General features: G+C 38.5%; 2 protein-coding genes across 3 annotated transcripts; both read right to left on the bottom strand.

Moving 5' to 3' along the window:
* Nucleotides 1–12581: 12581 nt before the first annotated feature.
* On the bottom strand, nt 12582–15436 carry LOC104113151 (uncharacterized). 2 transcript variants are annotated; one of them, XM_009623254.3, is made up of 5 exons: nt 15105–15436; nt 14100–14167; nt 13825–14000; nt 13100–13208; nt 12582–12995 (listed from the first exon to the last, which is right to left on the bottom strand). In XM_009623254.3, the coding sequence occupies exons 1-5, from the start codon at nt 15352–15354 to the stop codon at nt 12693–12695; spliced, it is 906 nt and encodes a 301-aa protein (XP_009621549.1). In that variant the 5' UTR covers nt 15355–15436; the 3' UTR covers nt 12582–12692. The 2 variants fall into 2 exon arrangements, with proteins under 2 accessions (XP_009621549.1, XP_070043699.1); XM_070187598.1 differs by lacking the exon at nt 15105–15436 and having other exon boundaries at nt 13825–14013.
* A 14445-nt stretch (nt 15437–29881) lies between these two features.
* LOC104113150 (serine/threonine-protein kinase 1) lies at nt 29882–53764 on the bottom strand. The gene is made up of 18 exons (XM_009623251.4): nt 52959–53764; nt 51773–51861; nt 51568–51675; nt 51298–51405; nt 49235–49325; nt 48735–48787; nt 39745–39807; nt 39558–39602; nt 39171–39206; nt 37534–37589; nt 34408–34489; nt 34169–34303; nt 33922–34024; nt 32560–32704; nt 31823–32021; nt 30835–31035; nt 30509–30594; nt 29882–30285 (listed from the first exon to the last, which is right to left on the bottom strand). Exons 1-18 carry the CDS (start codon nt 53680–53682, stop codon nt 30186–30188), a joined length of 2424 nt encoding a protein of 807 aa, XP_009621546.1. The 5' UTR covers nt 53683–53764; the 3' UTR covers nt 29882–30185.
* Nucleotides 53765–110147: the final 56383 nt, after the last annotated feature.

Genomic DNA, 110147 nt, shown 5'->3' with positions numbered 1-110147 from the left:
AACTCGATCCGAAGAGGGGCAACGTACCGGTAACCAAAAGACCATCCGGCTTTGTAACTGATCCGATCCTCGTTCTAAATTAGGGTATGACACTAACAGAAAAGAAGTCACGCCAGCGTGCTATAATCAAGAATTTACGCCTCGTTCAGTGACTTAAGGTCTCGAAAAGCTTCGCAATATGTATTATGACCCGCGAGTGTGGTCAAGTTTGATTTACTAAAGATTCAGAATTTAATTAAAAGAACAATTCTTATTTAGAAGTTTAAATGGAAAGAGTTAATCGGAGAGTCAAATTTTGAGTAAACAATTCCGGAATAAAATTTTAACGATGTCAATGGCTCCGTATGGTAATTTTGGACTTAGGAGCGTGTTCAGAAAATTATTTGGAGGTCTGTAGAGGAATTTGGCTTGAAATGGCGAAAGATGAATTTTTGAAAAGTTTGATCGGGGGATTGACTTTTTGATATCGGGGTCGGAATCCAATCCTGAAAATTTGAATAGCTTCGTTATGTCAATTATGACTTGTGTGCAAAATTTGAAGTCATTCCGGATTGATTTTATGCGTTTCGGCACAAGATATAGAATTTAAAAGTACAAAGTTCACAGATTTTGATTTGAAGTGCGATTCGTCGTTTTGATGTTGTTTGATGTGATTTGAGGCCTCGATCAAGTCCGTGTTAGGTTATGGAACTTGTTGGTATGTTTAGACGGGGTCTCGGGGGCCTCGGGTATGTTTCGGATGGGCTACGGGCTATTTTCTTCTATTTTTAAACTGCTGAATCTGTCATTTGGTTTCCTTAATCCCGTTCGCGAGCCTCCATACGCGATCGCGAAATGAGGTGTCACATGGTGACTTTTTAATTGAAAGAATTATATTCAAAATACTCTTTGGAAGGATTTTTATTCAAAAATTATTGTATTTGAAAGATATTTATTTGAGAAAATTATATTTGAAAAAGTATTTTATTTTTAAGAATTATATGTGAAAGATATTTAATTGAAGAAATTGATTTAACTGGGTGTAATTGTATTTATCAATTATTGAGAGATATTAATGGTGATTGTATTGTCTTACTGTGCCCATCACTGGTTGTTTTATGTTGCCCTTATTGTTATTTGTTTCCTATTATTTTGTATATTATATTGCACAGGTTATTAGACTAGTGAGTGTCTTGACTGTACCTCGTCTCTACTCCACTGAGGTTAGTCTTGATACTTACTGGGTACCGACCGTGGTGTACTCATACTACACTTCTGCACATATTTGTATAGGACCAGGTATTGGAGATATTAGACTTGGGCAGAGTTTAAGCGGGATTGTAAGGATTTAAGGTAGAGGTGCTTGGTCATCGCAGTCCCTTGGAGTCTTTTCATTTCATTGTACTGTGAATTTTTAATCATACAGTATTGTATATTCGGTCCTCATGATCATCCCATGTATTCAGTTAGAGTTCGTGACTCAATACTACCAGTCTTGGGAGGTTGTATATTCATATTTGTTCCGATGTTAGTTTTGATTACTTATTTAATTAAAAATAAAATGGCTTCAAAATGTAATTGAAATCGGCTTACCTAGTCTTATAGTCTAGGTGCCATCACGACGCCTGTGGTGGGATTTTGGGTCGTGACAAGTTGGTATCACAGCTTTAGGTTCATAGGTTCTACGAGTCACAAAACGAGTCTAGTAGAGTCTTGCGGATCGGTACAGAGACGTATGTACTTATCTTCGAGAGGCTACAGAACTGTTAGAAAATTTCCACTTCTTTCATTCATATCGTACGGATTTGTTGATTGTGAAATTTGAGCCTTTGTATCTATATTCTCTCACAGATGGTGAGAACACGTGCTACCGGGTTAGCTGAGAAGGCATCCGCACATACTGCTAAGGCTGCAAGAGGTTGGGGCAGAGGTCGAGGAAGGGCACGTGCCGCGACTGAAGCACCTGTCAGAGCAACAACTGAGGAGCCAACAGTAGCTCCCGTCGGGGGACAGGTACCAGGAGCATCTGTTGTTACCCCCGGACTTCAGGAGACTTTAGCATAGTTTCTGAGTATGTTGGTACATTAACTCAGGCGGGATTGATCTCTGTTGCACCAAATATTTTACGGATTGGGGGAGTGGCTCAGACTCCTACCACAACTCCAGAGCAGCAGGTTCACGTTGGTCAGATTTCGGGTATAATACCGGTACAACCTGTTATTCCGGTTCAGCCTGAGGTCAGGCCAGAGGAATCAAAAGAAGAACAAAAGAGACTTGAGAGGTTTAAGCGGTATAGCTCACCTACTTTCAGTGGCACACTAACAGAGGATTCCCAAGGATTTCTAAAAAATTATCATCGTATTCTCCGCACCATGGGTATTGTGAAAGTGAGCGGAGTTGCCTTTACTATATTTCAATTGTGAGGCACTGCGTATCGGTAGTGGCAAATCTATGAAGAAGGTAGACCAGCCGATGCCACACCACCGACTTGGGCTCAATTTTTGGAAATTTTTTTAAAAGAGTTTGTTCCCCAGACTCTCCGAGATGCGTGGCGCACAGAGTTTGATCGGTTGCGTCAGGGCACTATGATAGTGTCAGAATATGCTATCAGGTTAAGTGAGTTAGCCCGTCATGCACCTATCTTGGTTCCAACAATCAGAGAGCGGATCCGCAGATTCATTGAGGGGCTCGATTATGACATTAAAATATGCATGGCTTGAGAGTTGCAAACTGATACTCCATTTCAAAAAGTAGTGGAGATTTCAAAGAAGATTGAGGGTGTTTTAAGCGAGGAGAGAGAGTCTAAGGAGGCTAAAAGGTCTCGAAGATCTGGAGGGTTCAGTGGATTTTACTCTTCAGCTAAGACCCATTATAGCGGAGGCTCGAGCAGTCGGCCAACTCTGTCCGCACATCAGATTACTCGGAGTGCTCCGGTAAGTTCTTACAATGCACCACCAACACTGGATTCCTATAATGGTTATTCTAATTATCCGGCATAGACTCAGTATGAGCAACCGCGACCTCAGAGGGGCTGTTATGAGTGTGGTGATACTAGGCACATTATGAGGGATTGTCCCAAACTTGGGAGGGGTGGATTTTATTAGAACACTCAGGTTATGGGCCCCAATGCAGTTACTACTCCACATACACAACCACTTAGAGGTGGAGGACAGGCAGGTAGAGAATGCCTAAGAGGTGGAGGCCCGACCCGTTGATAAACGCTGTGATTTGGCTGAGGCCGATACACCAGATGGTGTCGTTACAGGTATGATCCTGATTTGTTATAAAAGGATAATTCTCCTTAATTTAATTCGGTTCTGAATATTGAGGTGAGTCATCCTATTATGCTCCGCTTATGGGTGAGCTTCGTAATTTTTGTGACCCACTTATATGTTATCCCTGTTTGGAGAACTGAGGATGCAAGCCCGTGTCTGTCATTTTATTTTGTGTCCCATTGAGGGCTATAAGTCCAAAAGTAATTTTTATTATTCATCACAGTGGGTTTAATGTATTTTAGAATACTTGATTCAAATTTTTATAAATTATATGCCCTACCGGTATGAGGGTTTGTTACATGTTATGAAAAATATTTACGAAATTTATTAAAAAGAAGAAAGAAAGGAAATTAAAATTTCAGTTGGCACAATGTGCAAATACTTGTGATTCGGAGTTGAGGACGAGATCCTCGCATTTTATATATGATGTGAAATATTTAAACCAGGATACAAGTCGCGGTGGAAGTTATATAAGGACGAGGTCCTTGAAATTTAATTTGTACAATAGTATTAATAGGGAGTCATGCTTGTTAGGCTTATTGGATAATTCTTGTATATTTTTCTGTTCATATTCAACCATTTTCATTCTGTAATTATTGAGTTTTAGCCTACGATGTGAGTGCCCAGGTGGCGTAAAATGTGACTCGTTAATTCGAGTAAATAATTATGAAGTTTTCATGCCTCGTGTCTCGTTGTTAGTAAAGTGGGGGTTTGAAATGAGATTTTTGTTAACATGAGGTTAATTGGCGATGTTGTAATCGATTATGAACAACTATTAAAATCAGAGATGTGGTTATGGGGATACATATGATGTGTTTCATGTTCAGATATCATTATGATAATGCAGTGCTTGTAATGTTGAGATTAGTGTTATTGATATAAATTGTGGTGCTTTGTTGGGTTGTGGACGTGTTGTTAGGAGTTGTTTTGGTATTACTCTGGCAGGTGGTTAGTCCCAATTACAGGGGAGACTCTACCGAAATTTCTGAAAAAATTGGGAGTTAGTAAAAATTTGGGGGATTGAGACGTTCAAAAGAAGAGATAAATTATGTTATGTGTTTGAGGGCGAATGATCCTAAGCGGGGAAGAATGAAACACCCCAGAAAATTTTTGAAGTACTTCAACACTATCGAGAAAGTTGATGTGTGCGTAGGCACAAGTTGTTATAGCCAGTTGAGACTAATACCGTACGTTGTAGTGAAAATCAGGCCTTTTGAAAATATTTGGAGTGTAAGAAATTGGTCTTAAAGTTACAAATATAGATAAAAGAAATAATCTCAAATGAGATGATGTTGTCGGGCTTATCTCAAATGCGATAACATGGGATCAACCGTGAGTATATGTGTAAAAGTAAAATCATCAATTTGGTAACCTCAGAATAATTCTTAGCATGTTCGAGGATAAACGTTTGTTAAAGAGGTAGAGAATGTAACAACTCGACTTGTCGTTTCAAGAATTTATGCCCCGTTCAGTGACTTAAGGTCTCGAAAAGCTTCGCAATATGTATTATGACCCGCGGGTATGGTCGAGTTTGATCTCGAGTGGGGGAATTACCCCTTAGGCATCGAGTCTTATGTGCCATTTGTGAAATATAAAAAGCTGTGTACGCGAGGTGACGAGTACGTACTCGGGCTTATATGTGCCAAATTCATTGAGTTAAAGTCTTAGGCATATTGTGTAGTAAATTGGATAATTGTTGGTATATATTTAATAATCTATTTGTCGTGCCTAAATACTTGTTGAATCTGTTGTTATATGATAATTTGATGTGATTGTTATTTGATTATTTATGTAATTCCGTGAATTTGTTTGTTTGATAATTATTGGAATTTAAGTTCATTATGGATTTTCCCTCTGCAAATAATTATTGAGAATTTGGATTAATGAAGGCTTTGCTTTATGCTGAGTAATTTTTATCTCTGTTGATTGTTTTTAGGGTGTTATACACATTGTGTCGAGCCTTCGACTATTTGTTGTGAAAGTAATTGATTTGGTTGTATCTTTGTAATTTTGGTTGTGGCCATTGGGTAAATTATGATATGAATTGATTTTGTTATGTTGTCGTGATAATTTTCCATGTAAATTATTGTGTTGTGTGAGTTACTATTTTGGGGAGATAAGGGTGGCATTTCATCGTTGATATTATGTGGGTATAAGGGAGGCATTTCACTGTTTATGTGTTTGTTGGAATATTGTTTGGGCGGAGCGATAGGGGGTGGCTATAGGAGCGATAAGGGTGGCAATGGGAGCGATAAGGGTGGCTATTGATATTGTCTGGGCAGAGCGATAAGGGTGGCTATAGGAGCGATAAGGGCGGCAATAGGAGCGATAAGGGTGGCTATTGTCAGGGACGATATGTGATGATGTGGAGTTGTGGTATTGGTGATTTTCATGTAATGTTGTAATTTTCTTATGTTTATTTTTATACCTTGTGCAATTTGTCTTGTTGTTGGTAAATTGATAATAATCTTATTTATGTTAAAATTTGGAGCCTGTGTCTATTGCCAGGCGGATTATAGAATGAAATGCAGGCACGAGGTGCCATGAGTAAATAATGAGGATATTGACACGTGAATTGTCCGTGCAGTTGTGATATGAAATGTGGGCACGGGGTGATGTGATTAAATGATAATAAAATTTGGCACGTGAATCGTCCGTGCAGTTATGATATGAAATGAGGGCACAAGGTGCCGGAAAAATAATATGATTTGATTATGGGCACGAAGTACTGTGAAAATATAAAAAATGGGTTGAGACCCGTATTTATGAAAAATATGGAAATGGGCCGAGACCCGTATTTTTATGACTATGAAATGAGGTGTCACATGGTGACTTTTTAATTGAAAGAATTATATTCAAAATATTCTTTGGAAGGATTTTTATTCAAAAAGAATTATATAAAATAATTATATTTGAAAGATATTTATTTGAGGAAATTATATTTGAAAAAGAGTTTTATTCGTAAGAATTATATGTGAAAGATATTTAATTGAAGAACTTGATTTAACTGGGTGTAATTGTATTTATCAATTGTTGAGAGATATTAATGGTGATTGTATTGTCTTACTGTGTACATCACTGGTTGTTTTATGTTGTCTTTATTGTTATTTGTTTCCTATTATTTGGTATATTATATTGCACAAGTTATTAGACTAGTGAGTGTCTTGACTGTACCACGTCTCTACTCCATTGAAGTTAGTCTTGATACTTACTGGGTACCGACCATGGTGTACTCATACTACACTTCTGCACATTTTTGTGCAGAGCCAGGTATTGGAGATATCAGACTTGGGCAGAGTTTAAGCGGGATCATAAGAATTTAAGGTAGAGCTGCTTGGTCGTCGCAGTCCCTTGGAGTCTTTTCATTTCATTGTACTGTTAATTGTTAATCAGACAGTATTGTATATTCGGTTCTCGTGATCATCCCATGTATTCAGTTAGAGTTCGTGACTCAGTACTACTAGTCTTGGGAGGTTGTATATTCATATTTGTTCCGCTGTTAGTTTTGATTACTTATTTAATTAAAAAAAAAAAGGCTTCAAAATATAATTGAAATCGGCTTACCTAGTCTTATAGACTAGGTGCCATCACGACGCATGTGGTGGGATTTTGGTTCGTGACACATGTACTTCCCAGAAGATTTAGAAGACTTAGAGAGAAAGGTTTCCTAACAGTTTTATATACAGTTCAAACAATATCAAAGCGGTAAAAAGCGGCATTTAGCACATTAGGACCAACCATGTAATATCAAACAATAAATAAAAGCCAAGTATAAGAGTTATTCTAAGCTCGAATTCTGAACCCTGAACTAGAGATTCTGGGTTCGTTTCTCAGCAGAGTCGTCAGAGCTGTCACACCTCCTTTTTTCCGAGGGGATAAGGGATAGGAGAGTTTTTCCAATTTAAGTGACATTATTCAAAATGAGATTATTTATTTAATCAGAGTTGCCACTTGGGATAATTATTATGGTGTCCCAAGTCACCGGTTTATTTTAAAATCCCAAATCGCGGAGATTGACTCTACTTATAGTCCGCAAACACAAAAGACCGAGTAAGAAATTCTGTTAACCCGAGAGAAGGTGTGAGGCACTCCCGAGTTCCATGGTTTTAGCACGGTCGCTTAACAATTAATACTCGGCCTAATTATCTAACTTATTACATGTTTTAAACCTATTGTGCATTTTACCTTTTAACCGCTTTTAATTATTTGCTTAACCGCTTTTAGTATTTATGGAATTTATTTGAACAAGCTACGATGTCGTACACTTGTCGTTTTGGTACACATTGCAAACCGCGCCACGTGAAACGCACCCGCGATTTACAACATGTTTATTTTATTATTATTTGAAGTTATGGTCAAGTCGTGTGAAATGCGCACTTGAATTGAGGTTTACGTATCATGACTATGTCACGGGAACCGTACCCACAATCACAATGATTTATTATTAATCCCGCCTAAAGCAAGCTACAATAATCGAATATTATTCAATTACTAATTTTGAGATTATTGTAAGGTCATGAGGTATGGATATTGTTGTGGAGAAAATGAAGTAAATTAATTATGAAAAAGTTGGCTAGCTTGTGAATGTTTATTTATTTTTGGTACTAGGCAATAATTATCTCATAAATACGTTGAGGAAGTCCAATTAAAGTCTTACACCAATCATGTTCCAACCTAACCTCTTATAATTTTACTGCTAACTAATATTTGAAACTAAACTAAATTTATGGTAGGAATAGATAGATACGGACAAAACCAATTTAGTCACTAAGATAGGAGATCAAAATGAAACTAAAGCATGCTAATTAACATGCTTTATTGACGAATTAATCTTAACAAATACTCAACATGAGAACAAATTAATCTTAGCACACTCGGATGCAAACTCGACCATATCATACTCAAAGTTAAATTAAAACAGAGTGACCCAGAACATTAATGAGAAAATAAAATAGAAAGAGAAGTGAACCTTTGTATTGATGATTGTGGATTTAAATTACAACCACTCAATGATCGGATAACTCTCAACTGGACACTTCGGACCGCAGAAAACTCGAGCGAAAAATCTCAACTTGCAACCTCAATCGACTTTGCAAAACCGACGATTTGGTGGCTATTTTTGGAGCTTTTTTTCGGGTTAATGATGTCTCAAAAGTGGTTAAGGGCTGGTGGCTTTGGGGTGATGAAGCTGTTGGTTTTTTCGAAAGAAAGACGAAGAAAGAATGACACGAATAGAATTTTCCTTAGCGTAGAAGAAGTAAAATCATTTCTCTCTAAATCTCTCCCCTCTCTTTTTTTCCTTTCTCTCCCCTTCTCTTTCTATTCACATTTCTCTTATATTTATAAAAAAAAATTCGAAATTTTTCAGATTTGTTTTTTATTTTATTAATTTATTATTTTTTAATTAAAAAGAATTCCCACTTCCTATTTTTCTTCTTTTTAAAAAAAAAAAATAATTCTCCACTTTCCTTTACTTTTATTTTTTAATTTCCCATTTTACTTTACTTTTTTTATTTCCCACTTATTTTATTTTTTTTTTTTTAATTTCTACTTACTTTTACTTTTTCTTAAAAAATTTCAGCTACCTTTACTTTTATTTTTTAATTCCAACTTTCTTTTCCTTTTCATTAATTTTTACATTCTTTTACTTTGTTTTTTAATTTTTCACTTTCTTTTACTTTTTTTTATTAAACAATTTCCACCTACTTTTACTTCTACTTTTCTTTTAATTCCACTTTATTTTACTTTTTATTAAATAATTTTCACCTACTTTTACTTTTATTTTTTAATTCTATATTTCTACTTTTCCTATTTTTTTAATTCCCATCCGAAATTTAAAAAAAATATTTAACTTGTTTTTTTCTGTTTTTAAATTCATTTTATTTTAAAATTAAAATATAAAAATAATATTAATAATAATAATTGACCTTTTAAATTATTATAAATTTTTACCCTATATAAAAAAATGTAACAAAGCTAAAAAATATATATTAAAATTTTGAAAATATTTACATAGTAGAAGGTGATAAAAATTCAAATATAGTCAAAAATTAGGTGATCACACTCCATAATTGACGTATTTGTAGTCTTCAAGAACAATTACTACTAAGGATAAAATAGAAAAAAATAATTAAGTTTGTCTTGAAGTTATAAAATAAAAAATAATTTGAGACAAATATTTTTAGAAATTACGATAGATAATTTGAGACAGAGGGAGTATTATTAGAGTGGTACTTAGACATAATGGAATATAATGCCAAGAGAGTGAATATTGGATTATAAAAGATTACTACATTTAGAAAGAACTAGTGAAATGCCAAATCAAGAAGTTAAAAGAACCCAAAATTATAAAAGATTTCAATCCTTATTTGAAAACCCCACAAAATGCCAATTAAAATTTCTGCTATTTTTAGGTTGAACATTTTGCAGAGATAAGTATTAATCAAAGTTTCCGTTTTTGATTTTACAAAAATAAGCATTACTTTCCTTTGTTACAACCAATGAAGAATAAGGCATTACGTGTAGTGGTTTTTCACTTGGATTTGGGAACTCAATCAATCGTAGGGTCCCCTTTCAATAGATGTTTTTTTTCTTTAACTTAGGCAAACATGATTGTCCTCTTTTAGATTTTTTCTATCTAATCCATTGTTGTCCTTTCATTTCATTTTTTTTAATTATTTGGTATTTGAAACTTATTGGCCGACTAATTCGAATTCGTCTCAGATAAGTTCATTAAAAAAGTAAATATTTTTTACTAAAAAAATTCCATTCCTAAAGTTTGAATTCAAGCCCAAAATTTCTAGGCCTTGTATCAATCGGTGATTCGGCAACTATAATCCTTACATTAAAGATACCTAAATTTGATTTATTTTCCTATTTTCATCGTCAACTTGTTGTCAGAGGTGGACTTATGATTAATTTCGGCAATAATTCTAAATATACAAGTGTGTGTGTGTATATATATATATATATATATATATATATATATATATATATATATATATATATATGAAAGCTTGTATATTTTACTTGAAACACTTAAAAATCAAAAGTCCGACCAGGCTATTAGTTAAACAGTTCGCTCATGTGCCTAGTCACTTTCAAATTTTGGACCCGCATAATCGATGAAACTTCACGTTTTATTGTATTTATTTCATTTAGGATTAACCAAAGTCTTTTCGTCCATATATTTTCTTTTTCTTTTTCATGATATTCACGTTTTTGTCCTTTGTGAAATATACGAAAGAAATTGACTGACAAAATAGAAAGATAAGTAAGAAAAGAATTGAATGAAATGGTAGACAAGTCCAAGAAATGAAAGGTATTGGTGGTTGAGCATTTGTGAGATATTTTGAATCAAATGCGGCTCAACAATCCAAATTATGTGGTCCACTTTAGTTCTGGTTCTCTTCATTATCTTTTTTCCCTTTTTTTTAAATATTTTTTTTCTTCAATTTTTTTGGAAAAGGCATGTGAATAGGGTGAGAAGATTCTTTTGACGGAATATCAATGCTGACATAAAATAAAGTTATAATCACTTTACTGTAACTTAAATCTCCATAAAAAGTGAGTTCGTAATTTAAAAAAAAAAGGGAAATTACCTATCATATCAGGTTAAGTGTTTTGATAGTGTAAAAGAATTTGTACATTTAAGACGCATATATAACTTAGAACTTTTCTTTAAATTAGAGTGATAGGTTGGGTACCTAATAAAGGAAAGGTCTATTTCATTTGAAAGGATTGAGAATAAATAACTTGTTGGCTTGTGGACCAATATTCTACTGTTCTTTAGCTACTTATATAGTCTGTTTGGCGAAAAATCAGCTTATTTTGAGAAGTGTTTTTTTCAAAAGTGCTTTTCAAAAAAGTACTTTTGGAGAAAAGCAATTTGTGTTTGGCTAATCAATTTGAAAAATACTTTTGAATAATAATTTGTGTTTGGCTAAACTTTTCAAAAAAGTACTTTTATGTGTCAAATTACAAATAAGGACATGAAGAGAGTTGCTTAATAGTTAATATTATATAAATAGATAAATAATTATAAATATTTATTATTAAAGATAATAAGTAAGTTTTTTATTTTATTTAAGTAAAATAAAAAAATAAAATTGAAAAGTAATTTATTCTTTCAAGATAATTTAAATATATCAAAAAATCATCCAATAAATATGAAAGTTCATCCCAAAAGTCATTTTATATTACTTAATAGTTAAAATTAAGTAAGGCTATTTTGGTATATATAATATTTTGCAAAGGGTATTTTTGGTAGGAAGAAAAGTCAAAACTGCTTCTGCTTCTGGAGAGAAACTATTTTTTTCTACTTCTTCAAAACTGCTTATGCTTCTAGCCAAAAGAACTTTTTTTTCAAGAAAAAACTTGGCTAAACACCTCAAATTGAGGAAAAAAGCACTTTTGGCATGGTAAGAAACTTGGCCAAAGGCTATTAGTCCTTAGCTAATATACCTACTTTCTAAATATGGACATTTCCTCTTTCTTTGATTTTGATTTTTTGTTTTATCTGTATGTTTTTTCCTCTTTGGTCTAAACATATCATCCATGGGCCAAATTTAGCCTTTAAATCATTAGGCCCAATACACTATTTAGTAGAGCTAGTACAAGTCTAGGACAAAATATAAAATTGGTCGGTCGGTCGGCTGAAACTAATTGTATTTGCTAGTTAAAAAGTATTATATATATTATGTATATAATACATATATATGCAACAACAAAAAAAATACCAGCTATTATTTTTAAGAGCAGCTAAAATTATGCAGTTCTCTAAAACTTACTAGTTTTACGGGAACATGGAAGGGAGAACTGAAAAGGTCAAACATTTGAGACAAGTTACACAATGTGAAGTTTAATTTTGAAGAATTAACCCAAATAGCCGCTCATCTAATTATTTAAACTAAAAATAGCTAGTGGGGGGTATAATATATGCATAATTTATGCATTATATGTGTATAATTATGTATAATCAATGTATAAACTATGTATATGACTAGAAAAAGTAAACAATAAAATTGCCGGCTATTTATGTAGAAATCCCTTTAATTTTCGGGATCTCTCATAATTTTTCTTGTGATAAATACAAGCATTACTAAAAATAAGAATAGTAAAGCAATAATAAGGAAATAAGAAAAAAAGAAGAAGGGAAAACTACATAGTATAGCCGCCTTCAAAATAATAACCGACAAAATATATATTTTGTGTATATTAATATATAATTTACATATTTTTTTTTATATATTTGGTTAGGGAATGTAACTATTTTTGGCTTACCTGCCAAATATGTAACTTGCCAAAAAAAAAAAATAGAGAAGTGTGTCAAAATCTTAACCCAAAGGAACTGTCATAAATTTATGTCAAAATCTTTAGTGTGTATAAAGCAACAGCATATACATCAACATCTTGAGTCCTACAACAATTAAACATAATTCAATAATCAAGGTACAAAGTTACCCTCTTAACCATTGCATAAGGCAGTTTTAACCTCCAATCTTTCTGTTTACGGCTTAGAGGCCTTCCTTTGGCCGCTGGATCTCTATTCTCCTTAACATCCGCCAACTTCCACATACAGCTTCCTAATTCTGCATCAACTGATTCTAAGAAGAATATTCCGTCCTTTTCAAGGTTTCTCGAGTTCATTTCTTCGATATAGCTAACTCTCATAGGCATGTCCTTGAAGCGGGATAAGTCATCTGGTACTTTTAGTAGCCTCTCAGCACCAGGAGATGATACCTTAGGATCACAGGAAAGAGAGTGTTTATTTCAAAGATCAATACTCCCAAGCCATTATCAATTTTTTTACAGAAAAAGAAGACAACTACAGTTTTAACAGTTACCTCAAGGGCGAGATCATCAGGAATTTTCCCTAGTGCACCAGCTTCGTCTAACTTTTTCTTGTATTGGCGGCTAAATTCTTCCATCTCATCCATACTTGGACAGCCATATCTGATGTAAAGAGTACGTTACACACTAACACTACCACCAGGAACAGATATCAAAAGAATTCACGTGCAATAACCAAGTGAAAACTATTAGAAGTATGCACTCAACTTTCCGTTTATGAAGTCCTATCTGCACGAAGCTATGGATAGAAAGGAAAATGAGGAAGAAATTGAGGCAAGGAAGAGGTCCTATAACTACCTAGAGTTATACATGACCCATAACTACCTATAACTAAGAGGTCTAGTCCAATTACTTATCCATCACAAGTTATATAACACGCATTTTAGTTTGGAATAACCAAAATGTTTGACATGCTTTCACAATCAAAAATCTTTTACACTATTCTCACTTTTATAACGAAAAGAACTTGTTTAACAATTCAATAGTGACATAATACTAACTTGTCAAACTTACCAATATCGCTTTTATGTGACCATTCAAACTTCGTTAAGTAAAATGGGACAGAGGGTTGACTTGATTGTGACATTAATCCGGAGAATAGAATTTTAAAAACCAAATACAACAAAGAATTCAGGGAACGCATGCTCTACTTCATTTCTGAAAATGCAGAGGAGTGCATGATATAGCCAAGAAGCCTGTACTGCAAGCAGCAACTCACTCATTTGGAAGTTTGTCTAATCTCACATAGATGTATCCGCGAGGACTAGTTTTGAATGCATAGAGCTCCATGTCATCACCGAACTGTAGCAGCACATCACGAGCAATGGATAACGCCTGCTCACCCCAAGGGCAATTTTGCAAAACTATTCCCCCTCCATCACCTCCATCACCAATCTGAACGTTTGAACTGCTAAAATCAAATTGAGCATATATACACACAAAAAAATTATAAAAAAAAAATATTGAATCGTAAAACTCCAAAAGTTCATATACCTCAGGCTCAGCATCCTCTTCTTCTTCTTCCCATAAATCTATTGGTTCTACATCCGCAATCGTTTCATCTTCAAACATAAACACACAAAGTGTGGCCGTGTGAGAGAATATAAATTGACGAATTTGACAAAAATTCACTAAATTTAATTCAATCGGAATAAGAAACAATTAAAGAGCGAACATCCTTATATTTCTCAGAGTAAATGAACACTGCCAATTCTTTTAGCCCCACCAGGGAGGATGAATAATGTTTCCAATTAACTTCAAGTCAAACCTCCAATCTACTAGTTGTTGGTGGAGGTACACTACCACTGCTGCCAATCTCAATGGCGGAACCAGGTGGGAGAACGGGGTTCAACTGAATCCCCTTTGTTGACAAATTATACCGCATAAACAGGGTAAAATTTGTTTTTGGTTATATATAAGCTATTGAATCCCCTTGACATAAGGAAAAATTCTAGTATAGTAGTGAAGGGGGTCCAAAAATTGCTTTAGGTCACAAGTTCAAATCTTAACTGTCACATTCTATTGTTTTCTCGAAACTCCTTATATAAATTCCAAGCTCCACCACTGAATTCAGCCTCACTCATCAACATTTTCATTTGTTGCTTCGCCAACATAACAATATAACTCTAAGGGTGTGGCATAGTGGTCAATGAGGTGGAAGCAAAATCACGAGGTTTTAGATTCAAATCCCAGCAAGCCAAAAAACAATAGGTGAATTCTTTCTATCTATCTGTCTAAGTCTAAGTAATCAGAGTTATCCATTACTTGTGCTAGCAGTAGGTAGCAGGTGCCCAGTAAAATAATGCAGGTGTGCATAAGCTGACACCACCGTCATAAAAAAGACATATACGATATCTTCATCATTGAAATAATAAGCACGAATCACCTCAACATTAAGAATGAGAACCCAGAATATAAACCACCACATAAACAAAATATCAAACACCTAATGAGGAACTGAATTAGAGTAACACAAAAAAATGAAACGACAGAGCTTACAGTGAAGTGGGTCGTTTTCATTTCTATCTGGGGTTATTTCTTCTAAAGAATTAGTGCTCAAGTACCGAAGAGCTGAAACTGAGATGAGTTTATTAAAAGGAACACCATTTTGCAAACCATTACAAAGATTGTGAAGGCTTTGTTTTGGTTGCAGTATTGTTGGAAACCGATGGTGATGGTGATGGAGAGGTGTAGAGAATAAAGGGTTTCGCAAGAAATTGCTGATTTTGCTACTGAGTATACTTCTCATCGTCCTTTGAGCAGCAGAAAGTCGCAAACTGAGAGTGGAGCTGTGTTGTTTTGTTCTGCTGGGTGCTGCGGCACTCTTTACATAAGTCGCTTATTCATAATGCGACCTATAAATTCTTAATGCCCCAATTTTTTTTTTGACTAGACGTGTTTACCTAAAAATCGGATAATAATTAAATTTATAAGTAGCTTTAAGTATATGTGATTTCACTTGGCACAAACTGAGAAATATGAGAATTGAAATTAGAAATTAACTATTAAATGAAGCAAACCAATGTAACACGCAACTTTAACCCTCGAGCTAGGTCGCCATCGAACCAACTAAGTATATTATTGAAAAGCAAGAACTGAACAACTAAATAAGAGAGCTTAAGAGAGAAAACATAATATATTGCTTTGTTATGCATGAATGTCCCCCTTACAGAATGATTGGAACCCCCTTTATATAGTAGAGGAATTCTACATATGGTATAATTCTAAATACAAAAGGAAATCTCCTAATTGGCTAATCAACCGGTCTTGACTTGATACATGCCGAGATCTCCGTCACAATACTCGCCCGGTCATAGATTCCTCGGCTTTCTGTTATTCGACTTAGGAGGCTTCATTCGATCTCGCTAGATCTCTATCCTTCTCGGTCTCGATTAACCATACCGATTTTGACTTTATACAGATAGTCCCCTCATTTTTTGGAGAGTAATGACAAGAAACGATTTGAGCCTTCGATCTTCACCTCGATACATCATGACATAATCGTCGTGACATAAGCAGCAGGAGTGACAGAAACGTCTCGTCGGTACAGTTTTTCGGGTATTTAATGCTAGTCAGTCAACAGACGGCCATTACCAGTTTTGAACCGTCGTTGTGAAACCGATAAATAGCCCCATTCTTTATTATTTCAAACTTTACTTTCAAATCTTTTTCATTCCAATCTCCATAGTTCTTTGCCTTCTCCAAAGCTTCCTATCTTCAGGTTTTTGAGTTTCTTTGCTTGTTCTTCCTAAAACACCAAATACTTCAATCTCCATTCTTCTTTACCCACAAACACCAAATGGCCAAAACATCTAAAACTGTTCCGCAGAAAGAGGCTGCTTCCTCATCTCGGCCGACCGGCAAAAAACCAGTGGTGGAGCCACACCCTGAAGAACTTATTCCTGGGGGGTGTCTCATTGATTTTGACTTTAAGGTCGAGAAACCCTCATCGGTTCCTGGTCGATGCGAGCCGGTATCGAGATATATATGCTCAATATCCAAAAGCCTTCTTGACCAGGTGAAGAAAGATTACAACTTGGGAAATAAAGAGGTTGTGATACCGGCACCAGAAGAAGCGATCACTACCCACGTGGAAGGGTTCCTGAGTGTTTACACTTATCCTTTCACGTTGGGTCCCCTCGATCCAGTCATCGTAGACTTCTACAAGAAATACCAGGTGACCCTCGGCCAAATTCACCCTTCTTTCTAGAGATCGAGATACTGCTTCGTTTCTTCGTGAGCAAAATCGACGGGCTTCCCTTCACCCTTGACCACCTTATAAGATTATATAGCCCTCGACTCTATCGAGGTGGCCTTATAAAGCTTCAACGTCGGGCCACCAAGGCGCTTATCTCGAGTATAGATGAAGACAAAGATCGGGGCTGGATGGGCCAGTTCGTTCGGGTGAAGACCACGGACCTAATCCCGACTGAGAGCATGCCATTTCCTGAGAAATGGAATATGAAACGTAAGTATGATTCCGTCTTTAATTTCTGTTCGTTGTATTTACTTCTTCACCCTTTCTTATCAGTGTTTTTCTCGATGCAGTCGTTGCTTGGATGCCGGGTGCGGTTCCCCACCTCGGAAACTGGGTTAGGAGCCTGGTTTCGATATCAACATACGCTGAGCGCACATGGCGCGATTTGTCAAAGGGCTGGTGGGAGGCTCGTACTCATGGTAAGCCTTCTTCCTGACTTACCGATTTCCCTATCGTTCAAGCATCTTTTCAAACATGAGTTTACTTACTTTCTCCTTTTGTAGGTCTCGGAAAGGATGCAATTATGAGAACCTCGTCCGGTGATGAAGAAGTTTCACCACCTATCTCGAAAATGGCGAAGGAGAATAAGAGGAAAAGGGCCTCGAACTCCGAGGGTCAAAAACCCAAGAAGAGAATAGCCCGTAAACCCAAGGGGAACACAATCCCACTGACTATGGAGTTAGTCCAAAGACTAAGGGAGGAAGAAGAAGAAGAAGAAGAAGAAGAAGAAGAGGAGAAAGAAGATAATTCCGGCTGGTGGCCCGTGCGCGAGCTAGCACCGAGATTCAGAGAACTTTGGAACCGGTGGGAGTTGATACTACTCCGTCTAGGCTTGATGAGGTCGAGGAGTAGACTTCGGCCCAATTCCCCAAGCCGAGAGGAACCGAAGATGCTTTATCTCAGGGCGAAGAGACCATTGAAAATGCGGTGGATGTCGGTGCAGAAATCGGGCTTGAGGCTCCCCAAGATAGAGGCGACGCCCAAAAAGACCCACTCGGGGAAATAGAGATTGGGGATTCCCCCTCGTTTCCTTCATTTTTCGAGTCGATGATAAGCGACGCTCAGGCCGTGGAGACTTGTCACGGGGAGGGAGCCCACAGAGAGGAAGATCCTTTCCATGGTTATTTTGTTGGGGTAGAAGATGTCACCGGTTTGAGTGACTTGGAGGCTATGAAGAAGACCTCGGGCGAGGCTTCCTCGAGTTTTAAACTGACCAATCAGATTCCGGCCCCTAGTGTCGATCCCGGGCGTAAGCGAACAATCGTTATCACGGTCCCGGAGGATGCCCGGGTTCTTGCTGCCCCCATAGGGGTGGCTAGCTACCTCCGATGTTTGGTCATGGAAGAAGACCAAGCCCAGACGGACGGGGTGGGAGCGCCTTGTCTTTTCAACTAAGCCCAACAAGCCCTGAACTGGGTAAGTTCATATTTTCTTTGTCAATTTTCATACTTGTACTTTTCTCCCCTTATATAATTCATTCTTTCTATTTTGTAGGCTTTTGTGCTTCATCACGAGGCTTTCTTCCGATCCCGAGGGGAGCTGAGCCGGTACGAAGCCAAAATCCAAGGGCTTACTGAGGAGAGAGATGCCTTCAAGCTTCACAATAAGCAAAGAGAAGGGGAAGAAAAAGGACTTCGGGCTGAGCTAGAAGCAGCTCAGAAAGAACAAGCTAATCTGGTCGAGCAGGTAAAACAAATCTTTGAAGTTAATGACACTGACTCGGGGTGTGGTGGCTAACAGTTCCATCCCACAGGTCCAGCGAAAGCTCGATGTGATCGGGCAGCTTCGTGGGGAAGTGGACGCAGTGAAAGCAGAGGCCGAGGCATGGAAGAAGAACATGGACCGCCTTGCCTCAGAAAAAGGAGGTTGCCCGAGCTCAACTAGCCTCGGCTGGGACCCAACTCCGAAGCTTGAAAGAGAATGACTTGGTACAAGCCAAGAAAATTAAGGAGTTCCAGTCTCGGTTGGGTTCAGCAACTTCCGATCGAGAGAGGCTGGCCACAGAACTTGCAGCGGCCAAATCGGAGGTCGAAATGGCCAAGGCAAATGCTGATGCAATGGTGGCCGTCTACCGGCCCGACGTTGAAGCTGCTCAGGTTCGAACAAAGGAGATTGCCGAAGCTGCTTAGGCTCGAGAAAACTGGGTTGTCGAGCATGCTAAATTCCAGTCTCGAAGGAAGACTCTCGAGGAGATTCATGCTCGTGGCTTCGATCTTACAGCCGAGATCAAGAATGCTAAGGAGCTTGAAGCTGAAGCGAGAGTGTTGGCTTTTCCTGATGATGATGATTCTGGGAGTATGAGCAGATCTGAAAGCAAAGAAGGCCTCGAGGGTGAAGATGCTGCTCCCAGAGAAGACTAAGTCCTTTAGGATTAGTATTTTTTGTGTTTCTTTTAAGACCGCTTCGATCTTTTGTAGAGAAATTTGATCGGGCCATGCTGCCCTTGTAAATGATTTTTGACATATATATATAAAAACTTTCTTCCTTTCTGCCTTATAAAATTATAAAGTTATATTCTAAGGTCCGAGGTTTAGACAATTTGATTGAAACCGAACTAGTATAACCCTTAGGCTTTACGATCGAGTGAGTGCTTGCTAAAACTCGAAGTAAGGTAACCCTTAGGTTTTTATTTGAGCGAGGATGGTCTCTCGAACTCAAAGCAAAAAATAGCCCTTAGGCTTTTGTAAAAAGATTGTTTATGGCTTTCTCCCCTTTACGGCTTGAAAAAGTTTTTTATCATTTGTATTTGCAAAACTTGTAATGCCTTAGTATGAAATAAGGAATTGTTCGAGAGTTCGAACAATTTTATACTCATTAGAGTTTTCGAGGCTTGATATTATCGAAGCCTTTTATGATTTTGCCGAGGGTAGCCTTTTTAACCGGTTTATGAAAGAATTCGAAGGCATATTTTGTTACAAAATTCGGACGTCTCTGACCCGTGTTAATTCGGTCGTAGGCTCTTTAGTTCGGGATTTTCCCCTTGGGCTTATTTTCCCATTTTACTTTGAGCTTTCCCGAAGTGCCAGTCCCCGAGTGGGGTGGCCGTGGCCTATAAAAATCTAGGGTTGCCTAAAAGGTCTTATGATCTCGGAGTTTTAATAATTCGATCTCGTTTATTTTTTGGACGGCAGTCCCCGAGCGTGGGGGTAATTATCCGAACTCTGGTTATGGTCGGCCCTTAAGCCTGTTTACATAATAGATCGAGAGTATGAAATTGTAAAGTAGAAAAAGTTGCTAAGGCATGAGATATCTGTAAAGAAAAATACTTCTCTTTATAAATGATTATACATGCGTAGATGTTTTGTGCCAGGGCTCAAGTAAAATACGCAGGCACGGTTCGTTTGACCGTTTGGCCCTTACAAACTTTTCCTATCGAGACCCCGCTGCCATGAAGTAACTTCCTCGCATCAAAGTTGACATTAGAGGGCAATGCCCCCCAGTATTCGAGGTTGATTGTAAAGAAGCCTCGGATACTGTTGAATTGTTCTAAGTTAGCACGATCAATGGTTGCCTCATTAAAAACCTCGCTGGATAACCTATTTGGGACAAAACTGGTCTAAGAGAAAAGGAGTGCAACGCGTTCTTTCAGACCTAAAGGTTTCGTGTCGAAGAATCCATCGTTGTTTCTAGTCGAACACCTGCAAGGGTTAGTTTAAAATATAAATGAAAATGGGAGGGGGCATACCTTAGTAGTAGTATCGTTTTAGGTGCGATACGTTCCAATTACTCGGCAGTCATTCGTCATTCATCGTGCCGAGCTTGTAGGATCCTTTTCCGATGATTTCGATAACCTGGTAATGTCCTTCCCAGTTCGGACCCAGTTTCCCTTCATTCGAATTTCGGGTTTTGAGGGTGAATTTTCTTAGCACCAAGTCCCCGACGTTAAAATGTCGAAGATTGGCTTTTCGATTGTAGTATCTTTCGATCCGCTATTTTTGGGCGGCTAATCGGACGAGAGCGGCTTCGCGTCTTTCGTCCAACAATTCTAGGCTCTTATTCATGGTCTCATTATTCGACTCCTCTGTTGCATATCGAAACCTAATGCTAGGTTCTCCGACCTCGACCGGGATCAGAGCTTCGGTGCCATAAACTAACGAGAACGGTGTTGCTCCAGTACTGGATTTCGATGTTGTGCGGTATGCCCATAGAACCTCGGGTAGTATTTCTCTCCATTTTCCTTTGGCGTCGGTCAATCTCTTCTTAAGATTTTGGATGATGGTTTTGTTGGTCAATTCGGTTTGTCCGTTCCCGCTGGGATGATAAGGTGTTGATTGGATCCTTTTGATCTTATGATCCTCGAGAAATTTAATTACTTTGCTGCCGATGAATTGTTTTCCATTATCACATACAATCTCGAAGGGCATCCCGAATCGACATATGATGTAGTCCCAAATGAAGTCTATGACTTCTTTTTCTCTGACTTTCTCGAAATCATGTGCTTCAACCCATTTAGAGAAATAATCGGTCATAAACAAAATAAACTAAACTTTACTTGGGGTCGGCGGGAGAGGGCCAACGATGTCCATTCCCCATTTCATAAAGGGCCATGGGGACAGGACCGAGTGGAGTAGTTCCCCGGGTTGATGAATCATGGGCGCATGCCTTTGGCATTTGTCGTATTTTCGAAAGAACTCCCTTGCATCCTTCCCCATATCGATCCAATAGTACCCTGCTCTGATTACTTTGTGGACCAGCGAATCGGCACCGAAATGATTTCCACAAGTGCCCTCGTGAATTTCCCGTAGGATGTAGTCGGTATCTCCCGGTCCCAAACATATTACCAACGGTCCATCGAACGTCCTTCTAAACAGGACAAAGTGAACCGTGTTGCCTTTGTGCGTAGAGCTCTCGACTCCTTTGGATCTGATGGAAGCTTCCCATTCTTTAAGTACTCTATATATTTATTTCTCCAATCCCAGGTTAAACTTGTGGAGTTTATCTCGGCGTGACCTTCTTCGATTACCGATCTCATGAGTTGTACGACATTCCCTGAGTTGAGTTCGTCGTCTTCGACCGATGAACCTAAGTCTGCAATAGCGTCGACCTCGTTGTTCTATTCTCGGGGTACATATTGCAAAGTCCATTCCTTAAATCGATGTAGAGTCACTTGTAGTTTATCCAAGTACCTCTACATTCGGTCTTCTCGGACTTCAAAAGTCCCGTTAACTTGGTTTACCACAAGGAGGGAAACACACTTAGCCTCTATGACCTCCGCTCCCAAGCTTCTAGCTAGTTCAAGACCTGCAATCATGGCTTCATACTCGGCCTCATTGTTAGTCAATTTTGTAGTTATGATAGACTGTCTAACTAGATTACATATGGGTGATTTTAGTACGATGCCTAGTCCGGACTCCTTCATATTCGAAGCACCGTCCATAAAGAGGGTTCAGACTTCTGAAGATGTAACCGATTTTATCAGTAGTTCTTTTTCAACCTCGGGTACGAGGGCCGGCGTAAAGTCAGCCATAAAGTCCGCCAAGATTTGAGACTTGATGGTGGTTCGGGGTCGATACTCAATACCGTACCCACTGATTTCTACGGCCCATTTGGCCAATCCACCCGAAAGCTCGGGTTTGTGCAAAATATTTCGAAGAGGATAAGTTGTTACAACACATATTGGATGACATAGGAAATATGGTTTTAGTTTCCTAGAGGTGCTTATTAAAGCAAGTGCTAATTTTTCTAAGTGTGGATATCTAGTTTCGGCCTTACCTAAGGTCCGACTAACATAATAGATAGGGAGTTGTGTACCTTGTTCTTCTCGGACTAGGACTTCACTTACCGCTATCTCCGAGACTGCCAAGTACAGGTAAAGATGTTCATCCAATTTCGGGGTGTGAAGCAGCGGCGAGCTCGATAAATACCGCTTTAGTTCCTCCAAGGCCTGCTTGCATTCCGGAGTCCATGCAAAATTGCTTTTCTTCTTAAGCAGCAAGAAGAATCGGTGCTCTTATCTGAGGATCTCGAAATGAATCGTCCTAGAGCGGCTATCCGCCTCGTAATCCTCTGCACGAACTTTACATTATCCACTACCTTGATATCCTCGATAGCTTTGATTTTATCGGGGTTGATCTCGATTCCCCGATTGGACACCATGAAACCAAGAAACTTGCCCGAGCCAATCCCGAATGCATACTTTTTGGGGTTGAGCTTCATATTATCCTTCCTCAGTATATCGAAAGTCTCCTGCAAATGCTTTAAATGGTCCTCTGCTCGCAGAGATTTAACTAACATGTCATCAATATAAACTTCTATTGATTTTCATGTTTGTTCTTCGAACATTCAGTTTACTAGGCGTTGATAAGTTGCACCAGCATTTTTTAGACCGAATGGCATTACATTATAATAGTAGGTACCGTACTTAGTGATAAACGAGGTCTTTTGTTACACCCCATATTTTTGTACGTAAAAGTACGTCGTAAGTCAATTGATATAATCTTGAAAATGAGATCCTCTTTAAAAGTATATAAAGTGATTCAATGATGTCACGTCCCATTTTCGGAAGCCTTTAAGGGTTATCATTCGGGGACAAATTTTTCTAAGGGAACTTGTTGTTACACCCCGTACTTCAGACGTCACTGTCATTATAGGATTATCAAATGTAAGCTAAAAAGGGACGAAATTCTTCTATAAGGATAAGAAAGGTTTACCGAAATCTTAAGTAAGTTAAGATAAATATGAGATTTGTTAATAATGATTTAAATGAGTTTAAAGTCATGATATGACTATATATGATGTTTGGATATGAAATATAAAGTTTGGAAAAAAATTAGATTTAAGTTGCGGAAAAATCGAGCTAAGATTTGCCTTGTAACGACCCATTTTGAGAAATTAATTCGTAAGCTTTATGATATCATTTTGGGATATATATCATACAAAAATGAAGGTATTTAAACCTAATTTTCAACGGTCCAAACCATTTATTGATACGATATCGGGGTAGAGAAATATAGATTTTTAAAGTAGGATCGCCAAGTCACGTCGCCGTACTTCAGAGAAACTGGCAGGTTTATAGGCCAGGTTGCGAGGCAGTTTTCTCCCAATATATTGAGCGTTACAGGGAGATCTTTATATTAAATGAAATATCCATGTATCTAGTTTGTAACGATGCAAACTGTTCGTCGATACGACATCGGCGTAGAGAGATATCCGCATTTTTGCTAGACTGCACAAGCAGCTCGGTTGGTACCCACTTGAGATGACCTCCGACCTTACGTCTTTTTAAAGGTGTTTCAGACTCATTTTGGGTTATTTATCACCTAAATTTCATCTAACAGCTCTCCAAAACCCTCCCTAACATATCTCAAGATCCCAAGAACCAAACTCAAGGGAAATTAACTCAAATCATCATCAAAAGTTAGCCTAAGTGAAGAAGAGAGTCTCTATGGTATCGTGATGTGATTAAGGGTGGTTGTAAGATAAGGGAAGCTTTGGTTTGAGTTTTTTCCAGATTCTTTAAGGTATGTATAACACCCTATTTCTTGGTATTAATATTATCTATGTGTTGGTTAAGTTATTGGATGAAGATTACAAGATTACACTTGAAAGGGGGAAGAGTTGTTATCTTTTGTTAGGTTGTTTTAAGGCTATATATATATATATATATATATATATATATATATATATATATATATATATATATATATATATATATATGTTGTTATGACTGAAATTTCAAGTTGTATCTACTGCCTAAGATATGTAAATCATGTTCTTGGTTGTGCTTAAGGTTAATCATGTGTTGTTTGAGTTAAAATCTTTAAGATAGTAATTGACATGGCATAAGGAATGGTTATCTTTCTTTTTTTGTGGGCTGTGTTGAGGCTATATATATGGTTGGTTATGGATGGAAATTGTTATAAATAGTTTGATTATGTTGTGGCTGCTGTTGTTAAGCTTATCTATGTGCTAATTCAGTGGATTGAAGAAGACAACATGAAAAACAAGAGGTTGACGATAAAAGTTAAGGTGCTAGGTGTGTGGACTATTTTTGAAAATTATTCTTATAATGTTTTGGGATGAAAATGATATGGGGACTCTGCGTTTCATGCCCGCAGGTCCCGATAGACAGGTTGAGAGTCCTCCTATTAGGCTATCAGCTCAGCGGAAGGTGTTGGTATACTCTACTTGCTCCGAAGTTACCTATTTGGTCAGTATGATTTGGACATGTATTTATTGGTATGGTGGGACCCTGTCCCGACCTTTATGATGTTTATGTACTCTTAGAGGCTTGTAGACATATGTCATGTATATGGATACTTGTATGTCCTTGTCGGCCTATGTTTTGAGTATACAAATGATCATGTCGGCCTTATAGGCCCGTATGTCGCATGCATAAGCTTCTATATCATGTTGGGTCATCCCATATAAAGTATTCTCTTATGTTTAATTCTAGTTATCTCATGACGACCTTTCCGGTTCATTTACCCATGATAGTATGATAAGAATGATACGTTACATTGGTACTCGATTGAGTTAGGCACCGGGTGCCCGTCACGGCCCTACGATTTGGGTCGTGACATTTTTTCCTGATCCTCCGGGTTCATCTGCATCTGATTGTACCCGAAGTAGGCATCGAAAAAATTGAGAGTCTCGTGGCCAGCCGTGGTATCGATCATACGATCGATATTAAGCAAAGGAAAAGAATCCTTGAGGCATGCTTTATTCAGGTCTTTATAATCTACACATATTCTAAGTTTGTTTCCATTCGTAGGGACTACCACTATGTTTGCTAACAATTCGGGGGTACTTTACTTCCCGAATGGATCCTATTTTGAGAAGTTTGGATACCTCATCCTTGATGAAGGCATGTTTGACCTCGGACTGGGGCCTCTTTTTTTTGCTTCACCGGGCGGAATTTAGGGTCCAGGCCCAGTTTGTGAGTTATAATTTCTAATGGGATCCCTGTCATATTAAGGTGGGACCAAGCAAATCAATCCGTGTTAGCTTTAAGGAAATGAATAAGTTTTTTCCTGAGCTCGGGGGTTAGCCCCGTGCCTAGGTATACCTTTCATCCGGGCTGATGCTTGGCTAGTGTGACTTGTTCTAGTTCTTCGGCCGTTGACTTGGTGGTGTCGGAGTCATCGGGAATTATGAAGGATCGAGGGATCCAGTAGTCGTCATCCTCGTCGATCCCTTGATCCTGCAATCGGGTCGAGGCCGGTGTCTGTGGTTGCTATTTGGCCTCCTTCTTTCCCTTCAAATCTGATCCCTTCATTGATGAGAGTGCCGATACCAGTCTCACTTCATCGACTGCAAACATCTCCTTGGCGGCGGGTTGATCCCCGTACACTGTTTTGACTCCTTCCGATGTCGGGAACTTCAGAACTTGGTGAAGGGTCGAGGGTACTGCCCTCATGTTATGGATCCACGGCTTTTCGAACAGGGCGTTGTACCTCATGTCACCCTCGATCACATAGAACTTTGTTTCTTGTATGGTCCCAACCACGTTCACTGGCAAAGCAATTTCACCTTTGGTGGTTTCGCTTGCCATGTTGAAGCCGTTAAGTACTCGGGTTGCGGGCATAATTTGATCTTGTAGGCCAAGCTGTTCTACGACCCTCGATCGAATAATGTTGGCCGAGCTACCTGGATCAATCAAAACACATTTGACTTGAATTTTATTCATAAGGACAGATATTACCAGTGCGTCGTTATGGGGTTGTAAGATCCCCTCTGCATCCTCGTCATTGAAAGACAAGGTCCCTTCCGGTACATAGTCTCGAGTCCGCTTTTCCCTCGTGATCGACACCTTGGTGCATTTGAATACGGGCCCCTGAGGAATATAGACCCCTCCAACAATCATGTGGATCACGTGTTGCGGCTCTTCTTGCTCATTCTGTCTGTTTGAATCTCTGTTCTTGAAGTGTCTTTTAGCCCGATCGCTTAAGAATTCTCGAAGATGCCCTTCATTGAACAAATGGGCTACCTTCTCCCTCAGCTGTCTTCAATCTTCTGTTCTATGACGATGGGTGCCATGATATTTGCACATTTGATTAGGATTTCTCTGAGCCAGATCGGTCTACAGAGGTCAGGGCCACCTGGTGTCTTTGATGCGCCAATGGCCGATACAATAGCTGATACATCAATGTTGAAGTTGTATTCCAATAGTCGTGGTGCTTCTTTGGGTTCGACATTTCTGTCTAAACCGCTCTTACTCATGAGCCCTCGATAGCTCTGTCCTCGATCATTTCTTCTATCAATTTGAACGGGGTTACATCCAGTCCGTTGTTTCTTCGATCTCCACTGTATGGCTGATATCAATATTTGTTTGACTGTGGTTCCCGGTCAATATCCCTTTTAACTCTGTCGATGGTCCTGTTTGGATAAACGAACCCGGAAGGAGCCCCCAGCTGGTCATCCTCGACCCTAATATTTGACTGGTACCGATTATGCACATCGGCCTAGATTACAGCTGGATATTCGATCAAGTTCTGCTTTAACTGTTGTGAGGCTGCCGAATTTCGTATGTTTAGGCCTTGCGTAAAAGCTTGAACGGACCAATCGTCGGCAACCGGGGGCAGATCCATACCCTCCATTTGGAACTGAGATACGAACTCTCTGAGCATCTCGTTGTCTTTCTTTTTTACTTTGAAGTGGTCCGACTTTCTAGTCTCGACCTTTATCGCTCCGGCGTGTGCTTTAACGAAGGAATCTGCGAGCATGGCAAAAGAATCAATGGAGTTAGGTGGCAAATTATGGTACCATATCATCGCCCCCTTTGATAAAGTTTCTCTGAATTTCTTTAGCAATACGGACTCAATCTCATCGTCCTCTAGATCGTTCCCCTTTATTGCGCATGTGTAAGAAGTGACATGCTCGTTGGAGTCGGTAGTTCCATTATACTTGGGAATTTTTGGCATGCGGAATTTCTTCGGAATGGGCTTAGGAGCCGCTCTCGGGGGAAGGGATTTTGTACGAACTTCTTTGAATCCAAACCCTTCAAAATCGGTGGTGCCCCCGAAATTTGATCAATTCGGGAGTTATATATTTCCACTTTTTTGCCATTCGCTTCAATCTTCTTCTCCCCCGATTCAATTCGCTTTGTCAGCTCCTCGAACATTTTCAAGATAGCGGGGTCGGTCCCTGACTCATTCACATTTGACCTCCCCGGCACTGGTTTGGCCATGTGAACAACAACTTCCTATGATGGCTCGGGTTTCGACCCTGCTCGGTGTGTGGTTCTGATTTTGAAGTTGTGCTATTGCAGCTTGTTGAGACTGTAGCATTTCAAATATTATTCGAAGGCTGATTCCGCCTTCTTCGTCACCCTGTGTGTTTTGACCGGCTGATCGAACGTCTCTGCGGTTGCTATTTTCGGGGTCGACGCCCAGATTTGCATTCAGGGCAACATGGGAACTGACGTCGATGTGGTCTGCAACTGGTACTCCCTCGAGGTCAACTGGAGGCACTTTGTTTCCTGGGGCGGCTACGTTGTCATTTTCGCCATGAAAACCAAGGCCATTGTCTATGTGTGTGGATACTGCTTGAGAGTTCGACATGCTGATCCTGGAATAAAAAACACTTACAAGAACAAGTGTAAAGTAGTGTGTGTTATGAAAATTAGCACGAGACAATCACTATTATCCTTAGCCCCATGATGGGCGCCAAACTGTTTACCCTTAAAATCGGATAACAATTAAATTTATAAGTGGTTTTAAGGATATATGATTTCACTTGGCACAAACTGAGAAATATGAGAATTGAAGTTAGAAATTAACTGTAAAATGAAGCAAACCAATGTAACGCGCAACTTTGACCCTCGAGCTAGGTCGCCCTCGAACCAACTGAGTATATTATTGAAAAGCAAGAACTGAATAAGAGAGCTTAAGAGAGAAAACGTAATATATTGCTTTGTTATGCGTGAATGTCCCCCTTACAAAATGATTGGAACTCCTTTTTATAGCAGAGGAGTTCTACATATGGTACAATTCTAAATACAAAAGGAAATCTCCAAATTGGCTAATCAACCGGTCTTGACTTGATACATGCTGAGATCTCCGCCATAATCCTCGCCCGGTCACGGATTCCTCGGCTTTCTATTATTCGACTTAGCAGGCTTCCTTCAATCTCGCTAGATTGCTGGCCGTTGCAGCGACTTATTCATAATGCGACTTATAAATTCTTAATGCCCCAATTTTTTTTGACTAAATGCAACAACAACCACCCAGTATAAGGGTAGTGTGTACGCATACCTTACCGCAGAGAGACTGTTTCCGATAAACCTCAGCTCCCTCCCTCCAAGAACTCCCTACCTTGTTGTTGGGGTGACTTGAACTCACAACCTCTTGGTTGGAAGTTGAGGGTGCTCACCGCTAGAGCAACTCACTCTTGTCAAATTTTTTGACTAAATGTGACTTATGCAATTTACCTTAATTTGCATTCTACAAGTTTCCGCCCGTGGCGAAATTTATTGTTAAACTGTGAAGTTGCTTGAAATAGGAAGAAAGAGAATTGGGTAAGATATTGTCGTTCAAATATACACAAACTTGTAATTATTTTACCATATAGAGATTTTATAAAGAATTTCACATTTCTATTTTTGGAACAAATCTTTATAGTATAAGTTACGAGTTCAAATAAACTCAATAATTTTTGCTTCATCATTATATATGTGTTAAATTTCTTACTAAATATATATAAATACCAAATTTCGAAGTCATGAACTCAAATGATCATTGGGTTCAATGCTATCCCTAACTCGTAAAGTGCAAATTCTGAATCCACTGGGATAGAAAGTTTAAATTCCATGACAATGTCGTGAAATTTCACATGTAGAATGTAAAACTACATGACATGACTATTTTTCACTTATAGAGGCTGCAAAGTGGCTATTTGTAAATTTTACCCAATTACTCGGGCCTAAAGGAGGAAGATTCAAATAACAACGTACTTGAACTTTGTCGAAATTTTACAGAATGCTAGTCAAGTTGAAGTGAATTATTCAATTTTTAGTTCCATTTCTGGAAGTAAAATAAGAGCTCAAACAACGCACAGTTTGGATCCGAAAACGGTGGTATGAAATATAAGACAAATTCGCTCATATAAACAGGTAAGTGCAAAACATCATACTGATCATAGGATCCATTTTGTGCTCGCTGCAAAATAATCTGAAAGAAATCCCCCCAGAAAAAAAAAAGAAAAGAAAAAACGAAACAGAAATCAAAAGAAAGCAGCATTTATGCATGCTTGGTCTGGAGCTGAAGAGAGAAAACTACCCCAAGATTTAGGAGATAAAAATGCACATATAACTAAGAACAAGAATAATTTACACAGTGAAGAAAATTTTATGGTTTCACCTTTTAACTAAGAACAAGAATAATTTACAGTCGTAAAATAGTTCTGAGTGTATCACAGAGATTCTGAATCGTTTGTTGTTCCTGAGATGCTTGCATTTCCTGAAGAGGCATCTCTTCATAGCACCTACATCAAAAAATGATATTATCGATTCATTTGGGCATCACCAAGGAGAGAAAATGATGAAACACAACATGTTTTCCTAGTAAATTAATAAATTACTAATACTCAAGTTATAACAAAACCAAGATATAGTAGTGAGTCAAATGGACTTCATCAAAAAAAATAGTGAGTTGCATGAAAAGATAATATTTGAATAAATTACTGTCCAAGGATAATATGATCATACATCTTATGATACGCTAAGGCCTGAGTAAGATTCATCAGTGTAGGACTCGAGGTTAGTCTCTGGTACACACTTGGAGGAAGGGGAACCTGCAATCCATCAACTAATAATGATTATAATAGGAGAGAAGCTAAAAAGAAAGGAGCCGTGGAAGCGGCCACTAATGCTTGCATTAGGGTAGACTGTCTACATCACACCCCTTGGGGGTGCGTCCCTTCCCCGGACCCTGCGTGAACGCGGGATACTTTGTGCAACGGGCTGCCCTTTTTTTAGAAGGTAAAAAGAAAAGCCCAGAATAAAGGTCTTTGTAAGGAGGAGGTAAAGAGGACCTCATTTTGTCTGCTTCGGCCCTTCTTGGATTGAGAATCACCGGAGAATAGTTCCTGCATTGCTTCTACAGCAATCTTTCCACTATTATCCCTTTGCCAGTCCCCAAGCACATCATCAGACAAGAGTGCTATTGGTGATATGTCAGTAGCTCTTAAAAATGGAATTGGCACCGTGTTACCAGCCGAGTATATGGACCAAAGCTGGTAAATGCACAAATTAGCAGGAGTCAGAATCATATTTGCACCCGTTGAACAAGCACGAACAAAGAAAATTAAAATAATGCAGTGACAGCCAGAAGCAAGATCTTATAACAAGGCGAAGTAGCGGTTAATGTCAATGGAAAGGCAGTTTCACCTCATGAAAACACTTTGTAAGAGATATGCATATATATAAACACAAAGCTAGAAATATAGCTATTGGGAGGATGTCTTTCTATATTGAAAGAAGATCTTAAAGAGAGCTATGATTAATTTACTCCTTGGACAGAGCTCGAGAAGGTAAATAATGTGTTTCAGATGCAACGTGTTACTTTAAAGAGATATGGCTCAACGAATAATGGAAATGGCCTAATACTACAGTGCAAACTAAAACTTAAAGAGTGAAACCTCAAACTCGTAGCTATAAGTTCATCCTGTGTCTTCTTCGTTCTCTGCTTATGCAATTAAGAATCTACAGATGTTAATATGGTTGCCATTTTCAAAAATAAAAATAAAAATAAAGAATCTACAGATGTAGGATCAGTTGTAATGAAGCTTCTGAATATAGATGTAGATAGAAATTTTATTTACACGCTTTGGGAGAATTAGTCCGATTACTGATTGTTTAGATAGTTTTTCCATGAAATTAAACCACTTCCTGAGTTGACAATTCGGTAACTTAAGGGTATAGCACAGAACACATATTCCTCGCATTATGGGACAGGGTAGAAGAAGAAAGAGATTTCACACTTTCATCATCGCATATTTCATGACAGAGCAATTAGAATACCTTGTCCAATGCTTTCCGACTGACAGTTTCGCTTTTTAAGGTTCCAGTATTATAGCCACCACTACTAACAGTTGCTTGAGATGTAGTACTTCCCTTTAGGCCCGGATCAGGAGAAGGAAAGGTTCCAGGAGAAGACACTTGCATGTTCTGTAGCTGGGACATTCCAACAGGTGAACTGACATCAACATCATTGAGCAACCTGACAAAAAGTGTACATTTTTTAAGAAATGGGCTACTCGAATGGACTACCAATAAAAAGATACCCTCTTTTCTCTCTCTGTCTGCGAGTTTACGTTTACTTCACTGTTGATCCGCTGATCGTAGTTTGGAGTTAGGAGTAAGATCATGGGGGCAATCTGGTTTATAAACAGTTGAAACGACATAGCCACCTAGAGACCAAGCTAGTTACTCTAAGAGATGGGGCTTTATTAGTAGTATAGGTTAGGCTTTATTAGTAGTATAGGTTAAAGAAAGAAGACAGCCATAACCAAGAGAACCAAGATCCACGTTTCAAACTTCAAAGTAATGCCAAGATCAAACTGTACATAAAGTTGATACTTAATAGAACTTATCAGTCTGCTATTTAGTATCAAGATCACCTATGTGAGAAGACATGCCCAGCAAAAAAGTTTCTAAGAGAGAATTTAAGTGACAAGGATGAATTACTTTTCTGATTTAATAGGTTTCACCTTCGAAATAAACAAGTAAATAATCAGATTAACAGGGAAAAAAAATACCAGGGAACATTTGATTTGCCAGCAACGGTGGGAATGGAAGGACTTCCAGCACGCTGGAGAGTAGATGATGCTTCTGTATTTCTGATGTGACTAGCTGTCTTATCCACATCAGTTCCATCTCGGACTATCATAGTCCCAAAATCACCTGATAAAACAGATCCAACAGAATTTATGTTCAGACTACTTACTGTTCAAATAAACTTTCATCGTTCAGGACGAATTGGCATATTTTAGTTAATATTTTCAGAAATAGAGTTCAATATTTTCACCAATGTTACATAGCAAGCTCTAAAAAAAATACAGGATTTGCCAGCCACCATGTTCCACTGAGATCATTGATCCGCAAATGATATCGGAATCTTCCCATCTTACTCCCAATTGTCTGAATTAAGATGACTCTCTTGACTAGCATAGAGATATGATATTCTAATAGTTTACTATACTAGAGTTACGTAGAGATATGTTATAATTAAAGCCTGAAAATACAAAGTAGGTAGTTTAAATATGTCACTCCAGAACAAGGTAGCAAAGAACTTGCTGTATCCTGAATCATTGAACCTACTTTGACCAGCGCGGATATTAAGAGTACAACACTCGAACTGCTTGGAAGAAGAAACTATTTAGAAGTTTGAAATGGAAAAACTGGAGAAGCTGAAAAACTGTCACCTCATTTTTAAATGACGTAAACCAGTATTTAATTTAGTTTGGATTGTTGGAAGGAAAGAAAGCTGCCATTTAAGGAACTGAGTGAAGTCCATTGGGACGAGCCAAAAAATAAATCATGTCTTTCGGGATGACGTCAGTAGTTATAATATTGGTTAAATATTCGGCTATAGTACTTCTTCAATTGGGAGAAGGGGGTTGAGTAACTGTGGAGGGTCTCAAAACACAGTGGACGGGGGTAATTTTGAGCTGAGCGACAACGTGAAGGTAACATGGCACTGAGAAAAATGCAACAGCTTTTAGATTCGATTAAACAAGACAACAATCTGTGTCACAGACTTAGTTATAAAATCACATGTTTTAAATGACAACAATCTGTCAGACTTAGTTATAAAATCACATGTTTTAAAATGAGTTATCTGATAGAATATCAAAAAATAGTCTTCCATTTTTATGTTTGGCAAACAACAATATCAGAGCTAGAAATAGTAGTTTGGCGGTGAGAACCAAGGAATGAGACGTATATTATGTTTGACTTATTCTTCTTCAAATTCTCCATAAAAATAAGATAATTGAGCTTCCAGGATATGTTCAGATACAACTCGTTATCAATTGTATCTTGTTTTCTCTCTTGCAACGAACAGAAGCTCCTAGAGAACCTCAGTCAAAAACACAATGCAAGATGAAACTGCAGGTTACCTTCTCCAACAGGCTCCAAGCTTGTAGAAGGTGCATCATCATTTTTAGGCTTAGAGGGAACGGTATCCCCAAATTCATCATTCACTTTTGGACCTCCCATGACCTGAAGTTGGAGAAAAAGGCTTTGACAAACAGAATCTCACTTCCTTATTTTTTGGGTGGGTGGGTGGGTGGGGGGGACCATCCATGCTCAAAAAGGAAACATCAAAGGAAGTCATAAAAAGGGATGTAAGTTAATCAGGCGTACATCGTCTCGTTGTGAAGGAGTCTCTGAAGCAATCTTTTCCGCTTCCAAGGCCATTGATGCCCGAACTTGCTTTGCTTTCTCAATCTTCGGCATCATCACAGAAGCTCCAGCTTTGGATTTTTCGATGAATTTATGCTTTTCAATGTAAATGGAAGAAAAATTAGTATATGCCAAAGACCACATGGCTCAGGAGGTAAACAAACAAAACAATTTGCCAAGTGATACACTTATACAAATACCTTTAGCATCTCTGAGGCAGTTGGACGAAGTCGTGGGTCTTTTGTAAGGCACTTGGCAACAAAATCATGGAATACAAGAGACCTGAAATAATCAACAATCCATATCCAATTCTTAAATAGATAACCAAAGGAGGTAATTCTCTCTAAAGAGGAAGGAACAGAAGGATGACAACTAGAATCTTGTCCATGATTTTACGATACTGAAAAGAAATTTCATTCAAGAAGGAGAGGTTACATGGGTGGCGAAATATTCTTCAGCAGGAAAACAAAAAAAATATGATTTAACAAACAAAAAGAAAAGAAATTTCATCTATCAGCACCCACAATCTGAGTTGCAGGTCTACAGGAACCATATTCCCAAAAAACCATTAGTCTTTGACCACAAAGATGCAAGGAAAACTACAAATGAAACTTAGATTTCTGAACCACGAGCCACGAGGGCACATGGACCATAGGTACAAGGACCTAGCATCCTTTTCCAACCCAGAGGGCATTTCCATTTGTTCATACTTTCCGATGCTTTCCTTAGAATTAAACAAAGAGAAACTGATTTTCTGAACCTATTATAAGGCACTTTAGAAGAGGATCAAACGGAGACCTGTGCTTCACTTCTTCTATCGAAGTCGAGACATTACAATATATCATGCATGTAAGCTTTAAATGCTCACAGTAAACGAGATATTACAACATATTATGCATGTAAGCTTTAAATGCTCACAGTAAAGCAGAAAAAGTCTGGCATGGATACTCGGCTAAGAGCTCAAAGCTCTATATTTGTCTCCTTTTGACAGAAACTTAAGATGCTTTTTAACTTCCTAATCACTATGCATAATTGAACTCTAATGGAATGAAAAGAGCTGCACAGTGACAAGTACAGCCAGTCAAATTTTCTCCCAGGGCTTTGGTTCAGTCGTAAGAGCAAAGCACTTAGACGCAAGGTTAGGCGAACGACAAAAGCTTAGTCTTCAAGAGGAGAAGGGTAGAGGGGCATATCCATTATCTATCGATTTAGAATCGTGCGGCATCTGACCCTAGGGAATTTCTCGGTTATCAACAGTAGTATAGCCAGTCAAAGCAATTCCGGAATTTTGACTGATGCAAATAATAAGCCAATACATAGAAGAGCATCTCAGGTGCAAAAGAAACATGAACTTAAAAAAATGTTTTTGTTTAGAAAGGTTGAGAAGTTTGAAGTTATTTCCTGAATAACTATTAAGAAACGAGCTATCGACTTAAAAATGTACGAAATTGTTATCCAAAAGGCAATCCAAAGCAAAAAAATTTAATAAGCAATATTTGCATCCAGTAGTTTCTATTCTGAATATTAGCATAAACCATAACATAAGTGGCCTGTGCATAATTGCTAAAGTTAAACTTTGACTAGCTGGACACAAGTAATTATTATGCTTGCCATGTGGCACAACCTCATTATTTTACAAAATTTGCAACTAGCACATCTTCAAGACTTTAATAGGCTTGAAATTACACTAATTGGCAGCAAAGTGATATTTTTGATTCCAAAAAGGGTAGTTATATTTCATTTTTGCTTGAACATTCCACATTCAGAATCCCAACTACAACATGTATTAGAAGGGAAGGAATTGACAAGGATATAAAACACAAAACAAGTGAAACTGAAGCAGACCAATCACTTTTGCTAAAAATTTCAGGTCAGCAATTAATCCACAAAGATGCAGCCCATGTCCCATGCCCAAGTTGCACGTCTATAAACATTACATGGGCTAGCAATGCTGAAAAATGGTATTTGGAAACTAGGAACAGGAAGAGGGAATTATCAATGCTAAGTTTTATTTAGTGAAGAGAAGTCATTGCACATTTTTGGACATATAACTTACCCATGCTGAAAATGGTATTTAGAAACTAGGAACAGGAAGAGAGAATTATCAATGCAAAGTTTTATTTAGTGAAGAGAAGTCATTGCACATTTTTGGACATATAACCTACCCAAACCATGCTATTTTATCAGTTTGGAATCAGACATGCTTTACAAAGCTCACATAGGCAGAGCTAGACCCACAAGGAGAATGCCACTGATGCGAGACAAGAGTCACTCTTCAAGAGAAGGGCATGATGACAGACGAAGATACAACTCAAAAATTAGAATAAGATTGTTGAAATGGAGTACGACAGAAGTACAACAGAAATGTTAAGTGAAAGAAAGATATCTAACGAAGTGCAAATGCAAGTTATAGAGCTCAGCATTGTTATATAGAAGTGGATGTTAGATCTCTAAGATTCTAGCACCCAACAAATCCATAAAACAAATGTCGAAGAAATACGGATATTAAGATGGATTCGTGGTCATACAAGATTTTAGTTTGACAAGATTAAAAACTATGTTATGCGAACTCTCCAAAATGTTGCCGTACACGTGTAGGATCCTCCAAAAATGCACTACTTTTAGAGAATCTGACACACAGCCAGCGACATTTTCGAAGAGTCCAAGCAACATAGATTAAAAATGACCAAATTAATATTTAAAGGTGTAAGTAGCACATATAATTGATAAAAAGAGAGAAGGTCGCCTGAGATGGTTTGACCATGTCCTAGGTAGACCTCCATATGCACCTATCTATAGCTATGATAGTACTATGACAAATGGTGACAAAAAGACAAAGTAGACGTAAAATCATAGAAAAGAAAGTTGTCTCAAAAAACTTACAAACTCTTTGAATCAACGCAAACTTAGCTAAGAACATAACACAATGGAAGCAAAGCATCCATATAGACTATATCATAAGTTGGGATAGGGCTTAGTTGTAGTTATTACAGTTCTAGTATATATTAGAAATTTTTTCAAAACGGGTTTTAGAAATTTGTATATCCATGTAAAGAAAAATGTGAGATGTTAAAGAACCTTAGTCTTAAAGTATTTCCAACTTCCAATAAAAACGAAAATTATTTAAAATAAGAATGAAATGGACCTCAATAGAGCGGGATGGATACATTGGTGCATAGTTGATTGATCTATATATAAAACGAGTTGCTCTAAGACTTGCAACTGATAGGAATAAAGAGTTTTACATGAATTATTGCTCAAAAGGAGAGTGGATATAAACCAAAAAACAGCTGAATAGAAACCAACATAAAGAATAGAGGGCAAACCATTTCTCTTTATCCTCAAGCATTGGAGCTGGTTCAATGGATATCATAAATAGCACCTATCAAAAGTTACAGAATTCACTTAAGGAGTCCAGAGGAGATTCCAAATAATAAAGCATGGCCAAAGCTTTAGCAACTCAATCTATAGGCATTCATCCCTGGTAGATGGTTTATAAGCAGATATAATGTTTGATCAAACTTTTTTTTTATTGTTATAATGTTTGATCAAACTTCTGCACTTGAAGCAGCATTCTTGAAATGTTTTGATATTGATTACCAATACATAATTTCTTTTTATGATGTTACTAGTTTATTGATTTAACAGGGGAATTCCTGCATAACAGATATGTAAACATATTATAAAACATAAATTTCTACAAAGAGCAGCCAATCATCATATCTGTTCCAAACATGTGCAGAAAAAGAATAAGGTTTCACTAATCAATACAAAAACTACGAAATGAATTATATAAACGTAATTCATCTTTCTTGTCAAATGTCCATTTATTTCCTCTTCACCTACACCACCCTTTAGGAACCACCACCATAAAGGGCAAAACAAATAAGACAAAAATAAACTATAACTCAAAATAAAGGAGGCAAAGGATGAAAATTATTCCCACAAAAAGAGAATTGAGGAAGCAAGAAAAGGAAATGATTATTAGAAAGCAAAAGAAGGAAGCACACAAGGTGGAAGAAAAATGATGCGCGTCCTTAGGCTACCTATGTCACTGATGTCAGATGTCAGCACAAAGCAAACAGTTCAAAGCTACCACCAGCACCCCATCATGATACCTAGTGGAAGTTAAAATATCATCCTCCGGAAGCACTCTTCAAAAGATCATATACTCGAAATACAGCCCAAATAGCAATCACGTAAGTGGCTATACTTTCAGATTGAAAGATGCGTGATATGTGATAACCTTTTTTCCCCTCTTGATGGGAAATGTTAATAACTCATAAGTGAACAAAGAGCTATACTCTAGGTAGGACATTGACCAAACAGAGGAGGAGAGCTCACTGGGAAAGGTGGGCAGACCAGGCCTCAGCTTACTTGATCAAATAAAAGGTCTCAGTCTATTGCAACTTATTTCTTTGACATCTCACGGCCTTGAATCATTTATGATGTTAAAAGAGGCATTTGCATTTTATTCAGTATTTTAGTGGCAGGATAATCCACATAAGGAAGACACGTAATTGTGTTGCCAGGCTCAGTTTCATCCAAAAACCATGCTGCATAACATTAGAAAACATCAATGCACTGGCAGAATCAACAATCTAGATCAACTTTGATTGCCATGTCAGATAGTTGTTTATGAAGTAAGATGATATCATTAAAAGGCATCATCATGTAGGTGCAAAGGTTACAAAAGAAAGATTAAGTCATCCCAAGTGCAAAAGAGAGATCAGAGTATGGCTAGGGAGCTGACAAAATCCAAAAAATGATCAGAGCTATTACACGGGAGAATTAATCCAGCTAAAAGGATTTAGCAAACATCTAGCATCAGGGAGCAGTTTGAAGTTGAGATATCAGATACCATCAATCATCATGTCAATTTTTTACGAAGCGAAGTCTATCAGCATGAGATAGCATGCAATGCATGTCACCTAATGTAAATTAGTTAAATTAAAGGACTAACCCTCATTGGATGCACTGTTGCCCTCGGAGGAAGACCCTGAAAAGGAAAAAGAAAGAAAGTTCAGCTCCAGCAATATCATAACCATAGACAAAACTGCCTCATTAGGAAGTATCTTAGATACAAACAAATAAGCAGCAAACTACTAACACAATCAAATGACCTTACAGATTGGAAGATCAAGTTGTCAGCCAAAAAATAACTTGCTTTATTCTTCACATTGTTCAAATTTTAAAACAAACATTAAATTGAACACAAGGGACATTGGCGATACAAACAAAAGTTCAACATGAACACATAGAACATAGTGCTATGTCTCGGATGCAATTGAAGACAAATAAGAAAATTTATCAAAAAGGAAAGGCAGTTCAGAGATTCAATTAGATGTACCTCGGCCATTTCAATAGCAGACACTCCGAGAGCCCATACATCTACCTGGTGAATATCAGATAATAATCAGAAAAATGAAAAGAATGAGCTTGCACAAAGCCAAGATAGTTCACACAAGTTATTGGGATTCAGATAAACTCCAGTCAGCACCACCTTGAAAAGATGGAAAACAGAGCAGACGTGATACCTTTCCATCATAACGACTTTCTTGAATAACTTCTGGTGCCATCCAATGGGGAGTGCCAATGAACTGAAAATAAATGTACTAACATCAGGAACTTTTGCAGATAAAGAAACAAGTCGGAAAGTACTTGGCAGGTTGAGCAGCATACAACAACAACAACAAACCAAGTGGCAAGCAATATCAACAACAAAGGCTAGAAAGATAATTAGCAACAATCGAAGAGCTTGAAAATTAGATGGAAGGAAGCATTAGCAATAACAACAGCAAGATAGTAGGAAACCGAAGTGGAAGATAGTAGTAAAACAGCTAATACTAGCAATCTATAAGAACAAGAACACTACCAGACTAACTAGTCTAATACCCCTGTACGGAACAGAAATACGCTCGACTACTTACTAACCTTCTACCCTAATTCTCGACCTCCACGCCCTCTTATCAAGGGCCATGTCTTCGGTAAGTTGAAGCCGCACCATGTCCTGCCTGATCACCTCTCCCCAATACTTCTTTAGCCTCCCTCTACCTCTTCTCATACCCACCAAAGCCAACAGCTCACACCTCCTCACTGGGACATCTAAGCTTCTCCTCCTCACATGCCCGAACCATCTAAGCCTCGCTTTCTGCATATTGTCCTCCACTGGCCCATGCCCACCTTTACTTGGAAATCTTCATTCCTAATCTTATCCAACCTAGTATGCCCGCACATCCATCTCAACATTCTTATTTCAGCTACTTTCATCTTCTGGATATGGAAGTTTTTGACTGGCCAGCACTCTGCCCCATACAACATAGTCGGTCTAACCACCACTCTATAGAACTTACCTTTTAAGTTTCGGTGACACATTCTAACTGAGTGAAATGACCAGCATACAAGCTGAGTGAAATGTGACTGCAGCCAGAAAATACGGATAAAACTGGCTGGATTTAAACAGCACGAAACCCCCAAATATCTGATAAAATTTCAGAGTCTACACTCACGGAATAGAAATACAAGTGTAGTGACCCGTTTACGTCTTCGCGTGGTACATAATCAGAGCAACAAAAATCATCAACCCACTTACAACTAGTAGACAAGACGTCTCCATTGGGGCAAGGTTTCAAACAGCTAAAGGACAAGTTTTTTTTCTTTTTAAAGCCAATGTCAATTAATTGGTTCAGTTCAAACACAAAGAAGACATATCTTGTAAAACTGAACATGATAATGATAAAACTATTACACTGTTTTGCTTGTGCAGGCCTCAGACACCTAGGTACATTTTGACATTTTATCATTTCAAATAGATCAGCATAGATATGACTCATATAGACAATACCAAGTTGAGATTGGGGTGACATTGATCGAGTTGACCATCCATAAGCATATAGGAAGGGCCTCAGCTAAAAGACAAGGGGGTTGTGTTCGAATATCCGATCACATAACAGGAGTTTACTTTCCAAAGGATTATGTAGATCTAGCAAAGGAGAAAAGGGACTTTGGAGCGATGTAATTGTGGCTATATATGGGACCATGAAGGGTTCGTTGTGTTCAAGAAAAGCAACGTCCTTTGGAGTCAGAGTATACTAAGAAAAAAGAAGTTTGTGGGAAGATTTCTTTAAAACAACCTGCTTCAGAGTTGGCAATGGAAGGAGAGTTAGGTTGTGGCTCGATATTAGGCTTAATCATCAACAACTCAAAGATCCATTCCCTGATCTCATGATGCCTGTGCATGACCAGGAGTCCTCTCGAGCAAACAATACAGTGGTAACCAACCTTGACGACCAATGGATGTCAAGTTTAGAAGGCCATGCAACGATATGGAATTAGAGAGGATTAATCAACTCTTTGGAAAATTAACAAAATATCCAGTTCTTTTTAACATAACGAGACTGTTCTAAATGCAGACGGTCACGTAATTTTCTTACATCAACCTCTTTTTTGGATAACGGTTATGTCCATCTTGTGCCATCTCGACTGTTCCATCAGGAACCTGCTATCTCCCACTAGCACACATACCGAGTAACTCAATCCGCCAAGACTTACGTAGATCGGTGTTGATTAGCATGATTCAAGGAGATTTGATTTAGGAGTGTTGATTAGCATGATTCAAGGAGATTTGATTTAGGAGTGTTGATTAGCATGAATTCAGAAGATTTGATTATATTTAGGAGATCTGATTTGATTTGATAGCTAGATTGATTGTATAGATTTATTTTATTTCTTGAATTAGCATTAGGAGCTTTGTATAAATTCCCTTGCTCATAAGATGTAAACACACACAGAAATACAAGAAGCCTTTTCTTCTTCTCAAAATCTACATGGTATCAGAGCCATTGCTGTCTTTTTGAGGCGAGTTATCTCCCTCGCAGCACTAGGGTTCCGTTTTTATCAAAGAGGTCGAGTTTTCTCTCTCTTGGTGGTTATCCGCAACACAAACTCTTTCTGGTCAATTTTGTTTTTGGAATTTTCTTTTCTATTAGGGTCGCTGGAACAGTACAGGGATAGGAAGAAGGACCTACACATGGTGTTTATTGGCCTAGAGAAAGCATATGACAAGGAGAGGTTCTTTGGAGATGCATGGAGGTTAAAGGTGTGCCGGTTTCCTACATAAGGGCGATTAAGGACATGCATGATGGAGCTAAGACTCGGGTTAAGACAGTGGGGGGCAACTCGGACCATTTCCCGGTTGTTATTGGGTTACACCAAGGATCTGCGCTCAGCCCGTTCTTATTTGTCTTGGTGATGGATGCACTGACACCCCATATTCAAGGGGAGGTGCCTTGGTGTGTTATTCGCTGATGACATGGTGCTGATAGATGAGACGCGAGGCGGCGTCAACGAGAGGCTGGAGGTTTGGAGACAAGCCCTTGAGTCTAAGGGTTTCAAGTTGAGCAGGACTAAGACGAAATACCTGGAGTGCAAGTTCAGCGCAGAGCCGAGGGAAGCAGGCATAGAAGTGAGGCTTGAATCACTAAGTCATCCCCAAGAGAGACAGTTTCAAGTACCTTGGGTCGATTATCCAGGGGGGTGGGGAGATCGACGAGGATGTCACACACCGTATAGGGGTGAGGTGGATGAAATGGAGATTAGTATCTGGAGTCATGTGTGACAGGAAAGTGCCACCGATACTCAAAGGTAAGTTTTATACAGCGGTGGTTAGACCGGCCATGTTGTATGGGCCTGAGTGTTGGCCAGTTAAGAACTCACATACCCAGAAGATGAAAGTAACAGAAATGAGGATGTTGAGGTGGATGTGCGGGCACACTAGGATGGATAAGATTCGGAATGAAGATATTCGGGAGAAGGTGGGTGTGGCTCCTATGGATGCCAAGATACGGGAAGCGAGACTTAGATGGTTCGGGCACGTACAGAGAAGCCCGGATGCCCTGGTTAGGAGGTGTGAGCGGTTGGTTTTGGCGGGTACGAAAATAGGTAGAGGACGACCTAAAAATATTGGGGAGAAGTGATCAAACAAGACACGACACGACTTCAGATTTCCGAGGACATGGCCCTTGATAGGAAGTTGTGGAGGTCGCGCATTAGGGTTGTAGGTTAGGAGGTGGTTGAGGCAAGTATGATAGGGTTGCATCTCCGACTGCTAGTAGTTAATTTTGTGTTCACACTATTCTTCGTTTTTATTGTGCCAGGCTTTATTTACTGGTTATTATTATTGCTTTTCATCTATTTTCTGGTTCTTATGTTGTTGTCATTATTTCTTGATTTTTCTGTTGATGGTACTGATATAGTGTTTCTTTTCGTCGTCTTGAGCCGATGGTCTTTCGGAAACAACCTCTCTACCCCCTCGGGTAGGGGTAAGGTATGCGTACACACTACCCTCCCCAGACCCCACTTATGAAATTTTACTAGGTTGTTTTTGATATAGTGTTTCTTTTCGTCGTCTTGAGCCGAGGGTCTTTCGGAAACATCTCTACCCCCTCGGGTAAGAGTAAGATCTGCGTACACATTATCCTCCCCAGACCTCACTTATGGGATTTTACTGGGTTGTTGTTGATGTTGTTGTATTAGGGTCGCTGGAATATTGTGAGCCTATCCCTACTAGTTTTGATTTTTCTGAATAAGGGAGGAAAGAGAAAGAATAAAAAAAAGTGGATTCAACATTCGGATTAATAATGACATAATAGAAGTAAGTGGGTCAATCAAGTATCCGAAGCGATTGGTAATGGCACAACCAGAAGAGGAGTAGGGAAGCATCGGTTTTTAATCTCATTATGACTTGGTCGTTCGGAAGAGCAATTAATTCGATCAGAATAGTGGAATGGAAGGCAGTAAAAGAATTAAATACTCTTTTCTTTTCTGGAGCTAAGGTTCACTCGAGACAGATTCGGTTTACAGTGAAACAGATTATTTTTGAGCAATTTTCTTCAAATTTCCTTCTGATTGGGCAGAAAAATGGAGATATTCAAGGAGGCGGATTCTGGAGAAATCTTGTCTTCAGATGAAATTCAGCTTCTCTGTCGCCTCCTAGCCAAACTTGACTCCGCTAATGTTGCCACATCTAATCATGGGCAATCGGGTACTGTCTTTGTTGTTCACCTTAATTCTTGGATTGTTGATTCTGGTTCAAATAGACACATGACAGGCTCTTCTAAAGGCATTCAAAACTATTCTCCGTGTCCCAAGGGAGATAATATTAAAATAGCCAATGGTTCTTTAACACCTATCTCTGGAACAGGTTCTGTCGTTTGTACTCCTAATATTAAACTATCATCCGCGCTCCATGTCCCTGAGTTCCCTGTCAATCTTTTATTTGTTAGTGCCATCACCAAAGATTTAAACTGTAAAATCGAGTTCTTTCGCGATCATTGTATTTTTCAGGATCTTCAAACAGGGAAAAGGATTGGCAGTGGTAGATTGCATAATGACTTGTATATATTAGATGGAATTCAAAAATCTGGTCAAGCCTTTTTGGGGGAAAGTAAGGATGTCAGCCAAGAAATAATACAGCAGCATAGACAGTTGGGACACCCATCATTCTTTGTTTTGAAAAAGTTATATCCCGATTTATTTTCAATGACTCGATTTGAATCTTTGTTCAGTGATGCGTGTAAACATGCCAAGCATACTAGAAACTCGTATCTTGTGAATGATAGAAGCACAACTCCGTTTATGACTATTCATTCTAATTTATAGGGTCCTACCCAAACTGTTTCTTTGTCTGGTAGTCGATGGTTTGTTACTTTCATTGATTGTTGCACTAGGATGACTTTGGTATATTTGTTAAAAGCCAAAAGTGAAGTTTTCTCTTGTTTTCAGTCATTTCATAAGATGATTTGTACTCAGTTTGATGCCAAAATAAAAATCTTGAGAACTGACAATTGAAGCAAATACATGGATAAAAGATTTGGTGCTTATTTGGAGTCCAATAGGATAGTCCATCAGATTAGTCGTCCTTACACTAGTGCACAAAATAGGGTCGCTGAAAGAAAAAATGGACATCTGTTAGAAGTAGCAAGATTTCTTATGTTCACCATGCATCTACCAAAACCTTACTTGGGGGATGCTATTCTAGCGACTGCCTAGGTTATCAACAGAATGCCACTTAAACCCCTCAATTTTCAAAGTCCTCTGGAAGCTTTAAAGGGTAAGAATGAACATATTGTTCCTCCAAAGGTGTTTGGGTGTGTTTGCTTTGTCCACACTAGAAATTTTGGGAAACTTGATCCTAGAGCTTTAAAGTGTGTTTTTATTGGGTATTCTCCGACACAGAAAGGTTGCAAATGTTATCATCCTCCCTCTGAGAGATCTTTTGTTAGCATGGATGTTACCTTTCGAGAATCTGAGCCCTATTTCAGTATTACCTCGTCACCTCTTCGGGGGAGAGCAGTAAGGAGGAAGAAGTGATTCTACCTAGTTCCATTAGTGGACCTTTTGATGACATTGTCACAGGAGAAAGTGAAATTGGAGAAAGACTTCAAGGGGAGACTATTGGGCGTTTGGATAGGCCTGATTTGAAAACTTACTCAAGGAGAAATAAAACAGAAGAAGACATCATGCAATCTACCGAAGCTGAACCTTCTTATACTGGTAAATTTTCTACATTTCCTAATGAGTTAGATGTGCCTATTGCTCACAGAAAAGGAGTTAGATCTTGCATCACCAAACACCCTTTATCTAATATTGGCTCATATAATTCTTTGTCTCCCTCCTATAGAGCCTTTGCCTTGTCTATTTCTTTTGTGTCTATTCCCTAGAATTGGAGGGAAGCTTTTGCAAATCCTAAATAGAAGCAAGCCATGATTGAAGAAATGAAGGCCTTGTCAAAAAAATGAGACTTGGGAACTTGTCACTTTACCACCAGACAAGAAGTTGGTTGGCTGCAAATGGGTCTTCACTGTGAAGCACAAAGCTGATGGCTCAATTGAAAGATAAAAAGCAAGATTGGTGGATAAAGGATTCACTCAGACTTATGGAGTGGATTATCGAGAGACATTTGCCCCTATTGCTAAGATGAACACTATTAGAATTATTTTGTTTTGTGCATCTAATCTTGATTGGGTTTTGCAACAGTTTGACGTGAAGAATGCATTTTTCATGGGGACTTAGAAGAAGAGGTGTATATGGAGATTCCTCCTCGATTTGATACTGCACAGAGTCAAGGGAAGGTATGCAGATTGAAGAAAGCCTTGTACGGACTGAAGCAATCACCCAGAGCTTGGTTTGACAGATTCAGCAAAGCAATGATCTCATTCGGTTACCAACAACGCAATGCTGATCACACCCTCTTCATAAGACATCAAACGGATAAACTCACTCTTTTCATAGTTTATATTGATGACATAGTAATGACAGGAGATGACAAAGAGGAGATGGCCCGATTGAAGAAGTTGTTGGTACATGAATTTGAGATCAAGGATTTAGGAAAATCGCAGTATTTCTTGGGAATTGAGGTTTCTAGATCCAAAAGAGGAATCTTTATTTCTCAAAGGAAGTATATTCTGGATCTCTTGAAAGAAACTGGTATGACAGGTTGAAGACCCGTAAAATCTCCCATTGAAAGCAATCACAAGTTACAAAGCGGAGTTGGAAAATCAGTTGATAAGGAGAGATATCAGAGGCTGGTTAGAAGACTCATTTATCTCTCCCACGCTAGACCAGACATAGCCTATTCAGTTAGCCTGGTGAGTCAGTTCATGCATGATCACCGAGATCCTCCTATGCAAGCTGTCTTTCACATTTTGCGGTATCTGAAGTCTGCTCCAGGGAAAGGTCTACTTTTCTCCAAACATGATCACCTCCAAATAGAAGCTTTTACAGACACGGAATGGGCTGGATCTCTAGATGACAGAAGATCAACATACAGTTATTGTACGCTCATAGGAGGAAACTTGGTTACTTGGAGAAGCAAGAAGCAAACAATAGTTGCTAGATCAAGTGCGGAGGCAGAATATAGAGCTATGACCCGGGGTGTTTGAGAACTGCTTTGGCTACAAAAGCTACTACAGGAATTGAGACAATCTGAAAAAGGAAAAAATTCCTTGAACTCTGACAATAAGGTTGCCATCAGTGTAGCTCATAATCCAGTCCAGCATGACCGAACAAAGCATGTGGAAATTGATCGATACTTCATCAAAGAAAAAGTTACAACTGGTGTCTTGAGTTTGATCCATGTGCCATCAGAAAAACAACTAGCTGATGTATTTACCAAAGGTCTCAACAAGCGAACTTTCCATACTTTGAGTTGCAAGTTGGGCATGTGGGACATCTTTGTACCAACTTGAGGGGGAGTGTTGATTAGCATGATTCAAGGAGATTTGATTTTAGGAGTGTTGATTAGCATGATTTCATAAGATTTGATTATATTTAGGAGATCTGACTTTATTTGATTTGATTTGATAGCTTTTGATTGTTTAAAGATTTATTTTATTTCCTTAATTAGCATTAGGAGCTTTGTATAAATTCCCTTGCTCATGGGATGTAAACACACAGAAATACAAAAGCTTTTTCTTCTCAAAATCTACAATTTACTTAATGTTTATTGTCACTAGTGGAATTCCAACCCTGGTTTCTAAGGTTTTGCACCACTTCATTGACCACTAGGCTACACCATCGGGTGCTCGATTCCTATTATCTACTAATGCCAGATACAAATGGGAGCAACAGCTATTTCCCTTGGGAGGTCGATCGGTGTACAGGAGAACCAAGAAAGTAGCTTTCTTCACATGGACTGCAACATATAAAGCTATTCTGACTCAGGACACTATCCAAAGAAGAAGAGGAGTATGGGTTAACAGACGCTTTTTGTGCGAAGCTGCTGAAGAATCACCCCCCCCCCCCCCCAAAAAAAAATACTTTGTTGGTCAGTTGCAGAAGAGAGATGGAATATGGTTTCGTGTCTCGATGGAGTAACTGCTGTAGAATATTTATCTATTGGGGCATGACTCCAGTGACGAAGAAAGTGAATAAAATTGGGACTGTATACTGCAGTGTATTATATGGAGTTTGATAAATTAGGGAAACAGGAGATGCTTTGAGGGGAAAATGCATTTTTTTTTCTTCGCAGAATATATAAAATAAATAAAAAGATAGACACTTGAACTTTTTGAGCTCCTTGGAGCTACAAGATGATGTACACTTACACTGCACTTCCTTAGGGCTCTTTTATGATTAAAATATATCGAAAAAAGAAGGCATTACCATATCTATGTGCCTTAACAACCTTTTCTAGTTGAATATGTTTGTCTTTGTACTTTTGGGCCTCTGGAAACCTCATCTTTTTTTAAAACAGAGAAAAGTGCCATACAGCTAAGTCAGAAGGTATTAGCGAATGATGTCAAGCCAAATCAATAAAAGCAGAAAAGGAATATACATGATGGATTCTTTAAAATTAGTGGAGGACACGGAACATCAATTAGCCATCATCTTTAGAGCAACAGCTTCTTGTTTTCTTGTTTATATTTTTGTTTTTCTGCTTCACCAAAAAGCATGCTTTGACAATAAATGATTGCAAAACTTTCATTGCAGTACTGCAAAAAAAGGAGGGTAAAGGCATAACACATACCGTGTTACGTTTCGACATGGTTCTAGTCAGCTGCGCAGCAACACCAAAATCACCTGCTCATTTAGTGAAAAATTAGTCCAGCTTTCCAGATTGTGTGAAATCCAAAAAGATTTCCCTTCAAAACTAGCTAACAAGATTCTGATTCCTTTATTGGGGGGTAAAACAAGATTCCCATCAGTTGTAATTTGATTTAGCAATGATGAAGTAAACTTAAGTTGTAAGCAATAAGAATTTAAAGCATTACACGATATGCAATGTATCTAACAGAAGTGTTCTAATATGTGGCTTGTGCAAAGAGCATAATTTGCATGGAAACATAACATCCAATCTAAAGCAACATCCAATTAGTTGAAATTCTTAAAGTATAAGAATATTTTTCATTCAATTTTCTGATACACCAAACAAGAAAATAACCACACTTTGAAGATGTAATATAATAAATAATTAATATAAAACAATTCAAAATTAATAGACATTAAAGAGATAAAGAAAGCACTCACCTAACTTAACCTCTCCTTGATCAGTCAGCAAGATATTGCCACCTTTAATATCTCTGTGCACTTTAAAAATAGAGTGCAGATAGGAGAGGCCCTACATCACATCTAACATTACTTCAGATGCAAATATGAAAAGCCTTTTGAAATAGGGCAATTTAAGTAGTTTTGACATCATATAACATAACAACAACAAACCCAATATAAACTCACTTGAATCCCACAAGTGGGGTCTGGGGAGGGTAGTGTCTATGCAGACCTTACCCCTACCCTTGAAGGTAGAGAGACTGTTTTCGATAGACCCTCGGCTCAAGGAAAGATGAAAATAAAGCAGTAGCAACAAGCAGTAACAATAACAAGAAAACGAGGCGAAAGGAACATGTAATACTAAAAATCTAACAATAATAGAACACAAGACTAACACTAATATCCAATACTGCCGGTATGGAAAAAAAACACTCGACTACATACTGACCTTCTACCTTAATTCTCGACCTCCACACCTTCCTACAATATAATATAATGTAATATATTCTTCTTAAATCATTCACAATTCCACGTTAACAGAAACACGAGTTCAAAATGATTATGGGAACAAATATCTTGTCTATGAAGCAAACCATAGCAGAGGGTTATCGATTCATGGGTGAAGATATGCGCCATAAAGGAGTGTGTGCTTCAAACAATGTAAGGTGATCCAATGGAAAGCCCTTAGTTCTTTGAAGCTCAACTTTGAAGAAGTAGTATTAATATCATAGTTATGGTATATTGGACTCTGAAAATTTGAAATAAGTTACTTTGATTGGAATTTGATTATGATAGTACCAAATCCTATATTTTTGGCATTTTTAAATTTCCCTAAGTAGTGCGCTTCAAAATCACATTTTTCCCTTTTAAAAGCACCGGAAAAGAGCCTGACTTAGAGCTAGAATATTGCTTCGATGGTAGCACCAAACTCTAAATGTGTAGTACGACAATATAGGGTCACCCAGAAATATTTGCTTCCAAGGAATTGATTATTATAGGGTGGCATATGAAAAATAAAGGGAGAAACCATATTCTAGCTATGTTTTATAAGTATTTAAGCCAATATCTGTATACACAATTAGGCAATTAGGCTAAACTTGAAAAGGTAATATATTTTCGAAGAAGAGTAGCTTTTATCTCCACTACAAAGGTAGCGGAAAGGCTCAAGGAAAGCCCCCGTCTTACAACTTCCTCTAGTAGTATCACAGGTTATGAGTCACAAATGTAGGAGGAACGTAACAAGTCGAAGAGGGTAGTCATGGGTCATGGCCTAAGGACCTTACGGCTAAGCACAGAGTTAGTACGCTTTTAAACTTCACCGTTTTCAAAAAAACAAAAAATAGTTATTTTGCTTTAACTATGTTTTAGCTGGGAGCTAAATTGAAAGAACTAAGTAGAAGCAAAATAGGACGGAAAAGGAGCATTTATAGTATTACTTCATAAAGAAAAGGGAGCATTTATAGTATTACTTCATAAAGAAAAGGGAGCATTTACACTATTATCACTAGTAGCAACCATAAAGAAGAAGAAGTTAAGTGGAGGATTCCATAAACCAACTACCTTCGACCAACCCTCTAAATTTGAATAGAATGAAGGGGAAAAGAACCCCCTCGAGAAAAGGTCAAGTGCATGACCTTGTATTCGAAGTATCATATAATAACATTCTAGAAAGCTTTGCATGCCAACAAAATATAAGGCTACATATTTCTCAAAAAAAAATAAAAATAAAAATAAATATATATATATATATATATATATAAGGCTACATATTTCTCAAAAAAAATAAAAAAATAAAATAAAAATATATATATATATATATATATATATATATATATATATATATATATATATATAAGAGGCTACATATGCACTTACATTCAAACCCTAAAACAATAATTTAAATCAAGCATAACTTTTGGTATACTACTTGTATACGGGTGCTTTTAGTTTTGGTTCAAACACTAACGAATATTTTTTTTATTTGGGTAAGGACACTAACGAAATTTATTTACCTTTTCGAAAAGGAAAAAAATCAAGCATACCTTCAATGCCTCTCGACAAATAAATGCTATTTGATACTCCTCTAAAGCCTCATCTGTGACATTCATTAAGTCAGCAACACTTCCACCTCCACAATATTCCATTACTATCTGCCAACAAATTAATATTCCACATAAATTCAATCAACTGGAAAGTTAGTATAGGTTGCAGAGATTACAAAGGGAAAAAATGGATATGGAAACACTTATCCAATAAATCAGACAGAGCATGATTTAATTTAGAAGTTCAGAAAAATGATGACCCTTCCATACCCAAAGGTACTCTTCTCCTTGGTAGCTACCAAGATAGCGGACAACATTTGGATGACTGCACTGCTGCAACATCTCAATTTCACCTCGAATTTCTTCATAGCCTTCCTCCTAAAGGAAGCAAATATATCTATAATTATACAGAGAGAAACAAAAGAACCACTTGGGATAAACTAATAATAGGATCTAGAGCACAAAGCAAGCATACCCCTTCAGATAATGATATGACTTTGATGGCAACCATCTCTGATGTCCTCAAGTCTCGAGCTTTATAGACAGCCCCATATGAACCCTTCCCTGCGAGTATCAAAGCGCTCCACTTTCAGCCACTTCTTATCACATGTCAATAAACATTATGGTTGAATATAAGCAAAAAGTAGAATGCACCATCATTGTTATCCAATCACACAGATTAGCACCAAAATCCAATTTCTTCTAATATTTATAGTCAATGTTGCACCTTATACAGCAAAAGCATTATCATACTCATTCACAAGATAAGACAAAATCGTGCTCACAATTTGTAGGACCTTTTTTAGGAGTATGTTCAAAGTCTAGATTATCAAAAGTGCTCAAAACAAGTCAACATTATACAATTTTAGAACCTCTCTTAATAAAACATTGCATTAAGTGCAAAACTACTACAAAGCTCTGCTCAATAACCTGATCTCACAAGAATGCTTAATACATAATACTCGTTATCTCCATCTGCCAAGTAAGAACAATAACAACAACTACTACTACATCTATGCCTCAATCCCAAACTAGTTGGTCTCAACTATATGAACACTTGGCATCCATTCTACTCTATTTGCACCTGTTTCATTCCAATGCTCAATACTAATACGGCGGAGCTAAAGGGAGGCAAGGAGGTTCAATTAAATCTCCTTCGTCGAAAAATTATACTGCACTAATTTGGGGGGGGAGGGGGGGAGGGGGGGAGGAGATTTGGTTGTATATGAGCTCTTGAATCCCTATTCTAGTGTAGTGGCAAGGGGGTTCAAAAATTGCTAAAGATAACAGGTTCAAATCCTAGGTGTGTCACTCTAGTGTTTTTTCACAATCCCCTTGCATGAGTTTTTCTTTTTAAACAATGGTGTCCGGGCCAACTTGCGCACACCTTGATTATTCCATTGGAGACTTGCTACTTCCTACCAGCACGGGTACCAGTAACTATGCCACCAACGCTAAGGCATATGGGCAGAGATCACGTATTTTTTCGCTGGGGTTCTCCACCCAACTTCACTGGCCAATAGGCCACACAGGGGTGCATTCCCTTGTATGAATTTCTGGCTCCGCCTTTAGCTATAACTAGTGATTCAGTAAAACATAACAGAATAAATTCCACTATTGAAATCATCTAAAGCAAATAAACAAGGAAACTAAAACTTTACCAAGCTCGTGGAGCAATTCATACTTAGTTGAAGGATCTTCCTTAGTCACGCTATCCGGTATTGAACTCGAGGACACCTTACTCCTCTGTGGCCTCAATGTAGTACCACCACCACTCCCTTCCTCCTCAGATGCAGCACGGTTCCTTTGTCTCCCAATTCCTCCAATCTCACCTACTGCTTGCATACTAGCCACTGCTCTACTCATAGTTGATCCCACACCTTCACTTTTAACTGTTCTCCTCACCATCGTCCCCGAATCGAACTCATCATTATCCTTCACTACAAACGTCGAAAATTTACCTTCCTCATCCTCATCATCCTCATATCTCGCTCTCCTAGGACTTTTTTCATCTCGATCCCAATACGACATGTAACGAGCAGTGTGCTGCTGCGGTTGATGTTGTTTAGGAGCGGTGAATTTTGAACTTCGATCGGTTTTCACAATCATCGTGCCGGAGATTGATGCCACGTCATCGTCGGCGCCGCCGCCGAAGTCCTTAGGGAGGCGTTTGAGTAAAGGAGGGAGTGATTCGTCATCGTTTAGGTCATCTATTACAACGTCGACGTCTTTGCAAACCATAGTGGCGTAGAGGTCTGATGAATTGTCTACTTTTTCCTCAGTTTTCCGGTCATTGTCGTGGATGACGACGGTGGAGTAAATGTCGGATTGTTTCGCCGGCGGCGGCGGTTTCCGAGATCGCCACGACGACGGACGAAATTCCATTCCTGACCTCAGTCTCTCTGTGAAGTGCTGGACAAGCTGGAAGATGGAAGTTATAGTGAAAAATTCAAGTTATATCGGTGAATACTCCCTCCTTTACCAGTTAAATGCAATCTTTGAAGTTTCTACCCAAAAAAATTGGTGACAAATTATTTGCAAATGATTTAAGATAATTTTTTAATGAAAATGATTTAAGTTATATACACAGTATTTGTGTTATTTAGACCGTATATTTGCACGAAACATAGATATGAATTATATTCATTTTTTTCCTAGGGAGTTGTTAATTTTTTTTTAATTTTTTTTTCAGGGAGTTGTTAATTGTTGTGTAGTATCAAGTATAATTTTTTCAGTAAAGGAATTAGCATTGATTAGTGAATATTCTTAAAGCACATTTCTTTGAAGTGTTTTATGAGATTTGAGAGTTATACAATGCAGTAATAAATAGAAAGTTGCAAATGTTTTCTTAAGGAATGTCAACAATAATTGAGATGAAGAATTAAGAGTTTAATGAAATTTCTTTTGTTTTATAATAAAATTCTTTTATTTAAACAAATACTAGAGAAGTAATGTAAGATAATGTGTACTGTATAAAGAATATGATAAACTTTCTCCATTGTTGTAACCCTCTCAAAAAATATAATAAATCTTACAACATTGTTTCTCTATGTGTTAAATAACAAATTTGGGAGGGTTAGAACATTAGATACAGAATTGGGAGAATTGAAAATTTTATATACTTAAGGGTAAAATCGTATTTTTATAAATTTTATTGGTTTATTGGCTAAACCATTAAAAATGGGCAAACCGAGACCCGAAGCGATAATATAGTAAAATAACATTAAACAGTTATCGAACAGTTAACCCAATAACCCGATACTGATAATTCAATAACCGTTTTTCGATTCAGGCTATCGCTTTTCCCGATATATGCTCGGCCCTAGAATAGAGGTAATAAACTAAGGTATCAAAAACGTCCAAGATGCATTCATTTTTAGCTAACTAGTTCGCTACTGTCACGACCCAAAATCCAACTAGTCGTGATGATACCTAACACATCCCGTTAGATAAGCCAATTTCCAACTAATCAATTTTAATAATAATTATTAAAGCAATTTAAGTGAATAAAGATATTGATCTTATAAAATCCTCAAGAACTGGTAGTACAAATCATGATATTCTAAGAATAAAGTATACAAAGGGGAAATGATATAAATACATAGTCTATTTGAATAATACATAAATAGAGCTTTTATTAATCTAAGGCTACACTGGACAAAAGGCAGCTACAACAGGAACGCAGGTACATCTTCAAATCATGCAACCATCGAGCACAGCAACAACAATAAAAAAATATCTGCACGCAATGTACAGAAGTGTAGTATCAGTACAACCAACCTCATGTACTGAGTAAGTAACAAACCTAGCCTTATGTTGAAAGTAGTGACGAGCTTCTACCAAGGTCGGGTCTAAAACCACTAGTCAACAACAGTCCATAACAACATAAAGCAAATAATACCAGAAGTAACTTAGAGATAAAATGCCTAGCCAAATCATGATTTCAGCAATAATAGTTCTTCCTTTCAAGTACATCGGTGGAAACCCAAATCTTTTGCCAAAGTTACCAAAAATATGAATCAGTTTGAAAACAGAAATTTTTTCAAAATCCTTTCAATAATAAATAAAATATCTCATTTTCTTTCCAGATAACCAGTGTAAAACAAATGCATCACTATGCCCATCTGTCAATATGTGTGAGAAATCATGAATAATGTGATACCGTACAGCATAAGGAAAACACATCTCCATGCATATATGTCATGTGTGCATGTTAATACAATGTATCTCAGAGATTGTACTTATGTACTCACACTCTCAGAGTACTCAATCTCACTGTCTCGTATTCTCTCTCACTATGCTCAGCACACTCAATCACTCAGCGCTATACAATACCTGTTGCGGCGTGCAATCCGAACCCTGTTTATAGTCGACTGCGCTCACTGGGGGTGTTCAGACTCATGAGGGGCTCATACAGCCCAAGCGCTATAAGCACGGATAACTCATGTGCCATAATATATATATATATATATATATATATATATATATATATATATATATATATATATATATTTGGATCCGCACGGCCAACTCACGTGTTGCACGGACAACTCATGTGCAATAATAATACAAGGATCCGTACGGCCAACTCACGTGTTGCACGGACAACTCATGTGCAATAATAATACAAGGATCCGCACGGCCAACTCACGTGTTGCACGGCCAACTCACATGCAATAATAAGCCAATAAGGCCTGCTGCAGACGGGCAACCCCGATCCATATAATAGTAATAATATATATAAAGTCAACATGACCTGCTGCGGCGTGCAGCCCGATCCCAAAAGTATCCTCACAATTAGGCCCTCGGCCTCTCTCAGTCATTAATCTCTCCGGTCTCTCTCTCATGGGCTCACAATGTCATGAGAATAGCTCAAAAATGATGATATGTTGTATCAATAAATAATAACAGAGACTGAGATATGATATGTAATGACATGAATATCACCGAGTATAAATTTTTATTTTAAAATAAATAATTCACAATAATATGATATCTGTGGGTCCCAATAAATATTGACACATAGCCTCAAATGATTTTTAATATGCTTTTCAACTCAATTTCTTTAACTCATAAAACCGCATGGAAAAGTGCCAAGATCATTTAACTACAAAATTCTACAGAAATAATTATGTCACAATTTCTATAGTGCACGCCCACACGCCCGTCACCTAGCATGTGCGTCACCTCCCAACAATTCACGAAATACATATATTCAGGGTTCATACCCTCAACTCCAAGATTAGAAGAGTTACTGACCTCGAACAAGCCAAATTCAATGCCGAGCAAGCTAAGCAATGCTCCAGAAATTCTATTCTGCGCGTATCAACTTCCAAACGGCTCGAATATAGTTACAATAATTTGACTCAGTCCATACAATTTATAAGAATTAATTCCATATCAAAACGCTAACATTTTCCATAAAAATCCGAAATTACGCCCCAAAAATCACCCCATGGGCCCACGTCTCGAAATCCGACGAAACTCACAAAATACGACAACCCATCCAATTACAAGTTCAACCATATTAATTTCACTCAAATCCGACTCCAAATCTGTATTCAAACTTGAAAAATTCATTTTGTGACATTATAGAAATTTTCTTCAATTTCTCTTGAAGATTCAATAATCTTACACCATAAATGAAGATTAATTAATTAAATATAATCACAAGGGAGTTAAGAACACTTACCCCAAGTTGTGTGAAAAATTTCCTCTCCAAAATCACCCAAACCGAGCTCCAAAATGTCCAAAATGAGAAAAAAATCTCGGAACCCTCGTTTTAAACACTGCCCAGGCATTTCCACACCTGCGGTGCCTGGGCTCGCACGTGCGCATCCGCATTTGCGGAACAAATTGCGCGCCTGCGGACAATGCCAACCTTTCAAAACCTCACATCTGCGGCGCCTTTCTCGCATCTGCGGGCTCATAGATGCGCAAACCCTTCGCATCTGCATTCGCCCCAGGCCAGCCCAGTCCGCATCTGCGCAATACCTTCGCACATGTGGAAAATTTCTCGCACCTGCGAGCACTGCCCAGTCCCACTCTTGGCCGCTTCTGCGGCTTATTTCACGCACATGCGGCTTCGCACCTGCGATCAAAATCTTCGCAGGTGCGATCACACCAGTATGCAACAGTTTCAGCATTTCCTTAAGTCCAAATTTGATCCGTTAACCGTCTGAAACTCACTCGAGACCCCCGGGACCTCAACCAATTATATCAATAAGTCCCATAACATAACACGGACCTTCTCGAGGCCTCAAATTACACCTAACAACATCGAAACGATGAATTACACGTGGATTCAAGCCTAATAAAATTCTAAATTTTCGAATTCTACAAACGATGCCGAAACCTATCAAATCACGTCCGATTGACCTCAAATTTTGCACACAAGTCACATTTTATATTACAGACCTATCAAATTTCCAAAATCGGATTCCGACCCCGATATCAAAAAGTCAAACCCCCAGTCAAACTTTCCAAAAATTCAACTTTCGACAATTCAAGGCAAAATCCACTACAGACCTCCAAATAATTTTTCGGACACACTCCTAAGTCCAAAATCACCATATGGAGCTATTGGAATCATCAAAATTCGAATCCGAGGTCGTTTACATATAAGTCCGCATCCAGTCACTATTTTAACTTAAGCTTTAAACCTTGGAACTAACTGTTCCAATTCCTTCCAACACCTCATTGGACCCGAACCAATTACCTCGGCAATTCACATAACAACTATAAAGTACAATTTGAGAAGTAAATGGGGAAACAGGGTTAAAATACTCAAAACGATCGGCTGGGTCATTACATTCTCCCCCCACTTAACATGCGTTAGTCCTCAAACGTGCCAAGAGTTGTTTCCAAGCCATCAAATCACTGTTCCATCTTACCACACACGTACCCGGGGGTGAACCCACGTCACCCTATCCCACATAAGGATTGACTACACAATGCAACTGAAAATCATTAATTTAACCTTAGCCCATAAACCTTGGAGTTTAATTTCCAATCTTTAAAATTTCTTTCAAGACACAAATCTTACATTTACACACCGTATAAGTTCGAACAAGTTGCATCGAGCTATAACTATAACCACGGATATAATCAACCAACATATTACACAACTCGCATGCTCGTAGCACCATTCCTGATCGCAGTGACTACTCCAAAACCAACTGCATACTAGTATTAAACCCATATCGAACCAAACCTCATCCCAAAACCTTCGTACACTGTTGATAATAAAAGAAACACGCAAAATTTCATGACCACTTACCAGATCAATAAGTCACGAAGCCCTCTCGCCCCAACAAGAACCATAATCCCTTTTTGAGCCGACTTTCAATATTATACTCTCGAATATACCGAAATCAAACCTGATAGTACCCATTCTAGGTCTAATGACCTTATATTACTAAACACAACTGTTCCATAGACATGCCTCACCAATATAAACTCAAAGCCATAACTCGTGCCATCCGCGCACTAATATGCAACAATTCAAATGTACCCAGTCATGGAAAATGACTCAAATGAGAGAACTGCCCGCCAGATTAACAAGTACCTCCACAACGAAATGCTGAAAATTCATCATACAGCGTATAACCATCACCCGATTTTAACACGAGGTTCATGTTATATACTCCGAGCCACCCTGCTCCAAATTAATAACGACGGAGAGGCAAATGACAAAAATACCACACAAAACCTGAAAGGACATAACCATTACGCTATCGATCATGCAATACCCAAGTACTCATCACACTCAAGTTCTGCTATAAAGCTCAAATAGAACTGAACCATCTGTGCACATAACCAATGAATCACAACTCCTCGTAGCATAAAGGAGTAACTCACAAATCATTTGAGAACACGAATAAGTTCAACATCAATCGAATGACGCATCCCTCAATAATAGCAGTATGAGGCCAACCATTCCGATTCGGTGTAGAATACACATCTTAATTGGGCTTGCCTATGGACCCCCAAATCAACTCGGGTTACCCACAAATAGATAAAAATCTCTCCGAAAATCCATAATGACTGAATTATAACACATTTCATCATCCGGCTAGCTCCGGCCAGTACTTCACAGTTCACAACTATGAAACAATCTACTCGTGGGAATTTCCAGTCTCCAAATACATTGAACACACGAATCACCATATCTGATCTCAACTCCACCGCCTGAATGTCTAACACTTCTCCATTACGCGATCATCCCAGGAGGAAAACATCTATAATTCTTCTGTGCCACAAAGCAAAATTTGAATATCAGCAGTCGATCAACCAGGAAAAATGTCGCAATATCTATGAAATATCCATAATTCAAAACATAGTGCGCCTTCTGAGATGTACACTCTACTCACGCAATACCAATTAGTTATAACATTCATTTAAATATAGAAAACTGTTCATGTCTCTAAGAATTTATGACCTCCCTTTTCAAGGCTAAACCGTGACCTTGCACATGCCAACCTTAATCCCACACAACACACCACATCTATCATGCCATCATTTGAAAAATACGAGAACCTCATAATCATTCTAAGTCACAAGTAAAATACATATATGATCAGCCAGAAGCCTTCCATTTGTTCCCATCCGGTATAAAATCACAATACTCAACATGCTCCTCAGGCCGGTAGGAAAATACCCATCAAGAATACTTTGGAATCCATTTGCACATAATCAAGTCCTTAAAACTAAATTCCTCTAACTCGACCAAGCCACGCAGGTCGCCAAGTCCAAGTGTATTTCCAAAAAGCACCTGTAGAAAACCCCCACATCATAAGCACCCAAAGAGCCGATCATATCCATTACCATACTGATCCAACCTACTACCCAGTTGTCCTATTTTCTCCGAGTCCCTTCCGAATTTGTCTTCAGATTGATACTTCTTCTTGCTAAAATACCATGATCTTTAACCACAACTCACCCTACAAACCTTAGCATAGAACCACAACGCCCTACGGCCTATAAACAATTGTATTCTTCTTAAGCACCTTCAAAAATACCACAACTATAACACTCACTCTGAGAATACATTATGTGAATTTGAAATTGTTCTTCTTACCTTCCTTACACAAAAATATAAAATCCATAGTCATATAAAATTTTCGCAAGTCTAGGCACCATCAAACGCAAATCTCAGATTTTTATCCATACATAAGTCCAGAAACATTCTCAATTGCTATATATAATTCTCAAACCCACTGGAATTTTCTCGGGAGTCACCCACTTTGCTCACATCTAATTGCACCGCCCAAATAGGCCAAAAGACATATGCCCCATTAGCACCACAACACTTAAAGAAGTAACTCTACTTTAACACCACATACCAAATTCATACTCCATGCACACTACATCATTCACCAATAACAACTCACTCATTCCACGATTTTTTCATATACTCATCCGTGTAATATAATCCGTAACCAGGAATTTTTCTTATTCGAGTCATTTTCGAACTCCACCTCTGCAAGTCATCACTGATTCCCAAGTATACTTTAGACCCAAACAAAATTTGACACATACCCATGAGTTGATTTGTCTATAGCAGGCTCCCCCACTTGGCTCAAAGCCATAGATTAAAATACTCCATAATTCACAATACCCATACCCTATTATTGTCATAATATCATAGTCAGTGCCACAAAATTCTTCTCAAGCTCATGCAATGCCAACCATAAAAATACCCTAAATCATCCGCTAAGATCACAATCATTCTCTTGATACTCAGGTCGACTATCTCAGCCAAATTCGAATTCAAATCTCCACACGTACGCCCCACTAGCAGAAAAGAAACCCTCCACTCATATTACAAGGAACATACCTACGTAGATTACTCTCCAGGAGATAACCCACCTCCCTAGCCTCAAATTGGCATGTTGTTATATCTTTTCGCAGCCACAATTTCTACGCAATCACTAAATCTTTCTGAGTCCAAACTCGTTAACCAGATCTGAGAGTTTAATTTGTCCCACAATTTAAACACGTGAAAGATCTTTCAAAACATTCACACTCGAGACTGTACGTCACATCAAATCAAAAATCAAGCATCCGATGGCCTTCCCTTTACATATAAAGAAAACACTTCTCGTTATGTTCAAATCGTCTTAACACATCCCGCGGTCACATAATACCCATCATACCACCATTTCATTGTTCATCGAGCCATAAATTTCACTGTAGGGTCATCACCGGACATATAATTCCAATTGTATGAGTTACAACTGAAGCTACTGAGCTTAAGCTGCGGTCTAACCATGGCCTCAAGTCCTCCAGACTGGCCCACCACCAAAACACAGAATACACACCTCGAACCTCATTCATAGAATCACAAGCCGGCGATGAACAATTGATACTGAGCGCTCATGTGCGCATACGAATACGTGGAAGGAATTCAAAGAGTTTATGTCTCAAGCTGAATCAATATCGCACGATAAGGAAAGAAAAATGGAAAGTATATATCCTAAATGCCATGTAGCCTCTCGAAGATAAGTATGGACGCCATCATACCGATCCGCAAAACTCTACTAGACACTTGCTCATGACTTGTAGAACCTATGAACCTGGCTCTCATACCACCTTGTCATGACCCAAAATCCAACCAGTCGTGATGACACCTAACCCATCCCGTTAGGTAAGCCAATTTTCAACTAACCAATTTCAATAATAATTATTAAAGCAAGTTAAGTGAATAAAGATCCTGATCTTATAAAATCCCCAAGAACTGGTAGTATAAGTCATGAACTTCTAAGAATAGAGTATACAAAGGGGAAATAATATAAATACATAGTCTGTTTGAATAATACATAAACACAGCTTTTATTAATCTAAGGCTACCCTGGACAAAAGACAGCTACAACAGGAACGCAGGTACATCTTCAAATCATGCAACCATCAAGCATAGCAACAACAATAAAAGAACATATGCACGCAATGTACATAAATGTAGTATCAGTACAACCAACCCCATGTACTGAGTAAGTAACAAACCTAGCCTTAGGTTGAAAGTACTGACGAGCTTCTACCAATGTCGGGTCTAAAACCACTAATCAACAACAGTCCATAACAATATAAAGCAAATAATACCAGAAGTAACTTAGAGATAAAATGCCTAGCCAAATCATGATTTCAGCAATAATAGTTCTTCCTTTTAAGTACATCGGTGGAAACCCAAATCTTTTGCCAAAGTTACCAAAAATATGAATCAGTTTGAAAACAGAAATTTTTTCAAAATCCTTTCAATAATAAATAAAATATCTCATTTTCTTTCCAGATAACCAGTGTAAAACAAATGCATCACTATGCCAATCTGTCAACATGTGTGAGAAATCATGAATAATGTGATACCGTACAGCATAAGGAAAACACATCTCTATGCATATATGTCATGTGTGCATGTTAATACAATGTATCTCAGAGTCTGTACTTATGTACTCACACTCTCAGAGTACTCAATCTCACTGTCTCGTATTCTCTCTCACTATGCTCAGCACACTCAATCACTCAGCACTATACAATACTTGTTGCGGCGTGTAGCCCGAACCCTATTTATAGTCGACTGCGCTCACTGGGGGTGTTCAGACTCATGAGGGGCTCCTACAGCCCAAGCGCTATAAGCACGGACAACTCACGTGCTGCACGGACAACTCACGTGCTGCACGGACAACTCACGTGCAATAATAATATAAGGATCCGCACGGCCAACTCACGTGCTGCACAGCCTACTCACTTGCAATAATAAGCCAATAAGGCTTGCTGCAGGTGGGCAACCCTGATCCATATAATAGTAATGATATATATAAAACCAACATGGCCTGCAACGGCGTGTAGCCCAGTCCCAAAAATATCCTCACAATCAGGCCCTCGGCCTCCCTCAGTTATCAATCTCTCCGGTCTCTCTCTTATGGGCTCACAATGTCATGAGAATAGCCCAAAAATAATGATATGATGTATCAATAAATAATAATAGAGACTAAGATATGATATGTAATGACATGAATATGACTGCGTATAAATTTTCAATTTAAAATAAATAATTCACAACAATATGACCTCTGTGGGTCCCAATAATACTGGCACATAGCCTCAACATGATTTTTAATATGTTTTTCAACTCAATTTCTTTAACTCATAAAACGTCATGGAAAAATGCCAAGATCATTTAACTATAAAATTTCACAGAAATAATTATGTCACAATTTCTATAGTGCACGCCCACACGCCCGTCATCTAGCATGTGCGTTACCTCCCAACAATTCACAAAATACATACATTCAGGGTTCATACCCTCAACTCCAAGATTAGAAGAGTTACTTACCTCGAACAAGCCAAATCCAATGCCGAGCAAGCTAAGCAATGCTCCAGAAATTCCATTATGCGTGTATCAACTTCCAAACGGCTCGAATCTAGTCACAATAATTTGACTCGGTCCACACAATTTATAAGAATTAATTCCATATCAAAACGCTAACATTTTCCATAAAATCTGAAATTACGCCCCAAAAAACCCGTGCGGCCCACGTATCAAAATCCGACAAAACTCACAAAATACGACAACCCATCCAATTACAAGTTCAACCATACTAATTTCACTCAAATCCGACTCAAAATCGGTATTCAAACTTGAAAAAATCATTTTGTGACATTATAGAAATTTCCTTCTATTTCTCTTGAAGATTCAATAATCTTACACAAAAAATGAAGATTAATTCATTGAATATAATCACAAGGGAGTTAAGAACACTTACCCTAAGTTGTGTGGAAAATTTCCTCTCCAAAATTGCCCAAATCGAGCTCCAAAATGATAAAAAAATCTCGGAACCCTCGTTTTAAACACTGCTCATGCATTTCTGCACCTGCGGTGCCTGGGCTCGCACCTGCGCATCCGCATTTGCAGAACAAATTGCGTGCCTGCAGACAATGCCAGCCTTTCAAAACCTCGAATCTGCAGAGCCTTTCTCGCATCTGCGGGCTCACAGATGCGCAAACCCTTCGCACCTGCGTTCGCCCCAGGCCAGCCCCAGTCCGCATCTGCGCAACACCTTCGCACCTGCGGCCTCGCAGATGCGACAAATTTCTCGCACCTGTGAGCACTGCCCAGTCCCACTTTTGGCCACTTCTGCCGCTTATTTCACGCACATGCGGCTTCGCACCTGCGCTCAAAATCTTTGCAGGTGCGATCACACCAGTAGGCAGCAGTTCCAGCATTTCCTTAAGTCCAAATTTGATCCGTTAACCGTCCGAAACTCACCCGAGTCCCCCGGGACCTCAACCAATTGTATCAACAAGTTCCATAACATAACACGGATCTACTCGAGGTCTCAAATCACACCTAACAACATCAAAACGACAAATTACAAGTGGATTCAAGCCTAATAAATTTCCAAATTTTTGAATTCTACAAATGACGCCGAAACCTATCATATCACGTCCGATTGACCTCAAATTTTGCACACAAGTCACATTTCACATTACAGACCTATTCAAATTTCCAGAATTGGATTCCGATCCTGATATCAAAAAGTCAAACTCCCGGTCAAACTTTCCAAAAATTTAACTTTTGGTAATTCAAAGAAAATTCCAATACAGACCTCCAAATAATTTTTTGGGTACACACCTAAGTCCAAAATCATCATACGGAGCTATTGGAATCATCAAAATTTGAATCCGAGGTCATTTACACATAAGTCCGCATCCGGTCACTATTTTAACTTAAGCTTTTAACCTTGGAACTAAGTGTTCCAATTCCTTCCAAACCCTCACTGGACCCGAACCAATTACCCCAACAATTTACACAACAACTGTAAAGTATAATTTGAGAAGTAAATGGGGAAACGGGGTTGAAATACTCAAAATGACCGACCGGGTCATTACAGCTACTATAGCTTCTTTATGCTCCAAGGATGGATTGCCCGACTAAGATAATAAGGACCTGCAATCGTCAATCAAATTTTAATAAAGGCAGTTATTGTTAGTTAACATAGAGATTAGCTCTTTATTGTCAGTTTCAATAATTAACAATCCAAATCAAGAGCACGTATTTTTGCTGAATGTATGTTTGCTAAAGGACTATGGAACAAAGTTGTCACGACCCAATTTTCTCCTATAGGTCGTGTTGGCGCCCAACGTCATTGCTAGACAAGCCAACGGTGAATTAACCATATAATTGTTCTTTGTAATAATTTCAAATTAGTTGAAGTTTATTTATTAAGAAAATAAGAAGTGGAAAATTTGATAAAGTAAATCGAAAACTAATGAAGGAGCAAATGGAATGAAATAAATGCCCAAAACCATAAAGTCTACAAGCATGTCTCCAGGACCTCGTGTCACAAGTGTATGAGCGACTAGTAAAATATACAAAACACTAAGCTACTGTCTGAAATAGAATAGACAGAAAGTAAATATAAAAGAGAGACTTAGGGTGCTACAGGACGGACTCAGAAAGCAGCTCACCACTAAGCCTCAGGGAATGAGGAGCGCGCCTGAATGGACACCAGATGCACATGCCTCAAACCGTGCACGATTAGTGTAAGAGCGTAGCGTGAGTACATAAACAACATGTACCCATTAAGTATCTAGTCTAACCTCGAAAATGTAGTGACGAGAGTCGACATCGACACTTACTACGGGCCAATAATAATATACAGAAATGTTAAATAGTCATGGAATATGTGAACATTAAAAATAACAAAATAGCAAGCAGTGAATAAATGGTTATTTAACTGAAAGTAAATTTCAAAATCTTCATCTAACACATTCTAGTTTCAAACCAATTTCGGTCATCAGATAAATTATAACCTCTCAAGCAATAACATAATATCAAGTGTAAACGGGCTCTGGGTAATATCACGCACGATTTATGCCGAAGTCATATGACCTGATCCAAAAATATTGTGTGCACCGCCAAGGGTTGAATGACACGAACCATAAAGGCATCTATTATACTGCCGAGGCGAATAACCAGCTCCCATGAGAGTAGAGAAGTTTACCTCCCTCGCGGAAGTATTTACGACACGAGAGGACTGGGATTTCTCAGAGTTATTATGTATTCCTCAATTCTTTCCAAAGATAAGAAATCCAAAATTAGAGAATTTCGACTTTAAAATCCCTCAAAGAACTCCCCACCTTGCTCTTGGGGTGACTCGAACTCACAACCTCTTGGTTGGAAGTGGATGGTGCTTACCACTAGAGTAACCCACTCTTGTCATATGCATGAAATATATGAATAATAAAAGTAACACAATAGCAAGCAGTGAATAAATGGTTCTTTAACTGAAATTAAATTCCAAAATCTCCATCTAACACATACTAGTTCCAACTCAATTTTGATCATCAGATAAATTATAACCTCTCAAGCCATAACATAATATCAAGTGTAAACGGGCTCCGAGTAATATCATGCACGATTTATGCCAAGGTCGTATAGCCCGATCCAAAAATATTATGTGCACTGCCGAGGATCAAACGACACAAATCATAGATGCATCTCTTATACTGCTGAGGCGAACGGCCCACTCCCATGTGAGTAGAGAAGTTTACCTCGTTCGCGGAAGTACTTGCGACGTGAGAGGACATGGATTTCTTAGAGTTATTATGTATTCCTCATTTCTTTTCAAAAATAAGAAATCCAAAATTAGAGAATTTCGACTTTAAAATACCTAGTCTCGGCTCTATTTAAGACAATTAATATGCACAATAAACATAATAGTACAATTAAAGCGTGATGTAGATCTAAGACTACCCGGACATCTGATGGAATATAGCTACGCACGGACTCTCGTCACCTAGTGCGTACGTAGCTCCCCACACAAATAATACACAATAAGATACATCTAAGGGGATGAGTTCCCTCTTACAAGGTTAGGCAAGAGACTTACCTCGTTCTCAAGCTCACTTCCGGTCCACAATTACACTCTAAATCCTCAACTTGGTGCCAAACCACCCTAAACTAGCCAAATATTATATAAATAAATCAAAATATACTCAAAAGTTCATAATTAAACTATTAGGGTAATTACCCATCCCAAATTGAAAGATTCCTAAAATTCACCTCGGGCCCACGTGCCCGAATTTCGGGAATTTTCAAATATAATTGTTACACATAACCTCGCGAACTCAAATATATAATTTTTACCCAGTTCCATAATTATTTTCGTTGTTAAACCCCATTTTATCAAAACCTAGATTTTTTTAACTAAACCCATAATTTTCACAATTTTACTTTTTAAAATCTACCCATAATCTATGTATTTAACTTACATTAGATAGAAATTACACTTACCTCTAATAGCTAGGTGAAAACCCCTCTTCAAAGAGCTCAAATATTTCCCAAGAGATGAAAGAAATGAGTCCTCGACTTAAATGAACCTCACTGCCCAACGGTTTTCACATCTGCGATGCCACTGTCGCACCTGCGATTCCACTTCTATGGACAAATCACCGCAGGTAAGGACCATGCCCAGGCCTGCCTCCATCGCTTCTACGGACAAAGCCTCGGCACACGCGTCGCTCCTGCGATCGGCTGCTTCGCACCTGCGCCTTCGCATGTTCGATTCCTGCCTCGCTTCTGCGACCACGGGGCAGTCCTCACCAGGCCGCTTCTGCATTCAAAAGCTCGCACTCGCGACCCAACATCTCGCAGGTGCGGACGTACCAGAACTGGTGCACCAGCAGTTCTTTCAAGTCCAAACTTGATCCGCGCATCATCCGAATAGCACACGAGGCCCCCACGATCTCGCCTAAACATACCAACAAGTTCGTAAACATAAAACTCACTCGCTCGAACCTTTGGAACGCGTAAAACAACATCAAAACAAATAATCGCAACCCAAAATCAAATAGAATAAACTTATGAACTTCAAGTTCTTCCAACTCACTATGAATGCGCCAGATCATACTTAAACTACTCGGAATGACACCAATTTTTGCGTGCAAGTCACAAATCACCATATGGAACTATTTGCTTGAAATTCCAATTGAACCTTAATAACACCATGTCCTACTTCAAACTAAATTTAAAGAACTTTAAAACCTTCAATGCGCCAACTTTTAACTTTATGCGCCGAAACGTTCCCGGGTCATCCAAAACGTTATCCGAATATACACCCAAGCCCAAAATCATTACACGAACCTATTGCGGTCGTCGAATATTGGTTCCAAGGTTGTTTACTATAAATGTTAACCCAAGTCAAACTTAACCCTTTTTAAGCCAATAATATGGAACTAAGCGTTCCAATTTCAACTCGAACCCTTCTAAACCCGAACTAACCATCCACGCAAGTCATAAAATAGTAAAAACACATACGGGGAGACTTATTTAGGGAAACATGGATCTAGAACCGGTCGGGTCATTATATTCTCCACCTCTTAAACAAATATTCGTCCTCGAACGGGTCTAGAATCGTACCTGGAGTGCCGAATAAGTGTGGATATCTGCTCCGCATGTCCTCCTTGGTCTCCAAAGTCGCCTCCTCGACTGGTTGACCCCTCCACTAAACCTTTAACGCATAAATCTTCTTGGACCTTAACTGGCGAACCTGCCTATCAACAATGGCGACTGGCTCCTCCTCATAACCCAGTCTCTCATCTAGCTGCACCGTGTTGTAGTCTAATACATGCAACCTATCGGTATGATACTTCCGGATCATGGACACGTGGAAGACCAGATGAACCCCCGATAGACTGGGAGGCAAAGCAAGCTCATAAGCAACCTCCCTAACTCGTCTCAACACCTCAAATGGACCTATAAACCTTGGGCTCAACTTGCCCTTCTTCCCGAACCTCATGATTCCCTTCATCGACAAAACTTTCAAGAGAACCTTCTCGCCTACCATAAACGATAAATCACGCGCCTTCTGATCCGCGTAACTCTTCTGTCTAGACTGTGATGTGAGAAGTCTCTCCTTAATCAAATTTAACTTTTCCAAGGCATCATTCACTAAATTAGTACCATATAACTTAGCCTCGCCGGGCTCAAAGTATTCGATGGACGAACGATATCGCCGACCATATAAAGCTTCAAATTGAGACATCTCGATGCTGGACTGATTACTATTGTTGTAAGCAAACTCGGCCAAAGGCAAGAATCGATCCCACTGTACTCCGAAGTCAATCACATATGCTTTGAGCATATCCTCCAAGATCTGAACCGTCCGCTCCGACTGCCCGTCGGTCTGTGGATGAAAGGCTGTGCTGAGCTCTACCCGGGTCCCCAACTCACTATGTATTGGCCTCCAGAAATGCGAAATAAACTGAGGGCCTCTATTTGATATAATGGAAACAGGCACACCATGCAACCAAACAATCTCCTGAATGTAAAATTGGGCCAATCTCTTTGAAGAATACGTGGTCAAAACCGAAATGAAGTGTGCTGACTTGGTCAACCTGTTGACAATGACCCAAAATGCATCAAACTTTCTCAAGGTCTGCGACAACCCAACTACAAAGGTGGATCTACTATGTAAAATATAGTTAACCTGAACCCGAGGACCACGGGTTAAAGTATATATATGATGTACATAATTTGGAAAAAATATATATAGATATTTGATGGAACCTATGGTCAAAAGTACTATTGTTCTTGTCTCTTATGTTGATAAAAGTGAACAAAATTGTTAGATTCAAAGCATTAAGAAGATTTTACTGGTAAGTGGTAAAGCTTCACTCAGTTTATTTACAAGTTTTGAAAAGAAATCTTTGGTTGTTTTGTTTCAATCTGTTACGGTAAATGGCAACGATTGCCCATTAATTGATTGGCTTGATTTGTTTTCCCTCTGTTCTCTTAGTTAGCATCTGTAGTTAATGAAAATTAGACATACCATATTGCAAGTTGTTCCATCTGTTCTCTTAGTTACAACTTCTTTAGTTTTCTTTAGAATTTTGGTTTTATTTTTCATTGGTTACATTGAAGAAGAATACTTTTAAAATTTGAACTAGAGATGAAATCTGAATTTTAATATGTATCACCATGAAAACTGAATAGGGACAAAAAAAAAGGGAGGTCCAATTTAAGTGTATCTTGTTGATCTGTTATTATATATCATGTTTGCAGACCCTTTGATGTATGTAGCAATTTTCATTATTTAGTACTAGTATATATATCTCAAGTATAGGGGAATCATTTAGCTAGCTAGTTTGAAATTGGAGTATTGTGGTTTATTGATATTGATTTATTAAGTACTTTTTTTTATATTTAAGTTTCTCTGGTCTTTGAGGGAGGATTTGAGCTGATCTATTTGTTTAAAGAGGCATTTTTTTTTTATTTTTAACAAAGGTCCTTTAATATGAAAATTTCAGGATTATGTTTTGATATAGTTGCACTATAAAAATCAAGTTAGGTGTTGGGTAGATACCTCTATTTGATCTCAAAGATAAAAGTATCACAGATTGCGAAAGTATGGGTATGTTTTTATTTTATTTTAATTTAAGTTTTTTAGAAGTGCGATTCCCCTATTTTATTATGAATTTGAAAGGGCGGATACTCGTTGGGATCCCATTTTAAGACCTTGAAAAATTTCATGATTATTTTTTTTTCGATTATTAATGTGTTTAAAGATATGCAACATAATAGTTCTCATTCTCTTGAGAGATGGCAGATATACCTTGAACTCTCCACGAGTGGTCCAACTCACTGGTATCTGGGATGATGGGAAGAATCTGGATCTGCACAAAAAAATATGCAGAGTGTAGTATGAGTACGCCACAACGGTACTCAGTAAGTGCCAAGTCTAGTCTCTATAGAGTAGTGACGAGGTGAGGTCAGGGCCGTACTGGTTTAAAAGAAAAGTAAGGCAGAAGATATAATAATATTTTGAAATGACTGAGAATTTAAACAATAAGAAGTTTTAAAAAATATCAGCACAATAAATATAGGTACACAACATGGGCACTCCCGAGGTACCGCTTCATAGTCCCAAATATAAGATGTAGTACAGGGGATCTCCCGAGGAACCGCCTCGTAGTCCCAAAGTAAATATGCAATATAGGGGGGATCTCCCGAGTAAACGCCTCGTAGTCCCAAAGTAAATATGCATCACGGGGGAATCTCCCCAGGAACCGCCTCGTAGTCCCAAAGTAAATATGCAACAGGTAATCGAAAGGAAACTCGAATTTTCAGCAAAAATCTTACAATTAAAGATTTAATTTAAATCAAGTAAAACAAGTAATTCAACTAAGCATGTTGCACAAATTGCAAAAAAGAATTAAAGCACGTAGACATGCGATACTAGACTAAACATGATCACTACATATGTTGAGGCAACTCAGTTAATGTATTTTAAAAGAAAACAACTCTGTTAATGTATTTTTAAAAGATGGTAAATCAGCAAAAACCGAATTTTCCATAATCAGCCCGTGTACACACTCGTCAACTCGCGTACACGGCGATCACATATCACAAACTGTTACAACAATACCAAATCCTAAGGGTATTTTCCCTACACAAGGTTAGACAAGTCACTTACCTCAAATGTCGCTCAATCAATATGTAAGAATGCCTTTCCCTCGACTTTCCGACTCCGAATGGCCCAAATCTAGCCAAAAGTAATTACATAACATGAATACAACTACAAGAAACTAATTTAAATAATGAAACTAAGACTTTAGCAAAGAATAAAAAATTCAGCCCAAAAAGTCGACCCGGACCCACATCTCATAATCGGGTAAAAGTCACAAAATACAAACACCCACTCGACCACAAGTTCACCCATACCAACATTATCAAAATCCGACACCAAATCGTCACTCAATTCCTCAAATCAATTCTCCAAATTCCTAACCCCAAACTCCCAATTTTCACCTTAAATACACACTAACTAGGTGGAAAATTAACGAGAAAACAAGATTATTGATCAAAAATAAACTCAATGGGCTTACCTCAAGAAATACCTCGAAAATGCTATTAAAAATCACCAAACCTGAGCTCAAATGTCCAACAAATGATAAAAATCCCGAGCCCTTGAATTAATAGAATCTGCCCAGGCTTTCTGCCTTTGTGGACCAAATTTCGCTTATGATGTACCGCTTATGCGAAGTTCACTTAAATCCCTAGGTTCCACACCTGCGCTCAAATCTCCGTATCTGCGGATGCACTTCTGCGGTCCCTCGTCCACTTCTGCGAAAGCCTCCCCAAGCACTCGCCCGCTTCTGCGATCGATCCCCCGCAGAAGCGACTCCGCTTCTGCGGCTCTCACATTGCACCTGCGACCACTGGCCAATTCCCTTAGCCCCGCACCTGTGCCCCATTTCTCGCACCTGCGGTCAGCCTTGTGCAGGTGCGATTACACCAGAACCAACCGAGCACCAGAAAATCTTCTAAGTCCAAAAATGATCCGTTAACCATCAGAAACTCACCCGAGGCCCTTGGGACCTCAAAAAAATATACCAACTAGTCCTAAAACATCATACGGACTTATTCGAGTTTTCAAATCACATCAAAGAACGCTAAAAACACGAATTACATATCGATTCAAGCCTAATGAACTTCAAAGTTTCAAACTTCTACATCTGACATCGAAACCTATCAAATCAAGTCCGATTTACCTCAAATTTTTCACACAAGTCATAATTGACATTACCGACCTGTTCCAACTTCCATAATCAGAATCCGACCCCGATATCAAAAAGTCAACTCCAGGTCAAACTTCTCAAAAATTATCTTTTTCCAACTTTCGCCAATTTGCGCTAAAATGACCTACGGACCTCTAATTCAACATCCGAACACGCTCCTAAGACCAAAATACCCTACGGAGCTATTGGAACCGTCAAAATTTTATTCCGGAGTCGTATTCACACAGTTCAAACTACGGTCAATTCCAACGACTTAAACTTCCATTTTAGGTACTATGTGTCCCATTTCACTCCGAAACCAAAAACAAATTCTCCCGACAAGTTACATAACTACAAAATGAAGTAGAGGAAGCAATAAATAGGGGTTCAGGGCTAATTCTCTCAAAATGACAGGCCGAGTCGTTACACTTGGAGACTACTCTACATAAACCCTACCTCGTATCTATATAAAAAAGTCACCTACTCCTTTTTTTGCTCTGATAACTCTAAAGAAGCTCTCTATGATGTAATCCAACACATCAATAATGAAGAATCTAGAAATCGTTTTCTTCTGGAACTCAAGAATCTCATCCTCAACCATTGCGAAGATAAACCCAAATTAAAACCATCCATTGAACCATTCAACATGAAACAAATCATGTCTCGATTTGACAAACCTTTAGAGCCATCAATCTCTGATCTAAAACAAGAAAGCTCAGAACTAAAAGGAGAAATCAGAGATATAAAATCCAGACTTGAAAAAGTTGAACTTGATGTTCTTACAGAACAAGTCCTCAAACAAGCCAATATTTATGAGCATAAATCTGAGGAAGAAGAACCTCCTGAAAATGATTATCACCCAGAAAACGATGTAGATAATTCTATCAACTTCTTTCTTCCCCAATATAAAACTTCCACATCCAACGCTCTTGGTATTACTGTTATAACTAGTATAAAACCTCAGAGCTATCTATCACGACCCAATTTTCCTCCATTTGGGTATCGTGATGGCACCTAGTCTTAGGGACTAGGTAAGCCTAACAATAATTAAAACAACAACATTATTTAAATAAAATCTCTTAAAATTCCCAAAACCGGTAGTACAAGTCATATGCTCTACAGAGTATTTGCTAGAAAACTTCTAAATACAATTGTCCAGAAATAAGAATAAATAGTGCAAAACAAAAAGTTGAAGGTGACTCCAAAGCCTGCGAACGCAGCAGCAAGTTTACCTTGAGTCTCCACAGCAACGACCCGCACAGCTAGCTAATGAACAATTACCTGGATCTGCACAAACAAATGTGCAGAAGAGTAGCATGAGCACACCACAGCGGTGCCCAGTAAGTATCAAGACTAACCTCGGTGGGGTAGTGACGAGGAACAGTCAAGACACTCACTGGTCTAATAAACTAAACATGTACAAGTATATGAGCAGCATAAGTATGATGTCTACATAAAGACTATACAATATGGCTCACAGTACAATAATGGCAATAAGGAAGAAAACAACCAGTGTCAGCGAAATATCATGAGAATGACACAGAAAAATGAATGGAACCCAACCTTAATCCGGAATCACAAATACAGCAAGGACAAGTAATAACACAGCAACTACAACTGCTTTTACATCAGGTTTTAGCCAACTACTTCACGAGGTACCGAACCTTGGACAATTCACAACTCACAGGTCTCAATACCTGAACCATAACACTTGGCATCCTGTACCCTCATAACACCTCATAATCGCACTGATGACTCACGTGCCAATAAAGCCATTCTCACATAGAAAGCAAGTAAACAAGGGTGAACATCTATGCTCAACAATATTAGAACACCTCTTATCCGATAAGAGTGCTTAACTACGTGTAGGCTTGTGCAAGTGTCCTACCATAGTCCATATCAGCAAATAAGCATAAGGAAAAAGAACGGACAACACATAGAATATTTTCTCACAGCTTTCACAAGATAAAGCTCACACAGGTATTTATACTACTTCACAAATATCAACAACAAGAATGCCCCCAGGTCACAAATCATCACAAATCAATCCATGACACATCCCACCTTGTCTCGCCACGTGTGCAATAGTAATATAAATGCCCGCCTTGTCTCACCACACGTGCATAACAATGTTCCACCTTGTCTCACCACATGCGCAACCTATATATATATATATATATATATATATATATATATATATATATACATATATATCCCACCTTGTCATGCCGCATGTGCAAATATCAATGGTAACAATAGCACGGCAGAAACCTCATGCAACCTCATAATAACAACCGCACGGCAGAAACCTCGTGGATCACAATAATAAAAACCGCACGGTAGAAACCTCATGCATCACCACAACAAGTACATTAACAACAATGACAATAATACAAAGTACGACAAGTAAATCAACTCAAGAACTTTAATTCACAAAGAAACGATAGATTCACAAAGAATAACCACAGTAAAGAATGCTAGGCGTAAAGAGAACATCTCAACAAAGGAAAAACTAAGGTGTAGCAACGATCCCACAATATACACTTCAACAATAGGGAAGCTAACACGAATCTAATAATGCCAAATAAAACAAGTCGACTAAGATATAGGATATCTAAACTTCTTTTAAGGTTGAGGAAATTACGAAGGATATTCAACAATTCAATTAAGGATAAGCAGCGAAAAAATAATTATAACTTCAATTAAGACTGGACAATTATAGGATGAAATAATATAAATTTCAAATAAAGATAAGCAGTTATGAAAAGATAGCATGGCTATAAAGAGATAACAGTTTCAATTAAGGCACATATGAATCAAGTAACAATAATAGTGGATCATGAAGCAATTGATCCTAATTAAGCAGGTAGATGTGAATCTAGTAATTAAGATATATAATCATAACAAGAACAACTGCATATTCAATGAATACAAGGACCTAAGAATCCTAAAAGGCCAACTTTCCACAAATAAGTCCGTGCACGCACTCGTCACCTCGTGTACACGGACTACAATCAACATAGAAGACTCGAATCCTAAGGAACAGTCCCCTACACAAGGTTAGGCAAGATACTTACCTCAAAGAAGACAGACCGATACTCAAAAACAAACTTCTCGGGTGAAATGACCTCCGGGCGGCTCAAATCTAATCAAAATAACTTCAAAGCACAAATAAAACTCATAAGAGACTATTCCGAATTATAAAGTCTCAATCTTTATCAAAATCTAAAAATCGGTCCAAAAGTCGACTCCCGGGCCCGCACCTCAGAACCTGACAAATTTTACAAAACCCGAACACTCATTCCGATATGAGTCCAATCATACAAAAAATATCAAATTCCGATACCATTTCGTCCCTCAAATCATGATTTTTAATTTTGGAAATTTTCTTCAAAAACCAACATTTTTCTCAACTCAAAATACAAATTAAATGATAAAAATAAAGATAAAATCACGGAATATAATAAATTCTAGGTGAAGAACACTTACCCAATCGATTTGCTTGAAAAACCCACAAAGAATCGCTCAAAACCGAGCTCTAGAACTCCAAAAATGGTGAAAATGGCATTCCTTCGGAATAGAGGACTTTATATTTTGCCCAGGTGTTTTGTGCATCGCGAACGCGGAGAAAGGGACGTGTTCGCAAATGCGGAGAGGAAAAATATGATGTCCCAATGACTGCTCTTCGCGAACGCGTAAAGTAGTACGCGAACGCGAAGAGTGTAAAGGAATAGTTGCGCGAACACGAAGAGGAAAATGATCACCAGTGCCCAGGGCCTAGTTTGCACTTCGCGAACGCGAAGAAGGGGGTGGCAGAACTTCGCAAACGCGAGAGGGTGAATGCGAACGCGAAGAGGAAATGTTTCACCCTCCAAAATAACACTACGCGAATGTGAAGGCAAGGACGCGAACGCGATGAAGGAAACCAGATGACAAATAACATCAGTTCAAAATAGGGGAAATGACCCGTAGCCTATCCAAAACTCACCCGAGGCCTCCAGGACCCCGTCTAAACATACCAAAAAGTCCCATAACCTAACACGGACTCGCTAACCAACCCGGAATGAATCGAACTTATGAACATCCAAAACTTTCAACTTTGAAAACTCGTGCCGAAACCAATCTAACCAACCCGGAATGGCGTCAAATTTTGCAGGCAAGTCCCAAATAACATAACGGAGCTGTTCCAACTCTCGAAATCACATTCCGACCCCGATATCAAAAAGTCCACTTCCGGTCAAAATCTCCAAAAATTTAACTTTTGCCATTTCAAGCCTAAATAAGCTACAGACCTTAAATTCACAGTCCGAACACACTCCTAAATCCAAAATCACCCAACGGAGCTAACGGAACCGACGAAACTCCATTCCGGATTTGTCTTCACACAGTTCTGACTACGGTCAAAATCCTAAGACTTAAGCTTCCGTTTTAGGGACTAAGTGTTCCAAATCACTCAGGATCATCCGGTAACTGAATTCAACCACGTACGCAAGTCAATACACATAATATGAAGTTATTCAAGACCTTATGACGCCGAACGGAGCTTAAATTATCAAAATGACTGGCCGGATCGTTACACTATCATATCCCTATTAAAATTGTTATTAGCAAAATTTTTGTAAATCAACAAAATTGCTTTACTTGACAGTAGTGCAGATCATAACTGTATCATCAAGGGTATTGTTCCTACTCAGTATTTAGAATAAAGTACTTCTAAACTTTACTCCGCTATAGGAGAACAACTACGTATTAATTTTAAATTTTCAAAAGCCCGCATTTTTAACAATGGTATTTGCTTGACAAATGATTTTATTATAACTAAGGATATAAATGAAGATATCATTTTAGGAATTCCTTTTATTACTCAAATAAAAATTTTTATTACTGGTTTACATGGTATCTCCACACATATTTTAGGAAAAGACTTACACTTTCCTTTTATAAAAACCCTTTCACCTGATGAAAGTAATTTTATAAGAAAAAACACAGTTTTTCGTATTAATAAACTTTCTCAACATATCACCTTTTTAAAGGATGAAATAAAAGTTAAGAAAATCGAGCAGATTTTAAAAATCCCGGAAATAGTTACTAAAATAGCTAATCTTCGAAACTTCTTTGAAAAAGAAATATGCTATAATTTTCCTAACGCTTTTTGGAAAAGAAAAAAGCATTTTATTGAACTTCCATATGTAGAAGGATTCAATGAACAAGTCATCTCTACCAAAGGAAGACCTATTCAAATGAATCAAGAAATGATGAAAACTTGTAAAATAGAGATTTCTAATCTTTTGAAAAACAACATCATTTGCCCCTCTAAATCCCCTTGGAGTTGTTCTGCCTTTTATGTTAATAATAGTGCAGAAAGAGAGAAAGGAGCACCACGATTAGTCATTAACTATAAGCCTTTAAACGCTGTTCTTAAATGGATTAGATATCCTATCCCTAACAAAAAAGATCTCTTAAAGAGAACTTACAAAGATAATGTCTATAGCAGGTTCAATATGAAATTTGGTTTTTGGCAAATTCAAGTAGCCGAAAAAGATAGATATAAAATAGCCTTTAATGTTTCATTTGGGCAGTATGAATGGAACGTTATGTCATTTGGGCTTAAGAACGCTCCCTCTGAATTCCAGAATGTCATGAACTCCATTTTTAATGATTATAGTTACATGCCTATTGTTTATATAGATGATGTTCTTATCTTCTCGGAAAATATATATTCTCATTTTAAGCATCTCAACACCTTCTTTAAAGTTGTTAAGAGAAACGGTCTAGTAGGTAGTGCTAAGAAGATTAAACTCTTCCAAACTTCTATTAGATTCTTAGGCCATGATTTATATCAAGGATCTTACAAACCTATTTATAGAGCCATAGGGTTCTCCTCTAAATTTCCTAATGAAATTACGGATAAAACCCAGCTTCAAAGATTTCTAGTAAGTCTCAACTATGTAGCTGATTTTATGCCTAACATTAGACAAGTTTGTGAGTCTTTATATAAGAGACTTAGGAAGAATCTTGTTCCCTGGGGCTCTGAACAAACTCAATCAGTCATCCAAATAAATGGTTTAGTACATAACCTCCCTTGCTTAGGAATCCCTAACCTAGAAGCTTTTATGATTGTAGAAACAGATGCTTCTGATATAGGTTATGGTGGAATCCTTAAACAAAAAGATACCTTAGAATCCTTAGAACAACTTGTTCGTTTTATATCTGGAATCTGAAATTCCGCCCAGAAAAATTATTCTACGGTTAAAAAAGAAGTCTTGTCTATAGTACTATGTATTACTAAATTCCAAGATGATCTTATTAACAAAGAATTTTTAGTTAGAGTTGATTGTAAATCTGCCAAAGAAATTCTTCAAAAGGATGTCAAAAACCTTATTTCAAAACAAATATTTGCTAGATGACAAGCTCTATTGTCTAGTTTTGATTTCAAAATAGATTTTATTAAAGAAAAAAATAACTCTTTACCTGATTTTCTAACCAAAAAATTTCTACAGGGAAAGAATGAGGCCCGTCAAACCTGATCCTCCTACCAAAGGAAAAGAAACAAAAAACCCGCAAATGGCCAGACCATTTGTTCTTCCTCCCTTTACTCCTACCAAAACAACAGCCCCTCAAAGGCCCCAAAGTTTTTTTCCAGAACAGATATACATCATTGGCTGAATATCCCATATTACCAGCCCCAGTACCAATACCATCAACAAAACTGATTAATCTCCAATCAACAAAGCCATTTGAAAAAGGAACATCTTCAAATTCCTCAATTCAAACTAAAGAAAGTTACGCCATGAAATCCCCAGAGAATTTTGCTGAAGCAGTTAATCCGTCAATAACTCCAAAGAAGTCACAAGATGACACACTTAGAGAAGAAAAGTTTGAATTTATTACTCTCCAAGTACTACCTCTATTGGCACTTGACAAGGAATATGAAGGTTTCAGTGGAAGACCTTATTAAACCATGCTACACAGATTTCAATTATGTGGATACATAAAATCCATACAAGATAAGAAGGTACTATGAGGCCATCCTAATAGATACTGATTCCATAGAAGTGGAGCACACTCTGAACGAGAAAAATTCAGAGTATATCGATTACTCTAGAGTCACGATAAAGAAAATACTATCATTATTTGAATGGTTTGCAGATCACCTACACACACCCATATCCATGTCAATGGCACACAGACTCCAAACCTACAACTGACATGATTACAAAGCTGCCTGGTTCAATTTCTTATATCTCAGGCCAGGACATACTTGGTTCATCAAATATTGCATATAAGTTACTAAAACAATTATCCTAAGATGGTTCTACAAATGGTGGAACATTTTTGGAGGTAACAGAGAAATATTACCACAACAATTCCTCAACAGGTTCGAAGACTTTCAAACCAAAGAAAGAATTGTTGTGGTAATATTTCTCTGTTACCTCCAAAAATGTTCCACCATTTGTAGAACCATCTTGGGATAATTATTTTAGTAACTTCTATGCAATATTTGATGAATAATTTGGAGAAGAGTCTGAATTAGCTTCTTCTAGGATAGAGAAGAGTTCCTTTTTGGTGTCTTCGCTAATTTTGAGAAGATTGATTTTCTTCTTTTTTTTTGTCTGATTTGCATTCATTGGTCCTGTGGCCAATTATTTCACAGTTCCAACATGTGTCTTTAGATTTGTTAGAAGAATTGGAGGGTCTCCTATATTTGGATTTCTTTCTTGGTAATTTTTCGAAATCCCTTCGAGATTTGCTGCGATGAATCTTTCTGAAAGATTTAGAGTTTTTGTCTCTTTTTGAAGAGTGAGTAGAAGGGGCAACAATGGAGGTGAATCCGAAGTCTTGACAAAAACTTCCTAGTTCTTTTCTAGAAGAGAATCGTTCCTTTATGAGTTGATTTTTAAGCTTGATATCTATGCAGAATTCAAGACCTACAACGTTGATGATGCTAACGAGGTCTCCATAGGTCATTTGATGATAAGGAATTTTACCATCACAACGATCTTGGATTTTTGTTCTGGCCTTGTTTGCGAATAGAGGTGGAAGTCTGATGACGAAGCATTTTTTCCAGAAATCTAGATAACAGTCTGGTCTAATCATAACCTTACTGATGAATTAGTTTTTATACCAAATAAAATCATCTAAGGTTGGGCAATACATATTGTTTATGATTTCTAGGCTTCTGTCTTAGAAGAGTTTGGGCTCTCCAATGAAGTATTTCGCGATATGGTAGAGAAGGGTAGCACAAACGTCTTCTCTATTAATCTGAGAGGTAGTCTCAATAGAGATACCTTCCGTTTTTACAACTGTTTCAATGGATGTAGAGGAGTATATGGCATGTTTGATATCATCAGTGAAATAATTATCCCACCAATGTCGTAACATGCCTGTAAATCCAGCTACAATCATAGAGGCGACTTCTTTATCAGAAGAGCCTCATATTTTATAGGTTGTGATAGAGACACCAATTTCATGGAGTTTGTTGTATATCTAATGTTCAACCAAACCATCTATATTCCATTCCATGATACTTCTTCCTTCGTGAGCAGAGGAGGCAAGAAAAATATTTTCTTCGTACTGAATATCAGGAAATGAATGACGCTTATGATAATTTTTTTGATTATGATAGTGATCACTAGAAAGTTTGTGGAGAAGGGCTTCTTTCTCTTGAATAGTGACAATTTTTCCTTTTTTCGAAAATATTAAAATTAGCTAATTGTTCATTTATTTTGTCAAGGATGTTGCTAGAGACATCAAAAGTATCTTTGAATTTTGGGTACTTATCTCTGGAGAATTCAGTCATTTTGAAGACCGGATTTTGTTCAATATTTTGACTGGTGCTTGATTTTGAAAGAGTTGGTTTTCCACTGAATAGAGATTTTTCTTTAGAATTATCTATTTGTCTGGAGACATCATGAAGAAGTTGATTGGTGTAATTATTTTTTTCGATGATTCGATCAACGTCAGAGCAGACAACCATGCTGGTAGGCTTCTCGCTTTTAGTTTTGAAAGGAGAGGCAGGAATAATCGTGTTAGATACTGGGAATTTTATCCCTTCCAAAGAAGGAGTGACTGATTCAATGACTTTGTTAGTGGTTGTGTACCACTTATTGATTAGGACTTGCAGAGAATCCTTTTGGTTGTCGATTTTTCCAGATATTTCACACCACCTAAAGAATTCGATTTCGCATCTAATTCTTTTAATGTCTGACATCCAAAAATCTTTGGATTTTTCTCTTTGTTGAAGAGAATAACAGGCAACATACCATTTTCTCTTGGTATGATTGTCAGGATGAGTCCAGAGACATTCAAGGATCTCGGGATCTGGGGTGAATGGATTTCCTGACTTAATCATTTTAAGAAAGACTAGTATATCCTGAGTAGGTTTCATCTAACTAGGGGTTGGACTAGTGAGATGGTCTTGGTAATAGACTTTGGGGATTGCATAGGAGAAATCTATTCTTGTGACTTTTTCTTTGTCGTTATTAGTAATGTTATCGGTGTTATCGGTAATGTTTTCTTCAGGGGGTTTGGAAGACGAAGGTGCGGAAGGAAAAATAGACGTTCTTCTAAAGGAACTGGTTCTTCTTGTTAGATTGGAACCCCAACCTAAAAATTTGAGATCAATAGATCCATCGGGAAATTGAATTACCCTTTCTATTTGAGATCTCTCAGAGTTATTAGTGAAAGGTTGGGTTATGGCCTCAAAGTTTCAGTCATTACTAGAGAGTATATTATTCCAGTTTAGGAGTTTAGGTATAAAGACCGTACTATGCTCAGTGTTTGCCTCCATGAGCATAGTAACTCCTTTGACACTTTCCACCCGAACTTTTGGGACAAGTGTGATGTCCATAAGTCTATAATAAACTCGATAGATAATGGCTACTTTGCGAGTATTAGCCTTGCTATTCATATTCTTAGTTTTGACATTTAATGGCAAGGTATCCATGACGTTTGGGGTCATTGATATCAACTAAGAAGTTGGGATAACAGTTAAAGTATACTGGGCCATTGGCTAGGTTACTTTGTATTACTCCTAGCAGTGAGTCATCAAAGTTTAGAGACGAGCGTCTCTTAATAAGACACAGATAGGGATGTCTAAACCTTTTCTGAAGAGAGGTTTGACAACAACTTGGACAAGTCCTATATGCAAGTAATTGAATTGGGCTTTATACCTATTTATATCTTGTTCTAAGAGTAACTTAATAATTTCTAAAGAATTATTAATGGCAATAGTAGACTCACAGGTTTTAATGTTATGCTTCTTAATGAAATTAAAACTCCCGAATTCATAAATCCTTTTAAAAGGTTCATTAGGAATGTTCCAATTTTGTAAATCGTTTTCTAATTTAGCAATCTTAGTTTCTTGAGAAGATAGATTAACGTTGTTCAAAACATGCTGATTTAAATTTATTTTTGAAATAATACAGTCTAGGGGCTTATTAGGTTAAAAGAACTATTCAGTACAAGTAATAGTAAAACAGTAAATATGCAAACATCTAACTGATACTGTACCTTAATATCAAAGATCTAATGGCTTCTTAGTAAAGTCTTTTTGGATTAACATCTGTTTTCTCTAAAGTCATCTTAGCGACGGGATCACCTAACAAGGTCTAAACGCCTATCTTGGCAACAACGACCTATTACTTAAGGCTAGCCAACGTCTAAGCCGGGGATTACTTGGTTACGTCATACTTATAGAGAAAATAAAGACCTCATACTAAACAAAGAAGCATTATAGAATATGATCTTAAAGAACAGTAGTGAGATAGATATATGCATAGTCAAGTTTTAAAATTAATCAAGTATTGAAAGTAATTTTGCCATGTCCTAGACAGTATATGTACTTTGCTGCTCATGCTAAATATGTATACTGCCAACATGGCTCTGATACCAGTAAAGACGGAACTAAGTGCAGTATAAAAGTAGTAAAGACAGTATAAGAAACCCGTTAAAAACTTACTGAAATTTATTGGATGAACATTATAAAAACATAAGAACAGACGAGAATACTAGGGGAGAGCTATATGGCTCTACAAATAAGTTTGTAAGATCCTTGATATATGTCATGGCCTAAGAATCTAATAGAAATTTGGAAGAGTTTAATCTTCTTAGAACTAACTACTAGACCGTTTCTCTTAACAACTTTAAAGAAGGTGTTGAGATGCTTAAAATGGGAATCTATGTTTTTCGAGAAAATAGGAACATAATTTATATAAACAATAGACATATAACTATAATCATTAAAAATAGAGTTCATGACATTCTGGAATTCAGAGGGAGCGTTCTTAAGCCCAAATGGCATAACGTTCCATTCATACTGCCCAAATGGAACATTAAAGGCTGTTTTATATCTATCTTTTTCGGCTACTTGAATTTGCCAAAAACCAAATTTCATATCGAACCTGCTATAGACATTATCTTTGTAAGTTCTCTTTAAGAGATCTCTTTTGTTAGGGATAAGATATCTAATCCATTTAAGAACAACGTTTAAAGTCTTATAGTTAATGACTAACCGTGGTGCTCCTTTCTCTCTTTCTGCACTATTATTAACATAAAAGGCAGAACTACTCCAAGGGAATTTAGAGGGGCGAATGATGTTGTTTTTCAAAAGATTAGAAATCTCTGTTTTACAAGTTTCCATCATTTCTTGATTCATTTGAATATGTCTTGCTTAGGCAGAGATGACTTGTTCATTGAATCCTTCAACATATGGAAGTTCAATCAAATGCTTTTTTCTTTCCTAAAAAGCGTTAGGAAAATCATAGCATATTTCTTTTTCAAAGAGGTTTTGAAGATTGGCTATTTTAGTAACTATTTCCGGTGGTTTTTAAAATCTCCCCGATTTTCTTAACTTTTATTTCATCTTTTAAAAAGGTGATATATTGAGAAAGTTTATTAATACGAAAAACTGTTTATTTTCTTATAAAATTACTTTTACCAAGTGAAAGGGTTATTATAAAAGAAAAGTGTAAGTCTTTTCCTAAAATATGTGTGGAGATACCATCTAAACCAGTAGTGAAATGTTTTATTTGAATAATAAAAGGAATTCCTAAAATAATATCTTCATTTATATCCTCAGTTATAATAAAATTATTTGTCAAGCAAATACCATTGTTATAAATGTGGGCTTTTGAAAGTTTGTAATTAATACGTAGTTGTTCTCCTGTAGCGGAGTAAAGTTTAGAAGTACTTTTTTCTAAATACTGAGTAGGAACAATACCCTTGATGATACAATTACGATCTGCATCACTGTCAAGTAAAGCAATTTTGTTGCTTACAAAATTTTTGCTAATAACAATTTTAATAGGGATATGATAGCTTTGAGGTTTTATACTAGTTATAACAGTAATACCAAGAGCGTTGGATGTGGAAGTTTTATTTAGGGAAAGACAGAGATTGATAGAATTATCTACATCGTTTTCTGTGTGATAATCATTTTCAGGAGGTTCTTCTTCCTCAGATTTATGCTCATAAATATTGGCTTGTTTGAAGACTTGTTCTGTAAGAATATTAAGTTCGACTTTTCCAAGTCTGGATTTTATATCTCTGATTTCTCCTTTTAGTTCTGAGATTTCTTATTTTAGATTAGAGATTGATTAAACCGATAACTGAACCGATAAGATATCGGTTAATCGGTTATTGATCGTTATCGGTTTACCCGATAAGATAACTCAATCTCGATTCTAAAGGGAAGAAGTAATGTAAGATAATGTGTACTGTATAAATAATATGATAAACTTTCTCGATTGTTGTAACCCTCTCAAAGAATATAATAAACCTTACAACATTGTTTGTCTATGTGTTGAATGACAAATTTGGAAGGGTTAGAACAATAGATAAAGAATTGGGAGAATTGAAAAATTTATATATCTAAGGGTAAAATCATATTTTTATAAAGTTTATTATGTTATCGACTAAACTGTTAAAATAATGGGCAAATCGAGACCCGAACCAATAACTTAATAGTAAAATAACACTAAACCATACCGAACCGCTAAACTAAGGTATCAAAAACATCCAAGATGGATTCATTTTTAGCTAACTAGTTCGCTACTATAGCTTCTTTATGATCCAAGGATGGATTGCCCGACTAAGATAATAAGGACCTGAAATTATCCATCAAATTTTAATAAAGGCAGTTATTGTTAGTTAACATAGCAATTAGCTCTTTATAATCAGTTTCAATAATTAACAATCCGAATCAAGAGCACGTATTTTTGCTGAATGTATGTTTGCTAAAGGACTATGGAACAAAGTTGCCACGACCCAATTTTCTCATATAGGTCGTGATAACGCCCAACATCGCCGCTAGGCAAGCCAACGGTGAATTAACCATATAATTGTTCTTTGTAATAATTGAAGTTTATTTATTAAGAAAATAAGAAGTGAAAAATTTGATAAAGTAAATCGAAAACTAATGAAAGAGCAAATGGAGTGAAATAAATGCCCAAAACCATAAAGTCTATAAGCATGTCTCCAAGACCTCGTGTCACAAGTATATGGGCGACTAGTAGGATATACAAAACACTAAGCTACTGTCTGAAATAGAATAGACAGAAAGTAAATACAAAAGAGAGACTTAGGGTGCTACAGGACGAGCTCAGAAAGCAGCTCACCACTAAGCCTCAGGGAATGGGGAGCGCGCCTGAATGGACACCAGATGCACCTGCCTCAAACCGTGAATGATTAGTGCAGGAGTGTAGCGTGAGTACATAAACAATATATACCCATTAAGTATCCAGTCTAACCTCGAAGAAGTAGTGACGAGGGGTCGACATCGACACTTGCTACGGGCCAATAATAATATACAGAAATGTTAAATAGGTATGAAATATGTGAATAATAAAAATAACAAAATAGCAAGTAGTGAATAAATGGTTCTTTAACTGAAAGTAAATTCCAAAATCTTCATCTAACACATTCTAGTTTCAAATCAATTTCGGTCATCAGATAAATTATAAACTCCCAAGCAATAACATAATATCAAGTGTAAACTGGCTCTGGGTAATATCACGTATGATTTATGCCGAGGTCGTACGACCTGATCCAAAAATATTATGTGCACCGCCGAGGGTTGAATGACACGAACCATAGAGGCATCTATTGTACTGCCGAGACGAACGGCCAGCTCAAATGAGAGTCGAGAAGTTTACCTCGCTCGCGGAAGTAATTACGACACGAGAGGACAAGGATTTCTCAGAGTTATTATGCATTCCTCAATTATTTCCAAAGATAAGAAATCCAAAATTAGAGAATTTTGACTTTAAAATTCCTAGTGTCAACTCTATTTAAGACAATTAATATGCATAATAAACATAATAGTACAATTAAAGAATGATGTAGATCTAAGACTACCCGGACATCTTATGAAATATAGCTACGCATGGACTCTCATCACATAGTGCGTACATAGCTCCCCACACAAATAATAGACAACAAGATACACTTAAGGGAATGTCACGACCTAAAATCTGACCTGTCGTGATGGCGCATATCTAAATACTAGGCAAGCCGATAAAATCAATAACCCTCGATTTCCTTTAAGTTTGAGAAATAAACGTAAGATTTAAATACAATACAAAATCCCACAAATACTGATACAAACACTCCCCAAAACCTGGTGTCACTGAGTACATGGGCATCTAGTGTGAATGCAAGTGTAGAAAATACGGTCTTGTGATGACCCAAAAGGTCATCTTATGTTTTAGAACTTGAATCTGCACATTTAAGCCTTAAAAATCTCATTTTTACCCTCCTCGATTTGCGTGTGTAGTCCGGGCGTATTTTCGAAAAACTTTTATGTTGAAAATTGATGAAAATAAGAATTTTACCTTAAAAGTTGATTTTAGTTGATTTTGGTTAATATTTTTTTAAACGGGTCCGTATTTTGACAGTCCCGATGGGTTCATATTGAATTATGGGACCTAAGCGTATGCTCGGAATCGAATTCGAAGGTCCCTAGCTCGAGTTATGAATTTTTAATAAAAATTAAAAGTGTGAAAATTAATTATTTTTAAGAATTGGTTGATGTTTGGCCTTGTTGATATCGGGTCCGTATTTTGGTTATGGACCCCGATATAGGTCCAATATAATATTTAAGACTTGTCTGTGAAATTTGGTAAGAAACGGAGTTGATTTGACGTGATTCAGGCGTCCAATTGAGAAGTTAGAAAATTTTAAAGTGTTCTTGAGAATGTCATTTGATTTGGTGCTAAATTCGTAGTTTTAGGTGTTATTTTGGGGATTTGATCGCGCGATCAAGTTCGTATGATCTTTTTAGACTTGTGTGCATATTTGGTTTGGAGTCCCGAGGGCTCGAGTGAGTTTCGGATAGGCCACAAGATGTTTTGGACTTTGGAAAATATGATTTTCTGCAGATTCTGGTTCTAGCATGTCTTTCTTCGCGTTCGCGAAGGTCCTCTCGCGAATGTGAAGAGTAAACTGATGAGGTCGGAATTTTCTTCTTCGCGAACACGAAGCGATGGGGGCATTACCCTTCGCGAACACGATAAGCTCATCGCAAACGCGCAGTGTTAGGCACCGGGGGGGGGAGGGGGGAGTTAGCCTTTCCTTCATCGCGAACGCGAGCAATGTCATGCGAACACGAAGGCCAGGGGGTAGCCTATGTGAACGCGAACACTATCTCGCGAACGCGAAGGCTTGGCAGCCAATGCTCTTCGCGAACGTAATAGTGGCCTCGCGAACGCGATGCACACTGTCGCCCAACACTTAAAACAGAATCCAACACGGGATTAAGCCATTTTTCCCACTTTTCACAAAACAAATGGGCCAGAGGAGATTTTCAAGATTTATTTTTTTTCCCCAAAGTGTTGGTAAGTGATTCTAAACCATTTTCTTTCAATTACCCATTATATTTTATGAATTATCAACCTAAAATCTAGAGTTTTTATGGTAGAATTAGGGGTTAGGGTAGAAACTAGGGATTTTGAAAATTTAGGGATTTAGACCTCAATTTGAGGTCGGATTCCAAAACCAATTACATATTCGGGCTCGGGGGTGAATGGGTAAATGGATTTTGTTTCGAACCTCGGGTTTTGACCAAGCGGGTTCGCGATCGATTTTTTGACTTTTTGGAGGAAATTTGGGAAATTTAATTTATGCAATATAATTGATTTCTCTAGCAATATTTGATATTATTGAGTAGTTTTTGAATAGATACGAGTGGTTTGGAGGTAAATTCTAGAGAAAAAATTGTGATTGAGAATTAAGTGGTCTTAAGAGCAAGGTAAGTGTTGTATCTAACCCTGACTTGAGGGAATTAGGAACCTTAGACTATTTGCTATGTGAAATTCATGTGAGCGACGTATATGTGAGGTGACAAGTACTTATGCACTGCCAATTTACCTATGTTCCATGTTTCTTCCGTTTTTCTTATATTGACTCTTTCCTATGCCTAATTGTTACGTGTTTATGCTAGTGTTGTTAAATTGATCGTTCTTATCATGTTACGGATTTTCTGGTGATAATTGAGAATTTATTTCAAAGTTAAGATTGATATTGTGGAACCAAATATTGAAGTAAGGCTTGCACTTGTTATTCTATCTCCCTGTTGTTATTTATGCATTGCATTTTGGTAAGGGAGAGTGTTAATGCAAGAAGGGTAATGCTGTGCCATATTGTGAGTGTTAATGCACACAGGGTGATGCGGTGCCATATTGTTAGTGTTAATGCACGAAGGGTGATGCCGTGACATATTGTGAGTGCTAATACACGAAGGGTGATGCCGTGCCATATTATGAGAGTTAATGCACGAAGGGTGATGCAATGCCGTTTCTATTGATTTATGGTGAGATTGAGAGTAAAAGCACGAAGGGAGATGCCATGCATTTTTCCTTTACTGTATTCGTGTTCCTGTTGATTCATAATATATTGGTTATTCCAGTTATCATTCTGCTGTAGTTCTTTATCTCGTATTTATCCCAACATGTTTCCCCCTCCCAATATCTCGTGTCTAATTCTTCATTACTGTTATTTGTATATACATTGTTAAATTGTACAGGTTGATTTGTAGGTGCCTTGCCTTAGCCTCGTCACTACTTCGTCGAGGTTAGGCTCGACACTTACCAGTACATGGGGTCGGTTGTACTGATACTGTACTTTGTACTTTCTATGTAGATTTTGGTACCGGTTCGGGTTGATCGAGATTTTGCTATTGGACCACTATTCGGAGACTCAAGGTAGATCTGTCGGCGTTCACAGACCTTGAAGTCCACATCTATCTTTTCTGTTCTACTGTTTCTTTCATTCCGACAGTTGTATTCCTTTCAGATTATTACTTGTAGTAAATTCTAGCATGCTCGTAAATTGTGACTCCAGATCCGGGTAGTAGTAATTGATACAGTCTTTATATTATTTCACACTTATTATATTTCATCTTAGCTAATTATTGTTATTTACTGAATGAAAATAAGGATTCGGTTTAATGATTCTCTAACGTTGGCTTACCTAGCAGGTGAAATGTTAGGCACCATCACGGTCCCGACGGTGGGAATTTCGGGTCGTGACAAGTTGGTATCAGAGCACTAGGTTTCCTAGGTTTCACGATTCATGAGCAAGCTTAGTAGAGTCTGGAGGATCGGTACGGAGACGTCTGTGCTTATCTTCCAGAAGCTATGAAGTTTAGGAAAAAATTTCACTTAGATTCTCCTCTATCGTGCGATGTTTTCTCAATACTGATTGAACTCTTCTATTCTTGTTCTCTCGTAGATGGCGAGAACACGTACTGCTTCCTCAGCTGAGCAGTAGCTAGAGCCTTCAGTGGCAGCTCCTACGAGGGGCAGAGGTCGAGGCTGAGGCTGTTCCAAAGGCCGAGGTAGGGCCAAGGCTCAGCCAGAGCCCGAGCAGTAGCCCCAGCGGTGGAGCCTCAGATAGATCTTGAGGTTTTGGAGAGGTTCCAGTCCAGACTATTCCTGCCAGGCCAGCTTAGGTTCCAGAGGGGTTCATTGCCACCCCAGTACTTCATGACGCTTTGGTCCGTTTGGTGGGCCTTATGGAGAGTGTGGACCAGACTGGCGCATTTCCCATGGCATCAACAGTCTCTCAGGCTAGAGGAGGAGCCCACACTCCCACTACTCTCGCTCTAGAGCAGATAACTCCCTAGTATCAAGCTCCAGTAGCTCAGCTAGTCGGAGTAGTTCAGCCGGTTGTTACGACACAGGTCGGAGATGGGCCAACTATGTCTTCTGAGGCTTTGTGGAGGTTGGACAGGTTTACCAAGCTCTTCCCAGTTCACTTTAGTGGTGCTCCTTCAGAGGATCCCCAGGAGTATCTTGACAGCTGTCACGATGTTCTACAAAATATGGGTATAGTGGAGACGAATGGGGTCGATTTTGCTACATTTCAGATGACTAGTTCTGCCAAGAAATGGTGGAGAGATTATTTGTTGACCAGACCGGCTGGGTCGCCTGCTCTTACTTAGGACCAGTTCTCTCAGCTCTTCATAGAGAAGTTTCTGCCTATCACATTGAGAGAGGAGCGTCGCCGTCAGTTTGTGCGTCTCCAGCAGGGCAGTATGACTGTTACCTAGTATGAGACCCGTTTTGTGGATTTGCCCCGTCATGCTATTCTTCTGCTTCCCACCGAGAGAGAGAGGGTAAGGAAGTTTATTGATGGACTTGCTTAGCCTATCAGATTGTAGATGGCTAAGGAGACTGGGAGTGAGATTTCTTTTCAGATGGCTGCTAATGTCGCTAGACGAGTCGAGATGGTTCTTACTCAGGGAGGTCAGGGGTCTGACAAGAGACCTCGTTATTCTGATTAGTTCAGCGGTGCCTCATCTAGATTCAGGGGTACTTTTGATAGAGGCCATCCCCCCAGGCCGTTTCATTCATCACTCTAGGCTTCCCACGGTTCCTCAGGTGGTCGTGGCCCTCAGATGCATTATTTCGACCAGCTAGCCTACAGTACACCACCAACTCCTATTAGTGCATCTCCACTCAAGAGTTATCAGGGTGGTTATTTAGGTCGACATGGTCAGTTTAAGGGTCAGCAGTCACATCAACCGAGGTTATGTTATACTTGTGGTAATCCGAGGTACATTGCTAGATTTTCCCCTCTGGCAACGGGCAGCTCACAGCATCAGAGTTCTCATGCCATGGTTTCGACACCAGTTGCTGCACCACCTGCTCAGGCAGCTAGAGGTAGGGGTCAAGCAGGCAGATGTAGAGGCCAGACTGTTAGAGGTGAAGGTCAGGCCGTTAGAGGTGGAGACCAGCCAACTAGAGGTCATCCCAGAGACGTAGTTTAGGGTGTGGGGCCCAGCCCCGGTGTTATGCTTTCCCAGCCAGGCCTGAGGCTGAGTCATCTAATGGCATTATCATAGGTACTGTTTTAGTTTGCAATATAGATGCTTCAATTCTATTTGATCCGGGGTCTACTTACTCCTATATGTCATCCTATTTTGCTTCATATTTGGTTATGCCCCGTGATTCTTTGAGTGTTCCTGTGTATGTGTCCACACCAGTGGGAGATGCTGTTGTTGTAGATCATGTTTATCGTTCGTGTGTGGTCATCATTGGGAATCTTGAGACACGTGTAGATCTTCTACTCCTCGATATGGTTGATTTTGATGTCATACTAGGTATGGATCAGTTGTCACCTTATCATGCTATATTAGATTGTCACGCCAAGACGGTGACCTTAGCCTTGAAAGGGTTGCCTCGATTAGAGTGGAGAGGAATTCTTGGCCATTCTGCCAGTAGGGTTATCTCTTATGTGAAGGCTCGACATATGGTCGAGAATGGATGTCTAGCTTATTTGGCTTACGTCCGCGATTCTAGTACGGGGGTCCCTTCCATGGATTCAGTGACAGTTGTTCGTGAGTTTCTAGAGGTGTTTCCTGCAGACCTGTCGGGGATGCCACCCGACAGGGACATTGATTTTTGCATTGATTTGGCTCTGGGCACTAAGCCCATTTCCATTCCGCCATACTGCATGGCCCCACCAGAGTTGAAAGAATTAAAGGAACAATTATAAGATTTGCTTGATAAGGGCTTTATTAGACCTAGTGTCTCGCCCTGGGGTGCACCTGTGTTGATTGTGAAAAAGAAAGATGGATCGATGAGGATGTGTATAGATTATCGGCAGTTGAACAAAGTCACCATCAAGAACAATTACCCATTGCCGAGGATTTATGATTTATATGATCAGTTTCAGGGTGCCCACGTATTTTCGAAGATTGATTTTAGATATGGCTATCATCAGTTGAGGATTAGGGCATCCGATGTCCCTAAGACAGCTTTTTGGACTCGGTATGGGCATTATGAGTTTCTAGTTATGTTATTTGGGCTGACAAATGCCCTAGCAACATTCATGAATTTGATGAACCGGGTGTTCAAGCCCTACTTGGATTCCTTTGTGATTGTGTTTATTGATGATATCTTGGTCTACTCCCACAGCCGAGAGGAGCACAATCAGCACCTTCAAATCGTTCTTCAGACTCTGAGATACAGCTAGTTATATGCTAAGCTCTCAAAATGCGAGTTTTGGTTGAGTTCAGTTGCTTTCTTGGGTCACGTTGTATCAACAGAGGGTATTTAGGTGGATCCTAGGAAGATTGAGGCAGTTCAGAACTGGCCTAGACCCACATCAGCTACAGAGATCCGTAGTTTTCTGGGTTTGGCGGGCTACTACCGTCGATTTGTGGAGGGGTTTTCATCCATAGCATCCCCGTTGACCAGGTTGACCTAAAAGGGTGCCCCGTTCAGGTGGTTAGATGAGTGTGAGGTGAGCTTCCAGAAGCTCAAGATAGCTTTGACTTCGGTACCGGTATTGGTTTTACCCACAGGTTCAGGATCTTATACAGTATATTGTGACGCATCTCGTATAAGTCTGGGTGCGGTATTGATGCAGGGTGGCAAGGTTATTGCATATGTTTCGCGGAAGCTAAAGGTTCACGAGAAGAATTACCTTGTTCATGATCTAGAGTTGGCAGCCATTGTTCAAGCGCTGGAGATTTGGAGGCACTATCTTTACGGCGTGCCATATGAGGTATTCACGGATCATCGGAGCTTGCAGTATTTGTTCAAGCAGAAGGAACTCAATTTGAGGCAGAGGAGGTGGTTGGAGCTATTGAAAAACTATGATATTACCATATTGTATCATCCCGGGAAGGCCAATGTGGTAGCCGATGCTTTGAGTAGAAAGTCAGCTAGTATGGGTAGCCTTGCTTATGTTCCAGTTGGTGAGAGACCGCTTGCATTGGATGTTCAGGCCCTGGCCAAACAGTTCGTGAGGCTGGATGTTTCTGAGCCTAGTCGTATTCTAGCTTGTACAGTCGCTCGGTCTTCTTTATATGAACGTATCAGAGAGAGACAATATGATGATCCTCATTACTTGTCCTTAAGGACACGGTGCGGCACGGAGATGCCAAACAAGTTGTTATGGGGGAATATGGAGTTCTGCGAATACAAGGTCATATTTGTGTGCCTAATGTGGATGGGCTTCGTGAATTAATTCTTGAGGAGGCCCACAGTTCCCGGTATTCTATTCATCCGGTGCCGCCAAGATGTATCAGGACTTGCGGCAGCATTATTGGTGGAAGAGGATGAAGAAATACATAGTTGCATATGTAGCTCGGTGTCTACATTGTCAGCAAGTAAAGTACGAGCATCAGAGACCTGGTGGTTTGCTTCAGAAGATAGAGATTCCTGAGTGGAAGTGAGAGCGTATTACTATGGATTTTGTTGTTGGATTCCCACAGACTCAGAGGAAGTTTGATGCAGTTTGGGTCATTGTGGATAGGCTGACCAAGTCAGCGCACTTCATTCTTGTGGCAGTTACCTATTCTTCGGAGCGGTTGGCAGAGATTTACAATCGTAAGATCGTCCTTCTTCACGGTGTGCCCGTGTCTATCATTTCCAATCGAGGCACGCAGTTCACCTCGCACTTTTGGAGGGTAGTACAGCGTGAGTTAGGTATGCGGGTTGAGTTGAGCACATTGTTTCATCCTCATACGGACGGCAGTCCGAGCGCACTATTCAAATCTTGGAGGATATGCTCTGTGCTTGAGTTATAGACGTCGGAGGATCGTGGGATTAGTTCTTGCCCCTTGCAGAATTCGCCTACAACAACAACTACCAGTCGAGTATTCAGATGGCTCCCTATGAGGTATTATAGGGTAGGCAGTACCGGTCTCCAGTTGGGTGGTTCGAGCCGGGAGAGGCTCGGTTGTTGGGCACAGATTTAGTACATGATGCCTTGGATAAGGTCAAGATTATTCTGGATTGACTTCACACAGCTCAGTTCAGGTAGAAGAGTTATGCCGACCGCAGAGTTCATGATGTTGCATTCATGGTCGGGGAGAGAGTGTTACTTCGGGTATCACCCATGAAGGGTATAATGAGGTTCGGAAAGAAGAGCAAGTTGAGCCCTAGGTATATCGGACCTTTTGAGATTCTGGAGAGAGTGGGAGATGTGGCTTACAGGCTTGCGTTGCCACCTAGTTTAGCAATTGTTCATCCGATATTCCATGTGTCCATGCTTCTAAAGTATCACGATGATCCGTCACATGTGGTATATTTCAACTCTGTCCAGTTGGACAAGGATTTAACTTACGAGGAGGAGGCGATGGCTATTCTAGCCCGGCAAGTTCGCCAGTTGAGATCAAAGAGTTACACTTCAGTTCGAGTGTAGTGTTGAGGTTAGCCGGTTGAGGCAGCTACTTGGGAGTCCGAGTCCGATATGCAGAGTAGATATCCCCACCTTTTCACCAGCTCATGTACTTTTCTATGTACGTTCGAGGACGAATAATTATTTTAGAGGTGGAGAATGTGATGATCCAAAAGGTCATATTATGTTTTAAAACTCGAATCTGCACTCTTAAGCCTTAAAAATCTCATTTTTAAACTTCTCGATTTGCGTGCGCAGTCCGAGAGTGTTTTCGGAAAACTTTTATGTTGAAAATTGATAAAAAATAAGAAATTTTACCTTAAAAATTAATTTTAGTTGACTTCGGTCAACATATTTAATAAACGGGACCGGATACATGTTTTGAAGATCCCAGTGGATTCGTATTGAATTATGGGACATGGGCGTATGCCCGAAATCAAATTCGGAGGTCCCTAGCTCGAGTTATGAATTTTTGATGAAAATAAAAAGTCTGAAAATTAATTATTTTTAAGAATTGGTTGATATTTGGACTCGTTGATACCGGGTCCGTATTTTGGTTCCGCAGCCCGGTATAGGTCCAATATAATATTTAAGACTTGTCTGTGAAATTTGGTGAGAAACAGAGTTGATTTGACGTGATTTGGACGTCTAGTTGAGAAGTTAGAAATTTTAAAGTGTTCTTGATAATTTCATTTGATTTGGTACTAAATTCGTAGTTCTAGGTGTTATTTTGGCGATTTGATCGGGCGAGCAAGTTAGAAGCGATGGGGGCATTACCCTTCGCGAACGCGACAAGCTCATCGCGAACGCGTAGTGTTAGGCACTGGGGGTGGGGGTGGGTGGGAGTCTGCCTTTCCTTCATCGCGAACGCGAAGGCCAGAGGGGTAGCCTACACGATTGTGAATACTGTCTCACAAAGGCGAAGGCTTGGCAGCCAATGCACTTCGCGAACACGATAGTGGCCTCGCAAACGCGATGCACACTGTCGCCCAACACTTAAAACAGAATCCAACACGAGATTAAGCCATTTTTCCCACTTTTCACAAAATAAACGGGCTAGAGGAGATTTTCAAGATTTGTTTTCTTCCCCAAAGTGTTGGTAAGTGATTCTAAACCATTTTCTCTTAATTACCCATTATATTTTAAGAATTATCAACCTAAAATCTAGAGTTTTCATGGTAGAATTAGGGGTTAGGGTAGAAACTAGGAATTTTGGAAATCTGGGGACTTAGACCTCAATTTGAGGTCGGATTCCAAAACCAATTACATATTCGGGCTCGGGGGTGAATGGGTAAATGGATTTTGGTCCGAATCTCGGGTTTTGACCAAGCGGGCCCAAGGTCGATTTTTCTACTTTTTGGAGGTAAAATTAGGAAAATTAATTTATGCAATATAATTGATTCCTTTAGCAATATTTGATATTATTGAGTCATTTTTGAATAGATACGAGTGGTTTGGATGTGAATTCTAGAGGAAAAGCTGTGATTGAGAATTAAATGGCCTTTGGAGTGAGGTATATGTTGTGTCTAACCCTGACTTGAGGGAATTAGGAACCTTAGACTATTTGCTATGTGAAATTTATGTGAGGGGCATATATGTGAGGTGACGAGTACTTATGTGCCGCCAATTTACCTATTTTCCACGTTTCTTCCGTTTTTCTTACATTGTCTCTTTCGTATGCCTAATTGCTACGTGTTTATACTAGTGTTGTTAAATTGATCGTTCTTATCATGTTTACGGATTTTCTGGTGATAATTGAGAATTTATTTCAAAGTTGAGATTGATATTGTGGAACCAAATGTTGAAGTAAGGCTTGTACTTGTTATTCTATCTCCATGTTATTATTTATGCATTGCATTATGGTAAGGGAGAGTGTTAATGCACGAAGGGTGATGTCGTGCCATATTGTGAGTGTTAATGCACGAAGGGTAATGCCGTGCCATATTGTGAGTGTTAGTGCACGAAGGGTGATGTCGTGCCATATTGTGAGTGTTAATGCACGAAGGGTGATGCCGTGCCATATTATGAGAGTTAATGCACGAAGGATGATGCCGTGCCGTTTCTATTGATTTATGGTGAGATTGAGAGTAAAAGCACGAAGGGTGATGCCGTGCATTTTTCCTTAATGTATTCGTGTTCCTGTTGTTTCATAATATATTGGTTGTTCCAGTTATCATTCTGTTGTAGTTCTTTATCTCTTATTTCCCCCAGTATGTTTCCCCCTCCCGATATTTCCTGTCTAATTCTTCATTACTGTTATTTGTATATACATTGTTAAACTGTACAGGTTGATTTGTAGGTGCCTTGCCTTAGCCTCGTCACTACTTCGTCGAGGTTAGCCTCGACACTTACCAGTACATGGGGTCGGTTGTACTGATACTGCACTCTGCATTTGCTGTGCAGATTTTGGTACCGACTTGGGTTGATCGAGATTTCGCTATTGGACCGCTATCTGGAGACTCAAGGTAGATTTGTCGGCGTTCACAGACCTTGAAGTCCTCGTCTATCTTTTCTTTTCTACTGTTTCTTTCATTCTGACTGCTGTATTTCTTTTAGACTATTACTTGTAGTAACTTCTAGAATGATCGTGAATTGTGACTCCATATCCGAGTGGTAGTAATTGATACAGTATTTATATTATTCAACACTTATTATATTTCATCTTAGCTAATTATTGTTATTTACTGAATGGAAATAAGGATTTGGTTTAATGATTCTCTAATGTTGGCTTGCCTAGCAAGTGAAATGTTAGGTGCCATCACGGTCCCGACGGTGAGAATTCCGGGTCGTGATAGGTTTATAATAGTCTAAGACCAAATACAGTAAACAAGGAGATAGGGAAGGAGAAACAAGGTCTGCGAAACACGCCAACTACCTCTGAATCTCCGGAAAATTAACTGTACGAGAGAATCAACACCCGCTATGTCTGGGAATACCTGGATCTGCACACGAAGTGCAGGTTGTAGTATGAGTACAACCAACTCAGCAAGTAATAATAATAAATAGGGAACTGAAGATAGTGACTAGCTACATAGTTACAGTTCCTTTTTCAGTAATTCCAGCAGAGAGTAGACATGCTTTGAATTTCAGTAGTTTAAGTCAAATCAGTTTTATACAGTTCAAGTTCATGTAATCCAGATATAAAATCTTTTAGAGAATTTCACAATAATGATAGATAGCAACTAAGTGCAACAACACATGAAAAGCAAGTACAGCCTCTTAGGACAACAGTCACTCAATGGGCTCCCAGCCCTCAGCACTCACACTCAATGGGTACTCGCGCTCACTAGGGGTGTACAAACTCCGGAGGGGCTCCTACAGCCCAAACACTATAATTCGCACGGACAACTCACGTGCTATAGTATCAATATCAACTCACGTACTGCACGGACAATTCACGTACTGCACGGACAACTCACGTGCTATAGTATAATATCTCACAATCAGACCCTCGGCCTCGCTCAGTCATAAATCTCTCTAGTCTTTCGGGCTCTCAACAATCATGAAATCAGCCCAAACAACAATGATATGATGCATCAATAATGAATAATATAGACTGAGATAAAATAAATAAGTAAACTGTGACTGAGTACAAAACAACAATTTAGCAGATAGTTCAACATGTACACGACCTCTGTGGGTCCTAACAGTACCAACATATAACATGACTTACAGTCAAATTTCCACAACACATAGAGAATACATAGCTAACAACAAGTCATTCAACTTTACAGTTTTCACGGGATGGACCAAGTCACAATCCCCTCGGAGCATGCTCACACGCCCGTCACCTTGCATGTGCGTTACCTCCAAAGTAATCACATGATACCAAAATTCGGGGTTTCATACCCTCAGGACCAGATTTATAACTGTTACGTACCTCAAACCGTAAAACTTTTCACTCTGCAATGTCTTTTTCTCGTGAATTGGCCTCCAAACGCCTCGAATCTAGCCACAAATAATTCAATTCAATCAATAAAATTTATTGGAATTAATTCCATAAGAAGATACTAATTTTCCATAAAAATTTGAAAATTAGCTCAAAAATCGCCCATTGGGCCCACATCTCGGAATCCGGTGAAAGTTACTAAATATGAACGCCCGTTAAACCACGAGTCTAACCATACCAAAATTACTAAATTCCGATAACAATTCAGCCCTCAAATCCTCAAATTTATCCAAGAGAGTTTTTAAATTTTTCCAACTTAATTCACCAATTAAATGATAAAAGCAACCATGGATTCGAGTAATTTAACTAATATTGAGTTAAGATCACTTACCCCGTTGTTTTCCTTGAAAAACTCCGAAAAATCGCCTATTTCCGAGTTCAAATCCGTCAAAAATGGAAAATGGGACGAAGTCCCATTTTCAGAACTTAAACTCACTGCCCAGTCATTTGCTTTACGCGATCGTGAATAATCACACGCGATCGAGAAGAACAGTTTTCCACTGCCCAGATTTAACCCTACGCGACCAGTGACTTTTCCACACGATCGCGATGTACAACTTCACAGACCTACGTGATCGCGGACTCATCCATGCGATCGCGAAGCACAAAATGCGTGACTTCTATTTCCGCTCCACTTATCTACGTGAACGCGACCTTCTTCACGCATTCATGAGTCACAAAATCCCAGAGCTACGCGGTCGCATCCCTCTTCACGCGATCGCGTAGAACAAAACTCAGCTGCCCCCAATTTACCCTACGCGATCGCATAGAACAAAACCTCCACTGCCCTACTAAACCTACGCGATCGCGTCCCAATCTTCACAATCGCGAAGAAGGTTTGAAATACCAGCAAACAACAGCTACCAACAATGCCAAAATAAAGGAAAATAATCCAAATACCATCTGAAACACGCCCGAGCCCCTCGGGACCCCAACCAAATATACCAATAAGTCCTAAAACATATGAACTTAGTCGAGTCTTCAAATCACATTCAACAACACTAAAAATACGAATCACACATAGATTCAAGCCTAATGAACTTTGAAACTTTCTATTTCTACAAACAACGCCGAAACCTATCAAATCACGTCTGATTGACCTCAAATTTTGCACAGAAGTCATAAATGACATAACGAACCTATTAAAATTTTCAGAATCAGATTTCGACCCCGATATCAAAAAATCAACCCCCCGGTCAAACTTCCCAAAAATTCAGCTTTCGGCATGTCAAGCCTAATTCTACTACGAACCTCCAAATAATTTTTCGGACAAGCTGCTAAGTCCAAAATCACCATACGGAGCTATTGGGATCATAAAAATTCAAATCCAAGGTCGTTTACACATAAGTCCACATCCAGTTAACTTTTCTAACTTAAATTTCCAATTATGAGACTAAGTGTCTTGTTTCACTTTGAATTCCTTTCAGACCCGAACCAACTAACCCGGTAGGTCATAAACCAAATGTAAAGCATAAATTGAGTAGTAAATTGGGGAACGGGGTTATAATACTCAAAATGACCGACCGGGTCGTTACATTCTCCCCCACTTAAACATACGTTCGTCCTCGAACGTGCCAGGAGTTGTTTCCAAGCCACCACATCACTATTCCATCTTACCACGCACGTACCCGAGGGTGATCTCACGTCATCCTATTTTATATAGGCATGACCACACAACATAACTGAAAAACATTAATTTAACCTTAGCCCAAAACCTTGGAGCCAAATTTCTAACATCCAGAATTCCTTTCAAGACCCGAATCTCACATCTACACACTGTATAAGCCTGAACAAGTTGTATCCAGCCATAACCATAATCCCAAATATAATTGCATAACATACTACACAACTCGCATACTCGTAACACCATTTCTGATCACTGTAACTACTCAAAACCAACCAAGTACTAGTATAAAACCTCATATCAAGCCAAACCTCGTTCCAAAACCTTCGTACACTGCTGATAAAAAAAAAAGAAACATGCAGAAATCTCATGACTCCTTATCAGAGCAACAAATCATGGAGTTCTCTCGCCCCAACAGAACCATAATCACTTTCTATGCCGACTTTCAATATTATGCTCCCGAATATACCGTAATCAAATCTGATAGTACTCATTCTAGGTCCAATGACCTTATTTTATTAAACACAACTATCCCACAGACACGCCATATCAATATAACTCAAGCCACAACTGCGCAATCCATGTACCCAAATATGGGAGATGTCTCAAGGAAGAAAATCGTATTGCAAGTTCAACAAGCATCACCACAACCACAATGTTACAACCAACTCCTCAAATTTTGTGAAGAGGATAACCGCAGGTGCATGTGTATAATTGTAGAGGAAGGAAATTAATAAGTTGGATAAATTATCATAGAAATAAAATTCCCACACACGGCACGGACGACTCACGTGTCAATAATATGAATCGCCCGACATGGTCACAAGCCTCCAGTCCCAGCATATCATACATGAGCAATTAAACAAGTACACTTGTATATGATAATGAAATAAGATTCTCATGATCCAGGACTGGTATAAATAACATGCCATAGTGTAAGCATGTGCAAAGTCTGTTATCACACTTCAAATCGGCAATTTAACCTAGAAATAGTAACTACCTTGTTTATTCAGGGAAATTAGCCTCTTTGTAACCTCAAATGTAGCCCAGATAGTTGTCAACAAAGGTATGAACATGAGAAACGTTAGAACTTTACGCTTAACAGTAAACTCTAGGCATATCATAGCCTAAGCATTCTTTCGAGTATGAATATTTGCCTTGATGCTCGCACATTGGCTCAAACCTCACATATATGCACATTTATAGCGTGTAGCTATCACAAATAATTAACGTAACTAGTGCCTCCACTGAGTTTAAAGAAAATACTCACCTCAAAAAGGCCGCAACCCAAAAACAATATACTTCTGAGAACTCCCAGTCTCCAAATTCATCAGACACATGAATCACCGTAACTGATCCCAACTCCAGCACTAGAATGACTAACACATCTTCCATTCACGATCTTCCCATGAGGAATACTTTCATAATTATTCCATGCCACATGAAAATAATTTGAATATCAGCAGTCTATCAACCAGGTGACTACTGCAATACCAATGAACATCTGTAAGTCAAAACACAATGCGCCTTTTGAAATGCTTACCCTTCTCAGGGATTATCGAGCAGTTATAACATTCATCTAAATATCTAAAACTGACCATTCTGTCCAAATTTCGTGATCTTCCTTTCAAGAATGAACTTCCACCTTGTACATGTAAATCTAAATCCGGCACAACACATCACATCTATTATGTGAAAGGCACGAGAATCTCATTATAAACTCTGAGTCACTAGCAAATTACATACCCTATTAGTTAGAAACCTATCTCTTGCTTCTTTCCAGGAGGAAATCACAATACACAACATGTTCCCTACACCGGTAGAAAATATCTGGTTCAAACCATGGTAGAAACCATCATGAACACTTTGAAATCCATTTGCACATAACCAAGCTATCAGAACTGAATTCCTCTAACTCGACCAAGCCATACAGGTTGCCAAATCCGAGAGTATTGCCACAAAAAACCCGTAAAGCCTCACCTCATCATAAGAACTAAAAGGATCGAGCATACCATTACCATATTGATCCAGCATGTTACCCATTTGTCCTATTTTCTTTGAGTTTCTTCTGGATTATCCTCAAGTTGCCATTTCTCCTTGTCAGAACACCACTACTTTACCCAAAGCTCACTACAAGACATCCTAACATAAAACTACACCGCCCTAAGGCCCATAAGCCACTGTATTCTTCTTAAGCACCTCCATAAATACCAAAACTGTAACACTCACTCTGAAAATACCTTATGCGAATTTAAAATTGTTCCTATTTCCTTTCTTATACTGAAATGTAGAATCCATAGTCAAACAGAATTACCGCACGTCCCGATACCATCCAATATAAGTAACTGATTCTAGTGATATACAAATTTGAAATTTTTTCAATTTCCACATATACATTTTGAATCCATTAGAACCCTCTCAAGAGTCATCCACTCTGCTCATATCTAATTTACTCCGCCCCAAACGGGCCGAAAGACATGTGCTCCTTTATCACGATCAACACTTAAAGAAGTGATCCTGCCTTAACACCACCAATCAAATTCATACTTCGTGTGCACTACATCCTTCAAAATAACAACTTAATCATTCTATAGTTTTCATATTTTCATAAAGTTCAATGTAACCCATATCCAGAAATTTACTTACCCGAGTCATCCTCGATCTCCACTTCTGTAAGTCATAACTAACCCATAAGTATGCCTCAAACCAAAACTAAAATTTAACATATATCCATGAAATTGCATTGTCAATAGAAGACTCCCCCACTTGGTTCAAAGCCATAGAACAAAACACTCGATAACTCATAATACCCATACTTCATTACTGCCATAATACTGCAGCTAGTTCAACGAAAATTCTTCTCAAGCTTATGCAACACCTACCATAAAATACCTTAATCATTCGCTAAGTTAGCATTTATTTCCGCGACATTCAAGTCAACTTTCTCAACCCAATTCAAATTCAAATCTCAACACATACGCCCCGTTGGTAGAAAAGAAACTTTCTATTCACATCATAAGGAACACACCTACATAGATTACTGTGCAGGAGATAACCCACCTGCTTAGTCTTAAATTGGCATCTTGTTATACCCTTTCGCAGCCACAATTACTATGAAATCACTTAATTTTTCTAAGTCTAAACTCATAAACCAAACACGAGAATTTAATTTGCCCCAAAATTTAACAACGTGAAAGCTCTTTCAAAACATTCACACTCGAGATTGTACGTCACATCAAAACGAAAATAAAGCACCCAATGGCATCCCTTTACATTTCAAGGAAACACTTCTCGTCACATTCAAATCGTCTTAACATATCCCGCAGTTACATCATACTCATCACAAAGCCATTCCACCATTTATCGAGCCACAAATTCCACTCGTAGGGACATTATCGGACATATGAGTCCAAATGTACAGGTTACAACTGAAACTACTGAGCCTAAGCTACGATCTAAACCTGGCCTCAAGTCCTATAGACTGGCCCATCACCAAAACATGGAATACACATCTCAAACATCGTTCATGGAATCACAAGCCGGCGATGCACAACTGATACCGAGCGCTCATGTGCGAATACGAATTCGTGGAAGGAATTCAAAGAGTTATGTTTCAAGCTGAATCAACTTCACACGATAGAATACAAGAAAATGAAATTTTTCTAAGGGTTTGGCAACCTCTCGAAGATAAGTACATACGTCTCAGTACCGATCTGCAAGACTCTACTAAATCTGCTCATGACTCGTGAGACCTATGTTACCTAAAGCTCTGATACCAACTTGTCACGACCTAAAATCTGACTTGTCGTGATGGCGCCTATCTCAATACTAAGCAAGCCGATAACATCAATAACCCTCGATTTCCTTTAAGTTTGAAAAAATACATAGGATTTAAATACAATACAAAATCCCATAAATGCTGATACAGATACTCCTCAAAACCTGGTGTTACTAAGTACATGAGCATCTAATGTGAATACAAGTCTGGAAAATACGGTCTATAATAGTCTAAGACCAAATATAGTAAACAAGGAGATAGGGTAGGAGAGACAAGGTCTGCAAAACACGGCAGCTACCTCTGAATCTCTAAAAAATCAACTGTACAAGAGAATCAACACCCGCTATGTCCGGGGACACCTGGATCTGCACACAAAGTTCAGGGGTATAGTATGAGTACTACCAACTCAGCAAGTAACAATAATAAATAGGAAACTGAAGATAGTTACGAGCTACACAGTTACAGTTTATTTTCAGTAATTCCAGCAAAGAGTATACATGCTTTCAATTTCAGCAGTTTAAGTCAAATCAGTTTTATGCAGCTCAAGTTCATGTAATCTGGATATAAAATCTTTCAGAGAATTTCACAACAATGACAGATAGTAACTAAATGCAACAACAAATGAAAAGCAAGTACAGCCTCTCAGGACAATAGTCACTCACTGGGCTCCTAGCCCTCAGCATAAACTCAATGGGTACCCGCGCTCACTGGGGGTGTACAGACTCCGGAGAGGCTCCTACAGCCTAAGCGCTATAATCCGCACGGACAACTCACGTGCTATAGTATCAATATCTGGATCTGCACGGACAACTCACGTGCTACACGGACAACTCACGTGCTATAGTATGATATCTGGATCTGCACGGATAACTCACGTGCTATAGTATAATATCTCACAATCAGGCCCTCGTCCTCGCTCAGTCATAAATCTCTCCAGTCTCTCGGGCTCTCAAAAATCATGAAATCAGCCCAAACAACAATGATATGATGCATCAATAATGAATAATAGAGACTGAGATAAAATAAACAAGTAAACTGTGACTGAGTACAAAATAACAATTTAGCAGATAGTTCAATATGTGCACGACCTCTGTGGGTCCTAACAGTACCAACATATAACATGACTTACAGCCAAATTTCCATAACACATAGAGAGCACATAGCTAACAATAAGTTATTCAACTTTACAGTTTCCACGAGACGGACCAAGTCATAATCCCCTCAAGGCACGCTCACACGCCTGTCACCTAGCATGTGCGTCACCTCTAAAGTAATCACATGATAACAAAATCCGGGGTTTCATACCCTCAGGACCAGATTTATAACTGTTACTTACCTCAAACCGTGAAATTCTTTACTCTGCAATGTCTTTTTCTCGTGAATTGGCCTCCAAACGCCTCGAATCTAGCCACAAATAATTCAATTCAATCAATAAAATTTATTGGAATTAATTCCATAAGAAGATACTAATTTTTCATAAAAATCCAAAAATTAGCTCAAAAAGCGCCTATTGGGCCCACGTCTCAAAATACGGTGAAATTTACTAAATATGAATGTCCGTTCAACCATGAGTCTAACCATACCAAAATTACTAAATTCCGATAACAATTCGGCCCTCAAATCCTCAAATTTATCCAAGAGGGTTTTCAAACTTTTCCAACTTAATTCACCAATTAAATGATAAAAACAACCATGGATTCGGGTAATTTAACTAATATTGAGTTAAGAATACTTACCCCGTTGTTTTTATTGAAAAACTCCGAAAAATCGCCTATTTCCGAGCTCAAATCCGTCAAAAATGGCCCATTTTCAGAATTTAAACTCACTGCCCAGTCATTTGCTCTACGTGATCGCGAACAATCACACGCGATTGCGGACTCGTCCACGCGATCGCAAACAATCACACGTGATGCACAACTTCACAGACCTACGCGATCGCGGACTCGTCCACGTGATCGCGAAGCACAAAACGTGCGACTTCTATTTCCGCTCCACTTACTCTACACGAACGCGACCTTCTTCACGTGTTCGCGAGTCACAAAATCTTAGAGCTACGCGATCACATCCCTCTTCACGGGATCGCGTAAAACAAAACTCAGCTGCCCCCAATTAACCCTACATGATTGCTGATATCCCCACGCGACCGCATAGAACAAAACCTCCACTGCCCAACTAAACTTTCGCGATCGCGAAGAAGGTTTGAAATACCAGCAAACAGCAACTACCAGCAGTGCCAAAATTAAGGAAAATAATCTAAATACCATCTGAAATATGCCCGAGCCCCTCGGGACCTCAACCAAATATACCAACAAGTCCTAAAATATCATACGAACTTAGTCGAGTCTTCAAATTACATCCAACAACACTAAAAACACGAATCACACATAGATTCAAGTCTAATGAACTTTGAAACTTTCCATTTCTACAAACAACGCCGAAACCTACCAAATCACGTCCAATTGAACTCAAATTTTGCACACAAGTAATAAATGACATGACGGACCTATTAAAATTTTCAGAATCGGATTTTGACCCTGATATCAAAAAGTCAATCCCCCGGTCAAACTTCCCAAAAATTCAACCTTTGGCATTTCAAGGCTAATTCCACTACGAACCTCCAAATAATTTTTCGGACACGCTCCTAAGTCTAAAATCACTATACAGAGCTATCAGAATCATAAAAATTCAAATCCAAGGTCGTTTACACATAAGTCCACACCCATTCAACTTTTCTAACTTAAATTTTTAATTATGAGACTAAGTGTCTCGTGTCACTCCGAATTCCTTTCGGGCCCGAACCAACTAACTCGGTGAGTCATAAAACAACTGTAAAGCATAAATTGAGCAGTAAATTAGGGAACGAGATTATAATATTCAAAACGACCGGTCAGGTCGTTACAGGGAATGAGTTCCCTCTTACAAGGATAGGCAAGAGACTTACCTCGTTCTCAAGCTCACTTATGGTCCACAATTACGCTTTAAACCCTCAACTTGGTGCCAAAAAACCCGAAACTAGCCAAATATTATATAATAAATCAAAATATACTCAAAAGTTCATAATTTAACTATTAGGGTAATTACCCAACCCAAATTGGAAGATTCCTAAAATTCATCCCTGGGCCCATGTGCCCGAATTCCGGAAATGTTCGAAGATAATCGTTACCCATAACCTTGCGAACTCAAATATATAATTTTTACCTAATTTCATAATCATTTTCGTGGTTAAACCCCATCTTATCAAAACCTAGATTTTTTCAACTAAACCCATAATTTTTATAATTTTACTTGTTAGAATATACCCATAATCTATGTATTTAACTTACATTGGATAGAAATTACTTACCTCTAATAGCTAGGTGAAAACCCCTCTTCAAAGATCTCAAAAATCGCTCAAGAGATAAAAGAAATAAGTCCTCGACTTAAATGAACCTCACTGCCCAACGGTTTTCGCACCTGCGATGCCACTGTCGCACTTGTGGTTCCGCTTTCACGACTCGGAATTCCCACCGTCGGGACCGTGATGGCGCCTAACACTCCACTTGCTAGGCAAGCCGACGTTAGAGAATTATTAAGCCAATCCTTATTTAATTCAGTAAATAACAACAAATAAGCTAAAATGAAATACAACGAGTGTAGAATGATATGGAAACTTCATTAATTTCTACCACCCGGATCTGGAGTCACAACTCACGAGCTACTATGATTTACTACAAACAGAGTCTAAAAATGGAAAATACACTGTTTTGAAGTAAGGAAACGGTAAATGATAAACTAGGAAGAGACTCCAGGGTCTGCGGACGCCAACAGATCTACCTTGGGTCTTCTGACAGCAAATCCAAGTTGCTAAGCCTCACGATCAGCTAGGGCCGGTACCAAAATCTGCACAAGAAGTGCAGAGTGCAGTATCAGTACAACCGACCCCATGTACTGGTAAGTGTCGAGCCTAACCTCGACGAAGTAGTGACGAGGCTATGACTAGACACCCACATGATAAACCTGTGCAGCTAACCGTATATGTACCAGAAAACAACAATAACAGCTAAACATGCACTATTGGGAGGAGGCATGCTAAAGGGGCACAAGATATAAGAGATGCAACGGAATAATAACCAGAATAGTCAACATGTTTTTAACCAGTGAAAACAACTAAACACAATGAAGAAAATTACACGGAATCACCCTTCGTGCTTTTACTCTCAACCTCACAATATAAATCATTAGATACGGCACGATATCACCCTTCATGCATTAGCTCTCATAACATGGCATGGCATCACCCTTCGTGCATTAACACTCACAATATGGCACGACATCACCCTTCGTGCATTAACACTCATAATATGGCACGACATCACCCTTCATGCATTAACACTCTCCCTTACCACATAACAATGGACAAGTAATAGCAGGGAGATAGAATCAACAAGAATAAGCCTTACTTCAACAATGGTTCCACACTACCATTCTCAACTTTAGAATCAAAACTCAATTATCACAAAAGCCCGTAAACACAATAAGAATGATCAATTAGTGAGTAATTAGTCTAAGCATGAATAACAAGATCAAAGTAAGAAATAAACTACAAGGAACAAGTCCCACCCGTATGCTTTAACCTGATAACAACGCATAAGTACTCGTCACCTCACATATACGTTGTACCCAACATCTAAACATATAGCAAATAGGAAAACAAGTCCTAATCCCTCGAGTCAAGGTTAACCACGACACTTAGCTTACTTTGCAAACAAATTTCAAGTTTTCAATACTCCTTTGCCTCGCGAATTCGTGTCCGAAAGCTTCAAATCTAATCACAAACAATTTAACATACTCAATACGGATCGTAGGAACTAATTCTACATGAAATTATAAATTTTCCGGATTAAAATCTGAAATTTATTTTAAAAATAAATACTGGGACCCACATATCGAATCCTGGAAGAACTCATAAAATCCGAACACACTTTTCGATATGAGTTCAACCATATAAAAATTATCGAATTCCGATATCGGATTGCCTTTCAAATCCTCAATTAAATTTTTGTTTGAAGATTTCTATCATTTTCAATCTAATCTTTACCCATTTGTACACAATAATCTCCCCACAAATCTTATTGGTACATGCATGTATAAATAATACTCTCATACCCAAGAATCATACTCTTAATCAACCATCTTCTACCCAAATTCAAAATTGAGAACTAGGATATTGGACCTTACCTCTTAGATGAAGAACTTGTGAGATTTCCTTGTTAATCTTCCAAGATTTGAGAAATACTTGAAGAATAATTAGCCTAGGGTTTCCTCTCTCTCTA

The sequence above is a fragment of the Nicotiana tomentosiformis genome, chromosome 10, assembly GCF_000390325.3.
Source record: "Nicotiana tomentosiformis chromosome 10, ASM39032v3, whole genome shotgun sequence".
In the NCBI taxonomy this organism is placed as follows: Eukaryota; Viridiplantae; Streptophyta; class Magnoliopsida; order Solanales; family Solanaceae; genus Nicotiana; species Nicotiana tomentosiformis.
The sequence above is the reverse complement of the archived record's forward strand: the minus strand, read 5'-3'. Positions and strand labels throughout refer to the sequence as shown.

What these genes read in the sequence shown, in the direction of transcription:
- LOC104113151 (XM_009623254.3), bottom strand. Translation starts at nt 15,354, where the DNA reads ATGAGAAGTATACTCAGTAGCAAAATCAGCAATTTCTTGCGAAACCCT. An exon ending in TGAAAACGACCCACTTCACT is followed by an intron (nt 14,168 to 15,104) that starts GTAAGCTCTGTC and finishes TTATGTTTGAAG; the next exon opens with ATGAAACGATTGCGGATGTA. An exon ending in CTGATGATCTCGCCCTTGAG is followed by an intron (nt 12,996 to 13,099) that starts GTAACTGTTAAA and finishes TGTGATCCTAAG; the next exon opens with GTATCATCTCCTGGTGCTGA.
- LOC104113150 (XM_009623251.4), bottom strand. Translation starts at nt 53,682, where the DNA reads ATGGAATTTCGTCCGTCGTCGTGGCGATCTCGGAAACCGCCGCCGCCG. An exon ending in GTCGGAAAGCATTGGACAAG is followed by an intron (nt 31,036 to 31,822) that starts GTATTCTAATTG and finishes TGCATTTACCAG; the next exon opens with CTTTGGTCCATATACTCGGC. An exon ending in GCCTTAGCGTATCATAAGAT is followed by an intron (nt 30,286 to 30,508) that starts GTATGATCATAT and finishes TTTTTGATGTAG; the next exon opens with GTGCTATGAAGAGATGCCTC.